Source organism: Hemiscyllium ocellatum, chromosome 18 (assembly GCF_020745735.1).
Source record: "Hemiscyllium ocellatum isolate sHemOce1 chromosome 18, sHemOce1.pat.X.cur, whole genome shotgun sequence".
Lineage (NCBI taxonomy): Eukaryota > Metazoa > Chordata > Chondrichthyes > Orectolobiformes > Hemiscylliidae > Hemiscyllium > Hemiscyllium ocellatum.
In genome coordinates this window covers 67,587,184-67,731,362 of record NC_083418.1, presented here as the reverse complement: position 1 = coordinate 67,731,362, position 144,179 = coordinate 67,587,184, and the positions used below count along the sequence as shown (strand labels likewise).

The 144,179-nt window shown below is 39.6% G+C and overlaps 1 protein-coding gene across 1 annotated transcript; it reads right to left on the bottom strand.

The window, feature by feature from the left end:
- Positions 1-33,695: 33,695 nt before the first annotated feature.
- ttc17 (tetratricopeptide repeat domain 17) lies at positions 33,696-128,062 on the bottom strand. Its single transcript, XM_060839078.1, has 25 exons — positions 127,893-128,062; positions 105,279-105,368; positions 103,850-104,019; positions 101,048-101,159; positions 99,778-99,909; positions 96,988-97,097; positions 89,450-89,597; positions 86,532-86,671; positions 85,829-85,989; positions 80,811-80,923; positions 78,373-78,525; positions 77,025-77,131; positions 75,135-75,309; positions 73,095-73,163; positions 70,067-70,291; positions 68,322-68,508; positions 61,580-61,744; positions 57,645-57,916; positions 56,784-56,958; positions 55,332-55,452; positions 52,129-52,288; positions 49,133-49,216; positions 46,899-47,018; positions 40,104-40,247; positions 33,696-34,201 (listed from the first exon to the last, which is right to left on the bottom strand). The coding sequence occupies exons 1-25, from the start codon at positions 128,037-128,039 to the stop codon at positions 34,070-34,072; spliced, it is 3,612 nt and encodes a 1,203-aa protein (XP_060695061.1). The 5' UTR covers positions 128,040-128,062; the 3' UTR covers positions 33,696-34,069.
- Between the last annotated feature and the right edge of the window lie 16,117 nt (positions 128,063-144,179).

Here is a 144,179-nt window from a genome sequence, read left to right as displayed (position 1 = left end):
ACTGATTAAGAAGGGCGGTAAGGACAAGCCAGAGAACTATAGACCAGTGAGCCTGACATCGGTGGTGGGCAAGTTGTTGGAGGGAATCCTGAGGGAGAGGATGCACATGTATTTGGAAAGGCAAGGACTGATTGTGGATAGTCAACATGGTGTTGTGCGTGGGAAATCATGTCTCACAAACTTGATTGAGCTTTTTGAGGAAGTAACAAAGAGGATTGATGAGGGCAGAGCAGTAGATGTGATCTATATGGACTTCAGTAAGGCGTTTGACAAGGTTCCCCATGGGAGACTGATTAGCAAGATTAGATCTCATGGAATACAGGGAGAACTAACCATTTGGATACAGAACTGGCTCAAAGGTAGAAGACAGAGGGTGGTGGTAGGAGGATTGTTTTTCAGATTGGAGGCCTGTGACCAGTGGAGTGCTACAGGGTTCAGTGCTGGGTCCTCTATTTTTTTGTCATTTACATAAATGATTTAGATGCGAGCATAAGTGGTACAGTTAGTAAGTTTGCAGATGACACCAAAATTGGAGGTGTAGTGGACAGCAAAGAAGGTTACTTCAGATTACAACAGGATCTTGACTGGGTCAATGGGCTGAGAAGTGGCAGATGGAGTTATAATTCAGATAAATGCAAGGTGCTGCATTTTGGGAAAGCAAATCTTAGCAGGACTTATACACTTAATGGTAAGGTCCTAGGGAGTGTTGCTGAACAAAGAGACCTTGGAGTGCAGGTTCATAGCTCCTTGAAAGTGGAGTCACAGGTGGATAGAATAGTGAAGAAGGTGTTTGGTATGCTTTCCTTTGTTGGTCAGAGTATTGAGTACAGGAGTTGGGAGGTCATGTTGCGGCTGTACAGGACATTGGTTAGGCCACTGTTGGAATATTGCGTGCTATTCTGGTCTCCTTCCTATCGTAAAGATGTTGTAAAGGGTTCAAAAAAGACTTACAAGGATGTTGCCAGGGTTGGATGATTTGAGCTATAGGGAGAGACTGAATAGGCTGGACTGTTTTCCCTGGAGCGTCAGAGGCTGAGGGGTGACATTATGGAGGTTTACAAAATTATGAGGAACATGGATAGGATAAATAGGCAAAGTCTTTTCCCTGTGGTGGGGGAGTCCAGAACTAGAGGGCATAGGTTTCGGGTGAGAGGGGAAAGATATAAAAGAGACTTAAGGAGCAACCTTTTCACACAGCGGGTGTACATATATGGAATGAGCTGCCAGAGGAAGTGGTGGATGCTGGTGCAATTGTAACATTTAAGAGGCATTTGGATGGGTATATGAATAGGAAGGGGTTGGAGGGATATGGGCCAGGTGCTGGAAGGTGGGACTAGATTGGGTTGGGATATGTGGTCGGCATGGACAGGTTGGACCGAACGGTCTGTTTCTATGCTGTACATCTCTATGACTCTATGACTGGTACTATCACTCATGACTCTAAAAAGATTAATGCAATATTCAGGAAATTTTACGCAGAGTTATATCAGTCGGCGGGTTGTGAGGATGGAGTAGCAAGGATGGAATCCTTTTTTGAAAATCTGGACTTCCCAGGTATGAATGTGCCCTTAACAATACAAAAGATACAAGAGGCAGTAAGGCAGGTCCAAAGTGGCAAAGTACCTTTCCAAGTGAGTTCTACAAGGAGCTCATAAACATGTTGGCTGAGCCAATATTGGGTATGTACAATCATTCATACCGCCAGGACTGCCTTCCGCCCTCTTTAAAGACAGTGTAAGATCCTGAGGACTATGCCTCATATAGACCTATCTCGCTTCTGAATGTTCATTTTAAAATCCTGTCCAAAACATTAGCTCTGAGATTAGAGAAGGTACTGTCCACTATCATAAAGGAAGACCAGACAGGTTTTATTAAGGTTGAGAGTGTGGTGCTGGAAAAACATACCAGGAAGAGATTTTGCCCAAAACCTCGATTCTCCTCCTCAGATGCTGCCTGACCATCTGTGCTTTTCCAACTCCACACTCTTGCCTCTGATCTCCAGCATCTGCAGTCCTCACTTTCCCCTAGTAGGTTTTATTCATGGTCATAGCTCTTCCAAGAATATCAGGAGAGTATTGAATATAGTACAGATATGTCAGCAGAGGTCATTTCCAGGTTTGGTGGTCTCCTTGCACGCGGAAAAGGCATTTGACCGGGTGGAATGCCTGTACCCTTTTAGTGTCTTGGAATGATTTGGCCCTGGGGGGGGTGAGGGGGGTGGGGTGATGGAAGTGGGCATTCGATGGGTAGGTGGCAGTGCTGTATAATGACCCTATGGCGTCAGTCCTTACGAAGAGATTATTCAACATTCTCACATATTGTGCAAATAAGAATATTTTAATGAGCTGGACCTCAGAAAACCCCTCAGGTCTAATGGGGTGGCATAGATTAATGATGGAACATGTTCCTCTGGTTTTTCTTACGAATGTAGTGCACCAGAATATGGAACTATTGTATAAGACATGGTGGCCCTTTTAAAATTATATAGACATGGACTTGTCGGCCATATTGACCAGGGCTTTTATATTGCCGTGAAGGTTGGGCCTGGAGGTCTGCGGGAGAAGGAAGCTTGACTAAATACGGGTTTAATAACCAATGCTGCCATGGATGGGAGCCTCCGTGGGGGTGCATCGAGTAGTGTGATTTAATTTAAATTAGGATAGTCTAGTATAATTTAAGCTAATTCCATACTTTTGTGATATTTTTGTTTTGTTTTGTAGAGTAGTAGGTAGTTTATTGTTAATGTTCTTGTAACTTCATAAAAAATAAAATGTTTTTTCAATAAAAAACATCACAGCAGCAGATTACTTGGGAAAAAAGAATGAGGCAAGAAGGTGAAATGGGGGGTAAGTTTGCTGGTAATATAAAATTAGATTGTAAATGCTTCTTTAGATGTCTAAAAAGATAAGAGAGAGACAGGAGTGGACATTGGACTGCTGCAAAATGAGGCTGGAGAGGCAGTGAAGGGGAAGAAAGAAATGGCAGATGAACTGAATAGGTAGTTTGCGTCAGTGTTGTCGATGGAAAACACTAGCTGCTCACCAGAACTTCTAGAGAGTCAGGGTGCAGAAGGGAGTGCAGTTGCCATCATAAAGGAGAAGGTGCTGGGGAAGCTGAAAAAGCGCTAAATGGATAAATCACCTGAACTGGATGAACTGCAGCCCATGTTTCTGAAGGAGATTGTGATGGTGTTGGTGATCTTTCAGGAAACACTGGATTCAGGGAGGGTATCAGAGGACTGGAAAATGACCAATCTAACATTCTTCCTTAAAAAAAACAGAGTCAGGAGATGAGGAAATTACAGGCCAGTTAGCCAGACCTCAGTTGTTGGTAATATTTTAGACTCTTATTATAGATGAGATTGGAATTGCATGATAACATAGGGCTGAATTAGCACAGGTTCATTAAGGGGAAATCATGCCTGATGAATTTGTTATTTGTTGAGGAGGTAGTGAACAATTAAGACAAAGGACAGCCGATGGACAAGATCTATTTGGATATCCAGCAGGCCTTTGACAAGGTGCTGCATAGGAGGCAGCTAAAAGGCATGGTGTTAGGGGCAAGGTGCTGGCATGTGTAGAGCTATGGCTGACTGGTGGAAGATAAAGGGATTTTTTTTCAGGCTGGCAGCCAGTGACTAGTGGAATTTTGAAGATGTCAATGTTCGGACTCCAACAATTCACATTATGCATTATCAATCTGGGTGAAAAAACTGAGAACGTTGTTGCTAAATTTGCAGATGACAAAGGTAGGTGGAGGGGCAGGGGGGAAACTGGAGAATGGTTTTGACGTGCTAGGACAGTGGGCCAAGAAGTGGCAGATGGAACACAATGTGGGAAAGTGGGAACCTATGCACTTTGGTAGGAAGAATAGAGGCGTAGACTAGTTTCTAAAAGAGGAATGGATTTGGAAATCCAAAACACAAAGGGACTTGGTCATCCTAGTTCAGAGTTTTCTTATGGTTAACGTGCAGGTTCACTTGGCAGTTAGCAAAGCAAATAAAATGTTAGCATTCATTTCAAGAGGGCTAGAATACAAGAGCAGAGATGTACTGCTGAGGCTGTCTAAGGCTCTGGTTAGAAAGCTGTGAGCAGTTTTGGACCCCATATCTAAGGAAGGTTGTGCTCGCCTTTAAGGGGATCCAGAGGAGATTTACAAGAATGATCCCAGGGATGAAGCACTTGTCATATGAGGAGTGGTTGAGGACTTTGGGTCTGTACTTAAGTTTAGATGGATGAGGAGGAAATTTCATTGAAACTTATAGAATACTGTGAGGCCTGAGGACCATAGGCTGACCTCCAGAGACTGACTCTATAGAAGGTCTTTGGAGGAGAAATTAAGAAGATAAATATAAGAAATTGTAGTAGGAGGACCAATTCAACTCCGTGACCCAGCTCTGGCTGTCAATAAGATCATGACTGATCTGATGTGGCTTTACTTTCACTTCTCTGCCCGCGCCCCTTCCAACCCTTCATGTCTATGACAGCAGCAGAAACAAAAGTCTCAGCTGACCGAGAGGAGACTCCAGAGAAAGCAAAGGCCAGTAATGCTGCATCTTCTTGGTCTACTGTCTTTCTCTACAACAAATGTGCCTGCAGAAGTCAATGCTGAATACAGACATCCACTTTGTGAAGTGTTTTGTGACGATTTTCTTCATTACTGCTACACTAAGAATGCAAGGTGTTGCTGCTGATCACTAAACAAAGCACCGATAAATGTTTGGTTTACAATTCATAATTTCATACTTTGTTCTAAGCTATTTCTGAGTCAATAAGAAGCACTATTTACAGAAGGTGAACTAAGATTCCACCCTCTTTCATGTTGGTTTGAAAAATGTCTTCTGATGAAACTAAACTGAAAAAGTATCTGCACGATTTTAAAATATTTCAAAAATCTTCACTAATTTGCTTTTTAACAAATATCCTTTTTTGTTTTAAGTGTTTGCTTCAATTTAAACGCAGGTTACAGAAAGAAATCCTTTAAGTTATACATTAAATTAGCAGGAGTGACATTTTAATGCAGTGACTATTTGGTAATTATTATGTTTCATTGCTGTACATATTCATTGCCATTCACTTCTGCGTTGCACTTCAGGTTGGTTGCAGTTCTTACAAAGAAGCAGCTGGATATAGAAACATCTATAAATAGCTCAATAGCGCATCAACCAGCGTACACCAAGATAGAACAAAACTAGGCTGATCTTACAAGAAAACCATTAGATAATACAGTAATTGATTCTCAGAATGTATTGATGCAAGATGTGTGCAACTGTTACTAGGCATATGTGAAACTTGGTAACATTATTTCCATATAAAGGAATATTGTATATGCTTTGAAGCATTACAATAGTATTCAGTTGAAGATGTTTCTCATTGCAAATGTATTACATGCGCAGATTTACATGTGCAGTGCTTTTCCATGATATCTGGAATATTTTTGGTAATAGTGCACAGTATATATTTAGTTATTTACACAGCCATAGTGATTGTATGTAACTTAATTTTGTTTTTTAAGTGCAAAAATAAATTCCAACTCCAAATAAACATGATATTTAGAGAAATGTTTTAAAACACACACAGGCACGCACACACAGAGACACAGATATGTACACACACAGACACACACACAGACATACACACAGATGCACAGACCCTCCCACGGGCGTGTATGCGCACACACACATGCAGGCACATTTACGCATAGACACACATGCAGACACAGACACACGCATGCACAGACACTCCCACAGGCATGTATGTGCACACGCACATGCAGACACACTCACGCATAGACACACACGCAAACACATGCATGCACAGACACTCCCACAGGTGCACATGCAAACCCACACGCATGCACAGGCACACGCATACCCACATGCACACACATACACACACAGGTACAGACACAGGCACAGGTGCACACACCCACAGGCACACATGCACACACAGACACACACACAGGTACACACGCAGCGACACACACACACAGAGGCACACACACGCAGGAACAGACACACACACACACAGACACATGCACAGGTACACACGCAGAGGCACACACAGGCACAGACGCACACACAGACAACGCACAGGTACACATGCAGAGTTACACACACACATACACACACATTTATCATGTATATGCCTGCAGTATGAATAAATTATGAACTTCCACTTAATTAAAAATAATGTATAATCCAAATTAAAACAGGTGTTATAATTAATTTATAGGTTGGTAGGGAGTTGGAATGAGAAATCTGTAATAATGTATTTAACTTTTTAAAGGTCAGGTTTATGCCATTGACCAGCCTGATGGAACAACCTGTCTTTTTGACAGGATAGACTGTGGCACCAGCAGTCACGATTTAGTAGCAGGAAGGAAAGGGAATTCATGGGGAAAAGGGGGAGGTTGTAAGAAGGCAAGCAAATTAGAAAGTGTGAGAGGAGGATTTTGTGGAGGGTGTGAAATAATTATCAGAGGAGATCATGGAAGTGGAGGAATATTAGGATGGGATGTTGGTGATTTGGAGGTGAGGCTGCACTGAGGGAAAGTCTGTGATCGTTAGGGGACTGCATGTTGGGGTTCAGAGATTGCAGGTATGCTGTTTGGTCAGTGATTGGGGAGTGAAGCTGGTTAGCTTCAAGCAGTACTGCAAGAGTCCTCATTTTGAGGATTCATCCTTTCTTGCCTCCTTTTACCCACCAGTTTCCACTGGGACCGGCAAACCTTGCTGAAATGGGTTATAAATTGAAAAGCCAATTAAAATTGAAAGTATGTTCCTGCCTGTTACTTCCTACTAGAAACAAGATTCAGTGTGAAATAATCACAGAGCTCAACAATTAGACATGAGAGAAGGTTTGGAAATTGTATTCAAATTTTTGGACAAGGTTTCTAAAACTTTTTAAATGTATATGGGGCAGCCAGAATTTAATGGACATAGAAAGCAGGGTCATTATTCTGTAGAAGAGTATATAATGGAACTTAATACACTATACACAGGATTATAAAAATTCTATTTAGAAATTCAAAATTCAGCGCTTGCCTTTAATTGTGTCAAGATGTTGTTCATAGTATGAACTGGAGTTAGATTTTCAGAAAGAAACACTTTTTGGGCATAATTTTTAATCCTTAATATTTCTTGGGGGAGCATTTATTTCCAACGTCTTCTGAGGAACAAGAGAGACATTTGGCATTTACAGTGAAATGGAATATTCAATGATAGTAAAATCCTGAGATTGAGGCACAAGCGAGAATGTGAATGAAAGATCATTAACTGAAAGGGGTGTTGATAGAGATAGGATGAAGCCAGGAATACCTTGAAAATTGTTCCATGTTCTCCTCCTCTGATGATGAGTTCAGTCCCTTCATGAAATCCCCCTCTCACATGTGTTTCATACAACTAGAAATATCATTATTCAATCAGTTATCCTAAATAGAGTAACAAGAAATTTTGAAATGCTGCATAATATAGAAGGTTGAGAAGGAGAAGAAGGCAATACTGAGCCGATTTAAAGAAACATTTTGCTGACGATATGAAGTAGGAGCAGAACTAAACAATTCAGCCTATCAAGTCTACTTCACTGTGAATGAGATCATGGCTAATCTGATAAGCCTCAATTTGAATTCCATACCTTATCCTCATTACACTTCATCCCTGTACTGATTAAAATTCCGTCTTTCTCAGCCTCAATCCACCCTCGACAATCCTCTGTGGTGAAGATCTCACAAATTCCCTAATTTCTAATAGAAGAAATTCCTCTTCATTTCTGTCTTAAATGGGCAACCCCTTACTGTGAAATTATGCCCATGGTCTTAGACCTACCACAAGGGAAAATAACCTTTCTACATCTACCCTGTTCAAACCCGTAAGAACCTTGAGTTTCAATGAGGTCTCCTCTCATTCTTCTAAACTTCAATGAGTACAAGCCTACTCCATCTCCTCATAAGAAAATCCCTCCATATCTGGAATCAATTGAGTCAAATTTCTCTGATTGCCTCCAATGGTAGGATATCTTCCCTGAAATAAGAGGACCGAAACTGTTCATGGTGTTACAATTGTGCTCTGACTAGTATCTTGTGTAGTTTTTAAACAAGACCTCCCTATTCTTTTCTCCAATCCCTTGGAAATAAAGGCCAACAGTCCATTTGCCTCCCTGTTATACCCTGAATGTGGTTTCTAGCTTATCGTAATCCATACATGAGGATTCCCAAGTCGTTCTGTGCTACACGTTTCTGTAGTCTTTCCCTATTTAAATAATAATCTGCTCCTTGATTCTTCCCCCCATGCATGACCTTATATTTTACCACATTGCATTTTATTTACTAAGTTTTCATTCACTCACCCAAGCTGTCCATGTCCCTCTGTAGAGTCTATGTCATTGTAACTACTTGCCTTCCTCCATAATTTTGTGTCATTGTGAACTTGGCTATAGTACATCCACTTTCCTCATCTATGTCATTTATATTGAAAATAATTGTGGCCCCAGCTCTGACGCCTGTTGTTGGCTGCCATCCTGAGACTCTATACGGCTTTGGTCAGACCACATTTGGAGTATTATGCGCAGCTTTGGGCCCAGTATCTCAGGAAGGATGTATTGGTCCTGCAGCATGTTCAGAGTAGATTCATGAGAATGGTCCAGGAATGAACAGCTTAACGTATGAGGAATGTTTGAGGACTCTTTTTCATTTAGTTTAATATTATTCCTAACTTCCTTGGTTAACTATGGTCAGTTTATACTTTTCCTTGAATCCTTCTTCCTCACTGGGTTATAGCTTTGCTATGAACTATTTTCTTAAGTGGCTGCAGTTGTTCCTCAATCACATTTTCTGCTCAACTCCTTTACAAGTTGTTAACTTTTCCCTTAGCTCCATTTCATTTCCTTCATTTATATTTAGCACACTTGTTTCTGATTCAAGTTTTTCACACTTAAATTGAATGTTAATCTTTACCACGTTATGGTCAGTGTTCTATGGAATTGTAGAACCCCCAGCCCATTCAGCCTATCAAGTCTGTACTGATCCTCTGAAGAGCATCCCACAGTTACCATGACTAATCCACCTAGCCTGCACATCCCCAGACACTGCAAGGCAATTTAGCACAGCCAATTCACCTACTTGCACATCTTTGGACTGTGGGAGGAAACCTGGAGGAAACCCACGCAGACACGGGAAGAATGTGCAAACTCCACCCTGACAGTCGCTTGAGGTTAGAATTGAATTAACAATACTAATTGGGGTGGCATGGTGGCTCAATGGTTAGCACTGCTGCATCACAGCGCCAGGGACTGGGTTCAGTTCCAGCCTCAGGTGAGTTTGTACATTCTCCCAGTGTCTGTGTTGGTCCCCTCGGGGTGCTTCGGTTTTCTCCCACAGTCCAAAGATATGCAGATTAGATGAATTGGTCATACTGAACTGCCCAGAGTGTAGATTATTAAGTCAGGGGTAGATATAGGTTAGGGGTCTGGGTGGGTTGCTCTCTGGGGGGTTGATATGGACTTGTTGGGGCCAAAGGCTCTGTTTCCACACTGTAGGGATTCTAATTCTAACCACTGTGCCACCCCAGCCACTCTAAGAGTTTCCTAGGGAATCTTTTACTTTGTGATCACTGAGTAAACCTGCCTCATTACAAAGTACAGCATCTAAAATAGGCTGATCCCAGGTTGGCAAAAGTGAGGACTGCAAATGCTGGAGGTCCGAGTCGAGAGCGTAGTACTGGAAAAACACAGCAGGTCAAGAAGCATCCGAGGAGCAGGAGAATTGACATTTCAGGTTCGATCCACCACAATTTGTTCTACGAAACTGTCCCATATACACGAAGGCTTCCTCACCATGGCTACCTATCAGTTTGATTTTCCTAATCTACACAACTCTACTTAGTCACAAGAAGCTTCAGCCCAGTAATGAATGTTTTAATCACAGATGTATTTAGTTGTGCCATGTTGAACAGTGGACGCACAATATGAGCAGAATTGAAGAAATAGGTCAAAGTCTAGGAAACTTAATGAAACAAAGTCCCATGAAGATTAGCGGTGAGGAAGATCAGAGGTCACTGATGTCGCAGAACAAAAGACAAATGATGGTAATTATTTAGAGAAAAGGATCAGAGTATGCGTGAATCACAGAATCATATTCATTACTAATATGTCAATATAAATAATTACAGGACTCTTGAAGAAAACTGAAGTGCCTAAGCAAAAAAATGAAGTGCTTTCTGCAGGTTACATTGGACTTTGCTGGAACACTGCAGCAAGCCTACAACAGAAATGTTAGCACAAGATCAGGGTGATATGTAAAATTGCAAGCGTCTAGAAAGCCAAGTTTATGCTTGTGAGAAAAAAAAACGTGTTTCATCTCAGGGTTGGTAACACTTCTAAATGACAAACAGAACAGAGAGCCATTCATTCTTATTCAATATTCAACTTTCTTAATCACGCTGTCAAATTCCCAAAACCTTTTATGTTTGGAATGAGGTAAAAGAAATAACATTTTCTTTCCTGGAAATGTGTGCAATTTTTATGTTAACCAGTTGCAGATCAAAGTTCTATCCGAACAAACTTGGAGACCTATTTTTAAATCATTCCACAAATCTCAGGGTATTATGGTCTGTAAGAACAATAGTTTTGAAATCTTTCTTTGTTTTGTATATAAACTTCGAAATCTTGAAGACCTATTAACTTCCTTTCTAATAATGGAATACTTCTATTGATGTCTGTTCAATTTCTTTGAAAAACAAGGCACGTCCTTTTCCATTGAAGCCTCGTCATCTTGGAAGAGAACAGCTCCAATTCCAGCAGTTGCTAGCCCCTCCTACTAATTCAAATGGTTTGTTAAAGTTAAGTGCAATTAAATCGGGTTCATTCATTGAAAAGCTAAAAGCGATTTTAAAAGCTGCCTGGCATCCCGTAGACCATACCATCTCTGTTTTTGGAGTAAATTAGTCAAAGGCATGGCTGCTGTACTAAAACAAAATTTCAATAAATTCTACATATTCCCAGGAAACTCATTATCTGCTGTTTTGTTTTTGGTATGGGCAAGTCAAATATAGCCCTTACTTTTGCTTTTCTGGGCGACACCTGTCCTTATCCCACGACATGTCCGAAGTACATCACCTTGACTTTTGCAAATTCACTTATTGCTGGATTTAACACCAACCAGACTGTTAAAAAAAAACTTCCTAATTGTTCCTTCCATGTAGCCCTGGATATTACAGTGTCCCTCAAGTAAAATACATAATTAGGTACCTCAGCTATAATCCTATTCATGAATCATTGAAATGTAGTTGGGACATTCTTAAATTCTAGGAGAAAGTGAGGACTGCAGATGCTGGAGATCAGAGCTGAAAATGTATTGCTGGAAAAATGCAGCAAGTCAGGCAGCATCCAAGGAGCAGGAGAATCGAAGTTTCGGGAATAAGCCCTTCTTCATGAATCAATTCCTGAAGAAGGGCTCATGCCCGAAATGTCGATTGTCCTGCTCCTTGGATGCTGCCTGACCTGCTGGGCTTTTCCAGCAACACGTTTTCAGCATTCTTAAATTCAAATGGCATAATTCAACATCGGTCCATTAGGTGTGACAAATGTGGAAATGTCCTTAGTTTTTGTCGCCAGTGGTACTTGCCAATGTCCTTTTAACAAATCAATTTTTGTAAAGATTTACATGTTAGCAACCCTATCAATGCAATCCTCTAGTTTGGGAATAGAGTATGAATCCATCTTTGCAACTGCATTCACTTTCTTTTATGTGTAAGCTAATCAAACCATATGCTTTAGGACCAATACGACAGGAGAACTCCAAATAGTCTGACTTTGTTCAATTAATTGATTCTCCAACATATATTGAATTTGTGTCTCTGGGTTTAACTGATATATAGGTTGGTTTACCCATGTCATGTTTGGTTATTGTGTTTCATCCAAATATTAGCAAACCCCTTTGTATTTCTGAGCAATCTCAATGTATCTCTGTGTTGATCTTTCTCCAGTTACAAAAATGTAGTGTCTAGATTCTCTACCACCCCTGAAATTGTTAATCTAATCGTAGGAAATTCACTTGGGAAATTGTTCAATTCTCTTTGGCTTTTATCCTCCTCTGCTCAACAAACTACTCAACACACCTGCACATTCTCATCATCTTCCCTATGATCACACTGTTTTAACTTAGACTCATAGAGATGTACAGCATGGAAACAGGCCCTTCGGTCCAACCCGTCCATGCTGACCAGATATCCCAACCCAATCTAGTCCCACCTGCCAGCACCTGGCCCATATCCCTCCAAACCCTTCCTATTCATATGCCCATCCAAATGCCTCTTAAATGTTGCAATTGTACCAGTCTCCATCACTTCCTCTGGCAGCTCATTCCATAAGCGTACCACCCTCTGCATGAAAAAGTTGCACTGTAGGTCTCTTTTATATCTTTCCCCTCTCACCGTAAACCTATGCCCTCTAGTTCTGGACTCCCCAACCACAGGGAAAAGACTTTGTCTATTTACCCTATCCATGCCTCTCATAATTTTGAAAACCTCTATAAGGTCACCCCTTAATCTCTGATGCTCCAGGGAAAACAGCCCCAGCCTGTTCAGCCTCTCCCTATAGCTCAAATCCTCCAACCCTGGCAACATCCTTGTAAATCTTTTTTGAACCCTTTCAAGTTTCACAACGTCTTTCCGATAGGCAGGAGACCAGAATTGCACGCAATATTCCAACAGCGGCCTAACCAATGTCCTGTACAGCCGCAACATGACCTTCCAACTCCTGTACCCAAACTCTGACCAATAAAAGAAAGCATACCAAATGCCTTCTTCACTATCCTATCTACCTGCAACACCATTTTCAAGAAGCTATGCACCTGCACTCCAAGGTCTCTTTGTTCAGCAACACTCCCTAGGACCTTACCATTAAGTGTATAAATCCTGCTAAGATTTGCTTTCCCAAAATGCAGCACCACACATTTATCTGAATTAAACTCCATCTGCCACATCTCAGCCCATTGGCCCATCTGGTCCAGATCCTGTTGTAGTCTGAGGTAACCCTCTTCGCTGTCCACTACACCTCCAATTTTGGTGTCATCTGCAAACTTACTAACCGTACCACTTATGCTCGCATCCAAATTATTAATATAAATGACAAAAAGTAGAAGACCCAGCACCGATCCTTGTGGCACTCCACTGGTCACAGGCCTCCAGTTTGAAAAACAACCTTCCACCACCACCCTCTGTCTTCTACCTTTGAGCCAGTTCTGTATCCAAATGGCTAGTTCTCCCTGTATTTCATGAGATCTAACCTTGCTAATCTGTCTCCCATGGGGAACCTTGTCGAAAGCCTTACTGAAGTCCATATAGATCACATCTACCACTCTGCCCTCATCAATCCTCTTTGTTACTTCCTCAAAAAACTCAAGTTTGTGACACATGATTTCCCACACACAAAACCCCATGTTGACTACCCCTAATCAGTCCTTGCCTTTCCAAATACATGTGCATCCTCTCCCTCAGGATTCCCTCCAACAACTTTCCCACCACCGACGTCAGGCTCACTGGTCTATAGTTCCCTGGCTTGTCCTTACCACCCTTCTTAAACAATGACACCAGGTTAGCCAACCTCCAGTCTTCCGGCACCTCACCTATGACTATCGATGATACAAATATCTCAGCAAGAGGCCCAACAATCACTTCTCTAGCTTCCCACAGGGTTCAAGGGTACATCTGATCAGGTCCTGGGGATTTATCCACCTTTGTGCGTTTCAAGACATCCAGCTCTTCCTCCTCTGAAATATGGACATTTTGTAAGATGTCATCATCTATTACCCTACAGTCCATATCTTCCATATCCTTTTCTACAGTAAATACTGATGCAAAATACTCTTTTAGTATTTCTCCCATTTTCTGCGGCTGCACGCAAAGGCTGCCTTGCTGATCTTTGAGGGGCCCTATTCTCTCCCTAGTTACCCTTTTGTCCTTAATGTATTTGTAAAAACCCTTTGGATTCTCCTTAATTCTATTTGCCAAAACTATCTCATGTCCCCTTTCTGCCCTCCTGATTTCCCTCTTAAATGTACTCCTACTGCCTTTATACTCTTCTAAGGATTCACTCGATCTATCCTGTCTATTCCGTCTTTTTCTTTACCAAACCCTCAATTTCTTTAGTCATTCAGCATTCCCTATACCTACCAGCCTTTCCTTTCACCCTGATAGGAATATACTTTCTCTGGATTCTCATTATCTCATTTCTGAAGACTACCCATTTTCCAGCCGTCCCTTTACCTGTGAAAACGTGCCCCAATCAGCTTCCGAAAGTTCTCGCCTAATACCATCAATTTCTCCAATTTAGAACTTCAACTTTTAGATCTGGTCTATCCTTTTCCATCACTATTTTAAATCTAATAGCATTATAGTCGCTAGCCCCAAAGTGCTCCCCCACTGCCACCTCAGTCACTTGCCCTGTCTTATTTCCCGAGAGTAAGTCAAGTTTTGCACCTTCTCTCGTAGGTACTTCCACATATTGAATCAGAAAATTGTCTTTTTTTTAGATTACTTATAATGTGGAAACAGGCCCTTCAGCCCAACAAGTCCACACTGACCCGCCGAAGCACAACCCGAAGCACTGGAAGGAAACCCATGCAGACACAGGGAGAATGCCTGAGGCGGGAATTGAACCCAGGTCTCTGGCGCTGTGAGGCAGCAGTGCTAACCACTGTGCTACCGTGCCGCCCAGTCTTGTACGCACTTAACAAATTCCTCTCCATCTAAACCCTTAAGACTATGGCAGTCCAAGTCTATGTTTGGAAAGTTAAAATCCCCTACCATAACCACCCTATTATTCTTACAGATAGCTGAGATCTCTTTACAAGTTTGTTTCTCAATTTCCCTCCGAGTATTAGGGGGTCTATAATACAATCCCAATAAGGTGGTCATCCCTTTCTTATTTCTCAGTTCCACGTAAATAACTTCCCTGGATGTATTTCCGGGAATATCCTCCCTCATTACAGCTGTAATGCTATCCTTTATCAAAAATGCCATTCCCCCTTCTCTCTTGCCTCCCTTTCTATCCTTCCTGTAGCATTTGTATCCTGGAAGATTAAGCTGCCAGTCCTGCCCATCCCTGAGCTATGTTTCTGTAACTGCTATGATATCCCAGTTCCATGTTCCTAACCATGAGTTCATCTGCCTTCCCTGTTAGGCCCTTTGCATTGAAATAAATGCAGTTTAATTTATTAGTCCTACCTTGTCCCTGCCTGCCCTGACTGTTTGACTCGCTTCTGTTCTCAGCTGTACCAGTCTCAGATCGATCTCTTCCCTCACTATCTCGCTGGGTCCCATTCCCCCCACTTTACTAGTTTAAATCCTCCCAAGCAGCTCTAGCAAATGTCCCTGCCAGTATATCAGCCCCTTTCCAATTTAAGTGCAATCCATGCTTCTTGTACAGGTCACTTCTACCCCAAAAGAGATTCCAATGATCCAAAAATGTGAATCCTTCCCCCATACACCAGCTGCTCAGCCATGCATTCATCTGTTCTATCCTCCTATTTCTGCCCTCACTAGCTCGTAGCACTGGGAGTAATCCAGATATTACAATTCTTGAGGATCTCCTTTTTAAATTCTGCCTAACTCTCTGTAATCACCCTTCCCTTCCTATGTCATTGGTTCCAATGTAGACAATGACCTCTTACAGGTCCCTCTCCCCCGTGAGAACATTCTGCACCCTTTCTGAGACATCCCTGATTCTGGCACCAGGGAAACAACCCTCCATTCTGCTTTTTCTCTGCTGGCCATAGAAACGTCTGTCTGTACCTCAAACTAGAGAATCCCCTAACACAATTGATCTCTTGGAAGCCGACATACCCCTCATTGCATTAGAGCCAGTCTCCATACCAGAAACTTGGCTGTTTGTGCGACGTTTCCCTGAGAATCCATCACCTCCTACATTTTCCAAAACAGCATACCTGCTTGAAATGGGTATATCCACAAAAGACTCCTGCACTAGCTGCCTACCTCTCTTACCCTTCCTGGAGTTAACCTATCTATGCGACAGTATCTGAGACTTTCCCCCTTTCCTATATCTGCCATCAATCACATACTGTTGCTGTTGCAAATTCCTCACTGCTTCTAACTGTCTCTCCAACTGATCCATTCGATCTGATAAGATTCGCAGCCAGCAGCATTTATGGCAGATATAATCCACAGTATCCCTTAAACTCTCTTTAAACTCCCACATCTGAAAATGGCCTCTATTAAAGGCCATTTTTGCTCCTTCACAATCTACAGACCCAGAAAATAACACCGTCTTATTCCTCTACAAACACTGCCCCAGGTTAAATTAATAGTTATGGCTTATATTTTAAGTTTAATCAAGAGACATATCTTCAAAAACATATAATGAAGAATGAACCTACTCTACTCACTACTGCAGATTCTCTGTAGGCCACATTTAAAACAACAATTACCTTATCTGCTTCTGTGCTGTGAACGTTGCCCAACAGTTCCTCCAAGATCAGTTGTGAATTTCACTGTTTGTTAATTTTCCCAGATGCACTCCGATGTCCAGCGATACACAAATTCAAACATCAAAGGCAGTAACTGTGCAGGTTCTCCCTCTCTCTCTCTCTCTCTCTCTCTCCTGCACTGACCTCACCATGTGCTTCCTTTTTCTTTCTTCTCCCTTTTAAAACTGCTGTTGTTTTGCCTTTTTATCCCAAAGTTCCAAAACAATGCAGCAGCATATAAAACAGTAATTGTTGCTCCTGGAATGGAGGAAATCACCTCCAGCACCTAAAATACCTCAAAAGTGGAGCAGCTGTTACAGCCAGAAATTTGTCTAGTCCTCCATCTTGGATTACTTCATCATATGATGCAACAGATTCTTTTTCCTTTGATCAGGAGTATCAATTAAACGTTACTGAATTAATCCTTTAAATTACTTTGTAGGGACCATTGAATTTTACCTTTTAATGACTCATCTTGTGAAGGGAACAGTGCCCAAACTTCATCTCCTCGTTTTAGAATTCTGCTTGATGCATACCTATCTGCCCACTCTTCCATCTTGTTTTTAGATGTTTCTGTGCATGTTCCTGTACACTTTTTTGAGAAATGTGGACACATACTCAAACTCAAACGTTTTACTGACTTGGCAGTTTATTTCTAATCGTCCTCTTATTTCATGGCCAAACACTAACTTGAACAGGGGGAAAGTGGGTACTGCAGATGCTGGAGATTAGAGTCAAGATTAGAGTGGTCTAGAAAAGCACAGCAAGTCAGGCAGCATCCAAGGACCAGGAAAATCGATGTTTTGGGCAAAAGCCCTTCATCAGGAATGAGCCTGGGAGCCTCACCTATCCACTCCACCCTCCTCTCCAAGCTATCACCTTTACCCCCACCTCCAAGTTGACACCAACTTGAATGGACTGATGCCAATAGATACATTTTGGCGAATCCCTGGTTGGAATCGAGAGAAAATCTAATCCTCTGGACATTCATAACGATAGGCTTTGATCATTGTTTTGAGAGTTGGTGATACCTCTCCAAAGCACCTATGGTATGCAGTCTATTTCAGTCATTTAATCCCCATACAACCTTTTCAAAATATCATCTGTATTGTCATAAAGTTTGATTTTTGTTCATAACAAGTGAAAAGTTGAGAGTTTTTCCGCCACTTTGATCTAAAGGGAATAGCTTCTGGAAACCATGTAGTCTTTTCCCTCATGGTAAGGATTTATTTCTTTTGGCTTTTGTTTTAGATTCCTCATAATTGCTTGTATACGATTGAATAGGAGAAAGGTGGTGTTTAATCGCACGTTGAGGTTTACCTGCAACTTGACAATATGGCACATTTTACAAAACTGTACCACATCTTTATACAAGTTTGGCCAGGTAAAATACCTGTTTATGTACATTTGAATTTTCTGAATCCCTACATATCCTGCCATAGGAATCTCATGTGCTATTTGCAACATCTGCCTACGATAGCTGGGTGGTACTATTATCTGACATACAACCAACGGACGCGCAACTGGGGAATGATCAGGGGTCTCCACTGCCTCATAAGCCATCCATTCTTAAGATAAGAGCACTCTGAAACTCCTTTGCCCTCTGTTTCAGTATATACTAACTGTGTGCTTATCTGTTTAATTCACGATTGGCTTTTTGTGCTGCTTTTAGAGGCCTGGTACCAAACACTGCCTCCAGATTATCCTCCCCTTTTAGGAAACTGTCAGTGATCCTTTCACTTGCTTGTGGCGCCACATGGACCCTTATTGATGGATTTTGTTTAACCATTTCCCTGATTACCACACACGAAGGAAAGATGCCAGGAGCCTGGCCTTGTGATTGTTCTGTTTCTTGTACCTCTTTGGGCATTCTGAAGCTAACTGCCAAATCTTTACTTGGAAGTAAATCCACTTGCTCAACAGGTAATGTTTTTATGACTTTAAAAGTAACAAAACACATGCTATTTGTACTTTTATATAATGGGACTAGAGTATATTCTCCACCAAAATCATTTATTAATTCCGCACTTCCAACTGAACTTTTAATTCTTCCTCCATTAAAAGTGATTGTGTTGCCCTGTATGAGGGATTTGTACTGTTCGGCTTTTTTCATGAAGCGTTGAGTTGTAACCCTGGTGCTGAGGTGTCTGCTCCATGGAGAGTGGAGTTAGTAGCTTTGGGTTTGTTTTCATTGGATCAAAGAAGCATGAGTGGATGGAGTCAGGCTTACACAGACCCAGGGTTTTAGTTGGTGAAGTTGTGGAATTGGAGTTGAAGCTGCTAGATACAGCTCTCTCCCTCCGCCCCCATCCCCCACTCCCCACTATCGCTCTCTGTCTCTCTCTCTCTGCTTCTAAATTAATTCTTTCAGTCTTTCCTTTCTCCTGGACTGGAGGTAACACATGAGGGAAATCAGTTTAGCTGAATTTGCCTTTGCCAAGGATGTGGTTATGGGATGCTGCTACATTGGAGCAGTTGATGATTGGTAGTTAAATATGCTGTGTTGTTAAGTATTTTGATAGAGTTAAAGTTGTGCTAATTCTTTTTTTTGTTTGTGTTTTTTAATTGTGGTGTAAGAATAAAGTATGTTTTGCTTAAAGCCTAGTAGTTTGACCAATCAAATCATAACTGGAACACAGTGCTTACACTTGCTTTTAAGTAAAATAAAGTTAAGGTCTAGGTTATCTCCTTGATTTGTTTTGACAGGGTTTGGTCTCGTCCATAACAAACTGGAGGCTCTTGTTGGAATCAAAATCTCCAATTCCAGATTGAGTTTAGAGTTATTGGACTCAAAGACAGCGAGTGTTGAGTATTGGTTTTCAGGTATTACATTCAGCTGGTTTAAACAGGGTGTGCCTCATATAATAATGGCTTTTCCAGAGGCTAAGAGTTCCTGGGTGGAGAAGGAGTTACTTTGGGTGGTTTACAGAAGGTGAGTAAAGCGAAGCTTTTGGAATTGGCAGACAAACTGAATTTGAAGTTATCTGTGCCTACAAGGGAAGGGGAGGCAATTGCAGCGATAGTTCAGCATTTACAATTGTCAGGAATACAATGGAATCTTTATAACCAGCTAAAATTCAATTGCAAGTGAATTGGCTTGAATTAGAGGAAAGTGAAAAAGAAAGGGAGGCAAAAGAGAGAGGCATAATTGCAATGGAACAAAGAGCAAAAGAATGAGAGCAGCTTGATATGAAAAAGAAATGGAACAGTTTGAATTATGATTAAGAGAGAAATTTTGAACTTTGGCATCGAAAGTGAAAGTCAACTTGAAATGAAGGAGTTTAAAATTCATTTCCTGAAATAGTGACAATTCTTGTGGAAGAGCAGAGAGTTAAGACTGCAAAATTAACACTAAAATGGCAGATGATTGTGAGTTGTTTCATTAAATCAAAGTTGGGCTTCTAACATCAAAGATAAATTCTGACATCAAAGATTAGGAAAAAGGAGATCTCATTGAAGATAGTTTACCAAAGGGTAAAAAGGAAACCCAGGAGGGGAAAGGAGAGGTAAAAATACTTTCAGATGTTTACACTTATGAAGTTTTAGGAGCGTATTGTACCTTTTCAGAGAGACTGGAAGCTGGCACAGACTTATAGACATAGAGCGCACTGAAAGAAGGTGAATGTAACATTTGACTGTGAAACCAATAATGCAGATGAGTTGCCATGATACAAAAAATAAATTCAAATTCAGCCTATCAATTTAAATTATGCCCCAGATACCAAAATCCAATCAAATTTAAATTTAGTATTTTGACAACATTAAACCAATGAAACAATCTGATGTTTTGGGGTATAAAACTAGGCATTTGAATAGTTAGGGAGAGAACGGCCAAGAAACCAGACAAGTATAGACTGCTAGCCAAACAGCTCTCTGAAAGGTACCTGTTTGTATGAAAGACATGTGAAGCAGAATACTGAAGAAACGTTGACAAAGAAAAATCTACAGAGGAAGATATAAAGAGAAAATTTGACCGCTGGCTGGGTTTGAAATTTAAATCCTTTTGTAAATCTTGTTTTCTGTAAAATAATGCTCTCTTTTGGACTTAAAGAATAAAATTGTTAATTTTTACTTTAAATAGTGGCCTCTGGGGATAATTCTTTGCCTCTTGAAATTTAGCAGATATTAGCACAAGGTGAGCTTCTGTGTGTGTCGGGTTTAAATTAGCAGACGGGTTTACCCCATGTCGTAACAACACTGTAATAACTTAGGACACATGAAGTCAGTGTTGATGGTTTAGAAAAAAACATTGGGAAGATCAATGTGGGAAAACACTATCAGCCAGTGGGCTTTGTTAAAATGGTAAAGGAAAGCACTGGGGAAGCTTAAAAAGCTGAAAAAAAATGTACCGCCTGTTCAGAGGTTGGTTGAGAAGAAAGTACCAGATCTTTTTAAAGAATTTACATGCGTGGGTAAGCTTTACTCATGTATGCCAGGAGGAGTAGGTAAAGAAATATAATATTTTAAGAGATGCAAGAGCACATCAATCTTTGGTGAGAGATGAGGATATATGTATTTTGGAAGAAGTATTGCTAGAAAAGATGGTAACGTGTAGAATTCATGGTGAGAAGACTCCCGTTCCTTTATATGAGGTAAGGCTGGAGATTCTGATGAAATGTGAAATGGCCTAAGCAATAATAGAAATTCTCGGTTCCAGAAATAGTTAATCCTTGGTAATGAGGCAGCTGGATCACAGGTGGGAGTGATGCCTTCAAGGTTGAAATGCCAGTGGACAATCAGACAACTGAGGTGTTCCAGGAAGTATATTCTGGTATTTTTCCTGACTACGTGATAACAAGGTCACAAAGCCATAGGTTGAATCAGTGGGAGTAATCAAGGAGTAAAGATAAGGAAGTTGAAGTTCAATTATCAGAAACTATTTCATCAAATGTTTGAGAATAAAACAGGAACAAGTAGAAGACAAAATAGATATTTTAAGTTCAGAGAAATTACCTAAACTACAACAGAAAGAGGATATACTAAAGTAGTTGTATCAAAAGGCATATTAAGAAGATAATTTGAGTGTATCCCAGAATGTTGCTATCTTAAAAATGAAGTCTTGTTCAGGAAATGGAGACTATCACAGATTCAAGCAAATGAAAATTGGGCCAAAGTTCATCAAATTGTGGGTTATAAAAAGGAAGCGTTGCAGATAGCACGAGTTACCAGTACAAGGTCACTTGGACTAAGGAAAACTCAAGCCAAAAAACAAAAATATTTTTAATGGTCCAGATTGCCAAAGGATGGGTTTGCATTTTGCTGGAGATGTCATACTTGCCAGTTAATAGAAAACCCTAAGACAGTTATAAAACCTGCACCATTAATACCAATTCCAGCATTTGAGGAATCTTTTACAAGAGCCTTGATTGATAGCATAGGACTCCTAGCATAATAGCATAATGCTAGGATAATGATAACATAAAACAAAAAGTGGCAATCAGTATTTATTGCTCTTAATGAATGTGTCTACTAGATTTCCAGAGGCTATTCTATTACATAGTATCATGGCTAAAAGGATTGTGGAATAGTTGCTTTTCTGTTTTACTAGATACAGAATACCCACACTGATACAATTGGATAAAAAAAAATTCAAACAAGTTATGGATTGCTTAGGAATAAAACTATTTAAATCAACTGCATGCCATCCAGAGTCACTGGGAACATTAGAATACTGGCATCAAACTTCTCCTTAATCCTATTTGGCTCCTTAAAGTACAATACTTCCTGAGTCTCTTGTAAATTTACGCAGTCACGCTCTCTGTTGCTTTGGGTCTGTGTAGTTGCTTCCTTCCTCTCTCTCTGGATGGTCAGTTGGTCTCTGCCTCTTGCCAGGCTGTTCTCCTCAAAAGGTCTCAGATGATTTAAGAGAGACCAAGAGCTTCCAGATGAAAAGTCTTCAGGTGAACCCTATTTTTACACCTTTTAGATGGTTTTCTGGAATTTTCTATTGTTTTGACCAATCAGGGAAATACACTTAATAGTTTGAAACAGTGTCAATCATTTAGATGATGCTACTGCAAGTTTCTTTGTGAAGTGGGACCCAGTGACTTTCTGTCTGGGCTTTACTTCGTTTAATGGATAAGTTGTTGGGAGTATCTGTCCAGAATAACTGTTGTCTTTTACATTGTGGCTTCAGTAACACCTGGCTGCTGTGTTTGCACTGTGTCTGGTGTGTGGGTTGTTGTGATTTCAGAGTTTTACTTGGCCAATATACCCAGCATCCTTTGTTATTTGGCCAAGTTAGCAATTTGTGTTTTAATAGCCAGAAGGCTGCTACAAAAATGACCTGATTACATGGGTATGTGTGGGAATAAGCTGGGAAGTACTAAACTGATTATGCATGACTTTAACCTGATAAAGTCATCCCGAAAGCTGAAATTTCCTTCGACTTTCAGATAGGGTACCTGCCATAATCCTCCAACTAAGTTCAATTTAGAAATGCTGCTCTAATTAAGCAACATCCTTATAGACTTAAACCTCTAAAACTGGCTGAGGTTCAAAAAAGAACTGAAAGCCATGCTCAAAGGCGATATAATTGAAGTGAGTTTCAGCAAATGGAGCTCACTCATAGTAATATTGCTGAAACTAGATGGTACCTAACACATATGTAAGGACTATCACAAAGTCAATATACTTATGAAATTTCTATTTCTTGCTCTGTTTCCGGTTTCCCATTATATTGAGTTTCTAATCGAAATTGATTTTAGATAAACCTCTGTTTCTCTTTACTTGGAACAGACAGCATTGAGAAAATGGGACAAACAACCTATGTTCCTAAATTGAACTTAGTTGGAGGATTATGGCAGGTACCCTATCTGAAAGTCGAAGGAAATTTCAGCTTTCCGGATACCGAATGGACTTTACCAGTTTAAAGTCATGCTATTTGATATGAATTGTGTGCCAGCCACATTTCAAAGACTAATCAATAAACAAATATTTTGAGATTACCCAATTATGTGGTGTACATAGATAATCTGGTGAGTTTTAGTCACACATGGAGGGCATCTAGCAGAATTACTTGATCACGACAGGCTTGGTGATAAACCTGGCTCACCTCCATGTCATGTTCCTAAGCTCACATTCCTAGGACATGGATAGATGGCCCCACAGGATGCACAAACAAAGCTTACTGGGGAGTTTCCCATACTCTTGACAAAGAGGGAAGTATGATTCCCAGGACTGAATAAATTTTCGATAAAAACCATACTCAATTTTAGAAGTGTGGTTGCTACATTATTCAACCTGTTGAAGCTTCAAGTGCAGAAAATTTCAGTGGACAGAGAAATGTCTGAAGGCATTTGACAGCCTGAAAGCTGTGGTGTAACTACAGAATTAGCAACACCTAATTATGCAAAGCTATTCAAGGTGGCTATTGATGCTGTACTCTTACAAGAGAGGACAGACAGACATATTGGATACTTTGCCTAAAAGTTAAATATTCATTAAAATAAATATTGAGAAAGAGTCCTTGAGTTGGGTATTGGCATTGCAGCATTTTCACATTTGTGTTGGTAATAATGTATGAGACAATTGTAAATACTGATTATAACCCCTTAACGTTTTTGGAAAAATTTGAATGACAGAAATTCCAGATTATTTAGATGGAGTTTATTGTCACAGCCATTCAATTTGAAAATGATACACATGGCAGGACAAGAGAACATCATTGCCATCAGGTTGTCATGACTCAGATGGAGGTGTTCAGTGGCAGACGAAGTGGACTGAGATGGACTATCATATTGAATGCTTGCATGCAATGGTTTAATGTATACAGAGTACTAATAACATAAGACTAAATGTTTTGAAAATGAAGCCATCTTTTATATATGGATGGTTCATTTTTTAAAGGGGGGGGGGGTTTCAAGTGTATTGAAGCTGCTAGATACAGTTCTTTCTATGCTTCTAGATTCATTGTTTCAGTTTTCTTGTCCCTCGTGGACTGGAGATAGAAAAACAGATTTGCTTCACATGCTGAATTTGTCTTTGCCAATGGTATGTTTATAGAATGCCGCTATATTGGAACAGTTGATGAATAGTGGTTGCACAATATTATTTTGTTAAGTATTTTGATAGTGAACATTGTGCCCTTTTTTGTGTGTTTTAATTGTGTGGTGTAAAAATAGTGTTTTGCTGAAAGATTAGTAGTTTGACCAATCAAATCATATCTGGAACCTTAAATGAGCTAAACGTTAGGGTCAAGAGTATGCCCTTGTTATGTTTAGAGGAGGTTTGGTCTGGTCCATAAGACCAGGGATTGTCAATAAATGTTGACCTAGACAGCGATACTCATAGTAATTTTTTTTTCAAATGTAATTGTATTAGAGGCAATTCAGAGCAGATTCACGAGACTGATCCCAGGAGGTGAAGCATTTGTGTTCGAGTGAGAGAGTGAGCAGTTTAAGCCTACACTCTCTAGAGTTTATAAGTATGAGAGATCTAATTAGGGTATACAGGATTAACAAAGTAAACCTGAAGTAGATGTTGCCAATTTAATGGACAATTTAGAACAAGAGGTCATAATTTTAGGATTTGGAGACGCCAGTGTTGGACTAGGGTGTACAAAGTTCAGAATCAGCCAACACCAGGTTATAGTCTAACAGGTTTATTTGGAACCACTAGCTTTCAGAACACTGCTCCTTCATCAGGTGATTGTGGAGAATAAGATTGTAAGACACAGAATTTATAGCAAAAGTTTAGTGTGATGTAACTGAAATTATATACTGAAAAAGACCTGGATTGTTTGTTAAGTCTCATCTTTTAGAATGACCATGTTGGTTTCAGTGTTTTCATCTGCAAATCGCAAAACTGTTTTTTTTACAAGTTACATTTGCTAGTGAACTTTAACAAGTGGTGTCATGTCAGCCCAGATAATGTCTTGAAGGTGTTAGCTCCCTGTGAGGCTGTCTGTGCCACAATAGTCAGACTGATTCTAATCTAAAAAACGGATTTACAGAATCTTGTATAGATTCATGCAGTTTTTGAGGGAAGTAAGTACAAATTCAACCCACAAACTTATATGTGTATGTGCACATGGAGGGGCTTAGGAGTGTCTGTGAGAGGGTGTGTGTAAAGGGGTTTAAATCTGTGGGAGTGTATGTGTGAGTGTATGAGAGAGGGTCTGTCTGTCTGTGTTAGTGCAGTGAGGTCACCTGTTGCTTGACATGAACCCAAGGTCCCGGTTGAGGCCATCCCCATGAGTACTGAACTTGGCTATCAGCCTATCGGCCACTTTTCATTGCTGCCTATCCTGAAGTCTGCCTTGGAGGATGGTCACCCAAAGGTCAGAGGTCAAAGGTCATGGACTGCTGAAGTGCTCTCCGACTGGGAGGGAACACTCTTGTCTGTTTATTTTTCTGCGGTGTCCATTCATCCGTTGCCATAGCCTCTGTTTGGTCTCACTTTTGTACCATGCAACAGGGCATCCTTGCCTGCAGCATATGAAATAGACAATGTTAGTTGAGTCACATGAGTACCTGCCACGTACATAGTGAAGACTTTGAGAAGGCGTGGCAGAATTAGAATTGATAGAAGGTAAAATTATTTCTCTGAGGGTCATGTATCTGTGGAATTCACTACCCTGGACACAGAGTAAATTTAAAGAGGAGACAGATGTGTTTTTAATTAGTAACAGGTTAAGTGATTATGAGAAGCATTGAATCAAATGGAGTGGAGCTATGATGTAAACAAATGGCAAAGCTGTCTCAACAAGCTGAGTCGCATACTCTGCTCCTCTTTCTTATGAAAACACACAGATAGAATTAAGGACAGACAGGAAAATTGATTGTAAAAAGCATTGCTTCTTTATTTTAAAAAACAAGTTCCTCGGAAAGATATATTTCACACTTGTAAAATTATTTCTTTCCAAACCAGAGCAGTTGTTTAGAGTAGTTTCACTTAAGCCATTAAAAACAAAAATGTCTGAATGACCCTAGTTGTTCCAGTCTTTTTAATTCAGAAATAATGGGGTGTGAACAGCAAGTTCTCACTGTAGCGGTCATTTAAGTGCATAGTCTTGTGTGTTCTTATCCTTATTTACTGCACCTCTGCCTGCTACAATGTTAGATTAATAGTAATTGACAAAATGAGAGAGTACTTATCGAACCTTTCTCAATATCACCAATTTTCTTATTAAAGATGAAGAATGAGGTTTCGTGGCTGTTTTGCTCTATTGTGACAGTTGCATCCCTCAGCAACCTCATGCTATGGACAATACGTTATGGAAAATCACTATAGAAAATCGTGCTGTACAAGTTTGCTGCAGAAATTTACAGTGCTCGATCAGTAGAAAGCTTGCTTTATTCAAACAATGTCTATGATTCGTCAATCGCATTATCTGTATTTCAAAATTCACAGTTTCAGACTGGAGACTTTTAAGGACAAAGCCTCTTTGGATCATTAAGTCTGTGCAAACAGGAGATGAACCACAAACAGCCTTACGATCTGGGCTTTGCTGTAATTAATATTATTTGTTATTAATAAAAGCATGATGCTCCTTTAAGTATTAATGTGCAAGAGAATATTAGGACAATGCATTTTTATTTATGTCATGTAATGACTTTAAATGTTAAACAGCAGTTTACAGTGAAGGCTTAAATTAAGAACGAGACATTTTATTGCAGAATAATTTCCTAACATTGCAAAATGTTTCTTAAGGACACAATTCCCAGATATTCTTCTGCCATTCACAAACAGGCTGCTTCCTTAAACCTGTATTTCATGGCATATTTTAATGTTCATAAAGCTAGACACCATTTGGAAGAAGTATTCTATCATGGGCACCTCATGACTGATTTTTCTTACGCCTGCTTCAGATTGCCATTTGGAAATGCATCTTAGATATACACCCTCCCCTGCTCATCTTAATTTGTTTATAACCAGGAACGTTAATATACTTCCAGGCTGTCCCAGGCCTCATCCCACATGGGTTAGGCAAATCATACATCTGTTTCAGTAGCTAGTTCTTCCTGGAACAGGTCATAATGTGACTTTACCTCAAACATTGTTGACAAGTAAACACGCCCATGGCCTGCCTTAGGAAAACTGGAAGAAATTGTATGTTGACCAACCTGTCTGATCATATTACAAACTTATCTTCCAAAAGCCAGCAAGTCCTGAAGTGAGATAGAAACGTGGAATTTCTGGCCCAGAGGAAGGTCACTGTCTACTGCAAAAGACCTTATTATTATTATTAAAAGGAATAGACTGAGATTCAATACCCAGCGTAATTTTAGCACCTCCTTTTTGTACCTGGTTTTCTGTGGTCTTCCATTGGGATAGCCAATTTGTAGGCTATTTTATGGCCTTTAACAGTTTGGGATTGAGCTCATATAGAGAAGGAATCTTCATCCCATAGATTCAGTTTAAATTAAAATGGAAAGCTTAAGGAACTCTACTCTGATTGTAGCGATGGGATCAAATAAGTATCACTACTGTTCAAACATTAAGGCATAAATGAAGAATAAAAAGTTTTATTTCCTATTTTCCAGAGGATTGATAAGGAGCAGATTCCAATTCAAAAAGGGATTTAGACTGAATCCAGGAATGAACAACCTGCTAGTTTACCATTAAGTGTTAGAAAATATATTAGTAGCTACAGTAAAAGAACAAGATCCTGAGTTTCCACTTAATTGTGTTGTTTTTCAATGCCACCATGTCCCTGATATCAGCAATGACTGGTTAAAACAAATCTATAAAATTTTAAGCAAATTGTAATGAGCATGACTTGAGTTTCATTAATCTCTTACACTAGTTTGTAACAATACCACACTTCGAACAGTCTTCACCCCTGGATGAATTAATCGCCATTGAGAGTTTCCACTCATTTTGATCATTTGTAATCTTCTAGGAATGCTATAAAAATGAAGCTAGAACCATTGAGCACAAGAATTCTAATTAGCATATTTTCAATGGCTTTGACTCTTTTTGGAAACATAATATACTAAGAAACTGAACACCATCCCAGAGTCCGACTACAAAGAAGTCATAACCAGTAACTGAAAATAGGGTGACTCAGACGGTGGATTGATACGGATTTAAAATGTTCATATTTTTGGTAAATCTACAGTTAGCCACATTTAACAATCTTGCCATTCAAAACAAGCTACACAGACACTTTAAAAATACTTTTCCAAACATTCCAGCCTCACGGTCTCATAAATTGAGACACATATGATTAAAAATGAGGAGTTTTGGTATAAAAATCACAAATCACTTATTTTGAAAAGCAAATACTATGGATTGAAGTTGGTTTATAAATCTCACTAGTGGCTTATTTAATTTCCATGAGGTTAAAGTTTTTAAAGTTTTATTGCATCTGAAAATTCATTATTTAAGAACTTTTTTAAAAAAATCAATTGTGTATTCTGACACAGAGACATGCTTATCAGTTTAATAACTGTGTGCGGAATTTGTGAACAGGATTAATCTTTGGGCAATGTTCTATTTAAATTGACAGCTCTGTAGCCAAAACATGCCTAAAATTGGGAATGATTACTCTTATTTCATACTAAATGGGCACCTTGACTTCTTTTCCTTTTTTTGTCCCCTTGAGTTCTCTCACTCTAATCTCCGAGGAGGATCTTTTTTGCAGACTCGGTAGAAGATATCTCTGAACCAGACAAGAGGAATGCGTAGACTGCAATTTGTGAACCACTGCACTAGCAGTTCTTAATTTTTGATTGAAGAATTCCTTTGCATTTGGATCAGTAATCACTTACTGCCCATCCAAATTACATTACAAATTCAAGTCTACTGCTATAGGATTTTCAAAATATGTAAAGCTTTTATGACTTCAACTCTCTGGCAGGTCCAGAGTAAAACACTCAGGAATAATAGTTGTACGTAGACATTTCCCCTTCATGTTACTGACATTGACTTTACGAAGGTTAGAGACAAAAAAAAACTGCAGACGCTGGAATCCAAAGTAGACAAGCAGGAGGCTGGAGGAATACAGCAAGCCAGGCAGCATCAGGAGGTGGAGAAATATCAGTATCTATGCCTCCTGCTGCTGCCTGGCTTGCTGTGTTCTTCCAGCCTCCTGCCTGTCTACATCGACCTTACTAAAGCAGGACATTCGCGGCTTGTCTTAATTGTTAAAAATTTGCTTTCCCTCATTCAGCAATTAAGGAAAAGATTGGAGAGAGTGTTTTAATTTTAAATTTTTTAATTGTAATTTAGTGTTAACAGCGTAAATGCAACAATTTAATGAAACCTACAGTCAGATTGAAGGCAATCTTCTATTTTGAGAGGAAAGCTCTTTGCTACTGAGCACAAAGGAAAATGATTATTTGTTGAAGGTCCGTCATCTCAGCTCCAGGACATCTCTGCAGGGAAACAACCATCTTTAGCTGCTTCTTCAATGACTTTCCCTCTGTCATAAGGTCAGAAGTGGGGATTTTCACTGATGACTGCAACTCCTCAGATGCTGAAGTAGTCCTTATTCAAGTGCAGCAAGCCTTAGGCAATATTCAGGTTTCACCACACAAGTGTCAGGCAATGATCACCTCCAATAACAGGGAAGCTAACCATCGCACCCTGACACTTCCAATATGGGGCTTACCACTGATCAAAAAATAAACTGGACAAGCTATGTAAATACTGTGGCTATAAAAGTAGATCAAAGCAAGAAAAACAAGAATAAATCACATGACCCTTCGAGTTTGCTCTGCCATTCAATAAGATCATGGCAAATCCAATTTTAACTCCAATTCTGTATTCCTGTGTACCCCTAATGATCTTTCATCTCAGTAATCAAGAATCTATTTACCTCTACCTCAAAAGTACTTATGATTCCCAATCCACAGTCCTTTGGGGAAAGGAATTCTAAGGAATCTTAGCCCTCTTGCAGTTGGTGGTGGTTTTGCCATGTATCTGCTGCCTCTCCTTTCAGATGGTAGCGGTCGTTGGTTTAGAAGGTGCTGTCTACGAAGCCTTGGTGAATTTCTTCAGTGTATATTTCAGAGAGCAGCAGCAGTGCACACTGAACATCAGTGGGTGATGGAGCGAATATTTTGGATGATCAAGTGAGTTGCTTTGCCTTAGATGGTGTCAAGCTTCTTAAGTATTGTTGAAGCAAGTTCATTACACTCCTGATTGTGCCTTGTAGGTGGTGAACAGGCTTGGGAAGTAGATAGGAGTTGCTCATTATAAAATTTGCTTTGATCTGCTGTGTTTAACTTACCCTCCAAGCCACTCAGCACCACATAAAAATATGTTGCTGTTGTTGAGGTTCTGTTTGCCGAGCTGGGAGTTTTTGTTGCAAACGTTTTGTCCCCCTTCTAGGAAACATCCTCAGTGCTTGGGAGCCTCCTGTGAAGCGCTTCTGTGCTGATTCCTCCGGCATTTATAGTGGTTTGAATCTGCCGCTTCCGGTTGTTAGTTGCTGTCCGCTGCAGTGGCCGGTATATAGGGTCTAGGTCGATGTGTCTGTTGATGGAATTTGTGGATGAGTGCCATGCCTCTAGGAATTCCCTGGCTGTTCTTTGTTTGGCCTGCCCTATAATAGTGGTGTTGTCCCAATCGAATTCATGTTGTTTGTCATCTGAACGTATGGCTACTAGGGATTGCTGGTCGTGTCGTTTCGTGGCTAGTTGGTGTTCATGGATGCGGATCGTTAGCTGTCTTCCTGTTTGTCCTATGTAGTGTTTTGTGCAGTCCTTGCATGGGATTTTGTACACTACGTTGGTTTTGCTCATGCTGGGTATCGGGTCCTTTGTCCTGGTGAGTTGTTGTCTGAGGGTGGCTGTTGGTTGGTGTGCTGTTATGAGTCCTAGTGGTCGCAGCAGTCTGGCTGTCAGTTCAGAAATGCTCCTGATGTATGGGAGTGTGGCCAGTCCTTTGGTTTGTGGCATATCCTCATTCCGTTGTCTTTCCCTTCGGCATCTGTTGATGAAATTGCGCGGGTATCCGTTTTTGGTGAATGTGCTATTATAGGGCAGGCCAAACAGAGAACAGCCAGGGAATTCGTGGAGGCATGGCACTCATCCACAAATTCCATCAACAGACACATCGACCTAGACCCTATATACCAGCCACTGCAGCGGACAGCAACTGACAACCGGAAGCGGCAGATTCAAACCACTATAAATGCTGGAGGAATCAGCACAGAAGCGCTTCACAGGAGGCTCCCAAGCACTGAGGATGTCACCTAGAAAGGGGACGAAACGTTTGCAACAAAAACTCCCAGCTCAGCAAACAGAACCACAACAACGAACACCCGAGCTACAAATCTTCTCACAAACTTTGAATATGTTGCTGTGTCTTCACTGTCGCTGGGTCAAAATCCTGGAATTCCCCTCCCCAACAGCATTGTGGATCTACCTACCTGAAATGGGTTGCAACAGTTCAAGTAAGGAGCTCATCACCACCTTCTCAAGAATAACCTGGGGTGGTGAGCTCCAGCCAGTGAAGTCCAAATTAACTGAATGAAACATATTGTAATGGTCTAAATCATTTGGCAACTTGTAATTTGGCATTTTGCTTCATCAGAATTACTGACTTATAATACAGGACCAACGGCACGCACATTAAACTCTTATTTCCCAGCAAATCCTGGGAAATTTTATGTTAAAGCCTAAATGGCATTAAACAAATCACTCAACTAGAATCTTAGGTAATTATTTACCCATTTTAATTCTCTGTACATATGGATTAGTTTGCATTTGTGGGTGAAGCACTTGTACTTTTGATTGCATAAAAGCAAAAGGTATCTCAGAAACATAAATAGGTTTAAAAACCAAATCAACTGCGGATGCTGTAAATCAGAAACAAAACAGAAATTTCTGGAAAAGCTCAGGTTTGGCAACATCTGCAGAGAGAAATCAGAGTTAATGTTTCAGGTAGAGTGGCCCTTCCTCAGAACTAATGAGGAAGGGTCACTCAGCCTGAAACATTAATTCTAATTTCTCTCCACCGATGCTGCCAGACCTGCTGAGCTTTTCCAGCAATTTCTGGTTTTAACATTAATAGGTTTGTTTGATTGCTCCCCTTTATTCAGAAGGAATTTTGTATTCCTTAAAGAAAGAAAGAGATCAACAGGTGGTGATGTTCATTGGGGAAATGGGAATCAACAGTTCCGCTGAAAAGTGTGTTACTGAAGCACATCAATGACAAATGTGAGAATGGAAGAATCATCACAATATCTGCACCAGGAGATGATGTTGTGATTGTTTGAAATTTTGGCATTTTTGCATTAGTTTTTACGAGTGCAAGAGAAAAAGCTTTGGCAACATGTCTCTCTTTTTAGTTTTAGAATAATTATCTACAGTCTCTAGATCAGAAAGATTTTATGATCTAAGTCGTCCTCCTGTCTCTTAACCAGTTCCCTTTACCTGCAGTTGCCATTTCCAGACATGAAATGTGGGAAATATTCCTGCATATTCTTTCAAATATATTTACTACTATATTGGCAGATTTTAAAAATAAAGAAAATAAGTAGCTTTATGGTAAAATCGAAATGAATATAAGAAAAAATGAATCAATTTATTTCTAAATAAAGCTTGATAGAACACTGCAAGCTTTAAGAGTAGATTAAGCACACCATCTGAAGGATATACAATTTGGAAAGAAGTCAATAAGGAAGAATTAAACACTGCATTGTTAATTAAGTGTCATCAAGAACAATGTTTGTTGCCTCAAGCTAACACGACATACTGTTTAGGCAACCACAGGAAGAAAAAAATACACTCAAGAACAATATTCAATGCTTAATATGCAGATAGCTCTTCCGGTTAGATTGATTCTGTTCAACTATTACCATGTAAACCTTAAATTTTTACAGGACAAGTTACTAAATATTAATTATCATGTATTTGTTGAAATTTGTACCTTTCCTTAAGTAAATTATTGAATTAGATATTATACTATTTCAAAACTAATTCTGGCACATTATATTTAATCCCTGAATTGCCTGTGTGTTTTGTGAACTAAACATCAAAATCTAAGTAGAAAACAATGTAGCTTTCACTTCTTCATTAATTTACTCATCTTGTACGTTGCACCTCATTGTGAAAACCAAAGTGTTCATAAAATTACTTGTATTAAGACTGTAAACAGTATTTCTGAATTTTAAATGGTATTTGAAGTGAATGGTATAGACTGTTCTTTTTAGTGAATGGGATTGATATCCATTTAAAAAAGTCTTTATCACGAGCAGCACCTACAGGATTTTACAAACATTACAGAACAGATGCACATAAGAATACAAAATAAATAAAAACTTCAGTTGTTAAGAAATGATTTATTGTTCCACTTTCACACAGGTCCCCAGTATTTCCCAAAAGGAATTAGAAGTTTCCTGACTTGATCTGCATACAGAAAGCATACTTAAAACCATTTAAAGTTTTGTACATTATCATTTAAAATACAAATTCAATACTGCTGTAATCTGTTTTTAATGTAATTTATTTCTTCTTTTCAGTAATTATATTATGGTGTGATAGTTACAATACTTTTTTAAAGCTTTGATCCGTAGCTCATTTCATATTCCATATTTTCACAAATGTAATCTCCCTCAATTAAACTAGGTGTTCACCATTTTAAAAGGTCTGAAGCAGGCACCAGATAATTGTGTCTAATGGTAATGGTGTTACCCTTATGGAGAGCGTCTCTCCTTTTTCATTAACAAATGGCACTGGATAGTGCGAAGACGATCTTTAGCTGGTGCAAACTCTGGTTGTAGCTTCAAAGTAGATTCATACCATCGCATTGCTTTCTCGTAGTCTTCCTAGGAGGAAGATAGAAAATGTTTAACACCTTGACAACAGTGAATCATTTTATCATGCTTTTAACAAGACTATTTGAATGTGTCTGTGACTATGCTGCCCTCTGTTGATCTCAATCTGTTGATACCAAGATTCTAAACTGTTTGCGTTAGCCTCAGACCGTTACCAGGGAAACAGCTAGGTGTACAGGATCCTAAAAGACAACTGGTTTTGTCTTTCCAATTCATTCCGGATTGGACAATGGCAAACAGTTGATCACTTAAAGACAGCAGAAGAGTCAAGAAGGTTAGTGATGAGATCAAGTGTATTGTTGTCAGCTTACTTGTGAAAACTGACATTTGTGTTTTCAGCTAACATTGTTGAGAAGCATGCAGTTAAGAAATAAAAGGGGCTAAAGCTACATCCACAGGAGCTGCGAGATGCAGTGGTACAGGAAGCCACTTAAGGAGTTGTTCTGGGTATGGTTTGAGAGATGAGAAATAAGCCAAGATAGTCCAGTCCCAACCAGCTGGTGACGAAATGTTGGAAGTGGATGTTGTGGTCAATCGTACCCAAGAGGCTGAAGGATAATCAAACGAGAAGGAACAGTTTATATTTGTCATAGTTCCTTACTTCCCATTTCATAACTATTCTGCTTGGCAGAACTTATTCATATCTTAAGCAAATGACCTTAATTCCACTAACTTCCTCCAGATAATGAATTTGCAATGATCCCTATCTTTTATGAACAGCATGAAGTCCAATATACTATAGAAATAAAGATGCCTTGCTTTAAACATAGGTAATCTTGGTGAATTCACACCTGAAGTACTGTGTGCAGGTTCTCTCTCTTTACCTGAGGAAGGATAGTGCAGTGAAGGTTTAGCAGACTAATTCCCAGGATGGCAGGAAACAGGTCTGTACTCTCAAGTGTGTAGAATAATGAAAGGTGATCTGATTGAAATATACAGTTCTTAAGGGGCTGGGCTGCGTGGGTGCATAGAGAATGTATCACCCAATTGGATTCAGGGATGGGTGGGGATCTAGAACCAAGAAACACAGAGTAAGGGGAAAGCATTTAGGACTGAAGGGGGATAATTTCTTATATCAAAGTTTGCAATTCTCTACCCCAGAAGGATGTACAAGTTCAGTCATCGAGTATATTCAAGGCAGACATAGAGAAGGATATGGTGATAGCACAGGAAAATGGCACTGAAGTTGATGATGATCTAGAATGGCACAGCAGGCTTGAGGGGCTGAATGGAATACTCTCGTTTCTTCTTTTCCATAATACTCAAAAGGTCTTGCATACATCACTTACCATCTTGACACAAGTGCACTTTCTCACTCCAACTTGGGAAATCTAACTTACAGTACTCTGCCTCCAGCTTTTATCTTTCTCTAACCTTTAGACAGTACTTCCATCACCTACTTGCTTCTTGGACGTAATTTTCTTTATTTCGGGCAACAGGCTTTTTGGACAACATATACTTCTTATGTTATGTTTTTTCCCCTCAACCAATTTCGTTTAGGGTCTTTGTGTTCTTTTCATTTCACATTTGTGCTGATGACTCTGCCAAGGCAAGTACCTGCTTATTCATCCAGCTAGTTTTTCTCCACAGAAGTTATTTGATTATGCAAGTTCTATTTCCTAGGCTTTTACTCTTGCAGGTTTTGCAGGTCTTCCTCTTGTCTCTACAATCAATCCCATCAGTCCTGCATTCAGAAGATCATCTGCTACCTTCCATTCTACTTCCTGTAGGCATAATTCCCTCACCCAACATTCACTCGTGACTTCCTGTGTAACTACAGTAGGTAATATTTGCTCATTTACAGTTTCCTATGCTAACCATGACCACCATTTAAGGCCTGAGAGATAGAAAATAGTACAGGCCCTGCTGGTTTTCTTAAGTCCAGGTGCCTAACGAGTCTCTTTAAGCCTCTCCATCAAGATTTACCAACAATTCCAGCAAGGTCCTAGCAAAATGACAATGTTCATTATTGACGTCTGACTATAAATATCATCCTCTGGATATATAGTATGGGTCATTAATATCAAGAGTATCAACTATATTATTCAGTGATAGTTTGTGTGAACCCTAAAGGTGATCTCATTGCAAGTAATAAACAAACTAGAGGATACAAATCTTATTCTAACAGTATGGTGCAATATTGTCAATTTCACAGAAAACTATCCCTTTACCTATAGCACTGATTTTGGTGACTGCTTCATTAACGTGCTCTGCACATTGCTATATGAATACATGATAACATTGAATTGGGAGAAAGGGATACTTGCAGATAAATTGCACAAGATGACTTTCGCCAGCCTGGATACTTGATATTATTCAATATAATTACTTCGTACAAAGATGTAATTGGATTCTATTTCATCAGTAACCTCAAAGGGTAGATGATCAAATGACTTCAAAGCAACAGTATGAAATGATTGAACAACACAGGGCTTCACTGTCAGAGAGGGGTATTGGGGCCCAATACAACTTCTGAAGGGTCAAAGGATAAAGACTGAATGGTTCACAACTGTGTTTGCACTTGCTTGATCAGAAAGTTTGGAGATTTTGCTGATTGCTGTTTTGAACACCTAGTTCCACAAAAAAACCTGATAGAGAAGTACCAAGGTAGAATTAAATAATAGGCAATTGGGAAAAGTTCAGTCAAATTGGAAAAAGACTCAAGAATCATGTGCAGTATAAAATAGGTTTCTGATTCATCATGAACACGTTACATACTCCTATTCTGGCAATCCTTCTCCACAAAGCCTGCTTCCAATACATTCCAGACCCGATCAACAGTCTGCACGACAATGTTTCTCCTCTCGTCTCTTTGGCGCCTTTCAGTCATTACTTTAAATTTGTGCTCTCTCATTCTTGATCCTCCCTATCTACTCCATCCAGACCCTTCATGATTTTGAACACTTTGGTCTTAGCTTTCTTTTCTTTAAAGAAAGCACAACTTCATAACTTAAATTCCTTGTTGCTAGAAATATTTTCATTAAACATTTCTGCACCTTCTCTAAAACCTTTACATCATTGAACACAGAATAGTACAGCACAGGAACAGGGCCTTCAGCCCACCATGTTGCCATTCTAAACTAATGCTATTTGCCTAATATGGTCCATGACTTTCTAAACCCTGCCTGATTATCTAATGGCTCTTAAACACTGCCAGCATATCTGCTTCTACCACCTCCTCTGGTAGTGCATTCCAGGCACTTATCACACTGTTTAAAAAATTTGCCCAGCACATTTCTTTTAAATATTCCCATCACCCTAAACCTATGTCCCTAGAATTTGACATTTCTATCCTGGGAAAAGGATTCCATTTATCCATGCTATCTCAATTTTGTATACTTTGTCAGGTCAACCCTCAGCCTCTGACACACTAGCACAAACAACCCAAATTTGTCCAACCTTTCCTTATATTTGATAGACTCCAATGCAGGCAACATCTTGGTAAACATTTTTTGTACACTGTCCAAAGCCACCACATCCTTCCTAGAGTCTGGTTCCCAGAACACACAATACTCCAAATGTAGCCTAACCAAAGTTTTATACAGCTGCAACATGACCTGTCAACTTTTATACTCAATGTTTTGAATGGAGGCAAATATGCCATCTCCTGCTTTACCACTTTATCCACATGTTGTCCCTTTCAGGAAGCTATGTACTTGCACCCAGATCCCTCAGTATATCAGTGCTCTTAAGAATCCTGCCATTTACTGTATAATTTCCTCTTTCATTTGACCTTCTAAAATGCATCACCTCATACTTGTCCAGATTAAACTCTACCTGCCATTTCTCCACCCAACTTTCCAGCTGATCTATCTCCTTTGAACCAACTTCCTCAATATCCACAATCCCACCAAATTTTTGTGACATCTGACCAGCTACATTTTCATCCAAATAATTAATGTATTATTCAGAAACAATAGAGGTCCCAACACTGACTGTTATGGAACATCACTGGTCACAGACCACAAGGTCAGAAAAACACCTCTTCGCAACTATCCTCTGTCTTCTAATGACCAAACCAATTTTGTATCCAACTTAGCAACTCACCCACGTGACAATTTTCAGGACCAGCCTACCACGAAGGACCTTGTTAAATGTTTTAGTAAATTCTACGTAGACTTCATTACTTCCTCAAAAAGCAGAGACAGGACCTCCCCTGCACAAAGCTGAACTGACTATCTGATAAGTCTGTTCTTTTCCAAATGCAAATAAATCCTGTCCCTAAAAATTTTCTCTTAAAATGCAAGATCCAATAAAAAGGGGCGAGAATCAGTCAACCCCCTGTATAGCATCATTCTGTTTTTAGTTTCTTACATTTGGTTTTGGAGGAGATCTGGTACATTAGCACAGCATTTCATTGGAATTATGCCTACTTCTGGGTATGAAGAAAATTTATATACCAATTTAAATTCAACAGATAACTTTTATGTGTAGAGCAGTATTAAATCTTGTGGCATTAAACATTAAAATTGCTTCCCTCATAACATTCAATTAACATTAACTCTAGGGATCTTTCTTACCATTTCTTGACCAGATTTGGTCAAAAATGGAGACTTTGTACACTTTTTATGTACAGTAGTCCCCCTGTAGCCACAGGGGATATGTTCCACAAACTACCGTGGAAGCCTGAAACTGCAGATAGGAGTGAACCCATTCATTTCAATGGGAAATGTTCCTTTCCTGTAGTGACTTCGTGCTGGAAGGTTCCCTATATGTTTGAGCCATGGCAAACCTCGGGTAACTGAAACCGCGGAAAACGATTCCGCCAATACGGGGGTCACCCGGTATACCTATACTTAAGTACACACAACAATAAAATCTAATTCTAATTCTAACCTGGAGCACTGTTCTGACAATTGCTGTAAGCCTGCCAGTATTAACCACTGTTATTGACCTTTGGGCAGCTTGATGCTTTTCTGGCAGGCTTTCAAAGAAAACCGAAACCAGGCAAGTGCATGAAGGTTAGAAGCAGTGACACAACAAGTCACCTATGCAAGAAACTCACATGGAAGATGAGCTCAGTTGTGAAGCTGACAGTTCTGAAACTTTTAAAAAGGAAGTTCTTTCAACTCTGTACCTATGGATGCTAAATGATGAGAATTCCACTTAAGACAATGAGCTTGGCTCTACCCCATTCCCAGTCTTGGCTTTTGGTACCACATACAACCCCTTCTCCTGGCTCTGCTGCAAACTGCCGAAAAGCAGTTTCCAAACATTTCCTATTTGCTGCTCACATTGTGGCTTGGGGAGGTGAATTAGGTGATTGCTTTGAGAATTGCTCTCCTCTGCCCGCAAATGTCACTTCATACTTTCTGTGGTTCAATCTTCTCACTTTGACCTTGAACCAAGCTCAATGCAAAGTGTAGTTAAAGCATTCCATTTTGCACATAATGCTTTCCATGATAACGTTGTTAACTTCAGATATTTCCTACATCTTTCATTGACCACGTGGCGGAGCTGCATTAATGTGGGCTAAGGCTGTCGGTTACAGCCAGGTGGTGAACTGGATTCGTATTTCATGCTGCAGTCTGCTTATACATATAATTTTCCAAAAAAATAGATTCACATTGGCAACCTTAATCTAGAGATATAGTATAGGTTTCACACAAGTGAAATGAGAAAAATATGTTAAATAAAAGCAGAAATCGGACCTAATGGGACCATCGTTAAATAAATCTCAAAGTTTCCCAAAATTTAAAATTGTAAGGAAGGTCAATGGTCTACATCACTTGCATGCAAAACAAAACCACTTGTTCATGATAGTTTCTCAAATATTTGTGTGCGTTCCAAGGGAAGTTTCATTTCACCCAAAATGTCAAGTCTGAACTCAATATGAACAGATATTCACCCATACCAATGGACCATGAGTGATGCTCGAACCAGTGCTACTTACCATTGCTAAATAGACGTTAGCCAGGGTAAAGTGATTGACAACAAAATGGGGGGCAATTTCCACTGCCATCGTAGCGACGATGATTGCATCATCCCAGAGTTTAGCATTGTGAAAAATATTTGCCAAACTAATGAGAGGCACATCCTGCTCAAAAATAACAAAACAAGTTAAAGGAGGAATCGATAAGACTTTTCAGTCCAGTTTACTGCATCTCAATGTTAGATCATCTAAAGGAGATGATCATTAAACAACCTGCAAACTTCAATATCAAGGACCATCTCCAAAACTAAGTTAATCAATAACACAAAAGTAACATTTTTCAGATATTGGAAATTTAGAATTAAAAGGAAATTCTGAAAATATGCAGCAAATCTAACAGCATTCGCAGAGAGAAATTATTTTAGATTGAACACCTTTAGTCAAAAAAATTCCATGAATATTAAAATAACTTCTCATCTTTTGTGTAACGATGGATTTGGTATAATTTCATATCACGTATCTTCAAACGTTTATTACCTTAATTTGGATTATCACAATTCCAAAGGCTCAAAACTGGTGAATCCTGTACAAGATTTGGTGGATAACAGTAAGGCAAAACAGTTTTCCTAGCTTAACAGTAGCATTAGCAAGGTCTGAAAAAGCAGTTAAGATAGGCATGGTGGCTACAGCTGCAACTTTTACGTCTAGATGATTAATTAAACAGGTTTAAGTCGTAAATCAAGAATATTCAATCTTTGGAAGCTAGGAATGGCAAACTTCCGTCAAAATCACAAATGAATGTACATTTACTTAGTGGTACTGAACTTGATTATTGCTGATAAAAGACAGTTGGCTGAATAAACTTTTTTTTGGCTTAGTTCCGGTTTTATCAAGTTTCGCAGAGGGCTTCTGACTGTGAAGTTGCCCAGAATCTCTCAGTGATCTCACCAAACCTATTTCATTAATACGTACCCTGCTTTTGTGGCACAGCTCTTGCCCAGTTCTAGCCCCAACCTACCACCACTCACTGTTCCTGGAAGACCTCCTTATTCACCGGATGTCTGCGTGGGTTTCCACCAGGTGCTCAGCTTTCCTCCCACAGTCCAAAGATGGGCAGTTTAGGTGAATTGGCCATGCTAAACTGTCCATGCTAAATTGTCCCATTATGTCCTGGGACATGTAGGCTAGGTGGATTAGCCAAGGTAAGTGCAGGGTACGGGAAGTAGGGAGAGGTGGGTCTGGGTGGGATGCTCTTTGGAGGGTCAGCACAGACTCAATTGGCCAAATGGCCATTAGTTGCACTGCGGGGATGCTGGTCCATGATTCTAAATTAAAAAACATTCAACATAAAATACAAAATTAATATGCTAACTTTCTACTTAGGTTCCACTTGCAGATGATCTTGCTTCCTGAAACCTCTCTCCACCGCCACTTCATCTTGAACCTTACTGTGACCAAGGGCTTTAGGTGAGGACAGCTTCAGGAGTCAGCAATGAAAGGGTGGGTTAGGGAGTAGGAAAGGCTGAGAGCTGGTAGGTCAGCATCCAGAGAAAGGTCAGGAAGTGACAAATGCCTCTGCAAAATGACGCAGATCCAGTGTTCCAGTCCTACACTAGGTTGGGATGAAACTACTTTTAAAACAAAACTCATGATACTAACCAAGAACACATGCCTCATTAGAAGACATCAAAGTAAAACAGATTAAAACGGGGACCTATCATATATCCTCCTTAGGTTTGTTAAATCCCAAATGTCCATGATATTTCTGTATTGTACGCAATCTCCAAACTTCTGAAATCATAGATTCTTCATTGGGAACAGAAACAAAGGAGATTGTGAACTCATTGGATTCCCCCCATGCTAATCTTCAGAAGGTGCTTTAAGCAAATGAACATTCACTGAATTTTGGAATTAAAAGGAGAAGTAAAAGGAGAAGGAGGTACACTAAAATATATTATGAAGATTGCTTGGATAAGTTAAGTTTTAAAGGATCGCATAAAATTGATTGATTTCATGTTTTGTGGAAATACCTGGAATCATTTAAAAGTAGTAACTGCAAGTCCATTGTGGACACTGGTGATTTTTCTCAAACAAGGCTTTTTAGAAATCAGATGACTGGTGATAACTGCTTCCATTGTTTTAAACCATTAGAGTCCAGTTTTTATCAGTGAATGGTGAAGAGTTTTTGTTTTTAAAATCTAGTTCAACTGCAAGGAAGCCTTCTAAAGACAGAGCAGGAGGAAAGCTTACTCAGAACAAGCCCTTTAGCTGATTTTCCATTGCTGATCATGAAACTGTTCTGTTGAATTTAGGGTCAAACGTCTTTGTTCGTTTGAAGAAGCATCTTAAGGTAATTTTTTCCTAAGCAAGCTGCATCTGAAAAGCTTCACAGACAACCATGCATGATTAGTGACTTGACCACCCATGTCAGGACAACACAAGAAAAATCCCTAACATTTTATGTGTTTTATCCTTTTGCCTTCAAAGACAATCCATTGGCTAAAGTGTTGTTTCTTTCAGAAAGTCAATATCAGTAGAGAAATAGGTTTTTTGTCACTGTACCTGAAGAATCACACATATTGAAACAAAAACAGTTGATAGATCTCATGTTTAAAGCCTGATACAGAAAAGACATCTAATTGGTCATATTGGTAGCTGGAAAAAGTACTTTAATTTTATGTAAAAGTAGGATACGCAGAAGAAATTCAGTATTCTTGCGGTATCAATATGCCTCAGACTCAAGATATTAGGCTCAGAAACAGACCTTTCCAGTCCAACTCATCCATGCTGCCCATATATCCTTAGTAAATCTAGTCCCATTTGCCAGCATTTGGGCAAAATCACTCGAAACCTTCCCTATTCATATCCCCATCCAGATGCCTTTTAAGTGCTGTCATTATACCAATCTCCACCATTTTATATTGAAATGAAAACATTAACTCTTGTTTTTTTCAAAAGCACCCTTTTATCTTTTCTAAATGTTATCAAATCTGTTGAGTTTCTCCAGAACTTTGTTTTTATTTAAGATGTCCAGCATCAGCAATATGCTGCATTTATGCTGTGGTGTGTGAAGTAGTGGGAATATAAACTCCTTGGGTCAGGTGCAGCAGATATTTTTAGTTTACCTGCTGGTCACTATATTATCCTGTCAAATTAGCTGCATTTACATCCTAGAGGTATCCTGAATGTTTCACTTAAGCTGCAACTGGAGTACAGAAACACTTCCACTTGGAACATAAGGGTCAAGACCGTGAGGTAGTGTGGAAAACAGAAAAGTCAATGGATAATGTTATCAGGGAAACTATAAGGAATGAATGGATCAGGATAGGGCTTTTACATTTTTAAAAAAGTCATAGCATAAAATAAGGATAGCAAAGATTATTCTCAATAGGAGCAAGAGTAACAGTAGTTGTTATGGGGGACTTTAACTTCCCCAATATTGACTGGGAATGCTATAGTTCAAGTAGTTTAGTTGGGCGAGTTTTTTGCTCAATGTGTGCAGGAGGGTTTTCTGACACAGTATGTAGACAGGCCAACAAAGGGCGAAGCCACATTGGATTTCGTACTGGTGAATGAACCTGGCCAGGTGTTAAGATTTGGAGGTAGGTGAGCACTTTGGCGATAGTGACCACAATTCAGTTATGTTTACAACAGCAATGGGCAAGGATAGGTATATACCACATGGAAAGGGGTATAACTGGGGGAAAGGCAATTTTGATGCGATTAGACAAGATTTAGGATACATAGGATGGGGAAGCAAACTGTAGGGGATGGACACTCTTGAAATGTGGAGCTTATTCAAGGAAAACTATTTTGGTCCTTGCTAAGTACATACCTATCAGGCAGGGAAGTAGTTGTTGAGAGAGGGAACCATGGTTTACTAAAGAAGGTGAAGCTCTTGTCAACAGAAAGGCGGCGGCTTATGTGAGGATGAGGTGTGAAGGTTCAGTTAGGGGGCCTGAGAGTTATAAATTAGCCAGAAAAATTCTAAGGAGATGGATAAGAAGAGCCAGGAGGGGACATGAAAAGTTGTTGGCAGATAGGATAAAGGAAAACCCTATGACCTTCTATAGGTTTATCAGGAATAAAAGAATGTCTAGAGTAAGATTAAGGCCAATCAATGACAGTCGTGGGAAGTTAGAGTGGAATCTGAGGACATAGGAGAAGCACTTAATGAACACTTTTTGTCAGTATTCACATGGGAAAAGGGCAATGTTAGTGAGAATATGGAGATACAGGCTATTAGTTTAGATGGGATTGCGGTTGACAAAGAGGAGGCTTTAGCAATTTTGAAAGATCTGAAAATAGAAAAGGTCTCTAGGCCGGATGGGAAGTCTTTGGGAAGTCAGGGAGGAGATTGCAAGCCTTTGGTTTTGATCTTTATGTCATCATTGCCGACAGGAGTAGTGCCAGAAGATTGGAGATAGCAAATGTTGTTCCTTTGTTTAAGAAGGGGAGTCGGGACAAACCGGGTAATTACAGGCCAGTGAGCCTTACTTCGGTTGTGGGTAAGGTGTTGGAAAAGGTTATAAGAGATAGGATTTATAATCATCTGGAAAGAAATAATTTGATTAGGGATAGTCAACATGGTTTTGTGAAGGGTAGGTCATGCCTAACTAACCTTATTGAGTTCTTCGAAAAGGCGATAAAACTGGTGGATGAAGATAAAGCAGTTGATGTGGTGTATTTGGACTTGAGTAAGGTGTGTGATAAGGTTTCACACGGTAGACTATTGCACAAAATACAGAGTTTCGAGATTGAAAGTGATGTAGCGGCTTGGATCAGAAACTGGCTAGCTGAAAGAAGACAGAGGGTGACAGTTGATGGGAAATTCATCCTGGTACTCAGTTACCAGTGGTGTGCTGCAAGGATCTGTTTTGGGGCAACTGCTGTTTGTCATTTTTAAAAACGATCTGGATGTAGGCGTAGAAGGATGAATTAGTAAATTTGTGGATGACACTAAGGTAAGCAGCATTGTGGATAATGCCAAAGGATGTTGTGGGTTACAGAAGGACATAGATAAGGTGCACAGCTGGGCTAAGTAGTGGCAAATGGAGTTTAATGCAGAAAAGTGTGATGCAGTTCACTTCAGAAGTAGTAACAGGAATGCAGAGTACTGGGCGAATGGTAAAATTCTTGGCAGTGGAGATGAACAGAGAGATCTGTGTCCAGGTGCATAAATCCCTGAAAGTTAACAACCCTATCGACCTGGGTGACAAGAAGGTATATGGTGTGTTGGTGTTTATTGGTAGGGGGATTGAGTTTAAGAGCCACGAGGTCATGCTTCAGCTGTACAAGACACTGGGTAAAAACAACGACTGCAGATGCTGGAAACCAGATTCTAGATTAGAGTGGTGCTGGAAAAGCACAGCAGTTCAGGCAGCATCCAAGGAGCAGGAAAATCAACGTTTCGGGCAAAAGCCCTTCATCAGGAATAGGTGTACAAGACACTGGTAAGGCCGCACCTGGAGTACGGCGTATTTTTCTGGTACTGCATTATGGGAAGGATGTGGAAGCTTTGGAAAGGGTGCAGAGGAGATTTACTAGGATATTGCCTGGTATGGAAGAAAGGTCTTACAAAGAATGGCTGAGGGAACTGAGGCTGTTTTTGTTGGAGAGAAGTTGAGCGGTGACTTAAACGAGACATAAGATAATCAGAGGGTTACATTGGGTGGACAGTGAGAGCCTTTTTTGTCGGATGGTGAAGGCTAACATGAGGGGACATAACTTTAAATTTAGGGGTGATAGAGTTAGGACAGATATCAGTTGTAGGGGCATGGAACGGCCTGCCTGCAACATTAGTAGACTCGCTGACGTTAAGGGCATTTAAATAGGCATTGGGCATACATATCGATAATGGAACAGTGTAGGTTAGATGGGTATTAGATTAATTTCAAAGATCGGCACAACATTGAGGGCTGAAGGGTCTGTACTGCACTGTAATGTTCTGTGTTCAACTTGGAGAAGGCATGGCGTCTTCAGATACTTAGCAAGTTACAGAATTATTTTTAAGAAGTACAATTTTCACATATGCCAAGGCAGTTATGATTATGTTGGTTCAAGATTATGTAAGGCAAATTTAGAATAGATGTTCGAAGTCTTTCTTTGTGTATAATATAACAAAGATATTAAGGGATATGGTATAAAGGCAATTTACAAATCAGCTGTGGTAACAACGAAAGACTGAAAAGGCAAAAGGACTAAATGGATAACCATGTGACTAAGTGTCCCTGCGACCAAAAACTGCAAGATTGCAATGAGGTGGTGGTTCAGATCAGAAATTTGTTTTTGCGATAGGCTAGAATTACAGTGCATCTGATGCAAAGTTTAAGTACCATTAAACTACTTATTTAACCTGATAATTTTGCCTTCAGTACATTTAAAGTCAAAGTTCCCATCTAAGCTTCACTTGGCCTTCAAAAATGACTTGCATTAATACGAAAGAAGCAATATAAATATCACATAAGAGACCAGACCAATCTGCAAATAAACCTCATTATATTAACTAATCATATGAAAGAAACTCAACTAAGTGCAGTGCTCAAATCAGTAACATGATTTTTATGTGATGGGTCAGTATAAAATAGAACAAAAAGAATTAAAGTGCAAATCTGAAGACCTACCTGTCAAGGAAATTTATAGATCAAATATTTTTCTGGAATTGCGATAGTCACTTAGAACCTTCATATACACCAAATGCACAGACTCACCAAGAATAAAATATGTAGTGTCTACTTTACTGCCCAAGATTATGTTTCTTTCAAACTAAAAGGTTTGACAACGTTTCATTAAAACATGACATATAGAATTTCTTACTTTCATGTGATGAGGTGCATAGTGTAATGCTTGACGTAAGCAGTCAATAGCTTTCTTTCCTTGACCTCTAACTCTCCAATAAAGTGCAGCCATACTTGAAAGCACCCAGGAAGTTTGATTCTGTTGAATTAAAAATCATAAAATGAACTGATCAAACATTTTTATGTGTCATTAAATTGTCATTTATCTCAAGAGGGTTGGAATATAAAAGCACCGTTGTGCTACTGAGACTTTATAAAGCTCTGGTTAGGCTCCATTTGGAGTACTGTGTCCAGTTATGGTCCCCACACCTCAGGAAGGACATACTGGCACTGGAGTGTATCCAGCGGAGATTCACACGGACGAATGGTTGGTCTAACATATGAGGAATGGCTGAGGATCCTGGGATTGTATTCATTAAGTTTAGAAGATTAAGGGGAGATTTAATAGAAACTTCCAAGATAATACATGGCTTGGAAAGGGTGGACGCTAGGAGACGAGGACCCGTGGACACAGCCTTAGAATTAGAGGGGGGTCAATTCAGAACAGAAATGTGGAGACATTTCTTCAGCGAGAGATTGCTGGGCCTGTGGAATTCATTGCTGCAGAGTGCAGTGGAGGCCGGGACGCTAAATGTCTTCAAGGCAGATATTGATAAATTCTTGATGTCACAAGGAATTAAGGGCTACGGGGAGAATGCTGGTAAGTGGAGTTGAAATGCCCATCAACCATGATTGAATGGCGGAGTGGACTCGATGGGCCGAATGGCCTTACTTCCACTCCTATGTCTTATGGTCTTATTTTGAAAGGTTTCTCATTCAGCCAGGATAAATATGTGAAAGCTGTAGTCTCACTCCATGGATAAAAAAATAATGTTTAGACAGTGTTTTTATAAATACTGCTTTGAACATAGATGGATTTACATCAGTATGTTGTATTGTATTTAGATACAAGTGTATATTACGGATCTGTAAAGTGGTACCGAATTAAATATTTGAAACCATGAGAAAGTACTTCTAATCATAAAATTACTGCTGCTCTGAGCCACAAAGAGTTACGTATGGTCAGATAGGCTTGCTTTAGGTTTGCATACAGCTTCCAACTGATATCATGTTTTAATGAAAAGCAAAGGCCAGAAATTAACACATGAAAAACTACAGATTCAAACCCACATTCTTTATATTCTCTAACATAACATGATTCATTTTGGCAGAAAGGTTGGGGAGAGGGAACATAAACTTAATAAAAGTGGCAGGAGATACTGAAAGGAACAAAGTTACAAGGTACTTCATACAGCAAGGAGACTGAGGGAAGATTTTGATAAAGGTGTACAGGATATGGATATGGAAAATAAGCTCCCATTATCTGATCATACGAGTAATAGGGACACAAACTCGGTATTTGGGCATGACGTTTTCACTTCAACCTCAAAGAATGAGGGGTGACCTGAAAGAAATTGACAAAATTATGAGAGGCATGGATAGAATACATGGTCAGAGTCTTTTTACCAGGACAGCAATGTCAATTATTAGGGGACATAGGCTTAAGGTTAAAAACAAAGGGGGTAAGTTTAAAGGTGTGGAAGGCAAGTGTTTTTTTTAACAGAGGGTGGTAAGTACCTGGAACATGCAGCCAGAGGTGGTGATGGAGCTAGATACATCAACATTTAAGAGACACCTTAACAGATATATGAATAGGCAGGGAATAATGGAATACAGACCACATAGAGGCAAAACATTTTTAGTTTAGAAAGGCATCATGTGTTGGCACAGTCTCGGTAGGCTGAAGGGCCTGTTCCTGCGCTGTACTGTTCTTTGATGTACAAGAAGAATGTGAGAAGAACTTCTCAACACAGTTGGTAATGACCTGGAACTTACTGTTCACAACAATGATGGATGTGTGAAGTCAATGATTTCCACAAAGAAATTAGGTAGGTATTTGAAGGAAATCAACTTCCAAGACTACAGAGACCACAAGGTATAGTGGGATTGCTTACATTTGTCTGCTGGGATTTGACATGAACTGGATGGACTGAACAGCCTCTCCTGTGCCATAAATGATTCTGTGATTTTACATACACAGAAGAGGAGTCATTAGAGTTCCCTGTAAACTAAAGATTTACATGTCCAATCAAAAACTTTCATACTTAGCACGAATCTTAAATTAGGTCCACAATGAGTAAATGGCAACTGAAACTTGGATGTCATATTCAACTTAGAACTGCAATTAAAAATTAATCACTGGAAGCAACTTACTTTTTCTAACACTTTGGCTATTCGTGTTCCAACCTGCTCAAATGACTGGGATGGATAATTGTCTTTGCCTAGATTTTGTAAAACCTATTGGTAAAAACAAATAGAACTATTAATATTGTTAAAATTAGCAAAAAATGTCACTGTCTCTTAACATTCATCACCCTTTTGTCAATTATCTGCATCCTCTGGTTATTAAAACCCTTGCCAGCGTAAGCAGGTTTTCTTCATTAACTCTGTTGAAACCCTTACCAGTTTTGAATGCCTCTGTTAATTTCCCCATAACCTTCTCTGTTCTATGGAGGATAATCGCAACTTGTCTCATCTCTCAACAAAACTGAAGCTTTGCACATTTAGTGTCTAAGAACAGAGGAGGAGAAGGCAAAGAAAATTGCAATGTAAAAATTTCAATGGTTGATGTTTTAGTGAACTTTTCAAATTTCATGTCATAACTAGCAACATTTACTGTCACATAGTTAAATCAAAATGTCCTGTTTAAGCGCTGCATATGGTTCTTGATAAGAAACAACTTTTACATAAAATTACATTGGAGACATGGCACAGAAACAGGCCCTTTGAGCCAATCAATTTATGCTGCGTTTAGGTGATAACCTTTTATCAGAATCGCTCCAATGATCATAATTTTTTTGTACATTTTAAACCCTGCTGACAAAGGAATCAAGGGTTTTGAGGTAGAGGTAGCAAAGTGGGGTTAAGACCATAACCAGATTACACATGATCTTTTTAAAAGGCACAGTCAGCTCAATGGACTGGCTCAATGGACTCCCGCTCCTATTTCTTATAAAATGTCCATGTTTCTGCTGCACTTACACCTCCTCCTCCTTGTCCCATTTAAATCTATCACCATTATCAATTATTATTTCCTACCACATATGCTTGCTTAGTACTTCCTCAAATGCATTTACACTATTCACTTTAACAAATCCCAGTGGTCGCAATCCTCAGGTTCTTTCAACTCATTGGGTAACAATTCATGTTCCTTAATCTCTCATCATTGCCCTCTCTATCAACTTCTTAAAGTTCCCAATCTATGAGCATTTCACTTAATACATCTGCAAATAGATTAAACTTAAATTTAGATTCTGCACAACTATTTTTTTTTCTGGGATAACCAATCCATTATCAAATAAGTGAACTTAGATCAGAAAATTATAAAACACTGCAAAGCTAGTTATGTAAACAGTACATTAGTGCAACTTTTAAACACTGCCCAACAGAATAACGCCCTTTAATAATATCCAATATAAAAGAAAGGGGGAAGGAAGAGGAGAGGAGAAATGTGGTAGACCAGGAGAGAGAAAGGGAGAGGGAGACTACTAATCCAGAACTCCAGGTTAATGCCAAGAGACATGGGTGCAAATCCTGTGAACCTGGAATTCAATGAACAACTTAAACAAAAGAGGTAAACTTAATAGTGACCATATAGTCACTGGTGATTGTCGTAAAAATCTGTCTAGTTTACTCATGTCCTTCATGGCAGGAAATACGCCATCATCTTTGCTGTCATACATGTGACTCCAGGCTCACATGTGACTCTTAACTACACTCTGGCAGTTAGGAATGAGCAATAAATGCTGGGCTAGCTGGCAATACCCACATCCCATTACTAAATTAAAGAGAATAAATCAAATCTAGTCCAACCTACATCAATGTATTAGAGAGTGTACAACAATGGACCACATGCCAAAAAGCTGTCCAATGACTATTGAATGATGGCCTAACAACATCCTTTATATAAGTTGGGTATCCTTTATCAAAAACCTCAGGACCAACTCTTTTCTGAATAAAGAATATTTTTGGCTTTAGGTTACAAGGCACTAAAGAGATTTGCAAAATTTTAATTGCTTGTTCTATCTGGCAAATAGGGTTAAAATCAAGATTACAGCCTCTGTTTGGAATGCTGAATTATACAAATTATACATTAAGGAAATACAAAGAACAGTCTGCATCTCAGACGCACTGATCAAAGAAACGGATTCTGACCCTTGCAAGGGTTTTTGGAACCTGTTCAGTTTTGCCAGCTGTGTTGGGAAATCTTTGCCATCTTGCTTAATGAATCAGTTAAGTAAGTCAGTTCTGAACAAAGGTCACTGGACTCGAAACACTAACCATGCTTTCTCTCCACAGACGCTGTCAGGCCTGCTATATTTCCCCAGCAATTCCAGTTTTGGTTTAACAGAACCTCAGCTTCCACAGGTCTTTGTTTTACTATGTAAGTAATTCAAAATGGTTATTACCTCCTGTGATGGCCGCACCCAACTATTATTGATCACATTGTGTGCATAGGTTTGTATAAATAATTATTCACAGAGGAGAAGAATTTGGGACAAAATAATGACCACACTTAGGTCCACGATGGGTCTGCTAGGGTCCTTTGAGGAAAAACATGGCTCTTAGTCCAAATAGACGTGAATGGACCTTAATGCAAAACTCTTTTTTTTCCTCTCCCCAAGGGCCTGACTGGATCCAAATGGCCTCATAGACACACTGGATCTGGACCCTTTGTGAAAAAAAAAACTTTGTTTTTAGGCCTGTTCAGGCCAAGCAAAATTCTTTTCCAAAGCACCTGATCTCAGCATATCTACAGATCTGTTTGGGTCTGCTCTTGAAAGACCTTTGATATTTGGATGTGCGGATAAAGGATATCTGACCAGTACTTCAGTCAAGTGGCTTCATCCATGTCTTGCATGAAATATTCCTAGTATCCAGAATCATATTGTGGTGAACCAATAAAAGATTGCACTATGCAAAGCATGCTGTAGCCTACAATCAATCACAGGATTGGGAATAATTTGATTATTTTGCATCATTATATTTGGTTATACAGGTGAGTTAATATATTAGACATATATTATATATTATTCAGCTGATCAATATAGTATTTTTTAAGCTTCAAATTTGATTTAACACACAATAATTCAGTAAAGAAAACAGGAAGTTTCATGACAGAGGGGATTTCTTCCTGCATTTCAGCTCACCTCCTTCAATTGGCTTTCTCCAGTATAATGAATACTGAGTCGACTCGCTACACCATGTAAATGGTCTAAAGTGTGCATACTGGCAGGAAGATTGGCATTACAAACCGGTTCTACTGCTGGCTCTTGCAGGCACGTGGCAAAGTCAATATGTTCTGTAATACTAGAAGAAAGTTGCAAAATACATGACAATGAGTTTCTGAAAACTAAAGACAATCATTGGAATTTATTTACAATGGTAGCTGTCGTGACAGGAGACCGGTTTTTTCAACATTGATTCCGAAAGGCACCTTTGGCATATTAGTCTTGCACTCAAAAAAAATATTTGAACAGGTTACTTTTCCTACTGTTCTAATGTTGCGATTTATATCTTTTCCACGTTTCCCATTTCAAACAGAGCCAAGTCAGTTTATTTTGTGTAAAAGTAGATGAATGCATACTACATCATCACAGATGGCTTTTGGAAAAAGTAATCCACTTAGCTCCATTTCTTCTGACATTTGTGTCACCTGTTTAATTTATTTTCTCTTTCAATTATTTATCCAATTCTCTTTTAAAAGCTAAACTTGATGTCACTATAAGCATATTTCCGGGTGATATTTTATGACTAACGATAATTAAATATCAATCTAAATTCTCATAGAATACCACGTGGCAGTCAGTTGGTCCACTGAATCTTTGGATGTTCTGTAAAACCAATTTGGTTTGACCCATTTCCCTACTCTTTCCCATTTACTTGCAATCTGAAGGATTGCTTTGGAATCTCTGACTACACTAGAAGCAAAGTCCAATCACTTGTTGCTTAAACACATTTTTCTCTGATATTGCAACCTGTACAGTGTATTAGCAACATGAAACGGTTAGCTTCAATTATTGCTCAAATGTTTGAAGTGTCTTATCTTTCCATTTGTAAACTGTGCACTGTCCAGGATAGAAATTAGTGGTCTTAGGCCTATTCAGGAATCTGTGCAATGTAAGGAAAATAATGATCTGACTAAGGTAGCAGGATAGTTTTGATGCAGCCTATTTCAGCATCAAGTCTACACGATAAACAAATAGCTCAGACACTATTCACAATGATACTGATAAAGCCAATCTTATACCATGTGGAACTGTAGGAATTCCACCCTGTATATTGACTAATAATGGTGTGCGGACAGAAGTCAAGACCATTACCAGATTTCTCAATAGGCATATCAAAGAACAGAATTGTGTTGGAGTGCTCCATTACAAAAGTGAAAATGAACACATGATCTAGCCCACTAAGGTATGTGAGAAAATTCTTAAAGGTAGTTGCAGGTTCAAATATAGCAAGCACATCATATACAGTATATATTGGAAATAAACCAGGGGTAGGAATAAGGAGTCATTCCATCAAAAACTGGTGGCACGGACTTTCCTGCAGAAATGAGGAAAACATTTATAATCGCTACAATCCCATAACAACACTATCTATTTAGGCATACATGGTGCGATGTTAAAAATGAGATTCAATCCTGGGAAAAAATAGTGGACAAAACTGTAACATAACATTCAGTGTTTAAAGTGTAGACGCACTTTTCAAATTTCACGTCAAATAACAAACATTAACTGCCACATAGTTGTAAAAAAGTGTCCTTAACAGCAACACAGGGTCTTTGATCAGAAACAACTTTGAAATCAGGCAACATCAGATATTTGGGACAATCAGGCTCATTAATTCAAATTGTAACAATTTGTCAGAACTCATTCCAACCATGGAATTTGTCATATTTTAAAATATACTGACCAACAAGTTGAGTTTATGTGTACAGCCAGGAAAGCGGAGTTAAGAGTGCAACCAGATCAACTATGATCTTACTGAGTGGCAGAACAGGCTCAATGGGCTGAATGGTTTATTCTTGCTCCAATTTCCTATAATCTTATGTTGGCGTTTCTGTTCTGCTCAAAATTTCCTCTCTCCTTACATCATCCTAAACTCCCGTTGTAATCAAATTCATACAGTGGCAGCATGTCTAGATCATGATAGTGACACATCACAAATGACTTGAGGGCCTATTAGTAAATAGGCGCATTGTCCAATGAGCTCAGGAACATTCCACTACTATCAATATGTACATCTTGCATAGTTTTTAATGAAGATGAAGTATTCTTCCATGCTTCAAAAGCTTTTGCAGCATGTCTAATTTTCCTGCAAAACTGAATAATTTTAGTTAACGTAAAAAAAGTGGTTTAATTAAAAAATTGAAGTGAAAATACCATGAATGAGATAGATAACTTATTTTATTACGACAATACGAATTCATAATTTTTCGATGATGGTACGGTCAGCACAGAAAAGTATCGAGTGTGTAAAAGAGAAACATCACTGCAAAACTGTTCTAAGCACAAAAACACCACTAACGTACAAAATAATTTCCCAAACACAAGTAACATGCCTAGTGTCTAAATGACTGACAGAGATTAAATAAATTCATATCTCGGACCAATGTTTTATCCTTCCACCCTAAAAAAATTTCAATCAATGTTTCCAATGATGAATTTACAATAGTTTATTATTTTTGATTTTTTTTGTTATTATTTATAACTAAGTTGTCCAATGCAGATTAATTCACTTACTACATGTCTCAAAATAAGATGAGGTTAGAAATTAAAAAGTGCGTCTCTGGCAGCTGTGCAAAGAAATATTCTCCTTTACAAGTTATAATCTCTATAGCCATGTAGGTTCAGAAATGCATTAATGCCTTGAATGTTTTTGTCACTTCAAATCATTCGGGAAACCAAACAGTATCACAATGTAAAACATTTTTAATTTTGAATAATCACAACAGATACATCTGAGCTCCTTAAAATTATACTTCTAAATTTACAGTTATTTCTAAACTATCCTTTCAGGATGGAATTTCTGATCCTGTTCAGTAAGACTTAATTCATTGCTGAAGAATAAAACCTGGATATGTAGACTTTACACTGTTGGCAAATTGAAGTGCACACATAATGAGATTGTTTAAACACATACAAAAGGAGACTAAATTATTTTATTTCAGCTAGCACTTTTGTCTATGTTAATTTGGTAAAAGTCCAATGAGGACAACGAAAGCTGTTTCAATGTACAATAAACACCAGCTCCCATCCTGTGATGCTCCCATCCTGTGTATTCTAAGGTATTCAGGACATACATGCAATAAAAAATATTCATATTATCTAAGGAAAGAAATCTGGCTTACTCTATATTTTTGGCAGAAACTGCTAGCCACGTGCTTGCAACCATTGTGAGTTCCACTCTACGGATTTTCATGCATTCATCAGGGCTAGGCCATCCAAGGCTGATATAATCTCGCTTCTTTCCTGTAAGATCCACAAATATGAAGCCAACTGAAACAGAGCATCTGGTATTATAAATCTTGTTCTTCATAATGTACCATTCCTAAATTTTAGTCAACTTGGCACAATGCAAGACATAAGAAAGTGCATACAATTTTCTCATTACTAAGAAAATACATGATAGAATGATACTACATGCCAAAACAGACAGTGCATCTATTTTCAGCAGTACTTCATTGGGCTGCTAGATGGAGCACTATGCAGTGGTATAGTGCTTCATCTCAGGAACAATGTCTGGAACTAATGTCAGGAACTAAATTTGTTTTGTGACTAATAAAGTGACATTAGCACCGCTTTTCAAGCAGTGCTGCAAAGATGAGATTCCCTAATTTTGAGTTAGCATAAACTGGAAGTTTATAGCAAACATATAGGCAATTCTATTATTTTCACTAATCTGTGTGACAATGAGGATTTGCTGAGAAAAATTAGTGAAAGTGAAATGCACCACATTAATGCTCCTAACATTTAGTGTTCAAAACGCGTGTGGACATTGGAGATTTACAACCAAGTAATTTAATGGACACACAAAGTTTCATGAATATTACCGAGAAGCGTGCTGACCACAAAGAAGTCCACAAGGTTCGAAATTACAAAGTGGTAATATAGCAAACATTTCACTTTGGACTGACATGAGGAGAAATCCCTTCAGTTGGAAGATGAGTGTCTTTGGACAGACCTTTCTCTAAGGGAGTCAAGCCACAAGGTGCAGTTAGGAAAGTGGTGCTGAAGTTGAAGATCAGCCATTTATTATACTGAATGATGGATGGTCTAACATTGCTTTTATTTCTAATATTTGCATAATCCTATAACTAATGATTATTATTTTATTCTCCAGAAGAATTATCAATTTCCATGTAGGTTATATAGGTTGGGGGCAGCACGGTGGCTCACTGGTTAGCACTGCTGTCTCACGGTACCAGGGTCCCAGGTTCGATTCCAGCCTCGGGTGACTACGTGGAGATTGCATGGTCCCCCCATGTCTGCGTGAGGTTTCCTCCGGGTGCTCCAGTTTCCCCCCACAGTCCAAAGATGTGCAGGTCAGGTGAATTGGCCATGCTAAATTGCCCATAGTGCTAAGTGCATTAGTTAGAGAGAAATGAGTCTGGGTGAGTTGCTCTTTGGAGGGTCAGTGAGGACTGGTTGGGCCGAAGGGCCTGTTTCCACACTGTAGGGAATCTAATCTAATCTTATACATGTGTGACAAAGATTCTGGCCCAACGGGAAGAGCGACTGATCCATGCACAAAATAAAGTAGCACGAGTGAATTCCAAACCTATATTTTGATAATCATTTACCTTGTGGTCCTGGTGATGGTATTTTAGGCCCACTTATTTCAAATGCAGAACGATAACGATCATCTTCCTCAGTTACTAGATAACTGTCACTCTTCTCACCGCTTCGAATACTGTAGTCTGGATTATCAACACTGTCTATTTTTGACTTCTTAATACGTTTAACTTGGACAGTTATCTTTTTCAAACAAAAATGAAGAGTTTCAAGATTTAAGAATGTAAACATGCAGTATATTTTGTCTTCATTGCAAAAGTAATCATTCTTAGAGTGTCAAAAGCAGTTTATGTATGAATCAATACACATCTAGTGTAAATGTAATTGCTGACCACAAATATTACTTAGTGAAAAATATACATAAACATATCACAGCCATGCTTTTTTGAGCCCATCAACTGTAATTTCAAAAATAAAGTTGTAAATAAAAAAAACATTATATATTTCACAATAACATGACTAAATTTAATCAATGAATAGTTTTTTTTTATATTTTAATAGCTTCATTAAATCTTTTAATTCAAGGTCTTAGACTTCCAAACAGCCTGGGCTATGACAGACCATTTGTACATCAATAACCGATTACAGTTTAAACCCCACATACGTGCACTCTGAACATCTACAATTTACAATTTTCCAGCTTCAAATTATGTATCAGTTTTTAATAATGCATAATTATTAATATGCATTATTAAACATAATGCATGGAACATAAGAAATTGGAGCAGGAGAAGACCGCAAATGGAAATAAACAAATCACCAAGTAACACCTACAGACCCCCTCTGTTTATCTACAAACCACATTGATTGCAAAAATAGCATTAACGCAAAATAAGATTAAATTCCCTTTATTACTGAATTAATCTTACCCATTCGGCTTCGTCGTCATCATCATCTTCACAATCTCCAAAACAGGATCCTGGTACTCCATCCTGGACACCTTTCTTTAAAACCCGAATCCCCTGTAGGTCCACTCGGTGACCTTTAACCTCAAATGCTCCTTCAAATGCTCCCAAAAGGTCTTTTTCTGAGGGCCAAGTATTTTCAAAAACTTCTGATGTGGCAGATGGATTTTCATCAGTCTCCAAAGTTTTGGGAATTTCTCTTTCATTAGTGTTGTTGTTTTCTGCTATAATTACAGCTATAAACAGCAAATACCCATTAATTAACAATACTGGAAAGAGAGGTAATGATTTCTTCAGGGTGCAAAACAAATACAACATACCTTAAAGAATCCATAAATGACATGATCTTGAATTGTCTGGAACTAAGACAACAGAACATAGTATCTATACAGCAGAAGAGTAAATGAGTCAAGATATACTGTGGAGAACATTCCAAAGTGTTAGTTGTCTCATGCTCTGTGATCTACATGAAAATGTGTTATTAGCTTGTTTGATCACAGATCAACTACTGCAGTACTGCACAGGCTTCGTTACTGCAAACAGTTCTGAAATGGTACAGCATTAGACCAATTATCCTTGATTCCAAATGGCTGAGTCGCTACGTGGACATGTTCCGTTTTATAAAGATGCTCACTTATCCTGCTGATAAGTGCTTCAATTTGACAGGAAGCAATTACAAGTTTCAAATGAACCAAAGAACTATGGATGCTGGAAATCAAACAAAAACAGAAATTGCTGGAAAAACTCAGCAGGTCTGGCAGCATCTGTGGAGGAAAAGCAGAATTAACATTTCAGATCTAATGAACCTTCTTCAGAATGGGACCTCTGTGGTTCCTGCATGCAACGACTTCTGAATCTAGAAGCTTGTCTGTTGGTTTGCTAATCACACCCATCAAACAGGCTGCATAGCTGGGAGAAAGTGAGGGACTGCAGATGCTGGAGATCAGAGTCAAGAGTCCGATGTTGGAAAAGCACAGCAGGTCAGGCAGCATCCGAAGAGCAGCAGAATCGATGTTCCGGGCAAGAGCTCTTGCCCAAAATGTTGATTTTCCTGCTCCTTGATGCTGCCTGACTTGCTGTGCTTTTCCAGCACATCTGAAGTTCGGTGAGCACCCAGGGAGGTTCATAGTAAGGTTAACAAGCAATTCCCCACTTCCTAGTGAGAATCTTGTCATGATGTCCAGAATTTAGTTAAAGAACGCAGTGAGTTGCTCCTGCCTTTGAGATAGACCTCGCTGACCTCTGGTGTGATATTGCCACATTACTTGATATAGCCCACATACCACTATCTTCACTTCCAAACCTAATGTGTCATGCATAATTTTCTAACCCTCGTGTTTTGTTTAGAACAATTAATTGATTAAACCATTCCATGGATAGTTTTGAGATTCATTCTACTGTTATAATCCCCCAACTCCTGTCAATTGCCTATAATTGCCATAAATGTCTCTAACCTCACTCCTTTTTTTTAGATTACTTACAGTGTGGAAACAGGCCCTTCGGCCCAACAAGTCCACACCGACCCGCCGAAGCGCAACCCACCCATACCCCTTACCTAACACTATGGGCAATTTAGCATGGCCAATTCATCTGACCCGCACATCTTTGGACTGTGGGAGGAAACCGGAGCACCCGGAGGAAACCCACGCAGACACGGGGAGAACGTGCAAACTCCACACAGTCAGTCGCCTGAGGTGGGAATTGAACCCAGGTCCCTGGCGCTGTGAGGCAGCAGTGCTAACCACTGTGCCACCGTGCCGCCCCTTGTAGTTATCATTCTTTCATATTGAAGCTTTCAGCATTTATCTGGGTAGTCTCTCACTGCAGCCACAGATGAATCCTCTATCCATTGTGTTACAGCTAAATGATCCCATTTAAACCATGAAGGGTGCTCAAATGTGTTATTTTCTCATTCATCTGTTTCAAAAGTGGACTTCGTTCTAAAAATTTGATTCCTGGTAAATTGAAGACTCGATCCATTTTGACACCTGAGCACAGTCCAAAATTTTTAAAGGTGATTTCTGAGTTGGGAATGTCCAAATAGAACCTTTCCAATCTTGAATACAGAGGGGTCTCAAGTCCAACATTGCTCATACACAGTTGCATCACTGCAATGTTTTAAGTCACTGGGGCTGGAAATCTCATTGCACATGACTAGATTATTTTTTAACATTGTTTACTATGGTACATGACCCAATCGGTACTACTTTACTACTCTCCCTTGCTCAGACTCGAGGTTGCTCTGCTCCCAGCCATACAACTTCAGCCTCTCCATGGTGTACTAATACCCGCAGTTTGCAACAGGGAGCGTCTATCAACCAAGACCCAGCCTATCTCTGACCATGCAGCAGCTCAACAGCAACCTCACCGCCACCTCCAGAAACCACCCGTACAATGTGGATATCAACATCAATTACTGGGCCAGTATTTACTCTAGTTGACTTTGGGGAAGTGTGATGAGCTGCGATCTTGAAATGCCACAGCCATTTAGTGTAGGTGAACCCAGTGATTTTGTTACCAACAAATAAACACTAAAAAAAAAGCTATTGGCCCAACAAGCTCGCCAACTCACAGGAACTTAGGAGCAAGTTCCTTCAAACCTGCTCCACTATTCAATCAGATTATGACTAATCTTGCGGTGGTCTCAACTCCACTTTCCTGCTGGACCCCCATAATCCTAAATGCCTTTGCCAATTAAAACGCAACCTAACTCTGTTTTGAATAAATTCAATCATCCAGCCTCTACTATTTTGAATTCCAAGGCTAACAAGCTTTGGAGAGAAATAAATAAAAATCCTTATATCTGTATTAAAAGGGAGATCTCTTACTATTAAACTGTGTCTCCTAATTCCAATCTAGTCCAAATGAGGAACCCTACCAATCCATTCAGAATATTATATGTACTTTTCAGCGGCCTTAAACTTAGTGGGTAGTGGGACAGACTTGAGCGACTGAAAGACCTACTCCTGTTCCTATTTTTGAGGCTAACGGCCAGGAAAGAAACAAAACTTCCCTTTATTAATAAATGCAATTCAACGATCACATAAACCCAGAAAGATGACCTCAGAAATTCTTTCCTTCAGGATTGCTGCTGACACCCTTAAGAAAAATAATTCTCCTCTGCCCATCTGCTGTGCAAAATTCCTTCAAACAGATACTTGCATTTTTTTTTGCTGAGTATGGAAATCAAGCAGATGAAATAATTTTACAGAATCTACATTGTATTTGACCCATAACAAGGTCAACTGATGGATGTAAAATCAAATTATGTTCATTGGCATAAATTGTCTTTTCCAGACCTTCCAAATAATGATTTGTTTACATTTGTAAGTTGTCATTATAATTCTCTTTTAACTATGTCAATTCTGGTTTTGATTGTGATTGGAAAATGACTGTTCTCAGCTGAATTTCACCAATTTGTATTATAATTTTAATTACTATATAAATACCTTTGGGATCAATAGATCAACACAAGTATCAAGCATGTTTTTAAGTTTATCATGTCCATTACAAAGCCAAGATGCGTTTTGGGGCAGACAGTGATGTTGTGGTGCCATCACTGGGCTGATAATCCAGAGGACTAAGCTACTTTTCTGGGGATGTGGGTTCAAATTCCACCACACCAGCTGGTGCAATTTAAATTCAGTTAATAGATCTGGAATATACAGCTTAACTACAGTAATGATAGTTGTCATTTTCAATGTCACCCAACTGGTGCATGAATGCTCTTTCAAGAAGAAAATCTGCCATCCTTAACTCATGTGACACTCGATCCACATTAAGGTGGTTGACTTTTAAATCCTCTTTGGAGTGGCCGAACAAGGTACTAACTTCAAAAGGTAATCAGAAGTGGGTTACAAATCCACACCCCATGAAGGAATAAAAAATAAATGACTCACATTTAAGCTCAGATGGTGATGAATCCCCTGTTAAGTCTCCAGACAGCTGGGAAGCTTCTTCAAGGATGGCTTCCTCTGAGGACTCTATTATCTTTTCTGGATTGGTAAAATATTTTTGATGTTCATGAACTGATAAGTCATGTTCTATGTTGTAACAATGGCTTTCTAGGAATAAGAACATTGACATGCAGGTTTTATATTATACTTGATTTGTAAGATTGGTGAAACACCATTTTTATTAAAGCTAACAGAAAATTAATAGATCAACACACGTTTCAACATAAACATGATTTTATATTGTAAGCAGCTTCATTTTCAACACATAATGAAAGTATTAAATATTGGAAACACTCAATAGTCCAGGCTGTATCTAAGGAAGGAGAAAAAGAGCTAATGTTTCAGGTTGACAACATTTCTTTCACAAAAAGTGAGATACTGACCATACCCAACCAGCTTGTGTCAAACTTACAATTATACGTGATTCTACAATTGGATAACATTTGGTATATAACCCCAAGTGCTCAAAAAAATAATAATGAGAAACAATTAATGATTGTCACTTGGTTTGCAATATGGTATACTTGCTTGTACTAAATGTTTTAGTAGACAGGAAGGACTCTCTGCAGGCAAAAATAATATGTACCTGCTTCAATGCAACAAGCTAAGTGACAACCATTCTCTTGTTCATTTCTCAGGACAATATCTTGACCAAAGTCAACTCAGGTGTTTAAAAAAAATCTGATGGCTAATTGTCAGTCATCATTAACTGGTGCATTCTCCATGACAATACCTCTAGCAATCAATCCATTTGCTAACCAATTAGCAGGGAGGAGAAAGTGAGGATTACAGATGCTGGAGATCAGAATAGAGAGCGTGGTGCTGGAAAAGCACAGCAGGTCAGGCAGTGTCCGAGAAGCCGGAGAATTGATATTTCGGGCATAAGTCCTTCACCAGGCTGGAAAAGGAGGAGGGTGGAGTTGGAGGCTTGGGACTGGGATAACGTGGAGGGAGTGGAAATGAGAAAACTGGTGAAATCCACATTGATCCCGAGGTCCCAAGGCGGAATATGAGGCGTTCTTCCTCCAGAGGTCCCAAGGCGGAATCTGAGGCATTCTTCCTCTAGACGTTAGGTGGTAGGGGTTTGGCGATGGAGGTGGCCCAGGACCTGCATGTCCTTGGCAGACAGGGAGGGAGAGTTGAAGTATTCAGCCATGGGGTGGTGGGTTGATTGATGCGGGTGTCCCAGAGATGAAACGATCCTCAAGTTGGCACCCTGTCTCCCCACTGTAGAGGAGACTGCATTGGGTGCAATGGATACAGTAGATGACATTGGTGGGGGTACAGGTAAATTTCTGCTGGATGTGAAAAGATCCTTTGGGGCCTTAGACGGAGGTGAGGGGAGTGGTGTGGATAGAGGTGAGGGTGCATTGGGGTTGGTTGGTGTGGGTGTCCCAGAGATGTTCCCTGAAGCGATCAGCAAGTAGGCACCCTGAAGGGCTTATGTCTGAAACGTCGATTCTCCTGCTCCTCAGATGCTGCCTGACCTGCTGTGCTTTCTCAGCACCACACTCATGACGTTAATCAATTAGCACTCAAATACAGGATGAATGATATATTCCCTTTAAATCGGCAATTGTTTTGAATTGTCCTAATGACTGAAAGATGAAAAGTGTAAACGAAATGTCTTTTTTTCCAGGTTAAGACCAAGACCATGAGCTTTTTAAAAATGCAACTGACAAATGTAGATACAAAGCAGCAAATTCAAATAAACACACAGAATCTCCTACGTCATGCATGGCACTGGAATAAAAACCAACACAATCTTCAGGTTAAACTAGATTAGAGAAGATAAGAGGTAACTTGACCGAAGAATTTGAACAGACTTAATTCCCAATTTGATTATCATGTTATGTTTAGATAATATTTTCATTTTTATTTTCTATATTTGATTGCAAAAACCAATTTGGAAAGTACAGAAGCACACTTGTTTGGACACAGACATTTGCCTCGGTCTGAGCTTCCAAGCTATGAAATGTAAAACATCGACATGAAAGCATCAGCTGATATTACTGCATGTCAGGTTTTTAATGGACAATATCTACTACAACCAACACGTTTTCTGAAACAATCTGTTAGAGAGCCTCCAGTCCAGAGAAATTATACCACTATCTCTGTCTAGATCTACACCCTACATCCCATCCCTGTGGAACAATGTGAAGTTCTCATTTTAGAAGAGATATTATTTAAATTGAGAACTGTAGAAACGTGTTACAAAGTTACAGGAGGTGCTTATACATGAAACTCAAAAGCTGACACACAGGTATAGCAGGTAATCAGGAAGGCTAATGGAACATTAGCTCTTATTTCAAGGGAGTGAGAGTATAAGAGGTGGAATGCCTTACTGCAGCTGTCAGGTTATGGTGAGATCACATCTAAAGTAATGAGTGAAATTTTGGTTCTCTTATTTAAGAAACTACATAATTTCATTGCAGACAGTTGAGAGATGCTTCACTAGGATGATCCCTGGTATGGTGGGACTGACGTCTGAGAAATTATTAAACGAGTTGGGTCACCAACTCATTGGAATTATAAGAGTGAGGGGTTCTCTCATTGAAACATTTAGGATTCTTAAGGGGCTTGATGGAGTAAATGCTGATAACCTGTTCCACCTCATTGGAGAGTCGAGGACCAAAAGGCATGGCCTCAGGATAAAGGGGTGCCATTTAAGACTGAAATGAGAAGTAATTTCTTGATGTAGGTGTGCTCGCTGAGCAGGAAGGTTCATTTTCAGACGTTTCATCACCATACTAGGTAACAGCTTCAGTGAGCCTCTGGACGAAGCACTGCTGATGATTCCTGCTTTCTATGTATATGTTTGGATTTTTTGGGTTGGTGATGTCATTTCCTGTGGTGATGTCATTTCCTGTTCTTTTTCTCAGGAATGGTAAATAGGGTACAAGTCAATGTGTTTGTTGATAGAGTTCCAGTTGGAATGCCATGCTGCTAGGAATTCTCGTGCGTGTCTCTGTTTGGCTTGTCCTAGGATGGATGTGTTGTCCCAGTCGAAGTGATGTCTTTCCTTATCTGTACGTAAGGAAACTAGAGAGAGGGGGGATACAGTGGCACAGTGGTTAGCATTGCTGCCTCACAGTGCCAGAGACCCGGGTTCAATTCCCGTTTCAGGCGACTCTGTGTGGAGTTTGCACGTTTTCCCCGTGTCTGCGTGGGTTTCCTCCGGTTTCCTCCCACAATCCAAAAATGTGCAGGTTAAGTGAACTGGCCATGCTAAATTGCCCGTAGTGTTAGGTGAAGGGGTAAATGTAGGAGAATGGGTCTGGGTGGGTTACGCTTCGGCGGGTCGGTAAGGATGTGTTGGGCCGAAGGGCCTGTTTCCACACTAAGTAATCTAATACTAGTTCCAACCGGAACTCTATCAACAAAGACACTGACTTGGACCCTATTTGCCAGCCGCACCCCCCCAGAAGAAAAAGGACAGGAACCTACATCACCACCCCAAAGAAACCAAAACATATAAATAGAAAGCAGGAATCATCAGCAGTGCTTAGTCTGGAGGCTCACTTAAGGTGTTACCTAGTATGGTGATGAAACGTCTGAAAATGAACCTTCCAGCTCAGCAAGCAAACCTACATCCAGAACCTCAACCTGAGTTACAAATCTTCTCAAATCAAGTAATTTCTTCTCTCTTTTTGAAACAGCTTGCCACAGATAGCTGTAGGGCAGATTCCTTGCATACATTGAAGGCTGAGGTAAGGATTTTGATCAGCAGGAAAACCAAGGGTTAGAAGGAAAGGGCAGGAAAGTGATTATGAGGAATGTCGAATCAGACACGATCCTACTGAATGGCAGAGCAAGTTTGAGCCTGCACCTATTCCAATTTCTTATCGTTTTATCTGAGATTCTATTAATGGTTAGTATCAGGAAACATGCTAAAAGTTTGTTCTGTTATGTGCTTTAAGATCTTTCAAAGTCTTCTAGATTTAGGTAGTTTTCTTCTAAAAGAATTTACTGTGTGTAATAAATTTCTGCTCTGCTGTTAAAATCTGCAGCCCCAAGTAAATATATCTTTGAGACTGAATGCCATGTTATCTTACTAAACAAAATATGTTAGAGTGGGGCTGGAAAAGCACACAGGTTAGGTAACATCCAAGGAGCAGGACAATCAATATTTCAGGAAAAAGCCCTTCATCATCCTGACACTTTTGGCCGATACGTCAATTTTCCTGCTTCTCGGATGCTGCCTGACCTGCTGTGCTTTTCCGGCACAACTCTAATCTTGACTCTAATCTTCAGCATCCGCAGTATCCACTTTCACCAAAACAAAATATATGGTTTATCTTTCATTCTGTGATTGATTTGTTAATCTGCTCTGCTGACCTTTAGGAAACTGCATGACCTGAGACTTGGGTGGGGATGCCTCGGAGTTATAGATAAATTGTAAGAAATTACCTTACCATCTCCTATTATCCAGAGCCACTTACATGGCCATTTCCTTGCCATTCAAAAGCCTATTTACATTTTCATCCCTATTCAGAAATCAATAAGAACATTATAGTTGGAATTCTGACTACTCCCTATAGTTCAAAAACATGCAATTCACACCAGATCTGGCCATTAAGGAATGATTTGCATTACATTGTTCCTGGAGGTGAGGTGGTCACTACATTGCGTCATGAGTGGCATGTGACTGCAGGAGGGTGGCTGGGGTTTGTCTTGTGGGCATTACTAACTGTGATGTAAAGTTTTTGTATAAAGGAAGGACTAATTTCCTTTGTTTGGAGAGCTTTTGCCACAACTCCATAAGCCCTGCGACGTGTGTGTTAGGGGTTCCTCCAGAAAACTTGTATTGTATTGTGCTTAATAAATTTGGTTGTTGTTCATACAAGTTGGTGTGCTGCAGTTGCATCAAGTGCGTAAGAATCTCAGGAAAAAGAACTTAACAGAGCCTGATTTACCATTTAATACAATCACAGCTGATCGAACACTTTACTGCCTTTCACCCACATTATTCCAATAAACCTTCATGTAACTGGTAATTAGAATTCTACAACTCCTTGTGTTGAACATACTCAAACTTTGAGCTTCCACAGTCCGCTGTGGACAATTGCAAAGAGTCACAACAGTCTGAATAAAAAACTTTTATCTCATGTCATCCTGAATGGCACCCACCTCATTTTCATGAGACTCCTCTGGTTCTAGAACAAAAGAATAAAGAACAGTACAACACAGGAACAGGCCCTCTGGACCACCTAGCTTCCAGCGACATGAGACCTTTCTAAACTAAAAACCTTTTGCCTACGCAGTCCATGTTCCTCTATTCCCTGCCTATTCATGCATATGACAAGCTTCTTAAACATCGCTGTTGCATCTGCTTCTACCACCTCCTCTGGCATTGTATTCTAGACTCTTACCTCTCACAACTCTTTTAAACTTACTCCCTTTTACCTTACTTACTCCCTTAGGAAAAAGACTGATTACCCATTCTATCCATGCCTCTCAATTTTGTAAATTCAAATCAGGTCGTCTGTAACCTTTCAGCATTCGAGTGAAAACCGTTGTCCAAACTCTCCTCATTGATAATACCCTTCAAAATAAGTAACATCCCGACAAACTTGTCCTGTATCCTCTCCATCCTTCACATCCTCTGGTAATTTGGCGACGGAACTATGCGTAATATTCCAAATGTGGCCTAAATAAAATTCTGTACATCTGCAACATGGCTTGCCAATTTTTTACCATTTTGTCCCGACCTATGAAGACAAGCATGCCACATACTTTCTTGACCACCTTATCCATTTGTGCTGCCACTTTCAGGAAAGTGTGGACTTGTGTGCCTAGGTCCCTCCTAAGGATTAATGCTCCTAAGGATTCTGCCATTTACTGTGCACTTCCCTTCTGCATTAGACCTTTCAAAATGTTGTACTTTGCATTGCCGGAATTAAATTCCACCTGCCATTTCTCTACACAATTCATCGATCTCCTGCTGTATCTTCTAGCAATCCTCCTCAATATCCACAGTTCCCAAAATCTGTTATTCACAACATATTAATCAGACAACCATTGATCACAGATTTCCAGTCAGAAAAACACCCTCCCACCACTAATGTCTTCAATGCCCAAGCCAGTTCTGTATCCATCTTGCTACTTCACTGCCAATACCATGTGACTTCACCTTCTGTATCAGTGTGCCATTGGGGAACTTGTCTAAGACCTTGACAGAGTCCAAGTAAACAGCATTCACTGCCTTGACCTGATCAATCATCTTCATCACTTCCCCAAAGAACTCAAGTTTGTGAGATACAATCTCTGCTGCACGAAGCCATGCTGCTTATTGCTAAGAAGTCCATATTTTCCCAAATGTGAATAAATCCTGTTACAAAGAATCTTCTTCAATAATTTCCCTACCACTAATAGAAGGCTTACTGGCCTGTAATCTGCAAGATTATCCCTGTTACCCTTCTTGAACAAAAGAACATTGGCTATTTTCCAGTTCTCTACAGTTTGAGATCAGACATAACTAACAAAAATTAAGACTTAATGCAACATTATACGCTTTTAAAATGTGTCATGTCCATGTAGGTGAAGCTTTATAAAACAATGCGCATCTTACTTAGCAGAGATTTTGTCTGTACCCTTATGAAGACAAATATATGCATCCATTTAAAAGATGGCATAATTATGGAGCGTTCTTTTTGCTTCCTTCAAGATCTACTCTGTTGCTTACCTGTACACTTAGATGATGTAAGGTTATATAAAAAAGGATAGAACTGTAGGCAGCGGATTAACTTCAGGTTGCTGTCACATTCAGGGCATCTAGTTGTTCTGTCCAGCGCTGTTCTGAAGGCTTGAAGAGCAGCACTAATGTTCCTGAGAGCCAGATAGGCATTCCCTAAGCTTAGAAGTGTTAGTGGCTGGAAAAAGCAACACATTACGGTTAACTCAATGCTCAAACTGAAATGATGCAAATTTTATTATTAGATTCTCTAGTGTGGAAACAGGCCCTTCGGCCCAACAAATTCACACCAGCAGCAAGGTGACACAGTGGTTAGCACTGCTGCCTCACAGCGCCAGTGACCCTGGTTCAATTCCCTCCTCAGGCAACTGTTTGTGTGGAGTTTGCACATTCGCCCTGTGTCTGCGTGGGTTTCCTCCGGGTGCTCCGGTTTCCTCCCACAGTCCAAAAATATGCAGGTTAGGTGAATTGCCATGCTAAATTGCCCGTAGTGTTAGGTGAAGGGGTAAATGTAGGGGAATGTGTCTACGTGGTTTGCTCTTCGGAGGGTTGGTGTGGACCCGAAGGGCCTGTTTCCACACTAAGTAATCTAATCAAAGTTTGTCAGCTATTGCAGCTTAGAAATAAAGCAAAATGTTTTGCAGTCGGGACATTTGTTACCTTTTGCCTCCATTAGGTTAACATCTGAAGTATTCAAAATGTGCAAATGGAAAATTTTAGACATATCTTCATCTCAAATGGAAGTATCAGTATAGATTTGAGTACTTATATTACTGATAGAGACAAATTCAGATGAGATATCATGCTACAATGTGATAAGCACAAAGTGAAATAACACTCCTAAGACTAATGCTTTCAATTTTTCTACCATCATTTTCAAGTGCTTCATAGTTGTGATACGGTATTGATGGATCTTTGTTTGGAACCAAGGAGACAAAGATAAGAAACGACAACAGTTAAAGTGCCATCAATTAAAAAAAAACTCATGCTTTTTTTCTCAGATGGAGTTTGTGCCCACGGGCTCTCATTAATATTCATAACTTTGAAAATTGTATCTCATAACTTCTTGGTCACAATAGGGTTAAGATGTCATGATATAGTGCAGGACTAAGTTCTGATTTTTAATTTGTGCTGAGTCAACTAATCTATGTCACAGTTCCAGTTTAAAACACAAAATTATTCAGTGACCCTTTGACAATGCAATTTTTATCGAGTGCTGGTATTAAGCTGGCATAAAAATATATTTTTCTAGGATGTGGGAAGTGCAGGTAATCTGCAGTACAAAACTCTCCATTTTCACTAGTAAAAGTTAGAAAATTTAAGTGTAACTACTAACTGTGCACCACGCTATTCCACTTTTCCATCGAGTTTTCATAAAAAGCAACTAATTCATTCTCTGTAACACAGTAGAATTCAAACTTCTATTTTCTAAGTTTATATTTCTAATTCAAATATGTGTAGTTCTTACAACTGACAGATCCACTGTTGTTAGCTGACCACAGGGTCATTGATTTCAAATTGTTGTTATTGGGTCAGATTCACTCAATTCCTGCTGTGCATCTTTGTTCAACTTGGAAAGGTCCATCGATTGTATGGTTCGCATGTGCCAAATGAATCCATAATTTTTTAAAAAGTGATTTATATTTTTAACTGACATTTTGAACTCAAAGACAGCACAATTTTTGTGCGTTCTGACTTGATGCAGTATCAGTTTTTTTTAAATCTGGTTAAATTACCTCTGTGCTGTTAATAGCCAGTGCTTTTTGCAAAAGAGCAGCAGCATCCTGATGTAGCTCAATGTGAATTAGTAGATTAGCCAGGTTGACAAGTGGAATATCCATGTAATCTTCTGGAACCAGATTCAATGCTTGTCTTAAACAGTCAAGAGCAGAAGTTGTATTCCCAATAGCTCGCCAGTACAAACCAGCTTCATTCAATAGTAACCACATTGGAGCAGTTTGCTGGAAGAGAAGCAGATCTTTTGATTTTTCAAATAATAACTGCTCACTTCATCACCAAAATTCATTTAGATTAATCAAAAAGTAATATTAGATAGTGTTAACAGTTGCATGAACTGAAAACATTTTTCCCAGTCATGTGTACGTTATAAATTTCTACACAGTTTTTATAATCAGAGTAACTTGCTCTGTCTTGTATGAGTCTGAGTGAGACATCAGCATTATGAGTCAGAAGAACTTGTTCTGTCCTGTACGAAATTACTCGGTATAGAATGAAGTTTGACATTAACAGGACAGAAAAGTAATTACTCACGTATTAAAATGGTAAGCATATGCCACATAATTACGTAATCAACAATAAACGTGAACCTAAATTGACTGGCTAACCTTCAGGTTATCCAGTGAACAATAGCAAAAGTACAATAATTCAGATCTACCCATTGTGTTCAGGAGACTAAACAGATTCAATTACCAACTAATTGGTACAATTTTTAAGGAAATAGAAGCTCAAGATGTAGGAATAATCTTTGAAAGTGACAGGACAAATTTCAGAAGACTGTTAAAAGCTGAAGGAATTCTCGGTTTTACCAATGGAAGAGTACGAAAATAACTGGTACACTATGCCCTCATAAATTGCTTATTATATACCTCAACTGGAGTAGTGTGTTTAAGTCAGTACACCAAACTTTAAGATGCTTAAAAGGCTGAGGAAGAGATTGGAATGGGTAAAGATACAAAGATAGGAAAGAAGTCAACGTTTAGTGTGTGTGTGGATGGAATGTAATGTAGAAAAATCTGATGCAGTTTACTTTGACAGGAAGAAAAGAATAGCATACTATTTAAAGGGAGGGAAACTATGTAGAGAGGGATCATGGTGCACTTGTACATGAATCACAAGCAGATCAAATCACAGCAAGTAATTAGGAAGGCAAACAACATGTTTGGCATTTATTGCAAGGGGAATGAAGTATGAAACTAGGCAAGCGTTGCTACTCAGGTACAGGGCATTTGTGAAGCCACTGGGAGTAATGTGTACAGTTCGCATCTCCTTTCTTAAGCTGGGTTCTACTTGCATTCGAAGCAATTCAGAGAAGACGAACTAGGATGAGTCGTGGGATAAAGGAGCTGTCTTACGAAGAAAGGTTGAGTAGATTGTGCCCAAAGTTATCACCATTAAGAAGGATGAAAGGTGATCTTTTTGAAACACAAGATTTTGAGGATGTTGAGATGATGTTCCCTCACATGCAGAATCTCGAAATAGGGGATTCTACTTAAAGTAAGTGCTCTCCATTTAAGACAAAGATAACGAGGAACATCTTCTGGCAGAGGATCATCTTCAGAAATCTATTGCATGAAAAGAAGTGGAGACTGGTTTGTTGAAAATATTCAAGGATAAGTTAGACAGTATTTTGTTAGGCAAGAGTCAAGGATTATTGGGGGCGTGCAGGAAAGAGGAATTCTAATGAACAAGAAGATCAGCTGTGATCTTGTTGAAGTTTGATAAGCCAAATGGTCTACACCTGTTCCTATTTCTGATGAGCTTATGAATTTGGTTATATCTAGAAAAGCTAGGCTTATTAAACTAAAAGTTCATTAAGTGGTGTTCAAAATTATGAAAGCTCTTAGTAGAGCAAATATGGAGCACTCCCAGACGAAGAGGGATCCTAGTTTTACTAGGACAATGCATCCATCCTGGGCCAAGCTAAACAAAGACACGCACGGAAAATCCTGGAGGCCTGGCATTCACACTGGAACACCATTACCAAACATATCAATTTGGACCCCATTTACCAACATCTCAGAAAAAGAACCAGATGTGATATCACCCACCACAACAGATGAAAACACAAACAGCACAGAACACCAGCTTTCATCGGAAGTCACTGATGTTACCTAGCATGGTGATGAAACGTCTGAGGACAAATCTACAGCGAGCAAACGTACAACCTGAGCTACAAATCTCCAAAAATCGCAAGGAGTAACTATTTCAACTGATTAAGCACTCTTTTATATTTATAACCTTAATAATATTTTTAGATAGTGAATTACTGTGATCTAGAGTGAATTGCCTGAAAATTAGTAACAGCAGCAACATTCAAATGAGCATTATAGATAGATGTAGTACAGATTAAAATAAAGAATAAAAAGAGGGAAAGAGCACTAGAACAAGACTGATTAGACACTCAACCAAAGACAGGATGCTATTCATGGGGCCCAAAGTCAATGTTGAGGATTATTAGGGCAATTCTCTCCTGACTGTGCTCCCATCTTTGCTTGGTCTGTCCTGCCAGTAACAGAGGACATATCCAGGGATGGTGATGCTGTTATCTGGGATGAAGGTATGATTCTATGAGTATGATTATGTCAGGCTAGAGCTTGACTGGTCTGTGAGACATCAAATGGTTATATGCTGCAGCTTCACCAGGTTGACATCCCATTTTAGGTATGCCTGGTGTTCATCCTGTTAAGTACCCAAGCACTTTTCAGTGAATCAGTTTCACAATAAGGTACAGCGGGGAATATACTAGGCAATGATGTTATATTTGTGGAGATATACAAAAATGTGCACAGGAGACAAAGTCCTTATTGCACATTCATCACAGGTTATGCAGAGCAGAATACAGACAATGTTACAGATATTTTTATGTTTGCAAATTTATTTCTGGGAAGCAACAGGAAATTTTTGAAATCAGCTGATGTAGTTCAAAAATATCAGATTTATTTTGATACTTGAAAATATGAATGTTTAGAGTGCTAGAGACTGTCTGGATTTTACTTCTTTAATCTGACGAAGTTATCAGCTTACCTTTTCAATAGCTTGAGAGATAACTTCTCCAACTTGTTCCTCTATAATACTCAAGTGAGAAAACAGAGCCTGTTCAAAGAAAAACAAATTATATTTACAATGTGAACTACAAAAATGTAGCCAAAGGTTGCATTTTACATCATCTTTGAATGCCTCAATTGAACTTGCATCCACCATACTTCCAAACAATGCATTCTGTATCCTAATCACTCACTGACTGAAGTATTTTTTTATTCCACCTTTGCTTCTTTTTGTACATTATTTTAGATGTGTTCCATCTTCTGTGCCTTTTTACGATTGGTAACTGCTTCCCCCTATCTACTCTAGACAGACCATTTATGATTTGAAACTGTCTATCAATTTCTTTTGGTCTCTCTCTCTCTAAGAACAGGCCCACCTTTTCAATGAACCCTCGTAACTGCAATTTCTCATTCCTAGAACAATTCTCGTGTGACATATGCATGAAATATGACACTGCATGAATAACAACATATTTTGCAACTGTCAAGTCTTCTCCACTATATCAGCGATGCCTATCCAGCTAGTAAGCTACAAAATGTCTTGAATGCATTGACTTAATTTGGTGCGACCCCTAATAACTTCTGCATTCTATGTTTAATTGAAATAAAAGTATTGTCTGTAGTATTTTCATCACACTTGTACTATAATTTCCAGTCACTGCGCTGTACAAGGAGAAAACTGCACTCTCAATCCCATCTCTGGTGCTTTGAATGGCAACTTATTAATTCTTACAATAAAGTGACAAAGAATCAGCGAGTGAACAGGTGAAACAATATTGAGGGAGTTTTTTCCCAAAATAACTGGACTGTTTTGTGATAAAAAAAGGAATGGTGAGATGTTAGGCTGTGTGTGTTTGAAACCAGGTGAAAATATACATAAGGAATACAGAGGCGCAATTTTAAAGTGTAAAAACGAGATTGGGGGAAAGCAGCGTCGTGAGTGTCCTACAAAAGGTTAAATAAACAGAAGGGATATAATCCAATAAAGGTGGGTTAACATACCAACTTAGGATAAAACACTACACACCTATTTTTCAGCAAGTTAGACACCAAAAGCCTTGGTTCAAGGGGACTGGAGTACACGTACAACAAAGTCTTGCTACAAATTAAGAGGAGGAGAAAGTGAGGTCTGCAGATGCTGGAGATCAGAGCTGAAAATGTGTTGCTGGAAAAGCGCAGCAGGTCAGGCAGCATCCAAGGAACAGGAGATTCGACGTTTCGGGCATAAGCCCTTCTTCCTGAAGAAGGGCTTATGCCCGAAATGTCGAACCTCCTGTTCCTTGGATGCTGCCCGACCTGCCGCGCTTTTCCAGCAACACATTTTCAGCACAAATTAAGAGGACTTTGGTAAGATCACATTTGGAGCAGTGCGCGCAGTTTTTGTCTCTATACTGAAGGAAGGATATACTTGCTTTGGAGTCAATACAATAAAGGTCCAACATATTAATTCCTGGAATGATGCGACTGTTCAACAATGAAAGACTAAGTCAACCTGGGACATATTCTGTGGTGTTTAAAAGAATAATGTGATCTCACTGAAACATCCAAGATTGTAAAATGGTTTTGTAGAGAGAGACAGAGAGGTTGTTTCCTTTAACTGGGAAATCTAGAATTCGGGCCACAGCCTCAGGGCAAGGGACTGATTATTTAGGCTTAAAGATAAACTTATTGACTGAAAGTGTTGTGATGCTTTGTAATTTTTTGCTAAACAGGATCATGGATGCCCTCTTGTTAAATCGATTGAAGGCTGAGAAAGACAGATGTTTGGTCCCTCAGAAAAACAAGAGAGATCAAGAGTGGGGTGAAAAGGGAAACTAGCCATGAACTACTAACTGCAAGAGCAGGCTAGACGGGCCTAAGGTTTAGTTTACTCTCCCAATTATTTTATTCTGGCTCATTGCTCCCCTGCAGGCTCTGGCACCAGTTTCTCTTGTACCGAAAGATGCTCCAACATTAGCATTAACACTATTCAACAAGAGTTATGCAATGTGGCTTTCAGTTAATTAAAAAACAAACGTACCTGTTTGGCATAGTAGTCTGGTATTCCTGATTTCAAGTCTGGTGTATTTTCCAGTTCTTTCACTAGTTGATAAAGCTGTTCATTATTGTGGAAATCTAACATGGAAGAGCAGTCAGGAAGTCTGCCAGCCATGTCTCTATCTTGGTTTCCTGAAGGCATCAGAAATGATCGGACACTAATAAGAAAGAAAGAAAATGTCTCAATCATTTATGTACTCACAATTTAGTAAAATATACCCAAAGATGAAAGTAAGCTATATATACATAAGATATTAATTAGGATTTGTGTGTTTAATCCTTGTAATTTTCCTGGGTTGTTCCACATATGTTTATATAAGTATATGACACAGGGTGGCAAAGTGTCATCCCTATTTGGGTACATGGTTGACATTACATTACACCCAGTCTAAGGTTATACACTCGGGTTCTAGTCTCTCTAACCAACAGAAACATCTTCCTAACATCCATACTGTCAAAGCCAGTATTCTGCAAGTTTCAATTATATCACTCCTCACCCTTCTACACTCCAAGTATAGACCAAGAGTCCTCAAACATTCCTCATATGTTAAGCTGTTAGTTCCTGGGACCATTCTTGTGAATCTCCTCTGAACATGCTCCAGGGCCGCTACATCCTTCCTGAGAAATGGGGCCCGGAACTGCATACAATACTCCAAATGTGGCCTAACCAGAGTCTTATAGAGCCTCAGAAGTAAAACCATGCCTTTATATTCAAGTCCTCTCGAAATAAATACTATTATTGCATTTGCCTTCCTAACTACTGACTCAACTTGAAAGTTTACTTCAACAGAATCCTAGACTAGAACTCCCAAGTCTCTTTGCACTTCAGATTTCTGAATTTTCTTCCCATTTAGAAAATAGACCATGCTTCTACTCTTCCTACTAAGGTGGGAATAGGAGGTAAATATTGAATATTTCCTTCTCAATAGGAAATCAGTGAATCAGATGACTTTTATAATTCCAGGATTTATGAATTGAATTTGAAGATCACCAGTTGCTGTACTAGAATTTGAAACCCTATCCCTACAGCATTTGTCTCTGGATTATCAATTCAGTAATATTACCAATGCACAATCATCGCTCTATTTTTAGAGTTACAAATCACACAACACCAGGTTATGGTCCAACAGGTTTAACTGGAAGCATTAGCTTTCGGAGCACTGCTCCTTCATCAGGTGTTGTGTGATTTGTAACTTTGTACACCCCAGTCCAACACCGGCATCCCCAAAACATGTCTATTTTTGGACTTCTGAAAACATTTTCTTGAAAGTATTCCTATGTCAGAATTGAATTAACTGACAATTTCACTCCTATACTTTATAAATTCTGAACTATTTCTTTTACCAATTTTATAAGGTGGATACTAACAGGTTGCTTCTCTTTATAGGTGAATCTAGGGCCAGCATCTCACTCATTGATGACGCAGATAAGGAGGAATGTTTTCCCTCAGATGACAGTGAATCAGTGGAACCTTTATTGCTGAAGATTGTAGAGGGTGGGTTAAGTATATTGAAGGCTGAGGGAGATAGATTTCTATTCAGTAAGGGAATTGAGAGTTACGACAAAGAGGCAGAAATGTAGAGTTAAGGATTATCACTCTTTGAATGGTGAAGCAAATTTGAAGGCTAAATAGCAAACTTCTACTCATAGATTTTATGGTTTTATAACATGGTCAAAGCCTTGATATCTCTTGGCAAATGACTTAAAAAAAACCAAACTTTTAATAACTGAAAAAAATCTGCATGCGTTATTGCTCTGCAGCTCTGCTGTTTTTCCAGCAATTGCTTACACTTTGCTGCATTTAGTTGTTAAGATGGCATTCCAGTACCTTACAAAATGGTCCAATTTTCAACAACAGTTTCCAAATTCTTACCCAAATCCTTTGTATTCTGGAGGTAGAAAGTATGTTGGAAGATCAGCTGCCTTGGGAAGAGTGGGATAAGTGTGTATACAGTCCAATCTTTTTGGCCATAGTATATCCTGGCAACAGAAACAGCGTATGTATAAATATTTCATATCTTAACCATTGTATTTCTAAATATAATACACAATTTTAACTTGAAAACTGACCAATTTTTTTTCAAGTAAATTTGTAAAGAATTATAAAGAAGACAGCTATCTAAACTTGCGGTCATTTCTGAATAAAATAATACTCTAAATGACATTTTGCAAAACAAGTACTTTTCACGGCCCCGCTCGCAACAACAAGAGTATATAGGCAATCTGCTATCATAAGCCTGACTACTCCATGTTATAACTAACTGCACTGAAGTATGCAATTGCAATCCGGGGTATCCCTTCAGCTTTTCTTTTTAATTTCCCTGTATGGGGTTTCGGCGATATTAACTGTCTGCACAACATGCTGATCAAAGTAGCAGACAACGCCTTATTATTTCGGGAAGCAGCACAAATGTCTCTACTTCAGAACTGAAACAAAAATGCCATTAGTAAGAATCATTATATCACAGTACAATGGCCCAAGTCTTTTTTACAGCATTTATCACAAAGTCAAATGACTTACTATTAAAATATGGCATTCCTAAACAAAAATGAAACTGAAACAATTTATCAAATTATTTTAAGTAAATTTTTTTGTTGCCTCAAAGGAAGCTTCAGCAACTTTTTCAAACAATGCGGAATAAAAATAAATTAGAACAAAAAAAAATCGACTGAGATGTAGCTGGGAAGAAATGAAAAAGTTAATGTTATATGAATACATTCAAACCAAAACCCAAAAGGTTTGGTTTAATCTGAATGAAATCCTGAAGAAAAAGAATAGCACTAAAATTTTTTTTTGATTAGATTAGATTAGATTACTTACAGTGTGGAAACAGGCCCTTCGGCCCAACAAGTCCACACCGACCTGCTGAAGCGCAACCCACCCATATCCCTACATTTACCCCTTACCTAACACTACGGGCAATTTATCATGGCCAATTCACCTGACCCGCACATCTTTGGACAGTGGGAGGAAACCGGAGCACCCGGAGGAAACCCACGCAGACACGGGGAGAACGTGCGAACTCCACACAGTCGCTTGAGTCGGGAATTGAACCCGGGTCTCAGGCGGTGTGAGGCAGCAGTGCTAACCACTGTGCCACCGTGTCGCCCACTTTTACATACAGGTGTTGGCTTGGAAGATTATCATCCTGGGTCATAAGTGGTTCCATAAGAATTCAGAATATAGGGAGCACAAAAAACAAAGCCTCACTGCTACTTACATTGTAGCTTGAGAAATCCTTTCCCCATATATTCAACACTGATCGACCTGTTGGCGATGATGGAAATTGCTGCTGTATGCTGTCCCATGTCATATTCATCGTTAACTTCATCTCAACGGGCATCATACTTGAGGTGGAACTATCCTCTCCAAACTGAAAGGAGAAATGCACTTTCACATGTACTTAACTACTTTTTAGACAATTGTGAAAATATTGGGTCTGTGTAATATTCCAATAATGTAAGAAATATCAAGTACAGATCCACACTTTCTGTGCTAACCCAAACCGGTTAACCCTTCTGAAACAAATGAAATCTTACAGACATCGAAAAGTGAAAGAATAAAAGAAAGTTTGCTATCCAGTGATTTTCCACCAATCAGAAAGAGGACTAAAAATTATATGCAAACTATTATCTAGAACCCCTATAGTGTGGAAACAGGTCCTTCAGTCCAAGAAGTCCACACTTGCCCTCCGAAGAGTAAGCCACCCAAACCCAATTGATGTAAATTTACCCTTGATTAATGCACCAAACCTAAACATCCCTCAACACTTTGGGGCAATTTAGCATGGCCAATTCACTTGACCTGCACATCTTTAGATTGTGGGAGGAAACCAGAGCACCCAGAGGAAACCCACGCAGACACGGGGAGAATGTGAAGACTCTACACAGACAGTCGCCCAAAACTGGAATCGAACCTGGGTCCCTGGCGCTGAGGCAGCAGTGCTAACCACTGAGCCACCGTGTTGCCTCAAATAGATATAATGCAAGTAGTGAGCAATACAAAAGGAAGAATACCTTAAAATTCTTCAACAAAAAAATGGCGAGGCTTCCAAAATATTTCATTGTAAAATAAGCTCAATTGTAATATTTAAAATCTTAACTGACATTAACATCGTAAAACAACAAAAAAAAGTGAAAGATAGAATTCATAAAAGCCCCAAATGTTGTTGTTGCAACAATGGTCAAACAGTCAGCATTTGTCATAATTACCCTCATGAAACCGACAGCAATTTCTGCTGCCTGGAAACCTGCAGAAAGAGAGTTTCTGTTGAAGCTTTTCATCTTGAACTCATCAGGACAGGAGCACAAGAATACCAAAAACTCAAAGGAACAACAATTAGAAGTGCGTAAGGGTGTCTGATTGGCTGGCGAGTAGACCCTGCTTGGTAGAAGTGGATAGATTACCTGGGAATGCCTTTCTTCCAAGCTTTTCTTTGGTTGAAAAATGCACAGTGTGTGCACATGTGCTTTCCGCTTGCAAAGGATAGGGACCATGCCATAGAGATTGCTGGATCTTTATGGGAAGCTTTCTTCAAGGTTAGACATGAGTATTGTCACTTTACTTCTGACTGCCAAATTTTGGGCAATACTTCAAAGAAATTATACAACCTTCAAATTCTATCGCGTTGTGCTTCTACATTCTGGAAAGGCAACTTTTAGATAATAACTGCTGTCAAGAACTTCTGTCATTCAGATTTTTTTATTTTAATCCAGTTTTTTTTTCTTAAGAACAATCTTCACTCAACAAATGTACTTAAAATAGTACTTATATGACCAAATTTTGGTGACTTTACCATTTGTTTAAATTTTATCAAAATTAATTACTACTTCCTTGCAGTTATCCCGTGGCATTATCCAGACGTAGTGCTGGAGCGAGACTGGCCGCTGACATTTACATAGTTCTGCAACAACTTAAAAACTACATTTCATTTAGCACTGAAGAAATACACTACAGTTTCAAGAAAATAAAGTGCAATCCTGATGTTGAAAAATAATGGGACAAATATTTCTCAGTACTGTAGATCTGAAAAATGGTTAAACAGAGAAAATGAAGGTTGGTGAAGGATACAGAACAGGATGCCAACTATAATGAGATTAATATAACTTGGAAATGGGAACAGAAATATAGCTTTACAAGTTCACAGATGACAGCAGATGACGTTAGGTTGATTAAAGAGCTGGGCTGATGAGTCGTTCACATTAAGCATCACAGCCGATGAAAGGTGACAGACTAGGGAAGAGAAATAAACAAGCTCTAGTCACTGTGGACATTGCACACCCAGATGAATGGTGGGCACTGACAGCTAGGTCAACTACTGTGCTACTGTTTTTGCTGATAATATTACTGAAATAGCAAACCAGAAACCTTGATTAATGGTCTGGAGACATTAGTTTGGATACTTGCCAGTTCAAGAACTTAAAAGTAGCTAATTAAAAAATCTGGAACAAAATGCAAGTGCAGTAACAATGACCAAAAGCTCTGGATTACCATTTTGAAAAAAGCCTCAAATATTGTGATCTTGCAATGGGTGAAGGAGCTGGATACAGTGGAAGTGAACTGAAGATGAACAGGTACAACAACATTTTAAGGTGAGCCCAAATTGCTGTCACCTTATATCAAACATAAATTAAACCACTACTTTACTTTAATTTATACCTGAACATGTTCTACTGTATCAAAAAGATCTCCTCTGGTATAGCGCACAGGACGATCCCACTGGCAGTGTAAAATTTGCTGTTTGTTAACCCAACGACAAAGCTGATGGTTTCCTAAAAAATTAAAAAACAAATTTAACCTAAATATTGATTTTTGTACTATTGAGTAATTTCTTACAGATCCCAATTTTACAGTAACACAAGTTAAAGAATGTTCTATACATGTTGTACAAAATCTGATCACTTCTCAAGAGGGGTGCTACAGTGTATGCGATGAAGCATGTCTCATTTATGTATATTAATGCAACTTTTGGTATTTTAAGTTTTAAAATATAGGCAAATGTGAGCATTGTTTACTTCTTAAAAAATAAATCACTCTTCTGCAAGTGACTAAATCCAGCATTTTGTCAAAAAGCTGGCGAATGTAGAACTCTGTGGTGCTGATGGAAAGATATCTACAGCATTATCTTTATGACAGGTATGGGAAACATGTAAGGCCATCAGCAGTATTTTCAGATCAATTACAGAATCACAAATGTTACAATGCAGGCTGCCATTTGGACTCGTGTCTGCAGCAACTCTCCAAATAAGTCTCAAAACTTAGTGCCATTTTCTTACTTTTTACGCATACCGTTGCACATTATTTTGATTTAAGCTGTGTTCTAGTGTCTTCTTCAATTCCTCAACTGAACATCCCTTCACCACACAGTAGTTCATTCCATTTCCAAACCGCTACTTGCGTGAAAAGGACTTTTCTCACATCACATTTGTTTATTTTACAATTCATTTTAAATCTACACCCACTTGTTCTCGATTCTTTTACAAGTGGAAACAATTTCTCCCCATCTATTCTATCTAGACCCCTCACTACTTGAAAAATTCTATTCTTCTTCTCTCCAAAACAGACGTCCCAAACTCTCCAATCTATCCGCAGAACTGAATTTTCTCATTCCGGGAACTATCCATGTACTCTTCTGCACTCCCTAACATGCATTCTTCCAAAAGGTGAGCTGTACACATTTCTTCAACTGAAATCGAATAAGTATCTTACATAAATTCAGCAGAAGGTCTTTACTTTTGTACACAATAGCCCAATTAACAAAGCCCAAAGTACTGCATGCTTTATTAATTGCTTTCATTTCTCCCCATGTTTTAGAATCTGAATGCATGCACACACCCAGGTCACTCTGCTCCTGCACCTCCTTTAGTATTGTTTCTGCCTTATTTTGTTATATCTGTCCATGCTTTTCCTACCAAAATGCATCAGCTCACACTTTTTGGCATTTAACATCATTTGCTGTCTATCCACCCACTTGTTTATGTCCAGTTGAGGTTCTACACTGTCTACACTGATACCATTTCCAAGTTTTGCATCATTTGTAAATTTGAAATCGTCTGAACAGTAGAATTAGATCATTAACACAAATCAGGAAAAGCAAGGGTCCTAGTATCTACCCTAATGAATTCCATTACAAATGTTCCTCTGAAAAATATGATTTGATTATTACTCTGTTCTGTATTTTTGAAACAATTTTGCATCCAGATTACTACAGTTCCTTTTATTCAACACTCTAAAGCTTTTTCACAAACCTATTTTGTGCCACTGCATCGAACAATTACATTTTACCTTTTACAAGATTGGCGCATTGCATGTAATTACAGTAATTACATTTACAGCATCTCTTAAACCCTTTCTTCTACCTCTTCAAGTTCCTCCTGCAATACGATTTACCCTTTCAAAACCCATGCTGATTCTTTTTTTTAGATTAGATTACTTACAGTATGGAAACAGGCCCTTTGGCCCAACAAGTCCACACTGACCCGCTGAAGTGCAACTCACCCATACCCCTACATTTAACCCGGGCAATTTAGCATGGTCAATTCACCTGACCCACACATCTTTGGACTGTGGGAGGAAACCGGAGCACCCGGAGGAAACCCACGCAGACACGGGGAGAACGCGCAAACTCCACAGTCAGTCGCCTGAGGCGGGAATTGAACCTGGGTCTCTGGCTCTGTGAGGCAGCAGTGCTAACCACTGTGCCACCGTGCCGCCCACTAATTCTTCTTGAATCAATTCATTTTTTTCTATGTACTATTAATTAAATCCTGAATAATTATTACCAGAAGCTTTCCCATGACTAAAGTTTTTTTTTATAGATATTTTTATTGGGAATTTAACATTTTGACAAATTTACAAAAATAAGCAGAATTTTCAAGCACACACATTAATATAAAAATAGATCTTAAATATATAATCATCAAAATTCAACTAATCCACAATCATCCAGAGTGTATAGTTGAGTCGCTTACATCCTTCAAATAAGAGAAAATGTTCTCTAATACACTCATAACAGTATGATAAAAAGGAAGTTATTTCCAAACAATAAGAACAAACAAAAAAAAATTAAACATGTTTGAATGGAGATCTTCCCCCTTGTTCTCAGGGGGCCTTACTACCTTTCCAACGTTCCACCATATCCTCTCCCAAACAGTGTCCCACCCTCAACCCGGGCGCTCCTTAATAGGATTTAGATATAATACCGAGCTAGAGTTAACAGTGAGCGCCGCACCCCCACCCCTCCCCACCCATACCTGAGTATATCTGCTAGCATCAATGCCACGTACAAACACACATAACTATAAAATTACAACTCCAACAGATTACAGTTAAGTATAATACCATAGCAAGGAAGACAACCCCGCTCCCAGAGGCAAAAGTAAAGTAGAATAAAGTATCCATTTCTCCCCACGGAGTGTGGGAGAGGCAAGCCAACATAAATTGTCTCTTACGATTTATTTAACCGAGTCTAAAAGTTTCTTGGCCTCTTCCGATGATCTAAAATTATACTCGGATCCTTCGTGGGTAAAGCATAACGTCGCTGGGTAGCGTAAGGTGTATTGAATATCTAAGTCCCTTAAACATTTCTTCACCTCATCAAACGCCCTCCTTCTTCGTGCCAAAGCCGGGGAGAAGTCCTGAAATAACATAATCTTGGATCCTTCATGAATCATAGCTTTAGGATCCTTTCCAAGCTTTCTGGAGGCATCCAGGAGTATCTGCCTCTCCCTATAACTCTGCAGCCGGAACAGGACCGGGCGTGGGCGCTGGTTTGGGCCAGATCCGCGTACTGCGACCCGGTAGGCCCACTCCACCCTTACCCGGTCAGTTTCAGCCCCCAGGTTTAAAAGCTGGGGCAGCCATCGCTCCAGAAATGCTGCTAACTGTCCTTTCCCTTCTTGTTCTTGAAGGCCCAGCAACCGAATATTCTTTCTCCGATTTCTGTTGTCAATATCATCCATGTAGATTTCAAAGGCCCTGACTCTCTGCTCCAGAGCTCGTACCTGTTCTGCAGCTGTTTGAGCTGCAGCCTCGGAGGTCGTGGCCTTTAGTTCCGCCCCCTCCACTCGGCCCTACAATTCTCCGATAGAGTGATTCTGTTTCTGCAGCTTTTCTTCGAATGCATTCCATCTCTGTCGGGATTCTGCGATGAAATTGACGAGTGTCGATTCCAATCTAGCAATCATCTCTATAAGGCTCGTTTTTACATCAGCTGCAGCCGGAGGAGAGGAGGGTGGGGGAGGGGTCTTTGTTTTCTGAGAGCTGTGGGGTCCCTTTGATTTACTCATTATCCACTCAGTATTAGACTGTTTAAATATAATATTCAGCAGCTAATTAAGATTAAAGAAATTTTTTGGGTGGTTTGGCAAGTGTGGTGGGGGCAGGAAACCCACTTTTCCCAGGTTTTGGGAAGGGCTCTGTAGACTCAGAATTGCTGAGTCGCCGCCATCTTGGATCTCCCCCCATGACTAAAGTTAAATGGACTGGGCTGTAATTGTGGTCTTGTCCTTACAAATTTCAAAAGAATTTAGGATGTATACGTTTTTAAAGATTCTGTTCAGAATACAAACTCTTTCTCTCAGGAGAGATTTAGGGAAGTTCAGGGATCAGCTACCTCAAAGAAATGTTTAATGTTTGAAACTTCTATGTTTGATTATTGGAATTGAGAAAATTTAGGCTCTCAGATTTGTGAAAAAGCTCACACTGCCAGATTTGGAAAGGACTCATTGAATTATTGAACAATCCACAGCAAATATCCAAGACACTTAGTAAGAAATAAAACACACAGACAGGCAAAGTTTCAACCTGTTTCCTATCATTATCCATTACAAATACTCAAGTCCAGACAAATAACACCACTTTCTCAACTTTTTAAGAGTTCGACTCAACTGACTACCGATAGTTCCTTGCTTTTGTTTTATTTCTTTCTTTGTACAATAAAGTTCTGTTCTTAAAAAACAAAATCTGCAGTCTTGTGTGGTCATACCTTAGTGACTAACCATCACATTAACTAACAAAACAAAAGTAAAAATTTATCAAGCTTTCATTCGAAGATCTAATTTGGCCAGGAGTACCATCACCTGGGAGCGTAACACCTGCAAACTATCTTTTTGTAAGTTACCTCCTGGATAATGTACAGATCGTTTTGGTATAATGTGTATTTCATCAACATGAATTGGCTATAATACGACTGACAAATTGTGGACACTGATAGGACAACGTCAACCTTCTACTGAGTGGATATAGTGATTTTGTATAGTGATCCTTTACAGCGCGGTGTTCTATGGTGGGTTTCCTTAGTGTGACCTCACAGAGGAATGTAAATGTGACATTATAGCAGAACAACCTGAAATAAAACAAGTAGCTGCAAAACAGTTTTCAAAAAGAATTTACAAATTAAATAAGTTGGCTCCAATATTTATTATTGTATTTTCCAAAATAATCGCCCTTGTTATGCTCTGTCTTGAACAAAGCTGACCAAATTGTTCCAAAAGTTGACAAAATAATTCAAAATTTACATTGTTGAAACTTGGATATTGTAAAATAAATTGATTGTTGCACTTATGCCGATATACAAAGTAACCATCTACCTACAGGCAGCTGCGAAAACGTCATTTGAGTATGATGATATTTCCAAAACTGCTATTTGATAATTTGCATCATAAAACTGAATTTACCGAGCTGAGTTTCTTTAGCCATTTGTGTTTCATGGATTATATTTCTCAGCAGTTGCTCATCTTGCATAACTTTGTGCTTCTCCAGCAATTCTTGCTGCCTCAGGTAATTATCATGCTGCTTCTGGTATTCCTTTAGTTCATTTAACGTTCGCTGCAAAGACCTAAATACATGAATCATCATATTAAGTTCCAACAATGCAAAAGGAAAATGAAACTAAACATGGGATGAACTTATGAGCAAAACGTATAAACTTACTTGCACTGCAAATCAAGATGTTCCCTCTACTGAATGATAAGTACAAAATATCTTTTCTAAGAATATTTTAGTGGAGCTGAAATGATTCACAAATAATGTTCCAGGTTAAACTTATCAAATAACTGTTATGGATACATTTGTTAGATAAGTTGAAGGAGGGTTATTATTCGGCTGGAATTACTTGCATGAACTATAAAAGGAAGCACTGAACTTCATGATGTTCAGCAGATTCAAATGTTGTCTTCACAGAGAATTAGATAAATAGTTTAAGGAGAAAACATACTGCAGGAATTTGGCGTAAGAGTATGTCAGTGAAACTACAGGATTCCTTTTTCAAAGACTTGGTCCAGACTTTCTGAGCTGACTGATTTCCTTCTGTACTATACTCTTCTTACAGTACTACACTAAATCATAATTGCAACTATGTTTCTCTTAAGCCCATCATACCTGTGCTGTGCCTCCAATTTTTGTTCCAATTTCTGCTGGCACAGGACAGCATGTTTCCTTCTCAGAGCGTGTTCAAAACCTGGCCTTATAAGCAATGCCTGATCATAGCATAGCACTGAATGGTTATATTCTCCTAACATCTGGAAAAGAAAAAATTTCAAGATATATCAACATTTCATCTCAAGTTACTAATAATGCTGAAAAAATGTTCTATACTTGTTTGATACGGATGGTACTGTAAAGTACAAATGTTTTCCATTCTGTGCACTGACTACCCTACTTGGTCATTCATGTCATTTGGAACTTACTTTTGACAATCTCTATTCATCTTATACTGGTCAAAATATTGAATGTTTCAAAGAAATAGTTAGGTGCAGTTCTTAGGGTTAAGGGGATCAAAGGGAGTGGGGAGAAAGAAGGAGCAGAGGACGGAGTATGATCATACAGACGTGGGCTATAAAAAAAGGGGACCAAAAATACTTATTAAAAATGGTATTATCTGATATAAATAGGTTGGCCAAGTTTCATGAGACCGACATGGAATTGACCAAAAACAGTCTGAAATTAATATTTTTCCACAAGGGGTTTGAAATTAGCAATTACATCTGTGGGAAGCATGGAAAGGTCCTCAACTCGCGTTTGATTGATATAGTGGCACTGTGGGTTAGTGGCACTGCTCCCTTAGAGCTCCAGGGACCAGAATTGATTCCAGCCCCGGGCAATTGTCTGGGTGGAGTCTGCAAGTTCTGCTTTCGTGGAGTTTGCACATTCTTTTTGTATTGGTGTGGATTTCCGCACGGTGCTCTAGTTTCCTCCTACAGCCCAAAGATGCAAGGGCTAGGTGGATTACAGGAAATCCAGGGTTTCAGGGATAGGGTAGAGAAGTCAGACTGGGTGTGATACTCTGGAGGGTCAGTGTAGACTCAATGAGCTGAATGGACTGCTTCACACTGTAGGGAATGTTGGAGATGATACATCTACTGCAATTCACAATCTAGAAACAGTAACCTCCACTGACACAGAATACACAAACCACTTCAACGAGTTTTTTTAATCAATCAATGGAGTTAGAATTAAGAATACAGCATGCATACTGAATATTACATGCATACTGATTGGCGTGCTGTTGCTGATCATAGCACTGACTTCCAGTTTCAGAAATTACTACAGGACAAAGATCCACTCAGAAAAGGGAATGCTGAACAGGCTGAGAACACTTTTTCTCTTCAAGGTGAAAACAGTCTGATTGGCAACTCTGACTGTAGGAACACAAACCATCCAGAAAATTTTAAACAAAACTAAAACCCAATAGATAGTATCAGGGCAAAATTGGATTTAAACCATTGAGACAGCAACATCATGTCATTGAGATCTTGGAAACAATTTCCTGTTGAACTTTTAAATTCTTCACCTCTCTCCATCCTATAATTTGTTTTTATTTGTAGCTACTTGTATTCATGTGATGGGGTTGGAGAACGGAATTTTTTTTAAGAAAAGCTTTACTTGTAGTATTGTAATATATTTTATCCTTGAGTGAACCTTATTGATAAACATATTAAAAATAAGGAGTACCTCTCTGATTTGCATCTTCACATAATGTCGGATTAAGATATGCAAAATTAGAACATAAAATTCACCTCTGTTATACCAGTCTCCAACATGGGAAAAGGAAGGGAATTTATTCACTGCTCTAGACTTTAATGAGTTTACACTTGAAATCTTTACTTCTGTCAGGGCAACTCGAATTGGTGTATCCATTCCCACTAGGATGCCAGAATTTTTTTTTGAAAGATCCTGTTAGATCAAATGTTATATGATTTGCCTCCAAAGGCAACCCCCTTTTCTTGCTGCAGTGACTGTTGGTTAGAGTCACATTATCACATCATACATCTTCAATGACCCTCTTCCAAATCTTTGCATACAAAATATTAAATATTTCTGTTTTAACTGACCCATTATATTTTTCATTGAATCAATCATCTTTTAACTTTTATTCCTGTTCCTTGCCGTAGAAAGCATGGTTTAGCTAATCGCTATTTGACGTGTCCTAAAATGTCATGGTTGCAGAACTACTAAACCAAAACCAATTAGGATTTCAAACAATGGAGCAAAGAAAAGAACTGAATTCCAGTTGGAACTCTATCAATCATCAAAATATTAGCCAGTTACAAGTAATCAGTTATTTTTTAATTGCTTGGCAGTACAGAACTTAAAACATTGCTAAGAGTTAAGAGTTTTTCATCTTGCATTTATCAGGGCTGGGTCACAAAAAAAATGGAATTGCCAACATGCACAGCATGAGGAAAGGGCACTGAATACAGTCAATTATATCGAGCTTGTTAAATTCAGACCAGGCATGCAGATTGTAACTGGTCTGGGTATGACCATGGGGAATGCAGATGGGATTGGCAATGTCTATAACCCTTTCCTCAATGGCAAAGGTGCAACACATGGATAAATCACTCTTGCATTTAAAGAGCAGGGTCCTGTGTGTGATTAAGATTTTTGTGTGTATGTAAAACAGGGAAACTTCAAAATTTATTAATGCATTCCAGTTAAAATACCAAAACAAAATAATACAAATGTAATAATTCTCCTTTTAGTTCTGACCGACTGATGTTAGGCAACTTAGAACGCAACTGTTGCATAAGAGAGACAGACATCATTTTGGTTCATCTTGTCCTCATTAGCGCAAAGGCAAGAAATCTGGCATTCTGATGATCCGGCAATCTGGCATTTGCTCTGATGAAAAGCTTTGGCAACACATCTCTTTTCAGTAATTCCTAGTATGACAGATGAATTTTTCTGTATGTACACTATGTCAAATAGAACTGTTGCATAAAACTTTGAAGACCACTAATCACACTAACAAGAATGTAAACAAAATTAAATCAGAAAAATATATTCAGCATACTTACAGCATAAATGTTTCCAAGAGTGTAATGACTTGTGAGAAAGTCCGTGGATACATCCAATGCAGCATGAACCAATATGGCTGCATCTGCTGAGAAATGGGCTCGGTGCAAGACATTGGCCAAATTCATCAATGCTACATCTTTATGTTGCCTGTTTAAAAAAAAGTATATACATATACTGGAATGCAGGCATTTCCAAACTTGTTTTTTGTTTTAGGGAACCCTTTCCTGTATTATAAAGTTCATGGAAGTTGTTCTTCAGTGTAAAAAATATACAAATAACTATGTAGTTTTATTGATCTTTCTTACTGAATTTGAAACTTGTTATTGGTACAGATCGACTTCTGCCATGTGTTTAAAAACAGCAGCAACTCTGCACACAGCAAAATCTCAAGACAAGCTCAGACAGATCACCAGATATGATGGACCAGCTAACCTTCTGTTCAGTTCCCAGTGGAAAATGGTACACTTGCAGACAAAAGGGCAAACTTCCCAGCTGTGTGCACCTCATTTGATTGATACATCTAGGATTTAGAAGTTGGTTGGCAAACAACGTTGGGAGCAGAGGCAGTTTGATCAGCCGACCGGTCATTGTAAGTTGTGTATAAACAAGTCCTACATATGAGCAGTGGTGCAACGCTTAATAAATAGGAAAGTGAAGTCTGTCATTCATTGACTTTTGATTCATTCCTGACTATTACTCCACAAAACAGACACCAGATCCCATCAACTTCTTGTTCTGCTCTTCTGATTTAAATATGGCATGCAGGACAGCATGCACCATTACAGGAAAATAACTCAATCCCAATTGTCACTCAGATCGGGGGGGGAGAAATTCACTCTCCTTGAATATCAAAGGGCAGGAGCCCCATTTATTCCATTGTGCTATTCAAAATGGAAGAGCACTGATTCATCAGTTGAAGGCAGAGTCGTAGATGTTTATAAACAAGTTTCCTTCCCAAGATTGATCTGATTCTATGAGACTTCATGGAGTTTAGAGACAATGCCGAGGAGGCCCATGGCACTACCTCTGCTGGTTTTGGGCTGCTTGTGGAACAGGGATGGCGATATCTGGGATTGGCGTGAAAGAAATGATGTCATGAGTATGATGATGTCAGGCTGTTACTTCACTAGCATGTGAGATAATTCTAATTTTGGCACTAGCCTCCAGATGATGGGAAGGAGGATTTTGCTGGGTCAACAAAGATTAAGTTTACCCTTATGAAGATGATCTGTTTAGTTCCATTTTTTTTAAAGACTTGTTAGCAGTTGATGCAATGAATGTTGGCTCATTTCAGAAGACAGTTAACCACATTGGAGTCAACAACTATCACCTTCTAACTTTCTGTACATGGTTCCCCCAGGTCTCTGTTGCTGCCCATTTCATCAGAGTTTTCCTGAAGTCTGATTTTATCACTGCCGTTTACTGTGTGGCACAGTGACTCAATGGTTAGCACTGTTGCTTCACAGCGCCAGGGACCTGAGTTCGATTTCTGCCTCAGGCAACTGTGTGGAGTTTGCATGTTCTCCCCGTGTCTGCGTGGGTTTCCTCCGGGTGTTCTGGTTTCGTCCCATAATCCAAAGGTTGTGCAGGTTAGGTGAATTGGCCATGCTAAATTGCCAAATCAGGGGTAAATATAGGGTAAGGGAATGGGTCTGGCTGGGCTACTCTTCGGAGGGTCGGTGTGGACTTGTTGGGCTGAAGGGCCTGTTTCTAATCAAACATTGCTGTGGATCTAGAGTCACATGCAGGCTAGACGACAACAGTTTTCCTTCCTAGAGAACATTAGTGAACCAAATTGACTGAGACATTTAATTGAAGAATTTTTAAAAAATTGAATATAATTCCACCAGCTGCTGTGGAATTTGAAGCCAGGTTCCCTACCATCTCTTGGGTTTGTTGATTACGAGTCCAATGATTTCACTACTGTACTACCACCTTCTCTAACAGAGTCTGTCGTCTTATGATTAATCCTGTGCAGGCTTATGTGACGTACACTGCACTGCACAAATTAGGAATCATGGAGGAAACTTTACTGCATAACAGGATTTTTAAAAAAAATTCCTTCGGGAAGAAGCAGACCCTTGAAACCATCTGAAAGACTCCAGTTGCGAACTCCTGACGTAATTAATTTCTACAAGAAAAATCACAGGCCTCACATTCACTTACCATGGTTATAACAGTTTTTTTTTAAAAAGTACCTTGAATCACTGAATAAAATTATACCCATGGTCTGTGATCTCATAAATCATTATTAGGTTTTGTTCCACAATGAAAGAATTAGTACAAAATAAATGATGCAGTTACTTATGAATGGACATATTTCAAATGAGTAGAAGTCCAAAATTATGCTTTGTCTGTTGGCATCACATGCAAGTACACACTTTTTCCCTACATTTTAACATTTGGATTTTTCAACGAGTATTTGGAACACAGGCATATCTAGAAGAGTACAGTATTTGATTCCTTTCCACTTGAAGCTTTTAAAGATGCCATTATAGGGTGGAACTAGACATCACACCATTGAGGAAGTAGAATTAGTCATGGGATGTTGACTCCTGCGCACAAATATAACAATTTAACTCGGTGTCTAAAAGTGATGAAATATATTTTTTGGTGTCATCTGCAAACTTACTAACTGTCCCTCTTATGCTCGCATCCAAATCATTTATGTAAATAACAAAAAGTAGAGGGCCCAGCACTGATCCTTGTGGCACTCCACTGGTCACAGGCCTCCAATCTGAAAAACAACCCTCCACCAGCACCCTCTGTCTTCTACCTTTGAGCCAGTTCTGTATCCAAATGGCTAGTTCTCCCCGTATTCCATGAGATCCAACCTTGCTGACCAGTCTACCATAGGGAACCTTGGCGAACGCCTTACTGAAGTCCAGTTAGATCACATCTACTGCTCTGCCCTCATCAATCCTCTTTGTTACTTCTTCAAAAAACTCAATCAAGCTTGTGAGACATGATTTCCCACGCACAAAGCCATGTTGACTATCCCAAATCAGTCCTTGCCTTTCCAAATACATGTACATCCTGTCCCTCAGGATTCACCCCAACAATTTGCCCACCACCGACGTCAGGCTCACCGGTCTATAGTTCCCTGGCTTGTCTTTACCACCCTTCTTAAACAGTTGCACCACGTTTGCCAACCTCCAGTCTTCCGGCACCTCACCTGTGACTATCGATGATACAAATATCTCAGCAAGAGGCCCAGCAATCACTTCACTAGCTTCCCACAGAGTTCTTGGGTACATCTGATGAGGTCCTCGAGGTTTACAAAATTATGAGGGGTATGGTTTGATAAATGGACAAAGTCTTTTCCCTAAGGTCAGGGAACTAGAGGACATAGGTTTAGGGTGAGAGGGGAAAGATATAAAAGAGACCTAAGGGGCAACTTTTTCACGCAGAGGGTGGTACATGTATGGAATGAGCTGCTAGAGGATGTGGTGGAAGCTGGTACAATTGCAACATTTAAGAGGCAATGGATAGATATATGAATAGGAAGGGTTTGGAGGGATATGGGGCGGGTGCGGGCAGGTGGGACTAGATTGGGTTGGGATATCTGGTCAGCATGGATGGGTTGGACTGAAGGGTCTGTTTCCATGCTGTACATCTCTATGACTCTAAAATCCCTTATGCAAACAATTATGGCATGTGACAGTAACATCACATATACAGAGGAACCACGATTACCCAAATATCAATTGTCTGAAAATCGGACAATCCGAAGGGGATCTCAAGGTCCTGATAGAAACATTACGTCAAACAGCTGTTTCAACACTTTGTCCATTTATCACTAAGTCTTTTGCTTACAGGTACAATGATTAAAAACGAACTCGGCCGAGAACAGTCTTGGACAGTCCAGGCACCGCCTCTAAACGACTGACCTCCTGCCCCCTCTCTCACACCCCACACTTTCCCTGGAGTTCTACACAGAGGTGAACTCTGAACTCCTCCCTTCCCCAGATAATCTCTGCAACATTGTCCGGGACAGGGCAAAGGGGGAACCTGTCAAAACGTTTTTTGGTGCATGTGCGCTTGCGTGCACACGTGCTATTTGGAGACTTACCCCACAAAGGCAGCACCAGTCTTACTATTGGTGTACAGTTGGGCTGCCCCGGAGTGTGGGGCGCAGATGTGGTTTGGACAGTGGGTGAGGATGGATGGGGTGTGGGGTTGAGAGGAGTGTTTGGGGGCAGGAGGGGGGCGTGGTGGGAGCAGACTTACTGCCCGCCCATCGCGTTTGGATAATCGAGGTTCCTCTATATTCTTGTTCCCCTCTCATGAGAGTACAGGCTTGTAGTCCTCTAAATCAGAATGCAGCTCTCTCCAAGAATGGATCACCAAACAGACTGATGACTAAGGTCATTTTTGCTGCAGTAAAGATTAGGAATAAGCGATGTAGAACCTTGAGATTATTCAATATCATTCAGTGAAACATAATTGCATTGGAAGGGATGGAGAAGTGATTAGTCAGGATGTTGCTAGGTTGGAGCACTGTAGTTCTCAAGTGAGGCTAGAAAGGCTCAGGTGGTTTTCTTTTGAGCAAAGGCTGCTGAGGGGGGACCTGACTGAGATGTAAAAAATTATGAGGGACATGGACAGGGTGGATAGGAAGGAGCTGCTCCCTCAGTTGAAGGGAGATCTCCCTCAATGATTAGGAGCGCCATTTTGAAGTGAAGGGCAAGAGATTTTGAGGGAATTTGAGGAATAAAATTTTCATTCAGAGGGGCTGGGAATCTGGAAAGCACTGCCTGGGAGGACAGAGGCAGGAACCCCTCACAACCTTGATAAATTATTTAGTTGTGCACTTGAAATTCATAGTATTCAAAGCTATGGGCCAAGTGCTGCAAAGTATGACTGGTGTAGGGAGGTTGATGCAGACTCCATGGGTTGAAGGATCTCTTCTGTGCTCTAAGAATCGATGATTCAGATTTTGATGATATTTAACCCAACCATTAAGTGCTTTTTCCTTGTTCCTTTAATACTCTCAGCTAGTAAAATCAGTTCGAAAATTAATAACTGCTTCACCTACAAGCATAGCTTATGGAACAAAGTTAAAACATTCTATATCACATTTTGAGTGTAATTTCACTCCTGGAAGATATGGCTGTATCAGCAGCAGATGCACTGCAGAAATTCACCAAAGATTCATCTTTCAAATCAGTGAAGGAGGACAAGGACAGCAAATACATGTCAACATAACCAGTTACAAGTTCCCCTCCAAGCTACTCTGACTTGGAAAGAGAGTCAAACAGACCCTTCAGTCCAACTTACCCATGCTGATCAAGTTTCCCTAATGGGATCAACCAGTCCCATTTTCCTGCGATTGGTCCATCTGTCTCTAAACTTTGCCTATTTATGTACTTATGCAAATTTCTTTTAAGTGTTGTAACAGCACCTGTATCTAACATTTCCTCTTTCATTCCACAAACAAACCACCCTTTCTGTGAAAAGGTTGCCTTTCTCCTCTCATCTTAAAATTATGTCCTGCAGTTTTGGATTCCCTAACCCCAAGGTAAAGACCTTTGCTATTCACTTCATGATTTTATAAACCTCTAAAAGATTACCCTTCCACCTCTTGCACATAAGTGAAGGAAGTCCCAGGTCATCAAACCTCTCCTTATAACTCAAACCCTGCAGACCCTGTAACATCCTTGTAAATATTTCTGAACCCTCACCAATTTAATAATATCGTTCCTACAACAGGGCAACCAGAACAGTACACAGTATTCCAAACGTGGCCTCATCAACATCCTGGGGTAAAAAATGAGGTCTGCAGATGCTGGAGATCACAGCTGAAAATGTGTTGCTGGTTAAAGCACAGCAGGTTAGGCAGCATCCAAGGAACAGGAAATTCGACGTTTCGGGCACAAGCCCTTCATCAGGAATGAGGAGAGTGTGCCTGGCAGGCTAAGATAAAAGGTAGGGAGGAGGGACTTGGGGAGGGGCGATGGAGATGTGATGGGTGGAAGGAGGTCAAGGTGAGGGTGATAGGCCGGAGTGGGGTGGGGGCGGAGAGGTCAGGAAGAAGATTGCAGATTAGGAGGGCGGTGCTGAGTTGAGGGAACCGACTGAGACAAGGTGGGGGGAGGGGAAATGAGGAAACTGGAGAAATCTGAGCTCATTCCTTGTGGTTGGAGGGTTCCCAGGCGGAAGATAAGGCGCTCCTCCTCCAGCCGTCGTGTTGTTATGTTCTGCCGGTGGAGGAGTCCAAGGACCTGCATGTCCTCGGTGGAGAACTCTCCCTCCCACTCCACCGAGGACATGCAGGTCCTTGGACTCCTCCACCGGCAGAACATAACAACACGACGGCTGGAGGAGGAGCGCCTCATCTTCCGCCTGGGAACCCTCCAACCACAAGGAATGAACTCAGATTTCTCCAGTTTACTCATTTCCCCTCCCCCCACCTTGTCTCAGTCGGTTCCCTCAATTCAGCACCGCCCTCCTAATCTGCAATCTTCTTCCTGACCTCTCCGCCCCCACCCCACTCCGGCCTATCACCCTCACCTTGACCTCCTTCCACCTATCCCACCTCCATCGCCCCTCCCCCTAGTCCCTCCTCCCTACCTTTTATCTTAGCCTGCCTGGCACACTCTCCTCATTCCTGATGAAGGGCTTGTGCCCGAAACGTCGAATTTCCTGTTCCTTGGATGCTGCCTAACCTGCTGTGCTTTAACCAGCAACACATTTTCAGCTCATCAACATCCTGTACAACTGCAACATGACATCCCAACTCCTATAACTCAATGGTCTGAGTAATGAAGGCAAGCAATGCCAGATGCCTTCTTTACCACATTGAAAGTTGCGCCACAGGTAGACGATGAACTATATCGCATTCCAAGAGAGTTGCTAGGTCAAAATCCTGGAATTCCCTTCTTAACAGTATTGTGGGTCTACCAGCACGTGGACTGCAGTGGCTCAAGAGTTCACCTCATCACCAACACCATCTCAAGGGCAATAAGGGAACGAGCAATAAATGCTGACCCAGTCAACGATGCCCACATCTCATGAGTCAATAAAAAGCTTGTCCACAATCAGCAGCAGTATTTTCTCCATTTGTGACTCTGAATACCTTGAAAACTTGATCAAATCTTCTAAATTTCATCAATTACAACCCAAGTTTATTTAATCTTTCCAAGTAACTTAAATCTTTGAGTCTAGGTAAGACTTTAATGAATCTATGTTGCCCTCTCTGTCCGAGGCCAATATATTCTTTCTAAGATGTGATGTTCAGAACCGCTTACAGTATTCCAGGTATGGTCTAAACAGATGTTTGCATACCTGAAGCATGACTTCTACCTGACGGATTCAATCTTATTGCACTGCACATGCCATTGCAAAGCATTTTACATCTAATTAGTTATTTCTTCAACTGCAGCAATTAGTAATGTTCAACTAAACTGCCAGTCTACATAAAGAAAATGAGACAAATAAGCACTGGTTTTGCTGGCTTCGACCTTGAAATATTGGTCAGGATACAAAGAGGAACCCTGTTGGTATTAAGTTTATTACTTGGTTTCTGAAAGCTTACCGTGGAGAAAAATGTAATGCCCGAATGACACATTCTACCACCTGATATGGCTCATTCTTCATCCTCCAATAAAATGAAGCCATGTTATACAATACCCATGATGATGTATTCTGAAAATAATGACAACATTGTAATAACAGAAACATTAGATTAATAGGAATGGTTGAAATGGTGCTTTGCATCATCGTGGGCACTTAATCTGCAATTTTAATCCATTACAAAGTATTATATAATGTGACCTTTGGGATCACTCTACTGAACTATTAAAGGACTTATTATTCATGTAAAAAATACATTTCTTTAATAATTTTTACTTAGGTTTGTGAACAGTATAAATATTAAACAAATATTGATCATGTTCTTTCAGATTAATGGCACTTCTGAATGTTGCATATTCCTCAAGTTGAAGTAGAAATATCTGAAGCAGTAATTTTATGGAATTTAGGATGTAGCAAGTTGGTGATGTATTAATATGGTAAATTTCAAAATTTTTTAAGTCACTTTCCATTTTACATACATAGAAATTGTGTTGAAAAGATAAATTCATTTTATGTTTACCATTAAGCTTGGACAATAATATGGCTGAAGAGAAGTGGTCCTGAATGAATTGATATTTAACAAACAGAATATAGCTTGTAAAATGAGTTTGGAAATATCATACAATTATGGAAACAACTTTACCAATGACAATTATTTATTGAGTTATTCCTTGGAAGATGTCATGAAAATTAGCTAGTTATTTATTGTTTCACCATCATTTTTACTTAAAGCATGCTGCAGTAAGCAAAAACTCTCCTTCGAGAATAATAGTATTGGAAGTTGCGGAGACTTAAACTAGTTCTCAATTCTTAAAGCAGATGAAAAGAAGGACAACAACATAAAGTGACACGATTGAGTAAGCGGTTGGGTATGTAATCCCAAATTCACAATTGGATTTCATTTCAATTAACATTTTGAACATATTAGATCACTAGGTGTTATATTGTTTGTCCAAAATTGTACGGAAGATATTGGTACAAGACATTGGAACTCGATGCTCTTTGTCAGAGTGAGGAAAGGAGATGGTGTAAGTTTCTCTCAGTCAGTGTTCATCCCCAAATATTGGGGGGGGAAGGGGGATGTGTGTGTGGTGAAAAGAGGATGGGGGGAAAGGATGGGTCGGGGGAAAGGATGGGTCGGGGGAAAGGAGGTGGAGGGGGGGGGGTAAGAGCGACGGATGGGAGGTAGGGTGGGGGCGGGGAGAGCTGAGAGGAGAGAATTTGAAAAAAGCAAATTGTTTTACATGGGGGGGGTTCACGGTGTGGAATGAACGTCCTGAGGAAGTGGCGGATACAGATACTGTTACAACAGTCAAAAAGCGTTTGGATGGATACACGAATAGCAAAGGTTTGTAGGGAGATGGGCCAGGAGCATGCACATGAGACGGGTTTGGTTAGGGATTATGATCAGCATGGACTGAAGGGTCTGTTTCTGTGCTGTATGACTGTACACAATAAACATCTGGTGAGGGTTCAATTGATTAGAAAAATAATCTGCACTTTCAGCATTAAGTATTTAATGATACATTAATTTTAGAAGATACTAAGAAGGCAGCTAGTTCATTGCCATTCTTGTGAAGTAATAAATGATAACCAGCACAAATTTTTAAAGGCAAATTGTGTTTGATTTGATAGAGCTCTGGTAATAATGTGGTTGATGTGTAAACGGATCTTGCAAAAAAAGCTTTGATAAATTACCACATTATTAATCTCATTGGCTTCAATTTTTTTCATCAGCCTAAGCGACAGCAGTTTCATAAACATAAATTAGTTAAAGAACAAAAAATAGAGAGCTGTGGTGAACTTCCTCCCACAGATCAGAAAGAAGCCAGCTGTGAATATAAATTACTACTGCTCTTTCTGATTTATATTAATGGTCAAGAGCTGAGTATGGAGCTCCAAGATAATGGTCAAGTTTTTTGAGAAAATAGTAATGGGCTGGTAGGAAAAGTATGGTAGATGAAATTTAATGAACTCTGAAGGGAAGCATTTTGGTAGAAAGACCAACAAGTGGCAGCATGAATTAAATGGAATAAACACAAATTGCAATCAAATAAATGCAGATGACAGAGCTAGATAAAAAGGCTGTTAAAATACATATGGTAGCTTTGGTTTTCTAAATAGAAACATGGAGTATAAAATGAAGTCATTTAACTTCCTTTGAAAGTCAATATTCAATTGCTTTCCCACCACCTTTTAGTAGTGCATTCCAGATCATAACACACAAAGACAATGTCAAAACCTTAGAGCAGAAAAGGCTTTTGAGTATGTTACCAGTGGAATAATTAGAGGAGCTTGAGATGCTCTTTCTACAATAAATATGTTGAGGAAAGATATAATAGAGATACTCACAATCACGCAGAATTATGATACAACAAACAAGGAGAAACTGATTCCAGTAGTAGAAGGGTAAGTAACCCGAGGTCATAGATTCAAGGTGATTGGTAAATGATTCTTTTCTTTATGCACAATGATGATCTGGATCACACTGCGGTGAAAGCATGTTGAAATTGATTCAATATTAACTTCCAAATGAAATTAGATAAATCCAAAAAGGGGGAGAAAATTTGCAAGGCTGTGTGGAAAATGTGGAAGAGTTGGAGTAATTGGATTGACATTTCAAGGCTGATTTGCTTTACCTGAACCTAAATACATTTTTTGAAATGCATGCACAGCTTACATTATCTGTATTCATACATTAACAGCTAATAAAAGTAAGATGTTAAGTGAAGGTAAAAAATGTAAATTGTACCTTCAACAAGGCCGCATTAATTCTATGGCCTATTTCTTCAATACTTCTACCTAATCTTCTTGATAAGCTGATAAAGATGGGGTCTTCTTTTGATAACACTGGTGCTGTAAGATTAATCCGTTCTTGGATACCCTAAAATTAAAATTTTAGGTATTACTAGTCATTTCAATTTTCAAATCCTGAAACTTCGGTAAGTATTTTTTTTACTAAAAGAAAATACTTCTGCAGTTTCATCATTCTTTAGTCTAAATTGATTTATGACACATACTATAGGATGTTGATGACTTTTCTTGCCCTTCATGATTAGAACAGGAGTTTTTTTTTGAATAGGACAGTTAAATCTTATATGAAAAGATGATTGTATTACAAAATACATGAACATGAATGTTAACATTATTTCACTACTTGATTGTTAGCATTCAATTGTTTTCTTAATGTCAATTAAGAACGAACAGAGCAAATTCTTATTTTCTTAATGCCTCTCAAAATAAAATTACTAACAGGTACAAAAATGATTCAAAAACCTTATTTAAACTTAATTTCAATTAGGACCTAAACAAACAGTACATAGTATTTTAAGGTCCTCCGGTGGTGACTGATTTAAATGCAACTCCCAAGGGTTAACGGTCATGTCATCCAGAGTACTCTTCCAAATAAAGTCCTCATCAGAAGCAGACAGTAGTTTAAAAATGCTCTCAATAAATTAAATACTGTTGTTTTACATTTATTGACACTGGAAATAAAATTAGACTACAAATTAGAGCTACACACTTCATTCCGAAAAATCTCCAGGCCTGCTGTTGTACACATATTGTAGCTAAAAAGCTAGTTTTCAGCAGAACTGGGTTATCCAACACAGTTCTAGGCTGCAAAGCAAAATGCCACTTTATTGTACCACAACCTTACATACTGACTAAAACACTTTCCAATTATTAGCTTAATTATAGAATCATAGAATTTTACGGTGCAAAAGGCGGCCATTTGGCCCATTGTGCCTGTAGCAGCTCCTAAAAGATCTACACAGCTAATTCCCCCATGGACTCCTTACCACCAACTCAGTCTCTACTATTTTCCTCATGCAAAGAAATTAGATGGTCTTTAACATGAAAAGTATTTTTAAAATACAAATTACTATTGCCTTTCATTTAGTCAATGAGCATTACAAATCCATGCAGTCCTAAAAATAATCCCGGAAGTTAAGATTTTAATCAATTGTTATTTTAAGTGTAATTCCGGTTATAATCAGAAGAGTCTACAGAAAAGCATTCACCCTTAAATGCTGAAAAGCATGAATACTAAATGGAAGATCCATCATTTTTGTGCAATCTGGTGTGTCTAGGTCTTGAGGTAATGGGGCCTTTGTATCAATGTATTCTTCAGGGCTATAAGAAAAGAACGAAATGTCAATTTCTGCAGTTTACAAGAAGCTGTAGCAAAGTCAAAAAAATCTACTAAAAGGCAAATTGGCTTATAAATACCATATTTATAAAATACAAACTGTATAAAATATATATGTACATAGACACATAAATATGAAATTTAAATGTATAAGGAGATGCTGAATAGGCTAGGACTTTTTCCCCTTGGAGCAGAGGAGGCTGAGGGGTGACCTCATTGAGGATTATAAAATCATGAGGGCGTAGATAAGGTGAAGCAAAGGTCTTTTTCCCCCAGAATGGAGTGTTCAAAATTTGACTGCACAGACTTAAGATGAGACACAAAAAATTTACAAAGGACCTCACAGGCAGAGGTTGTTGCGTATATGGAATGAACTGCCAGAGAATATTGTAAATGCAGGTACAGTTACAACATTTAAAAGACATGGCAAATCAGGGCAGGACTTAATGGTAAGGTCCTGGGGAGTGTTGCTGAACAAAGAGACCTTGGAGTACAGGTTCATAGTTCCTTGGAAGTGGAGTTACATGTAGATAGGATAGTGAAGGTAGCATTTGGTATGCTTTTCTTTATTGGTCAGAGTATTGAGTACAGGAGTTGGGAGGTGATGTTGCAGCTGTACAGGACATTGGTTAGGCGACTTTTGGAATAGTGTGCGCAGTTCTGAATATCCTTCCGATAGGAAGGAGACATGAAACTTGAAAGGGTTCAGAAAAGATCTACAAGGACGTTGCCAGGGTTGGAGGGTTTGACCTATAGAAAGGCTGAATAGACTGCGGCTGTTTTCCCTGAAGTGTCAGAGGCTGAGGGGTGACCTTATAAAGGTTAATAAAATCATGAGGAATCTGGATAGGGTAAATAGTCAAGGTCTTTTCCCTGGGATGGGGAAGTCCAGAAGTACAGGCTATAGCTTTAGAGTGAGGGGGTAACATTTAAAAGGGGCAACTTTTTCACGCAGAAAAAGTGTGAATGGAACAAGCTGCCCGAGGAAGCTGGTACAATAATAACATTTAAAAGGCATCTGGATGGGGAGATGAATAGGAAGGGTTGAGGGGGATTCAATTAGATTCCCTGCAGTGTGGACACAGGTCATTAGGCTCAACAGGTGCACACTGACCCTCCGAAGAGTAACCCACCCAGACCCATTCCCCTACACTATATTTATCCTTGATGAGTGCACCTAACATTATGGACAATTTAGCACGGCCAATTCACCTGCCCTGCATGTCTTTGGATTGTGGGATGAAACCGGAGCACCTGGAGGAAGCCCACACAGACACGGGGAGAATGTACAAATTCCACACAGATGGGAATCAAACCTAGGTCCCTGGCACTGTGAAGTAGCAGTGCTAACCACTGAGCCACCTTGCCACCCTCAAATTAGTTAAGCTATCTGGTGGGCATAGATGAGTTGAACAGAAGGGTCTTTTTCCGTGCTGTATATCTCCATGACATGTGAACAGGAACATGAACAGAGGGATGCAGGGCTAAATGCCGGCAAGTGGGACTAATTTGGGAAACTTGGTGGGCATGGAGAGTTGAATCAAAAGGTCTGTTTCCATGCTGTATGAATCTACAATACATATGCAAAGTGAAAACATCCCTTAAAATTAAGTTGCAAGTTTATAACTTAATAACCATTGCAAGAATTAAGAGACCACACACAAATTAGTCATTTTTTGTTTCAGTGAAGCATTGATTTCACAATTCAGTGACTTCAGATTTTAAGTCTACAGAGGAACCTTGATTATCCAGCATTCAATTAACCGAATTTTGGATGATCTGATCAAGATTACAAGGTCCCGATGCGAGGCTAACTATGTTATCTGGCATTGGATTAAACCAAGCAAAATACTCCCCGCCCGTGTTCTTCGGATAATCAAGGTTCCTCTGTATGTCTAAATAATACTGTAACCACCATTCCATCTTACAGAATTCAGTCAACTCTTGACATATGTCTTTATAGTCTCAAAGTAATGGAATTTGACCTCAAGAGGAATTTATCTTTTCATGTTTTTATTTACTATTTCTAAAGTACCACCTTTTGGATAATCAAGTAAATGGCCTAACATATTCTGGCTTGGAATCACATTTAATGCTAGTTAAATAATAGCATTTTCATAACTTATTGCTAACTACTTAGCACTCAGAAAAAAAAACTGATCGTACTGTAACTTTCATCATCAGTTCACCTCTGATACCAAGTTAAACTTTTCAGATGTCCCTCTGTATCAGACACCAAATCTGGTGGTGTTATGAATAAAGTATAATTTCAGTAAGAAATCCTTGAAATCAAAGAAAAGCTTGATTGGAATGAAAATTAGGAGTTAACTCCGATAGAAAGGATGGCACCAGATAAACTTTTATTAGCAACTATTTCCGTTCTTCACTAGTTCCCATATATTATTAATGTCTATCTCGATGCTGATTTCCAGAGCTCCTTTTGGAGTTATCCTTACATTGATTCATGGTTAACATCACTACAGCAGCTCCCTGATGTCATCTCAGCAGAAATAACTGATTTCGATTACTAGTCAATGTAAACTGAACCCTGAACTGTCATGACGGTCACTGGCTTGTAGGTGAATAGCGTTCTTGTTCGTCAGCTGGTGAATGATACACACAGTTTGGCAGAGAAGCAAAAGAAAATATTTTTTTAAAAAACGCCTTTTTAAACCTGATATCCTTGTTTTCCAATGGAATGAATGTTCCATCATATAGATCGAGGTCTCCAAGAGGCACTTTGGCTTTAATGCAGTCAGAATCCTCTTTGTAATGTCTCTGTTCCAAACCTGTGTCTCGATCTTCATTTTCTTCTATATGAATTTTCTGAGCAACTAAGTGTTTCTGTGTATAAAAAGTTGAATTATTGTATCTAATAGCAAAGATGAGGGTTTAAGACTTCATTTTTCTCTATTTAAACAATAAAGTCACACAACGTCTATTAATATAACTGTTTTGAGATTAGAGAAATTTATATTGAAATGGTTAAATCCACACATATTTGGAATCAATAAAACTTGGTAATAGATCTTTCTTTGTAACTAAGATAAATAGAACACAAGTTTAGATTTTCCTGGAAGCTAAGTTCTTTTCTTTACCAAATACTTGAAAACACTCATCGTCTCCAGCTAGCTAAGTTGAAATAATGGAGTGTTTCGCCAATTTGATGTCCAAAATAGAAATAAGGAATTAACCAAAATGGAAAAGATAACTCATCTTTTTTTACTTTTTATTTAGTAGCAATCTTTTTCTTCCATCTTATTCAAATGCCCTATCCATGAAGATCATTTCGGGAAGTGCTCTGAACATTACATATGCTGGTATGCTGGAGAGGACAGTGTAAGCACACAATCAAGGTTGCTCGATGGACCTTTCCTTAATTGCTAGACATAGCCACCCCACTTTCAATTTTGCTACTAACATTTTACTCATGTTAAATCATGAGTAGCTTCATAAAAATGTTCCATTCTCCTCCTGAGAAGTGGTGCATTTGATAGCTAATGCATCAAAAGTCTCTATACTTTCAGATCATAGATTAGGAACTTTAATCTTTTATCTGCAAGAGGTTGGCATGCTGAAGATTACAATCGGATATAGATTTTCATTATTTCATGTAGTGTCCACAGCAAGCTTGTTCAGATTGTACACTCCTCTATTCAAAAAATTTTCATGAAACCCTGCCTCCATGGATTTGGATTCAGACGACAACAATCTAAATGTGTAGATCAAATAAATACAATAGTTGAGCACTCAATAATGAGTCTTTTGTCTTTCCCATTAAACAAATCAGAAATTTTCAGTGACTCAAAATCTGGATGGAAGGGACAGTGATACAAACCTTATAAATACTAGAAGAAGCCAATGTACAGAAAATTTTAAATAAGCTAAAATGAGCAAGTTTGCAAGCGAGACTATCCAGCTTGATAATTATCAAAATGTCTTGCAAGTTGCTGCTCTTTAGCCTTTATTATAACATAACACTTGATAATAACATTTACTTATAATAGTTGCAAAACATCTGAAACATTCCAGTTCTTTGATTAAAATTCCTCTTCCACCAAATTTCATGCACCTTAATCAAACAAAAGGATTTCTCAACCTACTTCCAGTTCTTTGAGGTAGTTGACTGTAGCTTCCTGTCTCATAAATACTACCAAATCATGGGGATGTTTCAGATTAAGAGGGGAATCAACCTGCCAAAAATAGAAACATTACAACATTTCCAATAATTTCAAAATACATTTTCATAGTGACGTAGCCACATTCTCAAGTTGTACACATTTCAAGAGAACATTTTTGCACCATAGGAATAAATTATTTTTCAACAATTAACAATTTTGATTCCATGAAGTGTTTTGACCAGGGATAGTAAGCCAACGTAATCAACCTTATTATTACCGGAGTAGCAACATAATTAAATTAAAATATTGAACAACCCTCAAAATGTAACCAATTGTTGCTAATCAGATGCAATGAATAACAGATCTTGAACACCAAGTTGACAACTGAAACAAAAATCAACAATTTATTAGTACTGTAATTTAGCAAGACAAAGCTAAATGCAAAGTAATTTAATGATCTAGGACTTAAACCCAATCTTCTATGGCAATCACCCACTCTCACAGACAGAAAGACACAGCTAAAGGATATATTAAAAAGAGAAAGAAAAGAGTTGCGATTAAACAGTGTGACACAATGGATGCCACATCTTCACGCAACCTTTGGATGATAAATGTTTGTGCCGGTGGAAAACTTATCTAATTTTGAAGTCACTGGTGATTTCAAATAATTTCAGTAGACTCCCAGAATTATTTACTGATTTCTTACAGTCTGTGACATTCAACAATTCTTTAACTGAACAGAAAACTAGAAAGTTAAAAAAAGGCCAGTCCTGAAATGTCCAAAAATACCTCTGTATCTGCAAAAACCAGTAAGAACTTTTTTATAAAATCAATATTCTCTGTGGTTAGCTGGCTAGTATTTTGATCTTCCAATGATTGATCAATTCAATATCAAACCAGCTGCCAGCTCTGGGCATGGCAAAACATTGTGCTGAATAGTCTAGTGTTCCCTAGATTAATAATTAAGTTATATTATTTCTATGCCAGTCACCTACAACAAATGTTCTTCTCCCTTTATTAAACACACAGCTGTAAAAGGTTCAAATAACCTGAGCACCAATTCACAGGTCCACCAAAAAAATGAGACAGGTATATAAGCAAGTGGGGAATTAAATTACATTCCGTGTGATTAGTCGTAAAATACGTTCAGCAAGGATCATACACTGTGGCAGTCTGGAATAGAAAACTCTTACAGACAGTTTAGTTTAAATTATTGCCTTTATTTACAAATGGATTCAATGTTACACTATAACATAGATACCTACAAGCCAGGCTTGAGCTAAAGTTCAAGTAAAAAGTGAGGACTGCAGATGCTGGAGATCAGAGCTGAAAATGTGTTGCTGGTTAAAGCGCAGCAGGTCAGGCAGCATCCAAGGTACAGAAAATTCGACGTTTCGGGCAAAAGCCCTTCATGAGCTAAAGTTCTAAAACCATGAGCAGAGTAGCGGCACCAGCTCCGAGCCCGAAGAGTTCTCTCAGGCTCCTCCGCTTATTGCTGCAAACAAGCGATCTTTTTACAGAAAATTGATATTAAAATTACTAAAGCACCACGTGACCCTAATCAAATAGAGTCATAGAAACGTATAGCACGGAAATAGACCATTTGGTCGAACTCGTCCATGCCGACCAGATATCCCAACCCAATCTAGTCCCACCGAACCCTTCCTATTCATATACCTATCCAGATGCCTTTTAAATGTTGGAATTGTACTAGCCTCTACCACTTCCTCTGGCAGCTCATTCCATACACGTACCACCCACTGCGTGAAAAAGTTGCCCCTTAGGTCTCTTTTGTGTCTTTCCCCTCTCACCCTAAAGCCATGCTCTCTAGTTCTGGACTCCTGCACCCCAGGGAAAAGACTTTGTATATTTATCCTATCCATGCCCCTCATGATTCTATAAGGTCACCCCTGTGCTTCTGACGCTCCAGGGTAAACAGCCCATGCCTGTTCAGCCTCTCCCCATAGATCAAATCCTCCAACCCTGGCAACATCCTTGTAAATCCTGTGTGTTCCCTTTCAGGTTTCACAACATCCTTCTGATAGGAAGGAGACCAGAATTGCTCGCAATATTCCAACAGTGGCCTAACCAATGTCCTGTACAGCTGCAACATGACCTTCTCTCAACTCCTGCACTCAATACTCTGACCAATAAAGGAAAGCATACCAAATGCCTTCTTCACCAAGTAAAAAATGAGGTCTGCAGATGCTGGAGATCACAGCTGCAAATGTGTTGCAGCCTTCTTCACCAGCCTATCTACCTGCAACTCCATTTTCAAGGAGTTATGAATCTGCACTCCAAGGTCTCTTTGTTCAGCAACACTCCCTAGGACCTTACCATTAAGTGCATAAGTCCTGCTAAGATTTGCTTTCCCAAAATGCAGCACCACACATTTATCTAAATTAAACACCATCTGCCACTCCCCAGCCCATTGAACCATCTGATCAAGATTCCGTTGTAATCGGTGGTAACCTTCTTCGCTGTTCACCACACCTTCAATTTTGGTGTCACCTGCAAACTTACTAACTGTACCTCTTATGCTCACATCCAAATCATTTATATAAATGACGAAAAGTAGTGGACCCAGCACCAATCCTTGTGGCACTCCACTGGTCACAGGCCTCCAGTCTGAAAATCAACCCTCCACCACCACCCTCTGTCTTCTACCTTTGAGCCAGTTCTGTATCCAAAAGGTTAGTTCTCCCTGTATTCCATGAGATCTAACCTTGCTAATCAGTCGCCCATGGGGAACCTTGTCAAATGCCATACTGAAGTCCATATAGATCACATCTACTGCTCTGCCCTTATCGATCCTCTTTGTTACTTCTTCAAAAAACTCAATCATTTTTGTGAGACATGATTTCCCACACACAAAGCCATGTTGACTATCCCTAATCAGCCCTTGCCTTTCCAAATACATGTACATCCTAACCCTCAGGATTCCCTCCAACAAACGCCCACCACTGACATCAGGTTCACTGGTCCCCTGGCTTGTCCTTACCACCTTTCTTAAACAGTATACCACGTAAGCCAACCTCCAGTCTTCCAGCATCTCACCCGTGACTATCGATGATACAAATATCGCAGTAAGAGGCCCAGCAATCACTTTCTTAGCTTTCCACGGAGTTCTAGGGTACACCTGATCAGGTCCTGGGGATTCATCCACTTTTATGCTTCTCAAGACATCCAGCACTTCCTCCTCTGTAATATGGGCATTTTTCAAGATGTCATCATTTATTTCTCTACATTCTATATCTTCCATGTCCATTTCCACAGTAAATACTGATGCAAAGTACTCGTTTAGTATCTCCCCCATCTCATGCGGCTCTATACAAAGGTATCCTTGCTGATCTTTGAGAGGCCCTATTCTCGCTCTAGTTATCCTTTTGTCCTTAATGTATTTGTAAAAACCCTTTGGATTCTCCTTAATTCTATTTGACAAAGCTATCTCATGTCCCCTTTTTGCCCTCCTGATTTCTCTCTTAAGCACTCCTACAGTCTTTATACTCTAAGGATTGTTGTGGTTCTGTTCGCTGAGCTGGGAATTTGTGTTGCAGACGTTTCGTCCCCTGTCTAGGTGACATCCTCAGTGCTTGGGAGCCTCCTGTGAAACGCTTCGGTGATCCTTCCTCCGGCATTTATAGTGGTTTGTCTCTGCCGCTTCCAGTTGTCAGTTCCAGCTGTCTGCTGCAGTGGCCGGTATACTGGGTCCAGGTTTACGTGCTTATTGGTGGAATCTATGGATGAGTGCCATGCCTCTAGGAATTCCCTGGCTGTTCTGTTTGGCTTGTCCTATAATAGTAGTGCTATCCCAGTCGAATTCATGGTTGCTTGTCATCTACGTGTGTGGCTACTAAGGATAGCTGGTCGTGTCATTTCGTGGCTAGTTGGTGTTCATGGATGCGGATCGTTAGCTGTCTTCCTGTTTTTCCTATGTAGTGTTTTGTGCAGTCCTTGCATGGGATTTTGTACACTACATTGGTTTTGCTCATGTTAGGTATTGGGTCCTTCGTTCTGGTGAGTTGTCGTCTGAGAGTGACTGTTGGTTTGTGTGCTGTTATGAGTCCTAGTGGTCGTAGTAGTCTGGCTGTCAGTTCGGAAATGCTCTTGATGTATGGTAGTGTGGCCAGTCCTTTGGGTTGCGGCATGTCCTCGTTCCGTTGTCTTTCCCTTAGGCATCTGTTGATGAAATTTTGGGGGTATGCGTTTTTGGCGAATACATTGTATAGGTGTTCTTCTTCCTCTTTTTGCAGTTCTGGTGTACTGCAGTGTGTTATAGCCCTTTTGAACAGTGTCTTGATGCAACTTCTTGTGTGTGTGTTGGGGTGGTTGCTTTCGTAGTTCAGGACTTGGTCTGTGTGTGTGGCTTTCAGGTATACAGGAAAGCCACACACACAGACCAAGTCCTGAACTACGAAAGCAACCACCCCAACATACACAAAAGAAGTTGCATCAGGATTGTTCAAAAGGGCCACAACACACTGCAGTACACCAGAACTGCAAAAAGAGGAAGAAGAACACCTATACAATTTCTGGGAGTAACTCACCTGAAGTGAAGGCTCGCAGATTATGTACACAAATAAGATGCTATTCAAAATGTGAATTGGCCATATTAAACTGCCCATAATGTTTAGAGATGTTTAGGTTAGATGCATTAGTAAGGGGTACATGCCTCTGTATTTGCCTTTATTCAGCTGTAATACCATTACCTCTGATTCTATCTTATCCCTCTCAAATTTAAGAGTAAATTCTATCATATTATGATCACTACCGCCTAAAGGTTCCATCTTCTTAGGCTCCCTGGTCAAGTCTGCTGCATTGAACAACGCTAAATCCTGTATTGCTTGTGGATCACATAATGGAAACATCCCATGGTAGAGTCTGCCCTGAATCTGAAGTTCAAGAAGTTTCATGCTCCAAACAGAAAAACAAATACCTCTTTCATTTTGAAAAGTACATAGTTTTGGCAGTAGGGTCACCTTCAGAAACATTTGCAATGCTCAGGCTTACCTCTGCTCTCCTGTATCTATGGATTTGTTTTGATACTTCGAATCCAAGCCTGAAGTGAAGGCTCACACATTATGTACACAAATAAGATGCTATTCAAAATGATCTGTTACAAAGTCACAGGGAGGCAGCGACCGAGCTGTACTGTTAATCCAGATAACCTTCTGGGTTTGAATCCTGCCATGGAAATTTAAATTCAATAAATATGCAGAATTAGGAATCTAATGACGACCAATAGTCGATAGTCAAAAAAAAACCCCAACTAGTTCATTAATGTCTTTACGGAAGGAAACTGTCATTCTCAACTAGTCTGGCTTACATGTGACTCCAGACTCTCAGCACTGTGGTTGACTCAACTGCCCTCTGGGCAATTAGGGTGGACAATAAATGCTGCCTAGCCAGCGATGCCCTCAACCAGTGAATTAATTTTTTAAAATTTGGCATCTTGCTAACTTTTTAGAAAACAAACAACTTATTTTTATTCTACCTTGGAGTAAAACATTGAGCAAAATCAGGATCTATTATCAGACCAACAGGGATACAACTTGGAGATTGTTAAAGTGTATTTTTAAATAATGCAATGACTTTTCTTACATTCACTGATAAATTCACTGGTAGCAGTAGTAACTCCAAACTTTCATTGAATTTATATTGAGTCTAACCTGTAGAATGCGTTGTCACTGTTTATATTTATTTTGAGGCCTTGAATGCATCATGTGCAATGACATACAGTGACATACAATGACAAACATGATTGCTGTGAAAGGAGCCAGCCCAGTCAATCACTACAGAAATTTTTAAACATTGCCATCAATGAGTATCAATGGCTTTGAGGACAAGCAGACTGGATTGACCAGCAAAGTACCTCGTATCACTGGGCTAAACAAGTACTGGCACACAAAACATTTACGTTCAGTTGTTGCGCTTCAAATAATGCCCCTATTGCCTTTAAGAAGTGATGAAAGACATTTCGAGAAATGAAATTTAAAAACAAGTGTGGGGTAGAACTTTGCAGCAAGCATCAGGAAACCACCTGTTTCTGGAGATGAAATAAAAGGCACTAAGTACACAGAGGAGAAAGTGAGGTCTGCAGATGCTGGAGATCAGAGCTGAAAATGTGTTGCTGGAAAAGCGCAGCAGGTCAGGCAGCATCCAAGGAGCAGGAGATTCGACGTTTCGGGCATAAGCCCTTCTTCAGGAATTCCTGAAGAAGGGCTTATGCCCGAAACTTCAAATCTCCTGCTCCTTGGATGCTGCCTGACCTGTTGCACTAAGTACACCAGCAAGATAACAATACAATACCAAAAGGGAAAATGATCTATTGCACAGAAAGTGATATTTTTAAAACTGAAAGGATTCCTGGGAACTTCGCCCATGGGTTGATGGCGATTCTTAAGTGGAAGCTGAATAACTAAAGCAGTTAAATTGGCTTCATTTACAAAGAGAGTGGGGAGCACCCTATGAAACAAAACAGTGCAATTGATAACACACTGTTTCTGGATACAGGCTACATCAGGGAAAAAAGACATGAAACACACATCAGTGAATTTGAAAGAGTGAGAAATTGGAGAGTTCAGGCAATGTATGACTGCCAGCGATCATCACATAGCTGAAATCACATTTTGGTGTGGCAAAGGAAGCAGGAATAATTGAAAAGAATAAACAATTTCAGGACAATCACAGAATCAAAATGGGATGAATTGAGTAAAATATACTTGCGGCGAAAACAATAATAATTTACATGATATAATGCATGGACAGGAATAAAATGTACTTCTATTATAGACTAGTGAGCCTTACTTCTGTTGTAGGAAAGGTTTTAGAAAGGATTATAAGAGATAAGATTTATAATCATCTAGCAAGCAACAATTTGATTTCAGATAGTCAACACGGTTTCCTCAAGGGCAGGTTGTGTCTCACAAATCTCATTGAGTTTTTTGAGAAGGTGACCAAGCATGTAGATAAGAGTAGAGCAGTTGACGTGGTATACATAGACGAGAGTAAAGCCTTTGATAAGGTTCCACATGGTAGGCTGATGGAGAAAATGCAAACGCATAGAATGGAGGGTGATTTAGCAGTTTGGATTAGAAATTGGCTTTCTGAAAGAAGGCAGCGAGTGGCGGTTGATGGAAAATATTCAGCCTGGACTCCAGTTACTATCGGTGTGCCACAAAGATCTGTTTTGGGACTGCTGTTTATCATTTTTATAAACGACTTAGTCGTAGGCATAGGTGGATGGATTAGTAAATTTGCAGATGACACTAAAGTCGATGGAGTAGCGGACGGTTTGGAAGAATGTTACAGATTGCAGGGGGGCTTGGATAAATTGCAGAATTGGGTTGAGAGGTGGCAAATGGAGTTCAAGTGAGGTGATGCACTTTGGGAAGAATAACAGGAAAGCAGAGTACTGGGTCAATGGAAAGACTGGTAGTGTGGATGTGCAGGGGGATCTTGGAGTCCATGTACGTAGATCCCTGAAAGTTGCCACCCAGGTGGATAATGCTGTTAAGAAGGCATACAGTGTGTTAGGTTTTATTGGTAGAGGGACTGAGTTCCAGAACCGCAATATCATGCTGCAACTACACAAAACGCTGGTGCGGCCACACTTGGAATATTGTGTACAGTTCTGGTCGTCCCATTACAGGAAGGATGTGGAAGCAGGAAAAATGCAGAGAAGATTTACCAGGATGTTGCCTGGTCTGGAGGGAAGGTCTTTTGAGGAAAGGCTGAGAGACTGGGGTCTGTTCTCATTGGCATGAAGGCGGCTGAAGGGGGAAATGTGATAGAGACATACAAGATGATCAGAGGATTAGACAGGGCAGACAGCGAAAGACTTTTTCCTCAGATGATGAGGTCAGCTTGTATGAGAGGGCATAACTACAAATTGAGGGGTGATAGATTTAAGACAGGTGTCAGAGGCAGGTTCTTTATGCAGAGTGTGGTAAGGGCGTGGAATGCCCTACCTGCTAATGTAGTCAAATCAGCCACATTAGGGAGATTTAAACAATCCTTAGATAAGCACATGGATGATTTTGGGATAGTGTAGGGGGACGAGCTGAGAATAGTTCACAGGTCGGCGCAACAGCAAGGGCCAAAGGGCCTGTTCTGCGCTGTATTGTTCTATGTTGTATATCACAATTAAACATACAACTTGTTAAATCTGGGATCTGCTTTCTGTGCGACAATTAATAAACACGTCAAATACTTTGAATTATCCTCTTCGCCCCTTTGTCTTCTCTGCTCCAAGGAGAATAAGCCCAATTTCTCTAATCTTTCCTTGTGTTTAAAATCCCCCATTCTAGCAAATCTCCTTTGAACTCTCCCCAGTGCTTTAACATCCTTCCTTCAATAAGGTGCCCAGAAACTGAACACAAGACTCCAAATGTGGTCAAATCAATGATCTGTAGAGGCATAGCATGATTTCCTTGCTTTGTATTCTATGCCTTTATTCATAAGCCCAAGAATCCTTTAAGCTGTTTCAACTTGGCTTTAGAGAATCATATGCGAGAACACAGACCTTCTGCTCCTGTACTCCCCTAAAGGTTGTACCATTGAGCTTGTATTGTCTCTACATGTTTCTTCTACCAAAAATGCAATCGCTCACATTTCTCTGTATTGAAATTCATCTGGTGAACTTGTTTCTGAGGTCGATCAGCATCATCCTCAGAGTCCCCTATTCTCCCTCGCTTAGTATCATCTGCAAATTTAAAGATTTTGCTGTCAACATTCTTCTCAAAACTATTTTATATAAAGCAGAAAAAGCAAGGGTCTCAACATCATTCCCAGGGAACACCATTTTTGACTTGTCTCCAATCTGAGAAATGCTCATCTATACCTCCAATGTTTCCTATCTTGTAGGCAACTTTTAATCCATGATGCCATGGACCCATCAATCCCCAAACAGCTCTGATTTGCTAAGCAACCTGCCATTTGGCATCGTATCAAAAGCTTTCTGGAAGTCCAGATGTATGAGATCCACAGTAATGAAGAGGCAATAGCCACATGGTATTATAACTAGACTGCTTATCCAGGAACTCAGCTAATGGTCTGGGGGACTTGGGTTCAAATCCTGCCATGGTAGATGGTGGAATTTGACATTAATAAAGAATCTGGAATTAAGGGTCTAAGAATGACCACAAAACCAATGTCAATTGTTGGAAAAACCCATCTACTTTACTAACATCCTTCATGGAAGGAAATCTGTCATCACGACTCCAAACCCACAGCGATGTGTCTGACTTTTCATTGCCCTCTGGGCAGTGTGGGATGAGCAATAAGTGCTGGGCTGGCCAGAGACACCAGTGTGTCTGCATTCCCCAACTTTTAGGGGAGTACAGGAGCAGAAGGTCCAGTTCTCATATATGATTCTCTGAAGGTGGCCACATCCTGTGTGTGAATAAAACAAATGATCCTCATTGACTACCTGTGTCACATCATCTAAGAACTCAACTAAATTGGTCACACGTGGCCTTCCTTATGAAAATTGTGGTGACTGCATAGTGTTAACTTACTTTTCTTTAAGTGCATATTTACCTTTTCTCATAGTATCACCATCAGTTTTCCTAATTTGGTGTCAAGCCGACAGGTTTGTTGTTTCCTGGGTTAATTTTTGCCCCTTTCTTAAGTAACAGTGTCACATTTGTTGCCAGAGTTGGAGGATCTAAGCAATAGAGAGAGGTTGAATAGGCTGTGGCTGCTTTCCCTGGAGGGTTGGAGGCTGAGGGGTGAGCTTATAGAGGTTTATAAAATCATGAGGAGCATGGATAGGGTAAATAGACAAAATCTTTTCCATGGGATGAGGGAGTCCAGAACTAGAGGTCATAGATTTAGGGTGAGAGGGGAAATATATAAGAGAGACCTAAGGGGCAACTTTATCACGCAGAGGGTGGCACGTGTATGGAATGAGCTACCAGAAAAAGTGGTGGAGGCTAGTACAATTGCAACATTTAAGAGGCATCTGGATAGGTATATGAATGGGAAGGGTTTGAAGGGATATGGGGATGGCAGGTGGGACTAGATGGATTGGGATAACTGGTCAGCAAGGATGAATTCGACCAAATGATCTGTTTCCGTGTTTTACATCTCTGTGACTCTGATTAAGGTCATGTGGTGATTTTGTAATTTTAATACCAATTTGATGCCAAGAGGTCTGAGTAGTCTGGCAATCACTTCTGAGATGTCTTTGACGTAAGGGAGAGTGGCTCAGGTTTCTGGATATGTTTTGTCTACTTGTTTAGGTTTGTTGCTGAGAAATTGGCGGACTGTCTTCATTGGGTGCCTGTTCTTTTTGAATACACCGTATAGGTGATTTTCCTCTGCTCTTCGTAGTTCCTCTGTGCTGCAGAGTGTGGTGGCTCATTTAAATAATGATCTAATGCAGTTTTGTTTTTGGATGTTGGGATGATTGCTTCTGTAGTTTGCTTCTGGCATCATGGTAGCCCACAAACCCACCAACACAATAAAACAGCAGCTAATGAACTTGAAAGACCCTATACAGACAACAAACAAAACTAATGTCATTTACAAAATACCATGCAAGAACTGTAACAAACACTACACTGGACAAACAAGCAGAAAACTAGTCACCAGGATACATGAACATCAACAAGCCACAAAAAGACATGACCCAGTCTCATTAGTATCTTCACATATCGATAAGGAAGGACACCACTACAACTAGGATAACACATCCATCCTAGTACAAGCCAAACAGAGACAGGCGCGAAAATTCCTAGAAGCATGACATTCCAACCGGAACTCTATCAATAAACACTTCGACTTGGATCCCATTTACCACACCCTGAAAGAACAGGAAATGACATCATCAACCCAAGGAAACCTAAATGCAAAGAAAACGTAGGCCATACCACCAGTGCTTCATCTGGAGGCTCACTGATGATGTTCCCTAGTATGGTGACGAAATGTCTGAAAATGAACCTTCCAGCTCAGCGAGCAAACTTATACCCAATGTCTTCACGGCTTTTGCCTCAAAGTTTTGCAGGGCCAGTACAAATTTAAACAGTTTCTTACAGGATTTTGGATTATGTTTTATGATTTTCCCACTTGAGTCTGCATCAACAATTAACTTTTTCTAAAAATTGCATCATTCTAAGTTTAATTTTTTTCCCTCTCTCCTTTGCATCTGCAATTCCATGCTCTGAAATTTGCTTTCTCATGCACTTTCCTCAAATTCCAACCTTTTAGTTCTATTTCCATCCATTGTTTCCATCAAGCAGCCAGGGTTCAATTCCCGCCTCAGGCAACTGACTGTGTGGAGTTTGCACATTCTCCCAGTGTCTGCGTGGGTTTCCTCCAGGTGCTCCGGTTTCCTCCCACAGTTCAAAGATGTGAATTGGTCATGCTAAATTGCCCATAGTGTTAGGTGAAGGAGTAAATGTAGGGGAATGGGTGGGTTGCGCGGACTTGTTGGGCCGAAGGGCCTGTTTCCACACTAAGTAATCCAATCTAATCAAGCCCAATGCTGCACGTGGTCTTCAGTTATTTCTTCCTTTTTAGATTTGGCAGGCAATTCCACATCTAATTTGTGTGTTAGTTCAATCAACCTGGCTTTTGGATTCTTGTGAAAGTTCGTCAGGGGTTTTTCTTTCACCTGCAGGAAGGTTTAAGCAGTTTCTAATGTCATCTTATCTTTCTTGTAGCATAAGACTTGTTTTTCTCCCTTTTTGCTCCTTTATCACTTAATAACTTCATACCCAATCTTATATTGCCTTTGTTATAACATCCCAGCCATAATTCAATTTTTGTCACCAGTGTTAGTGTGCTGAAAATCAGGTCCAACAATTCAGGGATACATCATACATATCAAACTATCTAAAGTCGTCAATTTACTTGACTGGATATCTCAGATTCAATGAGAACGATTTCCATACTTAAGGAAATATTATTCCAAACAAATTATCTTTCAACGACAATTCGCAAATATGTATTGCTAACTTATAACTCTACATCTTCCTAAATACACCCCTTCACAAACTGACACATGCAAAGATTGATAAGACATGGACATTAACTTGCTTGCTTTCTTTCAAATTTTGCCAGCGAGGGCTAGTTAGATAAAGGTCTGTACCTTGCTTATTGTGAACAGCTGAAGAGATAGCTATTTAATTTGATAAGCTGTATCTCTCAAAGACTAGTATATGTAACTGACATCTCACCAGCACTAAATTCATAGACCACATTACTCATTTGTGTGACAGGCAGTTTGAAGGCAGCAACGTTGGCATTGAATACTACTCACATTGCTAAAGCATTATAGCAGTGAGAGAAACATCCTGCTGCTCAAACTCTAGAGATACTGTACCCTTAATCTTGAGAACATGCATTTTAGTCAGGACTAAGAGTGACTCGCTTGGTACCATTCAGGAGTTTACACAATATATAGAGAGAAGTTATCTGCTGAGGGTAGCCATTACCCTGCAGGATGGCTCTGATGTATCCTATTTTAGCATTAAGTTTGCACAATACACAAATGGTTTCGGTGCTAATAACGAGGTTGCCGATAAGGCCAATTTTGCAATGCATGGAACTGTATCAATCCTATGGAGCAAAATGATCTGTGGATGTAGGTTTGCAGTATTCTCAACAATATTGACAAAGAAATTTCTTCCAGTTTTTGATTTGGTCCATTTAAGCCATTATATTGTTTCAGACGATTACACCATAAACAGGACTTGTTCAAAATATGTCTGGATGTAAACTCAATTAGGTGGAAGCACATTGTTAATTACATTAGCAATGTTACCAAACATGCAGTATATTTTTCAGGCTCTGTACTGTCTAAAAGGAGTTTGTTCTTGTGCATGCTTTATATTTTGGTGAGTGTTCATCTTTTATCAAGAAGAAACTTTGAACTCATCTATTGCATGGCAACAAAATCAGCATCCACTGAAGGTAGTGAATCCTTGGAAGACATGGCCAGCTGATCGAGTGTATGGATACTATAAGATTTTCAACTACTTGTCTCATGTTCATACCCAACAAGAATACAGCATTGAGAGGGCCAAAGCAAACCTAGACATTTGAATGAGTAACCCTGACAAAGGGACTGGAATAGTCGTCCTTAATTAGAATGGCTATATCAACAAAGTACATGCTATTCTTAATATGACAGGTCCAAATGTGTATTGATCAGACCTCTTGCTGAGAATAAATGGACAAGCCTTACTCTAAAGCAAACTCAGAAATAGTTTACAGGACTTGTGCTTGAGCAACGAGCTCAGCATTTATATACAATAGGGTCATACTCATAGCTCACTACATCCACATACATAAGCTGCTCAAGATGTACAAATGTTTGTCACTTTATGCCCAATTTTGGTTATAGCTAGTTTTGCATAATGTGAACTGGACAAATGGTTGGATATATTGCTACAACTGGTTTTGAGCAAGCAGAATCCATGTACTCATTTGACATTACTAGCCTATTCACCAACATAAACCTCAAGAAAGGCATAGACATCATTGCAGCATGGTAATCTAGATCCCCCACCACTACTGTGTGAATCAGTATTCATTGAACTTATGAATTCAGCTTTAACAATACCAAGAATGCCCAAATACATGGTTTTGTCATTTGGTCCCTAATAGGCCCAGATGCCATAAGTATCTTTGTTTGGTTCTATGAGAAGTGTGTTTTTGAAGGAATCACACTCAACTTCGTACTATTTGCATATTTCTGATATGAAGATAATTTGTTTCCTATGCTTGGATCCTCACTTGTTTATCTTAATGGGCTCCAGGTCATGTTCAAATTCACATTTAACATGGAAGTCAAGTGAGCTATTTGCGCTCAATTACCTATTCAAAAGTCAGCCAAGGGCACTCTACTCGTGTCTTCCCTTCTGCAAACTCACCTTCACTGGTCAATAAACATATTGGGATTCCTACTGTTTCATAGTAAGACTGACTAATGGCAACTTTGTAAATAGGATTCGAGCTATTTGTTCACTGTGCAAATTTGATATGAAAATAGGACACAGCAAAGCCATTCAGTGGCTACCCCAATCAGGTTTTCTGCTGTGTACTGTGCAAACTCCTAAACAACTCAACATGACTCCTGAAAAGTGCCCAGTCTACTTAGCTTAGCCTGGAAGTGCAAGGTATTTTAACAAGAATATCAACAAAATGCGTTGTTCAATACTACAAATATGTTTAGTCTTTTCACTTCATTTTAAAACAGCATTATAAATCCAGAGTATGGAAGAACTTGCATTCAGCTAGACCTCAATACTCTCAAAGCACTTAAGAGTTTATTATCATATATATTTCTGCAATTTGAGGTCAATGTTTTAGACCAAACATTGGAAGGCTGACTGTGAAAAGAGCATGTACAGGACTTCCTTTGGATGTGTTGTCACTGTTGCAACCTGGGGAAACACACTCACCAATTACTGCACAACACTGTCCTATAACTAGTACTTATAGAAACAAAAAACTTGTTTCTGATCATGCAGATTGAGATATAACATTTGCACCGATATGGTGTCTTTCTGGAGCACCGTATATTTCAAAGTAATTTACAGCTAAATCATTCATTTTTGAAGTATAATCAGTTTCAACGTAGAAAATGCAAAAGACCTAACTGGACATAGAAAACTCTCACAACAGCAAAGCAGTAATGATCAAATAATTTTTTTAAAAATACGATATTGATAGAGGAATAAACATTGGCTAGGAGACATGAGATACCTGCCTTCCTTTTCTTTTACAAAGTCTCTTTGAAAGACAGAACTTTATGAAGGCAGATATATTTCTAAAGCCTTTCATCTCATTCAACAGGACAACACAAGGATTACCAAATTTCATACAGATACAACTATTTCTACCACAGGAGAAAAGGGTACTGACTAGCTGTCAAGTGAACTGAATGATGTGGTGTGAGTAAAGTGGAATTATAGGCTCCACGAGAATTCAAGAACAAAGATAAAGCTTAACACATTCCTTTTATTTCTAGAAAACGGCTCAGTGAATGTATGTCACTGCTAGCAAGTGAAATGAGCCACACTACAAGCTTCAAAACTTCACTACTAACTGTAAACCTGTTGCTAGTATAGCTGGGATTGTTCAGCAAGCATTAACACATCTAAACAGCACATATTTTTGTTTAGAGTTCTGCAAGTGTGGGCTCGTTTTATATCATTAGTCTATGACAAAGCTATGAGGAAGGGAGGTCTAGATTTTTGTCCCAGCAACAGTGAAGGAATAGCAATGTCATTGTATTCCCATTCACCTGCTGCCCTCTTCCCTCTAGGCAGTAGAGGTTACAGGTTTGCAAGGTGCTCCTAAAGGAATCTTGCATTGTACATCGTGTCAATGATGAAGTGGGTGAACGTCGAATTGGTGGATGGGATCTGAATCAATTGGTTCTGGATGATAAAAGTTTTGTTTTGAGTGTTGAAGCTACAACCAATCCAAGCAAGTGGAGAATATTTCATTAGGGTGACAAAGGTGAGTTGCTTGCTGCAGAATTCCTAACCTCTGACCTGTTCTTGTAGGCACAGCATTCATTTGACTGGACCAGTACAATGGCAATGCCCAAGACTTTGATCGTGGGGATTTAATTTTGGTAATGTCTTTGAACATTAAAGGGCGATAGTTAGATTCTTGCTTGTTGGAGACAGGCATTGCTTGTTATTTTGGTGGTGCAAATTCTGGGAAAAAGAAAATCTTGATCAATTCTTGCCATAGTGGATAGTGAACATTTTGCAAAAGAAAAATCATTGATGAAGTAGATGAAGATGACCTCCAAAACCTATAACCATCTTCCTAACCATTTTGCAAATGCGCTCGCTTGGAGTTTAGCCCTTTTGTCCATGCTCGAGTAAGGCCATAATGAGGCCCGAAGCCAAATGATCGGACAGAACCCACACTGATTATCCTTTTGCCAACGTTACTTGATAGCACTGTTGATTACCTTTGCTGCTGAACAACAGTAGACGGAGAGGGTTGCAAGTGGTTGCATTAGACCTGACCTGCTTTTTGGAAACAGAACATGACCAGGCAAATTTCTACATTGTTTAGTAGATGCCAGTGTTGTTCCTCTGTAATTTGTAATGTTAAGAGTGCAGATTTACATATTAACATATATATTAGCATGAGAGAACATTTAATTCAGCCTAAATTTTCTCAACTATGATATAATCTCAGCTATTTAGTCAAAGATTAGTGATAATTGGCAACCAGCTGCTTCCAATCAGGTTTGGAAAAAACACTCAGAAGGCAAATCAATTCCATGTATACTTGTGCTGCCAAGCAACTATCTAAACTGGCAGAATCACAAAAGTAAAGCCAGATTACTCTAAACCGTGTAACAGTGCACTGAATAAATAGGGTGGGAGACATACGCTAAACATATTCACTTTAAAAATCAGCTTTACTAAAAATCTTCCAACATTTATTTTTAGCCTTACCAAATTAAAGATTTTCAATGCTGGCCATTGTTTTGCTTGAAATTTTGGGTAGTAATAATGGCGGTAACAGCACTTGCTGATGTTACTGCACAATGTAGACAGCAACTCTGGCACTCATATGAAATGTGAAATTTTAGAGTTGCTGTCAGCAATAGCTTGCTCCTCTCCAGGCTATACTTTTGCTGTCTTGAAATCATTGGTTCATTGTGAACCTCTGCTACTGACCGAATTGCTTTGCAAAAACCAATGAAAATGTTATGGCCTGTTCAACACAGGAGTAACTGAATTTTGAACCAGCATATAAAGTTTAATTACTGAACAACCTCTCAGTGCTATAAAATGAATTTTACAAGCTGAAATCTCACTCCCTAAGAAGACTTAAAACTTTACATGTAATTTTAAAGATTTTGTTCAGATATTTTTCATCTATAATCCCATATTATTTTCCAATCTTTACTTTGCATTCTGTCCAAGGGTTTCAACTTTCTGTATTTCATGTCCTGCCTCACAATCAGTATGAAAGTTTCAAACAGTCTGTTACTGCTGTGTTTTTGGACACCACAGATCCATTGTAGTTGTAGCGAATTGAACTGGCATTGGAAAAGAGGAAACCTACACTCGAGAACCTGTTAAATCTCTGCAGCCAGCATTTTGTGCCGCTTACAAAGTTGGGCCATGAAATACTTTATGGGTCAATATCAATGAGCATTTGTTACGCATAGAATCTGCTTTGTTCAAATTAAAAAAAAAGTCTTTTTTCCCTGAGCTGGATTCTGTAAACAGTTGTGTCAAGATTCTGCACTAGCAAAATCGCCAAGAAATTTCCTAAATATTAAAAAGTTAAATTTGGTACTGGAATGCAAAATAAAGTCAAATTTCTCTGATTTGCAAAACTAATTTAGGTAGCTCAATTCAACTTAACATTCATTTTATTAAATTTTGCATAAAAAGGTTGTGAGACCATCAAGTTTTCCCTTTGGTACGTTCAGACATTGAGAAGCTAAAGTTAACCAACACAAAAAGACATACTATTAGAAAGTTCAAGCCACTGATCTTGCAGATAAAGATGCTGTGCCAGCCACATTTGTGCACTTAGTCATTTTGTCAGATTGAAATTAGGACTGGATCATACTGTTACTTCACATTGCTTATATCAGCATTGTACTGTGCTTTGCCTACATTGAAATGATCTTTATAGAATCATAGAATCCCTAGTGTGGAAGAAGGCTATTCAACCCACCTTTGACCCTCTCTTTGTTACCCTGCATTTCTCATGGCTGATCGAACGAGCCTGCACATCCCTGGACACTATGGGCAATTTAACACAGCCAATCCACCTAACCTTACATCTTTGGACTGTGGGAGGAAGCCATAGAACCCAGAAGAAACCCGCACAAACACATGGAGAATGTGCAAACTCTATACAGTCACCCAAGATGGCATTGAACCCGGGTCCCTGGTGCTGTAAGGCAGTAGTGCTAACCAGTGAGTCACCATGCCGCCCTTATCTTACATTTAAATTTAGGTATAAATGAAAAATTTGCAGTACATATTTCCAAAGGTAATCAGAATTCAACCCACTTAAATACTGGCTGAAAAATCAGTTCAAAAATACAAGTTATGAATAATTCCATTAAGAGTGAGAAAATAAAAGGCTGCAGGAAAAGATCTGAATTGAATATTTGCTTTTAGTCCTTTTAAATGTAAAAATTAACCATTTAATTAGATTTATTTCAGGTTAAAATCAGATTACTTCAATATGCAAAGGTACAGGTAAAATACATTTGATTTCTTACAACTTCAAATGGCTCACAATATTTTAACATACTGAGCAATTGTGAATAAGGACCAGATGGTTTTGGGACATAGAACTATTTCTGCTTTACTGTCAGGGGGGTAAGCTGGTGAAATGTATGTGTCACTAATTTTTGAAGCCCCTTGATTCTAATTCCACTGTGGAATGTAAAATCCATTTCCTTTTCAAGTAGTGACTCAGTGTGTCAGGTTACCACCCAAGCAATGACGTTGGATATTACTCCAGCATGGTTCAAGTTCCAGTCAATGTGCACAACTTACTTTCATCAAACTTGCAAGGTTATCAATCACAGGTCATATAGGTTGTTAGTTTAAAGACAATGTTACAAAAGGGTGCAATCAAAAAGGTGCTCCTATTGATGCCATCAATTCCAATACAAGGTGAAACTATGACATTTTCAATTGATTAAGTTTCCCACTACAATTAAAAGTTCATTTCTCAACATGCAGAAATTTGTGAATTTGTCACTAAGTCTAGGTTTACATTATGCTAAATGTTAAAAACATCTGAAATTGCCCCATGTCAAAGCAAATTGTAATAGCTATTTACTATTTTGCCAGGAGCAACTCAGCACTTTTCAACAAGATTTTAGGAAACTGAGTTTAAGAAATTGACAGTTTTGAAAGATAAAGGAAAAAGCAATTATATCAATTTTATATTGTTCCTTGGTTGATACCATACAAAAATTATTTTCCTATTTGAACTACTCTTTTGTTCTATGGAGAGGTACTGAAAAAGAAACTGAAATGCTTCAGTGTGCTTTTCTGCAAGTTGATCCCTATAATGAAGGTCAACCTGTCGCAGAAAATCCAAATACCATAGGGTTATAGTATCAAAAAGATATCTACATGTGACACTTCAAGTTCTTGCATTGTATTTCAAAAACTATCTCACACAAAACACTTGTTGAGATGTCGCTGATTTACCAACACAAAAACAAGCATTTTTATAATTGATTAGATTAAAGTCAATCACACCTTGGAATCTCACAGTACAGAAGAAGCCCTTTGATCCATCAAGTTTGCATCAACAAAGTAACTACTCTAATTCTATAGTAGTCCCACTTCCCAGTATTTGGCCCATAGCTTTAAATGTTTTGATATTTCAAGTGCACATCCAAGTATTTCTCTTTTAAAAAGGTTGAGGTTTCCCGCCTCTACGACCCTCCAAGAAGTCCAGAGTTCCAGCACTCTGTGGGTGAAGATTTTTCTTCAAATCCCCCTGAACCTCCTGTCTTTCAAATTGGAATTACGTCCTCTTGTTACTGATCCTTCAACTAAGGGGAACAGCTGCCTTTTATCTAGCCTAGCTATGCCCCTCAATCCAGTCCTCAGCCTCCTCTGCTCCAAAGTCAACAACCTGATCTTGTCCAGCCATCCTTATCTAAACTGTTCCATTCCAAGCAGCACCCTGTGAATCTCCTCTGTACACCCTCCATAGCAATCACATTCGTCCTTTCTAACTGCGATCAGAAACACACACAGAACTGCAGTTGAGGCCTAATCAAAGTTCTGCACAGTTCCACCATCACCTCCTTGCTCTCATGACTGATAAAGGCAACTGTGCCATATATCTTAACTAACCTGTCTTGTCATCTTCAGGGATCTGTGGACAGGCACTCAAGATCCCTTGGGGTTTCCTAGTGTCCTGCCATTCATTGATTACCTATTTTGTTACTACTTCCAAGGTGTAGCAAGTCACATTTACCGTAGGACTTTCATACTTCAGCTAAAATACATCAAACATATTTACCATGCATCAGACTTAATACTGATTCTTAGAGGGTCAGTTTCTCAGTAGGTTGCATGCAAAGCAGATACTTATCAAGCATTTTTTTGGACTACCTTAAATTATGCATGCCAAGCCTAGATAAATTCACTGAAGTAACTCTAATGTAGATTTTACATTTACATATGGAAATTGTTAAATCCTGTTTGGGAACTGTTCTTTGGGAACTTGACAGGGTAGGAGTAGAAAGGTTGCAGCTGAAAGTGTATTGCTGGAAAAGGAGCAGGAAAATTGACGTTTCGGGCATGAGCCCTTCAGGATTCTGCCTGATCTGCTGCACTTTTCCAGGAACACATTTTCAGCTCTGATCTCCAGCATCTGCAGTCCTCATTTCTCCTAGTAGCCTGTTTTGGGAGAGTGTAGGATCAGAAGGCATAATCTCAAAAAAAGCAGTCATCTCCTGAAAATAAATGAGGCAGAATTTCTTCTTTCAGAGGGTAATGAATCCGCGGAAGTCTTTAACTCAGACAGCTATAGTGGTTGGGCTGTTAAGCACTAGTCAAAGTTAAGGTGGACAGATTTTGAATCAAACGTTATGGGAAAAGGCAGGAAGGTGGAGTTGAAGATTGTCAGATTGGCTATAATCTCACTGAATGGCAGAGAAGACTTACAGAGTCATAGAGACATACAACACACTAAACAGACCCTTCAGTCCAACTCGTCCATGCCACCTGATATCCCAGCACCTAGCCCATATCCCTCCAAAACCCTTCCTATTCATATACCCATATAAATGCCTTTTAAATGTTGCAATTGTACTAGTCTCCATCACTACTTCTAGCAGCTCATTCCATACACGTACCACCCACCGCATGAAAGAGCTGCCCTTTAGGTCTCTTTTATATCTTTCTCCTCTCACCCTAAACCTATGCCCTCTACTTCTGGACTCCCCAACCCCAGGGAAAAGACTTTGTCTATTTATCCTATCCAAGCCCCTCATGATTTTATAAACCTCTATAAGGTTACCCCTTAGCTTCCAACCCTCCAGGGAAAACAGCCCCAGCCGATTCAACCTCTTCTTATAGCTCAAATCCTCCAACCCTGGCAACATCCTTGTAAATCCTTTCGGAACCCTTTCAGGTTGCACAGCATTGTTTTAACAGGTTGACCAGGCTGAATGACCTACTTCTGCCTCAATGTTATATAATCTGAAACTAAACACAAATGTAGAATATGATTTTCTTTTAAAACAACTGCATTCTGAAGCACAGTGCATAAATAATGGCAGTTGGAGTTTGAATTGCATCATGGCTTTCTGAAATCAAAAGTACCAATGCCACATTTTGATCAGCAGAATAGAGAGATTCAGTCATTGTCTGGAAGACAACACAAGCAAAAAGTGAGTCTCTTCACTTATAAATTCATAAGCTTGAATTGCTTCTGATGCGAATCATTGACAGCTAAGTGATGACTAGACAAACACTCAAGCAATGTGGTCATTAGTCATGCTACACTCATTAATACAGAGACCACCCTCCAGGACACGGTAATTAGAGAGGCAGGCCATGTCTCCCACAAAGATGACTACATAGTCACTCAGGGCAAACCATATCAAGGTGCTCAATGCAAATGTTACAATGACCACTCAAACAGGTCTACATGACAGGTCCCCTCTCTGGGGAAATCACTACAACTAATCTGGCAACAAGCTGAAATTTGGGGTATTAACACACAGGAATAATGTTATCTCAAACTGCCCTCGAATATGGTAATGAGCTACCCTGAATTGTTGCAGTTTTGATGCGGCAGGTATGTCCATGGAGCTGGAGGAAGTAAATTCCGATTTCCCCTGGCAACAATGACAATACCGTACATTTCCAAGTTGGGGGTGGTGTGTCGTTAGAGGTGAACCCTCATGTTACCATGCATCTACTCCCCATGTTCTTCTCAGCTGCAGAGAATGTAGGTTTGAAATCGAGTGATGGCACATTGCATGTGACATACCCAGATGTGGGCAAGAACTACAAGATGATGGAAGAGAAAAAATGACCCAGAAGTTCTAAAGAAGGGACACTCGGCGTTAACTCTGATTTCTCTCCACAGAAGCTGCCGGACCTGCTGAGCTTTTCCAGCAGTTTCAGTTTTGCAGCATCCGCAATTCTTTGGATTTTTTTTTGTTATTAAGATAAAGGAAGGGCCAGTTCGGTGGCCACCCTGCTCTTCAGTCACGGGGGTGGGCACAAGTGGAGGCGGGAGTCACTCACAAGGTCGGGATGGGTTTTAACCACAGGTTTCGATCAGCAAGTGAAACCGCCCAGTGGGCAGGGAGGAGGAGGAGGAGGAGGAGGAGGGGGGGGAAATAAAACAGCAACCAGGCACCGCACAGGTGACACGGCGAAATGGCCTCTCACCTCCACGGTGACAGTGCAGGCCCGCCTCGTCAGACAAAACACACACGAACTTGTCCAGCACCGGCTCGGCCTGTCTCTGCAGCAGCCCAGTGTGTCTGGGGGTGTGTCTGGGTGTGTGTGTGTGTGGGGTGGGGGGGAGAGAGACAACGACAGAGAAATCACGGGGAGGGACACTCATTCCCCTCACGCGCCGCCGGCCCCGTACCTGCTGCTGAATCTTTCCGTCCTCGGTCACAATCCAGTGCGTCGTGCCCAGCGAACTCCTCAGAGTGCTGAGGAAGACGGCCAGAAGGAGGCGGGAGTGGCAGTGCCCCCCGCCACTGCCGACTGCGCCCTGGCTCCGCGCCGCCATCTTCAATTCCAACCGCCCTACCTTCTCCCGGCCCACCGACCGGAAACACGTGACACAGCGGGGGTTGGGTTGGAGCGGGGGCAGCTCAGGAAACGGCGCCATCATTGAGCAGGGCATGCAACCGGGCCGCGCACAACGGGCACTGGGGGCAAGATGCCTCTCACAAATATGGCCACCGGTCATCCTTGCATACCGTACATCAGGGCAAGATGCCCCTCACAAATATGGCCACCGGGCATCCTGGCACACTGCATCAGGGCAAGATGCCCCTCACAAATGTGGCCACCGGTCATTCTGGCACACTGTGCAGCAGGACAAAATGCCCCTCACAAGTATGGACGCCGGTCATCTTGGCACACTGAGCATCACCACACTATGCACTGATGACCAAGGGTTAATGACCCCTCATTATAATGGTCAACATGCCTCACTGCCCTTACCATATTGGTCACCTGCCACAGTGTTTCACTGTCCTTCAGTGTTATGATCACCAGCTCATCAACTCCAACATAGTTCATTTATCAGAGAATTCCCCCCATTTTGGCCCATTGATTTCACACCAGCCCTCCAAGGAGAATTTCACCTGGATCCACCGTATCTCTGCATTTACAATGGTTAATCTACCTAGTCTACACAGCCCTGGGCACTATGGGCAATTTAGCATGGCCAATACAGAGGAACGTGCACATTTTTGGAATGTGGAAGGAAACTGGAGCTCCAGAAGAAATGCATGCAGACACTGGGAGAATGTGCAAACTCCTACACAGACACAGTCACCCAAGGCATTGACGCCTCACACTAAATAGTCACTGTTTCACTGAGCACCGCCATATCAGCCACTGTGAATCACTCAGCATCACAGCGCCAGGGACTCTGGTTCGATTCCAGCTTGGCAACTGTGTGGAGTTTGCACATTGTCCCCGTGTCTGTGTGGGTTTTCTCTGGCTGTTCCGGTTTCCTCCCACAGTCCAAAGTGTGTTTGTTCGGTGAAGTGGCTGTGCTAAACTACCACAGTGTTCAGGGATGTGCAGGTTAGGTGCATTAGTCAGGGGTAAATATAGGATATGGGGAATGGATCTGGGTGGGTTACTTTCCGAGGGTTGGTATAGACTTGTTGGGCCAAAGGTAAAAAACAAGGACTGCAGATGCTGGAAATCAGAGTCTAGATTAGAGTAGTGCTGGAAAAGCACAGCAGGTCTGGCAGCATCTGAGGAGCAGGAAAATCGATGTTTCGGGCAAAAGCCCTTCATCAGGGCCTCTTTCCACATTGTAAGGATTCTATGATTCTAAAAGGGGAACCATGCCTTACTACCATGACCATAGTTGCCATCTCTCGCTGTGTCTCACTGATCCTCGCTGCAATGGTTACTGTGTCTCACTGAGCGTCATAATAATGGTCACCAGTCACTGAAAGTACTGCCCTTCACGACAATCACCAAATTACAACAATAAACAGACACTACAGCAAGTACAGATGTTGACAAAATGCCATTAGACAGGAAACATGACTTCATATTCTCTCACCCAAACTATAAAACAACAAGCTTAATAAATTTGTGAAAGGTGTTTTGATGAGTTTGCCAAATGATCGGCAAATTGCTGCCACCCTCAGGAAAGAAAATACAGCAAACAACCATGCAGCCTTAATAAGCTAGTTCCACAGTTGTGCACCAGTCCACCTTGCACCACAGCACTTATATTATCAGCTGTTACCATGTATGTAAATACCATAGGAAGCATTATTTTGACGAGTTTTCTGGTGCAGTGGCAGTTTTCACAAAGTCAAACTGACTGGCCTGTAATTATTGGGCTTACCTTTATGGGGCTGTTTTTGTACAGTGGTAAAGTCTCTGCCTCCAAGCTAGGAGGCCTGGGTTCAAATTCCAACTGTTGCAGAGGAGTGTAATAACACCTCTGAACAGCTTGACGAGGGAAAAAGAAAATGTACTATTGGCCATCTATAAGACCCAAACAGACACTGAGCTGCCAATATTCGCCTAATTTATTATTTAATTTGCAAGCTTGCGGAAAGAGAAAACATTCTTTTGGATGTGACATTGGTTTACTTTTTGTGTCATGACATAGCCTGTTGAAACACAGAACGGAGCATTAGAATGGCTACATTTCCATAGTGAGTTTAAGGTGACTTTGTAACATGCAACCAATTTCATCCTTTAGTTTTAGCATGTAAACCTAATGCTGTCTTGCTAGTTTTCCAAGTAAATTATTAAACTGTGCATATTTCTGTGCAGCACCGAACAGAAAATGCTAACTAAAAGCATGGGGTTAGCATTCAAACCAAATTGAACACACAGCTAATGGGTTTTGTTAGTGTTGTCTTCTGCATAGTTGTGAGGTTCAACAGAAGTCAGCAGAACCAGGAACAACTGATCTCTTCCATATTGAACTTGATGCCAACATCAGCTAACTAGGCCTTTGACTGTTGATGGAAATAAATTCCAAACAAAAAAAAGGAAATACATTTGAAATGATAGAGTGTTTGTAATCAAATGGAATAGCTGGCCACTATTGACTGGTCTAGTTGGAGTAATGCTCTCATATGATCAGATATCACTTCTTCAAACCTTCAGCGATGCAGCAGGTGTTGCTGTTAGAAAACTTTTTCCACAATGGTTGGGAATTGGGGGTGGGAAACAATAAAAATATGACAGCCACTAATCAATCAATGAATAATTTGAGTAACTTCTTCACTTAAAGTGGTGGAAATGTTGTTCGATAGCATTGCTGCACTGAAGACTTGATATATAACTGAGGCTACGTGTCAGTACAGGAATAAGTCATTAGACAGGGAGAAGCTCATGTATAAACACTGGTATGGGTCATTTGGGCCAAATGAATGGTTTCTGTGCTGTAAACAGTGGGTAATTTTAGCTAATCACTGTTCACAGCTGCAAATCTAAAGTAAACTAATTAACTTCCCTGGAGTAGGAAGAAGCAATGAGCAGATTGTATGGGATGAAGTGGAGAATAAGAAACCTTAGAAGACAACCTTTGCTTTTAGATTAACACTTGCCAAGAGCCAATAGATCCAGAAGTTGAATTTTACTTTTGAAGCCAGGACAATAACCCAGCCAAACCTTCATTCCACTGAAATAGTCTACACCAACAATTAGCATAAGTATAGCTTCTCTAGGGTGGACAAAGTTTAAAGACACTTTCAGAGAGTCATGAAGAAGTATCAATACCTGGTATGGCAACTGTACCATTCAAGGTCGAAGACGGTTAGAGAGAGTGGTGAACTCGGGCTGGACAATCACAAAGGCCAACCTCCCATCTATAGAATCCATCTACCAGGCCTGCTGTCAAGGAAAGGCTGCCAGCATTCTTGAAGATCCATCCCACCCTGGCAAGGATTTTCCACAATCTCTACCATCGGGGAGAAATATGGAAACCTGAACACACGCAGCAGCCGGTTTCGCAACAGTTTCTACCCTACTGTTGTTAGAATACTGACAAACTCTTAACATTCGCCTGTACCTGTATTTTTGTTTTGATTGCTGTTTACCTATTATTTACTATCTCTGTTACTTAACAATGTGATCTGCCTGTCTTGCTCGCAAGACAAAGCTTTTCACTGTGCCTTGGTACACGTGACAATACATTAAATTAAATTCAATTCAGTTCAGAATAGATACCACACAACAGTACATTAAAAGCAGCAACCAAAAGTTTGGTTGAAGAAATGGGTTTTAAACAGTGCCTTAATCAAGAAGCAGAAATCACGCAACACCAGGCTATAGTCAAATAGGTGTATTTGAAATCACAAGCTTTCAGACCATAGCCTCTTCATCAGATGTAGTGAGAGGGAAGCACACAGAACACAGAACATATGGGCAGAGAGATAAAAGATCATATAAATGTTTGTGTGTGGAGTGTCAAATAAGTCAAATAATAAGTGACCAAGGGTGTTAGACAGTGTGAGTAAAGTAAAAAGTGAGGTCTGCAGATGCTGGAGATCACAGCTGAAAATGTGTTGCTGGTCCTGATGAAGGGCTCTGGCCCGAAACGTCGAATTTCCTGTTCCTTGGATGCTGCCTGACCTGCTGTGCTTTGACCAGCAACACATTTTCAGTGTGAGTAAAGTGTGTGACAAAGCTGCTTCTTTAACAAGGTTATGTTGTCCTTGGCTTTTTTTCCAGAGAGCTCATAAAAGCAGCAGTTCTGACAGGTCTCGGTTTGAAGGGTTTTAGGACCAGTTTCATTATAGATAATACATACTGCCTTAAGAAAAAGGCTTTCAAGTTTTAAAGCAAATACTTGAAATATTAAAATAAATAAATACAATGAAAGGGGAGTGGTCAGCTCTCTGAGCTCAGCTTTTCTCTTTTTTGGTTTGGTTTAAAAAATCTAGTTGTTCACTGAAAACAGTAGTTTTGAGGCTACTAATCTAAGAAACAGCTACATGGAGGGAGGTTTCCATGCTGAATCTCTCTGCCATCTCTGTCTCTCTCTCTCCTGTAACACCCTTTGTTTAATTTTACCTTTTGTGCCAAGGGGTTTTAGTGGGGATTGTTGCAAGTATTTGGAACAGCATAATTAAGTTGGAATACTCTGCTGGGTTTGCAGATAGATTAAGTTATTCTATATTCTGTTCTGTTTGCATTTCACCCAGTGATCTTGTAAATAAATTCTGTTTTGTTTAAAACTAAGTGGTAGGGCCAGCTGCATCACTCCTGGAGTATCCACTTTCCACCTGCTTAAATCCATGAGCAAAGTTAGGGTCTGGGCTACTTTCTTGAAATGTTTTGAGGGGGTCTGGCATGGCCCATAACAAGTGTCAATTGCTGAATAATAAGTGAATCCAATTCATGAGGCTGAGAGATAAGTATAAAAAAAACGGTGATGCTAGAGACAAACAAAATAATTGGAATAATATGGAGATAAAAACAGAAGCAGCTGGAGAAGCTCAGCAAGTACAGCAGCATCTGTGAAGAAAAACCAGAGGAAGGGTCACCGGACCCAAAACAACACTGAGCCAAACCACCCCACCAGCAACCCCTGCCTCTAATCAAGAGGATAGGTGGCTTTATAGCTCAATTAGTAGTGCCTAATAACTGCTTTAAACACTTGCCCATCTTCCTCAATATTTAGTGTATAAAACAGAAATGAAAAGATTGAGAGTTGGAGATCTAGAAACAGGTACATTAAATATGAAAACAACATAATATCATTCTCTTGTATCCAAGGAATGGTGGGAAAATGTCAATAGATACTACAAATTAAGCCACAAGACCACCTACACTCTTGATTAAGGCTAGAATACAGCAATTATCTATTGATTTCCTTTTCAATGTTGAAGTGTTATTTTCTTCAAAATTTTAATTATATCATTCATTAAACAAAATGAACAAAAGCAAGTGATAAATCTTTATCATATGGGTTATTTAGCCCACCAGATTTGCTTCAGACTTTTGCCAGCAACAATCAATGCATTTTTCTAGTATCTTTCAATTTCCAGTGTTTTTTCTGTTAATCCTAGCCAAATAAAACATTCTTGGAAACACTTCAATTGACATTCTATCTATGACCCCAGAAAATCATTTCATATCCTATGAAGACATGTTTAAATATGCTTTTGAATATTTTAACCACAATATTATCATAAAATCAAATATAGATGGGGAAAGAAGCCATTTGACAAACATTGCTCATTCTTCATATAAATTACAATTTCACTTAGTCATGTTATTTAACTGCATCTTAAATACAATAATTTATCGCACTACCTTTCTAGAATTTAATCATTATCAACCTTGTTAACCAGTGTATAGTTGCTACAATTTGCATTTCATAAATTATACATAGCAAAGGTAGACCACTAAAAGAAATCATGGCTGACGTCCTTCTTCAACAAGATTTTCCTACATGATTCACATATGTTTGATGCTTGTAATATGTAGAAATGAATTGATCTTAGTCTTGAAAGCATTCAATGACTGAACCACCCTGGTCCTTTGGGGCAATTCCAAAGACTCATCACCCTTTGAGACGGTATACCCCGGTTCTAGATCCATCAGTTCCAGCTTTATTTTGTTGAAATATAGGTTAAACACACATTAATTATTTGTCTTTCACTTGGTAACTAATTACATATAGATAGTTTTCATTTTGGAATAGTGTGTGCAATTCTGGTCTTCCTATCGGAAGGATGTTGTGAAACTTGAAAAGGTTCAGAAAAGATTTACAAGCATGTTGCCAGGGTTGGAGGATTTGAGCTATAGGGAGAAGTTGAATAGACTGGGACTGTTTTCCCTCGGAGGTTGAGGGGTGACCTTACAGAGGTTTATAAAATCATGAGGGGCATGGATAGGATATAGAGACAAAGTCTTTTCCCTGGGGTGGGAGAGTGCAGGAGTAGAGGGCATAGGTTTAGGGTAAGAGGGGAAAGATATAAAAGTGTAAGGGGCAACTTTTTCATGCAATGGGTGGTGCATGTATGAAATGAGCTGCCTGAGGAAGTGGTGGAGGCTGGTACAATTGCAACATTTAAAAAGCATTTGATGGATATATGAATAGGAAGGGTTTGGAGGGATATGCTGGCAGGTGGGACTAGATTAGGTTGGGATATCTGGTCGGCGTTAGACCAAAGGGTCTCTTTCCGTGCTGTACGTCTATATGACTCTACGTAAAGTTGAAATTGTAATCGAGAACCAAGGGCAGTGATGCCCAGGGATGTAAGGAAATTTAAACGATCAACTTCTGGTATCAATGCAGAAAGAGGTGTGAAGGACAGCTGTAGAGAGGTGAAGTGCATTCTATTTTTGGTGCAATAGAAGCTTGAAGAGATGGTCCAACCCAGTCAAGAGTGATGGAAAAGTTTTGAAGGCTTCGGAGTGGAGTAGAGAAAAAAAACTGTAGCCATAAGCAGCCAGCAGGTTGCAGCAAAGCAGAAATCATTCAGCAGCATGGCAGCAGAATGTAGAGAATGAAATGAAGCTGCAACAGACTACAGTTAAACTCAGCTTCAAGTGGAACAGGTCATAAAGGAGTGGAACATTAAACACACCAACCAAACGAAGTGCAGCAAGAGCAAACCAAATGATTGCATGAGAGGATAAAGGTAAATGTTATGTTAATAAGGTTAGATGAAGTACATTGGGGGTAAGCTTTTGTGAAGAGTAAGAGAATCTGCAGAATGTATAATTGTGTGCAATATGTATGTATAATGTATGATGATGCCAGTATCACATGATTATGTGGAGATGTTTGGAAAGATGCAGAAGATCTACCAAAGTTTTAAAAAATGTGTGGATCTGCTTTGGTGTAAATTGTGGTTTGAGGAAATCACCTTGGACATAAATAGTAATTCTTGCACAATACTTATTATAAATAGTTTCTAGCTACTGGTAAACAATTATGAACCATTGACATATCATTTGACCTTTTGTCATTTAAATACACGATATGGATGTGAACATAGGAGATCTAGATAATAGGTTTGCAGATGAAGTCAAAGTTAGGGGTGTAGTGGACAGTGAAAGTTACCTCAGAGTACAATGGGATCTTGATCAGATGGGCCAATAGGATGAGGTGTGGCAGATGGAGTTTAGTTTAGATAAATGCAAGGTGCTGCATTTTGGAAAAGCAAATCATAGCAGGACTTATACACTTAATTGTAAGGTCTGAGGGACTGTTGCTTAATAAAGACCTTGGAATGCAGGTTCATAGTTCTTTGAAAGTAGAGTCACAGGGAGATGGAATAGTGAAGAAGGCATTTGGTATGTTTCCTTTATTGGTCAGAACATTGAGAACAGCAGTTGGGAGATCAGAGTGTCGAGGGCTGAGGGGTGACCTTCTAGAGGCTTATCAAATCATCAGGGGCATGGACAGAATAAATAGACAAGGTCTTTCCCCTGGGGTGGGGGAGTCCAGAACTAGAGGACATAAGTTTAGGGTGAGGGGGAAACATTTAAAAGGGACCTAAAGGGCAACATTTTCACACAGAGGTTCGTGAGTGTATGGAGTGAGCTGCCAGAGAAACTGGTGGAGGCTGGTACAATTGCAGCATTTAAAAGGCATCTGGATGGGTATATGAATAGGAAGGGTTTGGAGGGATATGGGCCAAGTGCTAGCAAATGGGACTAGATTAGGTTAGGATATCTGGTTGGCATGGACGAGATGGGCTGAAGGGTCTGTTCTGTGCTGCACATCTCTATGATTCTATGACTAGCTGAAACCACCCACCACCCCTCCCCCCTGTCTCCCCCCCACCCCCCCAAGCCCCACAAACAGACAGGCAGACAAATATAAACATGGGTGTTTATGGATGAGGGAAAGGTGGAGGTTCGTGGAGCAGATTCCTGTTGCTCCTCATCCTTCCTTGTCCAAGTACTTTCACTTGCTTGCTGGAGGCATAGGATGACTGATTCACATTTGTAAAGCCTCTGACTTACTGGACAGGAGCCACAGCATACAACACCAGCAGAGCCATATAATTAGGATGAGCTCTAGTGGAATGGCAGATTTGGCAACATAAAAAGTCATCCTGAGAGGACCACAGATTCAAGTATCATTACGTACAGCCACTGCACCAAGCAACACCACACCAATCTCAGCAATCTGCTGGACTGTGGATCACTCAGGTGATTGGCTTGTGTGGGGGAACTTGGGTTGGAAACAACTTTTCTTATCTTAAATCAGGGTAATTACAAAGGAATGAGGGCAAAACTGGTTGGACTGGACAGGTAAGAGTCTAGCAGCACATACAGATGAGAAACAATGGCAGATGTTAAAGACATTGCTGGCAAAGACATATTCCAGTAAAGCAGGAGGATTCTAGGAAGGGGATAAGCCAAACATGATTAACAAGTGAATTAATGATATCTTCACATTGAAAGAGAAAGCATACAGTGTGACAAAAGTTAGTACTAAGCCAGAGGTTTTGGAAAATCATAAAAACAAAGGATGACTGAAATAACAAGGGGGAAAATAAACTCTGACCTTATTGTATGGCAGAGCAGTCTCTATGGGCCAAATGGGCTACTTCTGCTCCAACATTTTATGGATCACTTTGAGTGCATGCATTCAGCTTTGAGCACTGACTCCCCTAGATATGATAGCAATAGCCTTAGCAGTAATCCAGGCTTCCGAACAAAGATTACAACCAAATCATCATGACCCTATTGAATGGCAGACTACGCTGAAATGCTTTACTTATTATGCTAAGGCTTTATTCCATCAATAATAATTATCATTATTTCAGGGATTCTATCAGGATTTGCTAAACACAAAGCTACAAAGTTACATGGTCAGATTTATGAAAAGTCATAGCTAAGTGAAATAAAGGAAAAGACTGATCAGGTGCATACAAAAACATATGGAATTGACAGGAAAACTGGCTAGCTGGTCTAGCAATTCCACACTGACAATGCTTTGAATGACGAGATAGTGTCCCTAAAAAAACAAATAAAGCACCAAAATCTGTTGTCTGTGTTAGTATTAACTGGCAGATTACCTATCTTTCACAATCACGAATTGACCGGACTGTCTTCTATAAATGTGCCAAGAATCAGTACACACTGCACAAGCTGAAAGTTTATTTCAAAGGTCCAACACACTCTGGATAAACAACCAACCAGTACATCGTTTTACTGATAAGTGCATAGGTTAAATACTTCACTTTGGTTTGCTTTCTTTAGAGCACAGAAGTTGAAGGGGTACATGATTGAAGGGTATAAGATTATGAGGAGTATGCCTATGAGGGTTTTGGATACGATGAGTAGGGGGGCAGTGATTTCCCTTGGTTGAGAGGTCAATCACGAAGAGGCATAGTCTTATGCTAAGTGGCATGATATCTGGAGGGAATTCAGAGGGAATCATTTTCATTTAGAGGATGGTGGGAATGTGGAATGCACTGCTTGGGAAGGTAGGGGAGGCCAGAAACCTTACAACCTTTAAAAAAGTATTTGGATGAGCATTAAACTATCATAACATGTAAGGATATGGGATAAGTGCAAGAAATGTGGGATTAACACACCTTTAGTGGTTGTTATTGTCAGTGCAGACTTGATGGGCTATGCAACCTTATGTCCTTTCCAAGCTGTTAAACAGAAATAACTTAACAGTGACCATACAATTTAGCCCTTGTTAATTTTTATATTGCAAAAATATATTATGAATATTAAGACTTTTTATGAATATAGTTATCAAACCTCTGTAGTCTTTGCATAAGAACAAACATTGGAATTGTTCCCTCCTGTTGCAAAAAAAACGCAAGGCATTTCTTTATTCTTATAGACACTATTTACATACATTGAGGCACCGAGGGGTCTGATAACCAAATGGACCCCCATTGTACTTCTGAAGAAAGACCTTAGACAGTGGTCTTTCCCTAACACATCTTGGCACTAGCTGCCCCAAACTTTAGCACATCCCTCAGCACGTAGCCCTGGAGCTTGGAATTTAGCCCTTGTTATTTACTGGCAGACTCCTAGGATCTTCAGGCGAAAGTGAGGACTGCAGATGCTGAAGATCAGAGTCAAGATTAGAGTGGTGCTGGAAAAGCATAGCAAGTCAGGCAGCATCCGAGGAGCAGGAAAATCGACATTTCGGGCAAAAGCCCTTCATCCAGAATGAGGCCAGCAGAAAAACCAACGTTTCGGGCAAAAGCCCTTCATCAGGAGTGCAGTCATTAAAGGGGACGATAGCTGCTTTGATTTGGCATGTGTGAGGAAGGCTCTTTCATATAGCAACCATCACTGTGCAGATGCATTTGCATTATGGTAGAACCTCATACAGTAACAGGCTCTCATCTGTGAAAATAGCAAATTGTGGTAGTATTGGGCAATGTTCAAGTCTGGAGTACCAATAAAGTGCAGCATTGACCAAATAGGAGTTTGGAGAGTGTGGGTGCATTATTTGGAAAGATACTTGGGGAGATAAGTGGGAGTTATCATTGACTAGAAATAGGAAAGAGATTTCCAGGTGTGGCAAAGAGAGTAGGGAGGTCACATTCATGTGTCTGTTTTATCTGTAACTTCCGTTTTTTGCTTTGTCTCTCTCATCTGGGATGGGGCACTGGCACCGGGTACATAGATCTCATTCTGGTAGGATGTAATTCACTTCAACTATGCTGAGACCAATGAATCAGGTAAATAGGGCTGTAGAGAAGTCTTTCAAATTAATTTGAGGGGTGGGAGAGGGGAGAAGCGTGGTTCAGGAGAGGCAGAATGTAAGCTCACAAAGCAAGAGGATTTGGCAAAATTAAAGTACAGCTATTTGGGTAATGATATCCAGAGTGGGACAGGATATACTGTGATGGTGCTGTCACTTTACAAAAGGATACCTTGTCCTGGGCTTTTTTTTGTAGAGATTGTAAAGGCAGAGGTGCCGAAGTGGCTAGACAGCTGGCTGAAATTAATAATATAAGAGGCCATGAAGTTTTTTTAAAACAGTTGTACAACGGGGAGTGGCCAGTTCTCTCCGTTCAGGCTTTTTTTTTAAGCTGTAGCAAGCACAAGATGTTCTAGTACCAGAAGGGTTGCAAATTTCAGGAAATGATTCCTGATGCTCTCTGAAATCTCTCTGGCTATTGTTCTCTCCTGCTTGTAAGAATCTGTGTTTGAATTTATCTTTTTGACAAGGAATGTGTTTATGGGATATCACTATATTGGAACAGTTAATGAGCTGTTCCTGTATAAATTATTTGGTTAAATTTTCCAATAGTTGAGTTATTCTAAATTCCACTTTCTTTTGTTCATGTTTCAAGTGCTTAAATAAATTGTTTTTCTTAAAGCCAAGCAGTTTGACCAGTTGCATCATAGCTGGCGCAACCACTCCACATCAACTTTTAAAAATAAGAAAAGGTTTGGGTCTAAGCTACTGTAAAATATTTTGAGGAGGTCTGGCTTGGTCCATAATGGATTGGGGTCTCTTGTTGGGATAATTCTATAATTCCAATTTGGGTTTAGGGCTGTTGGACTTAAAGGTGGCAAGTGGTAGGTGTTAGTGTCTTTTGTTCCGAGTGTTGAATTTGGTTGGTTTAAACAGCGCTTTGTGAAGTAATGGCTGTCCTAGTCTCTAAGAGATTCCTGGAGGTGGAAGAAATGACTTCGGGACTTTCACAAAAAGTGAGCAAGACAAAGCTGTTGGAATTGGGGTTGCCTTTGTCTGCGAGGAAAGGAGAAGTAATTACAACAATAGCACGGTATTTGAATTTGTTGGAAATGCCACTGGAATCTTTAGAAATGGATTCAATTCAATTGTAGATGAGCAGCTAGAGTATGAAAAGGAAACAAAAGAGTTTGAATTACGATTAAAAGCAGAGTAAAGAGAAAAGGAAAGAATAGCCCTGGCAGAACAAAACGAAAAAGAGTGGAATGTCTAAACTGAAGAAAGAGCAGAAAAACAAGGAAAAAGAGAGTTTGAACTTCAGAAGTTGACAATTAGACAGGAAAGTTGACTTAAGAGGGTAGACGTAAAGGAAGAATGTAGCCTTCATGATAATGAGCAAACCCATCATTGCCAAAGACCTGGTGGGGATCTGTTTAAATATGTCCAAGCATTGCCTAAACTTGACGAGGAGGATGTAGAAGCCTTTCTTATTTCATTTGAGAAAGTAGCTAAATAAACGAAGTGGCCGATGGACAGGTGGGTTTTGTTGATCCAAACAAGGTTGTTAGTTAGAGCTAGTGAGATATTTGTGTCACTATCAGAGGAGATATCTGGGGAGTATGAGGTGAAGAAAGCCATCTCAAGTGCACATGAGCTAGTGCCAGAAGTCGACAGATTTTTCAGGAATCTCAGGAGGGACCCCGATCAAATGTACATTGAATTTGAAAGGATCAAACAAAGTGATAGAAATTGGAGAAAGAGAAATCCTCAGGGTGTAAGGGAAAAGAAGATCCCAGTGAAAATAATAAAGATAGCTTCCCACAAGGTGAAAAGGAACCATGTGTTGGGGACAGAAAAATTACAAAGCTCAGATGTTTTCACTGCAATAAAGTAGGCCACATGAAGTCAGAGTTGGAGGTTTAAAAAAAGCATTAGAAAGACTGGAGTAAAACAGGATAAGCCAGTGAATTTTGTTAAGAGGGTAAAGGAAAACAGTATGGAGGCTAAAAAGCTGCACTAGATTGCACAATCTGGTTGGAGGTTGGTTAAGAAGTGCCACAGCTTTTTAAACCATTTTCTTGGTAAGGTTTCCTTGCTTAGGCCAGGAGCAGCAGGTAAAGAAGCTACAGTATTAAGAAATGCGGGATCATGTCAATCTTTGATTTTGAGAGATGAGGAGATATGTAATTCAGAAAGACTATTGTGAGAAAAAGTCCTAGCACATGGCATTCATTCTGAGACGAGAAATGCTCCATTATATAAAGTGAGTTGGAGTGTCTGGTTAAAAAGTGGAGAAATGCTGGTTGCTGCACTGGAGGAACTCTCGGCTCCATGAATACAATATGTCCTTCGTAACGATATAATTGGATAATAGGTGCCTACTGTGGCTGAAAAACCGGTGGAAAAATCAGGCAACTGAGGTATTACAGTAAATATATCCTAGGATTTTTTTCCTGTGTGATAATAAGATCACAAAGCCACCAATTGAAGCAGGAGGAGATAAGGAGGTTGAAGTACAATGATCAAAGTCCATGTTTGATCGAATGGTTGAGACAAAACAAGATCAGGTGGAGGACAAAATGGATATTTTTACTTCAGAGAAATTAACTGAGTTACTACAGAAAGATGAAAAAGTGAAGCAATTGTATCAAAAAGCACGTAAAGAAAAAGAATGAGTGTATTCCTGAATGTTATGAAGTTAAAAATAATGCATTGATGAGAAAATGGAGACCATCACATATTCAGATGGATGAAAAATGGACAGATGTTCATCAAGTTGTATTACCAGTGGGTTATAGAATCATGGTGTGTTGGGTATTACATGAAGTACCAATAGTAGCATTTAGGAGTAAGAAAACCTCAAGCAAAAACAAAAGCATTTTTATTGGACTGGACTGCGTAAGGATGTAGTTTAATTTTACTCGATATGTCACACGTCAGGTAATTGGAAAACCTCAAGCAGTGACAAAACCAGCACCTTTAATACCCAAACCTGCATTTGAAGAACCTTTCACAAGAATCTTAACTGATTGCACAGGACCCTCTACCTGAAACACAAAGTGGGAATCGGTAATTGTTGACAATAATGGATGTAAAAAATGAGGTCTGCAGATGCTGGAGATCACAGTTGAAAATGTGTTGCTGGTTAAAGCACAGCAGGTCAGGCAGCATCCAAGGAATAGGAAATTCGACGTTTCGGGACTATGCTTCCAGAGGCCAACCATTATCCAATATCACAGCTAAAAGGATTGTCAAAGAGTTACTCAAATTTCTCACTAGATGCGGACTACCCACAGAAATACAACAGTAAAACAACTCAAATTCACCGCATACCATCCAGAATTGCAGAGAACATTTGAATGGTGGCATCAAACTAGACAATTGGGGAAAAAAATTCTGTTTGTACTTTTTGCAGTTAGGGATGCACCAAATGAATCTACCAAATTCAGTCCATTTGAATTAGTTTTTGGGCTTGACGTGAGAGGACTACTCAAGTTAATTGAAAAGAAATTGTTGAGTTTAAAGATCACATATTTTGACTGTGTCAAATTTTAGGGCATGATTAAATAGAGTGGGGGGAGTTGGCAAGACAGCATTTAAAAAGTATCAGCACATGATGAAACAGGAAGCAGACAAGCAATCAAAAAATTGCAATTTTGCTAACAGAAATAGTGCTAGTGTTACTTCCAGTGAAAGGTGAACCTTTAAATGAAAGGTTTAGTGGACCTTATCAAATCTAAATGTGAAGTGAATTATTTGATAAGGAGTCCAGATAGACAGAAAGCTCACAGAGTATTTCATATGAATAAGCTCAAAAGGTATTTTGACAGGGAAGGAACAACAAAAGGAGAACGTGTTACTGGTAATAACACAGTGTGAAGAACAAAGTTCACAGGATTCTTATTTGGACATTCCTCGAATTAAATTGGATAATGAGGAAATTCTCAAAAATTGGAACAAAGTATTGAGTTACCTTCCAGAAGAAAATTGAAATGACCTGAAGGAGTTATTACTAATGCATAGGGAGATAGGTAGGAATAAGTTGGGAAGTATTAATCAAACGAGGCACGATGTAGATGTAAAGAATACGATTCGAATTAAGCAACATCCTTATAGAATTAAATTGCATTTATTTCAATACAAGGGGCCTAACGGAGAAGGCAGATGAACTCAGGGCATGGTTTAGGAACATGGGACTGGGATATCATAACAATTACAGAAACATGGGTCAGGAATGGGCAGGACTGGCAGCTTAATTTCCAGGATACAAATGCTACAGGAAGGATAGAAGGGGTGGCAAGAGAGGAAGGGGACTTGATTTTTGATAAGGGATAGCATTACAGCTATGCTGAGGGAGGATATTCCTGGAAATACATCCAGGGAAGTTATTTTGGTGGAACTGAGATATAAGAAAGGGATGATCACCTCATTGGGATTGTATTATAGACCCCCTAACAGTCAGAAGGAAATTGAGAAACAAACTTGTAAGGAGAGCTCAGCTATCTGTAAGGATAATAAGGTGGTTATGGTAGGGGATTTTAACTTTCCAAACATAGACAGGGACTGCCATAGTGTTAAGGGTTTAGATGGAGAGGAATTTGTTAAGTATGTACAAGAACATTTTCTGATTCAGTATGCGGATGTACCTCCTAGAGGAAATAAGGTAGGACAGGTGGCTGAGGTGTCAGTGGGGGAGCACTTTGGGGCCAGCGACCATAATTCTATTAGATTTAAAATAGTGATGGAAAAGGATAGACCAGATCTGAAAGTTGAAGTTCTAAATTGGAGAAAGGCTAATTTTGACAGTATTAGGCAAGAACTTTTGAAAACTGATTGAGGGCAGACTTTTTAGGAAAAGGGACGGATGGAAAATAGGAAGCCTTCAGGAATGAGATAACGAGAACCCAGAGAAAGTATATTCCTGTCAGGGTGAAAGGAAAGGCGGGTAGGTATAAGGAATGCTGGATGACTAAAGACATTTAGGGTTTGGTTAAGAAGAAGGAGGAAACATTTGTAAGGATAGATCAAGTGAATCCTTCAAAAGAGTATAAAGGTAGTAGGAGTATA

Excerpts from the sequence above, each read along its gene's own strand:
- ttc17 (XM_060839078.1), bottom strand. The coding sequence starts at position 128,039 with ATGGCGGCGCGGAGCCAGGGCGCAGTCGGCAGTGGCGGGGGGCACTGC. Across the intron at positions 99,910-101,047 it reads ATGCTTTTCAGCATTTAAGG|GGTATCCAAGAACGGATTAA; the intron begins GTGAATGCTTTT and ends TTTTAATTTTAG. Across the intron at positions 61,745-68,321 it reads TACATCATCTAAGTGTACAG|AAAGCCATTGTTACAACATA; the intron begins GTAAGCAACAGA and ends TCTTATTCCTAG.